The sequence below is a fragment of the Vanessa atalanta genome, chromosome 2 (assembly GCF_905147765.1).
Source record: "Vanessa atalanta chromosome 2, ilVanAtal1.2, whole genome shotgun sequence".
Taxonomy (NCBI): domain Eukaryota; kingdom Metazoa; phylum Arthropoda; class Insecta; order Lepidoptera; family Nymphalidae; genus Vanessa; species Vanessa atalanta.
This window is the reverse complement of record NC_061872.1, coordinates 8,432,712-8,566,825: the sequence shown is the minus strand read 5'-3', so window position 1 is coordinate 8,566,825 and position 134,114 is coordinate 8,432,712. Positions and strand designations below refer to the sequence as shown.

At 31.7% G+C, this 134,114-nt stretch overlaps 1 protein-coding gene across 1 annotated transcript; it reads left to right on the top strand.

The window, feature by feature from the left end:
* Positions 1 to 12,588: 12,588 nt before the first annotated feature.
* LOC125069253 (mucin-4) lies at positions 12,589 to 73,527 on the top strand. Its single transcript, XM_047678683.1, has 10 exons — positions 12,589 to 12,905; positions 49,958 to 50,201; positions 66,354 to 69,285; positions 69,502 to 69,740; positions 69,858 to 69,934; positions 70,031 to 70,394; positions 70,473 to 70,603; positions 70,683 to 70,832; positions 71,335 to 71,486; positions 71,686 to 73,527. The coding sequence occupies exons 2-10, from the start codon at positions 50,126 to 50,128 to the stop codon at positions 71,804 to 71,806; spliced, it is 4,242 nt and encodes a 1,413-aa protein (XP_047534639.1). The 5' UTR covers positions 12,589 to 12,905; positions 49,958 to 50,125; the 3' UTR covers positions 71,807 to 73,527.
* The last annotated feature ends 60,587 nt before the right edge of the window (positions 73,528 to 134,114 follow it).

Sequence of the window (134,114 nt, the reverse complement as noted above, 5' to 3'; positions counted from 1 at the left end):
TGACAATAAAATCTTTGCCCATTAAGAATGGTATTCTTTTTCTTAAAAATAAAAATGAATGCTCCTTTTTGTTCATATTAATGCGTTCACGCATTGTTCATCGGATTAAGTTGAATCTTTGTTTTATATCTTTGTACATTTTATTTCTCTTTACTGTTGGCATTTGTGTGTGTGCTGTCTATTCTACCTACCTATAGACTATTCCTTAACTACAAGAGTACAAGAGCTAAATAGCAACATTGTAGTGCGCAATATAGCTGAATTATTATCAAATCGCATGGAATACGTTGTTAACAGAAGGTTTGTTTATCTTCAGTCTTTATTTGATTGGAATAGACTATAATCATGTCTTAACAGACAGAGCCTTATCATGGCTGGTGGCGAGAAGGCTTTCATATCAACGGTCATAGTATTCAATGTAATCAAATGTAGTCATAGTACTCAATCAACGGTCGATAGATTGCGAATGATTCATATTGGAATAAGATAATAGATAAAAAATAAATTTAAAGTATGGTCTTTAAATTTAAATAATAATTATATTAGTCGTCGAATTAAACTTGGTCGTAATCAACGTCCATTACGCATCGAGTGCCATAAAGTGCATAGCTGAAGTGAATAATTTGTTTTAATATATATTTCATAATTAATATTTAAATGAACATAATGTAAACATATTCAAAACGCTATCGCAATACACCCCTTTTAAATTATAATAAAATTATGTAAATCAGAATTTAAATACCATTTATTAAGTAACAGAAGTGAATGTCAGCGTCCTATTTTGAATAATTAAAAAGTATTTATGAGAAAACTGAGTTAAAATTCTTGGTTACGAAATTACGTATGAATAAAAGTAGTTTAATTAGTTACAATTTTCATAAAGTAGGCATGTTATGAAATTAATGTAAGCTGAATGTTGCTAAAATAATATTTAACTATCATTATGGAATTTTAACAACGCTTAGGGAAATAACGATTTAGGCATTTAATTAATAAATAGTTGTTATTTAATTTTGGTTATGAACATTTTTAGAAATCAAACATTGTTATTGTTTATTGAAAAGAATGTTGAAAAAGTTATCATTTTTCATGTGTTTAATTTTTATTTATAATTAAGTTCGCGCTTGGCGGTGAATGATATTTCCACCATGCATCTGAGCAGCGTAGTAGAATACGATCCAGGCCCAGCTGTGGGAAAAAGATTGTATTGTAGTTAAAGTAATTTGTACTTTAATTTAAGAGAGTATATGTTTTTTAATGTTTGTATTACTTTTTATTGGATTGCAAGGTACAATTATAAAGTTAACTTATACAGACGATAAATACTGCTAACGATATTGGCAAGTCAATCATCTCCAAGAAATTAAAAAAATATATCATTTGTCGATCATGCTTGTTAGGGTATGGCAAGCTTTGAGACATTATAAATATATTATAAATACGAGTAGAAATAGCATTTAAAGAGCAGATTAAGTCATTCAATTAGTTTACTGGATAGAACGATTCTTGACCGAAGCGTTTCTTAGTAGAACACTGCATTATTGTGCCTTGTCATTCGACGATCCTGATAACCTTCGTTGACTAAATCGACCTAAATCGAAATCGTGATTGGGTCGCCGTTGTCATTTCCTCGCTTAAAGCTACACACACCACAATGTCATTTCCACAGAATTGCGATTATGGACGTTCATTTGTTCCAGCTGTTATCAATGCACGTTAAAATTCGATTATCTGTAATTGTTTGTTTGATAAATTAAAATAGCAATAAAACAACATAATGTATTATTTAATGAGCGAATATAAACAAAATTAAAATGTTTTAGGATAATTTGTACATAGAATGATATAGAATAGATGACGACCTCCGTGGTCGAGTAGTGTGTACACCGGTTTTTATGGGTACGCCACTACGAGGTCCCGGGTTCGATTCCCGGCCGAGTTGATGTAGAAAAAGTTAATTAGTTTTCTATGTTATGTCTTGGGTCTGGGTGTTTTTGGTACCTTCGTTACTTCTGATTTTCCATAGCAGCTTGTGCTTTAGCTAGTCACATTGGGATCAGAGTATGTGATCTTTCCTTGGGGATCAAGCCTGCTTTATACAAAATGTCATCGAATTTGGTCCAGTGATTTAACCATGAAAGCGTAACAGATAGAGTTACTTTCTCATTTATATTGAAGAGTTTGTTTGTTTGTTCACTAATTTAATTTTCTGTTTGAATAACATATTTAAGTGTTATATAACCCATTTATAGATATAGGCTGCAGATACTTCCTAATATGGTTAAAATTATTGATTTAAAAATTTAATAAAGTATATGTCAAACAAATAATGAGTTCAAGTAAAACATTACCTCTTGCGATCCAACGCAAACACTCAACAGGAATACATTATAAAATTAAATTTATTTGACTAATAATTATAATTAATAAATATATTTAAAATGAATATTTGAAAATTTAATTTTTACAATGAAATGTCTTTTAACATTGGCTAAAAGCAATGTTAACGATATTTTATTAGCAGTAAATTAGAATTAAATTGATATATGTACAAATATATCCTGCCTATCAAAGCAAACAACTATTAAGATCACGCTGTTAATCTTGTTTTGAGCTTTAAAATGTTTAATAAAAATAACTGTAGAATCTTAATATTGGAACGAAGTTGAAGAAACACACCCGATACATCATAGTTGATTAATATTGAAAATAAAAGTCTACGCTGAGGTTAGATAATTATTTTACATAAATTTCAATGCTAGATACCACAAGCCTTTGTAAATAATATATTAATGCCTGTGATCTCTCGAGACAAATTTCAACATATTCTCTCTAAACAATCAATTGTTAATACTGACACCGACATGCATTATTGCTATTATAATAAAGAAATATGCTTCCTCTTTCTGTCGTTGTTTTAAACATCGTCAGCCATATGTATATATTTTGTACAAAATATTAAATAATGATATGTAAAAACCTTCATCGTATCGCAATTTGTGTTGGTGAAAAACCGCATCAAAATCCATTGAGTATTTTAGAAGTTGTATTTTGTATGTATTTTATTTATTATTTACAAAAATAGCGTGGTAAATAGTCTACTAAAGGGTAATTTGATATATTTCATCGTAGATGTACAATATAAAAATCTAAATTTATGTTATGTATGGACGCATTGCCTCCATCTCATATTAAGTATTTCCAGTCAAGGTTTGTACATATAGTAGCTTATATTTATGTAAATCCGAAATGATAATAATTCTTATTTAAATAAATACTTTGAATACGGGAACAAGTTAATAATAAAACGACCACATTTACAAAAACATTAAAATTTAAATGGTTTTTAATTAAATTCTTTCTTTCTTCTTCTTTAATGCTTCATACAATTTCTAATTAAGTAAATTCTAAATCCCTTACCGTCCCTTAAATTTACAAACCCTTCGTTCGCATTTTCAACGAAATCACGAAACACTTTAGGAAACACTAATGAGGCAACGCGAAATAATAAGATTGACATTTTGCGTAGGAGCCGATACGAGACAAGCTTAATTATAGCGCTATAGATCTCTGTCTAGTATCTTTACTTGCTCAGTCATTAGTGTTTCTAGAAATATATGTCGTCTGTGTACGTTTGAATCAGAAATAAATGCAAAATAAGACCTTTGAGAAATTATAACGATGTCCTAAATCATACATAACATAACATAAGCAGCCCGTAAATGTCCCACTGCTGGGATAAAGGCCTCCTCTCCCTTTGAGGAGAAGGTTTGGAGCATATTCCACCACGCTGCTCCAATGCGGGTTGGCGGAATACACATGTGGCTGAATTTCGTTGAAATTAGACACATGCAGGTTTCCTCACGATGTTTTCCTTCACCGCCGAGCACGAGATGAATTATAAACACAAATTAAGCACATGAAATTTCAGTGGTGCCTGCCTGGGTTTGAACCCGAAATCATCGGTTAAGATGCACGCGTTCTAACCACTGGGCCATCTCATCAAATCATACAATATTATGTTAAATTTCTACATATCTGATTTTATTTTAATATAATCACAGATAACAAATAGCTTTGAAGCATTGAATACATTTATGGAATTTAATGTATTTTTTTTAATTCAATAATAAATCTTAAAAATAGATTTATAGTTAAAAAGTAAAGTTCTGTAAATGTCTCGCTGCTGGGCTAAGGCCTCTTCTTCTTCTTCTTTTCCTCTTCTTTGATAATGAGGATACCGTGTGGAGAATATTAAGAAACTTTTCCAACACGTTTCTCCAATTCAGGTTCCATGAATTCCATCAATGCGGGTTTTATCATCAGATGCATACAAGCACGTGAAAATTAAGTAACTGCCTTGATGACATGCAACCTTCATTTAAGATTCCAGTATTCCACCCACTTTGCTATAATATACTAAGTATTATTTATTTTTTTTATAATTTGTTTTGTGTTGTTTAAACTGAACAGCATACAATTGAATAATAACTCACCTTGTATTTTACACGCGAAACATTAAAAACCGACTTACTTGATACTCTGTTTATGCTTTTGAAATTTGTTGATACAGTTCTTCTTATAATAGTGTACGTAATATTAATAATAATTATAAACCAATACTTACTTTTGGCTGACCCCAAGTAAAATTGGGATAAGGGCAGGAGGATAATGATGACTTAGGATTAAAAATTACAGTAACAAATATAAAATACAAAAAACAGTCTTATTGGGTACTAAAGCAGATACTTGCTCTCATGATAACTATTTAATAAAGAAATATTAAATATTATTTATATTGAGTAATATTATTTTCAATTAGAGCAAAATATATTCCTCACTGATTCATGAATGAATGAATGAATCACTTGATTTAATGAATCGTAAACATTACGAAACAGGTTTGCTAGGACCCCTCGTGTTACGCTTACTTATTATTTTCAGATAATAACTAGGATATTTTAGTTATGTATGTTTGTTGATTGAAACTCGGGCACTGAGACACAAATAATATGAATTAATCATATTATTTGTGTTTATGAATCTCGTGCTGGCGATGAAAGAAATCATCGCGAGGGAATTTGTATGTCGTATTAAATTCTGACATGTGTTGTCTACCATACCACATTTGAATGGTGGACAATTATGACTGTATAAACCGAAAGCCTTCTTAACAAAAGTCTCCTTAGGGACCTTAAAACATCATACACTTGTAAACTGTTTCTTATATAAGATATAATATTACTTAACATAAAAAAGTTCACTATTTATTAGATAACTAAACAGTGTTCAAATTTACATTTAATTTAAAGACCTTAAAGCAAACATTTTCTGCTAAAGTCGTTTGTTATTAAAATAAATGGTTTCGGTAATATAATCACATTTTAATGTAAATACTTTTATAATAATTTAGTTTTTATATTTATTAAGAGAAAAATAACAAAATATTAAACAAATCTTAAGAAAATTAGATTATGAGAGATACTGATGTCCGTCATTTTCAAAATTGGTCAGATTCAATAGAATTAAATATTATTATAATATTAAATAATTATTAAAATTCAACATTTTAATATACAGTATTATTAAAATTCAACATTTTAATATACAGTATTATTAAAATTCAACATTTTAACTTTATAAATAGGTAACAAAATTGGACGGGACTAACAAACAAATTAACAATTTTCAGAACGAGATTCATATAGAAATATAATCTCACTTTTTTCAATTAAAAACAATGGCATTGGTTCTGAATAAAAAAATAAAACTATCATATCTTTAATACCTAGAAACAGTTACGATTTTTTCCCTCGTTCTCTGCAAATAGAATTTTATATGTATATTTAGCTGACGCAATTATTTCACGCCGCAGGCGATGTGATTCCGAATTCCCTGTAAGTATTTTATTTCAATAAATGTCCCTCTTTTAAAATAATTTCTGAAATAGTAGGAGGAATTTAAAAACACTTGATTTATAAACGTTTTATAGCTTTTTTTCTGTTTTCACAATATTCAATTTAGTTTCATAAAAAAAGTAACTCATTTTATTTTAAAAAACCTTTCTCACTCAATATTTTATTCGTTAATATAAAGAAGTAACGAAGTCATTTTGTATGTTAGTTCGTTCCGAATTTACTCAAAAACAGCTTAGTCAATTACTTCGAAATATATATTACAAGTATATAAGGTAGTATATAGTAAATGGTTATATCTTATTTATTAATTAAATTGTCATTTATAAGTAATGTTATTCAATGTAATCTTTGAAGTATTTATGTTAAAAATTTCGAGTGAAAATCGGACAAAAATCAACAGTGTGACCGCTGATTACGTGAAGACAGACAATATTATATGTACATACATAAAAACTATAAATATACATAACTACATTAACAAATACGTCAAGACGAAGCGATGATACTTTAAATATTGATAGAGAAAAATATTAAATACGTGATGTATGTACATACATACATGGCATAATATGTTATATATGCACATATAAGTTTTATAGATAAATCAATAACCACTTGCATAGTAAAAAAATATAAAAAAGTTTAGTTTTATTAGCTCGTTTGGGACAACGTTTTTATTTTTACCATAAATGACGTATTCACTTGAATTAAATACTATCAACAGATATCGCTCTTCGTACTTTCTAATCACGTATTATAAAATATTATATACTATGAAAGTACGGTAGCATATATCATGTACCGAGTACGGAGAGATCGCTTGACGCGAATCCGATTGTGGTATATATTATTACGAGAACATCGAACATTGACGTACAATTTATTAATACTTATTGTAAGTAGAAAGAAATTCAACCTTCAATATCGCATATATGTAAACAAAAAGTCGAATATCCAAAGGTCCAAATCAAACATGGAATTCAGTGTAAATAAAAAAAAAAAAATCTTGAAGTGAAACCTCCTTTGAACATGATTAAAATCAGTTTAAGTATTATAATTGGACAATATATTAAATTTCAATTAGATTTAACGACGAGAGTATTAATTAACAATTGTGTACTTCGGCTATGGATTATAAAGTTTCTTGTAATCCTTTCGTAACTCTTATATTTATGAGATGAAAATATTTCTTGTTGACCTAGATGTCATTGGAATTCGCTAGTGTCCTCGTTATGAGTTCGGACGGTAAAAAACACGGGAACTTAAAAAAACGCTACTTGCTTTTATCATTTTGGGCATTATTATTTATTATCAAGCTGGGTAACTTATCAAAAAAAATCTAAATACTCTGTATTGTACACCAGTAAACATAAAGTTGAATCACATTTACGAAAGATGCACAAGAGGCGGCCTTATCGCTGAACAGCGATCTCTTCCAGGCAACCTTAGGGTAGAGGAAAGAAACAGATATAGAAATATGTAGGGGTGGGTGGGTAACAAGGCAGATATAAACATAATATATGATACATTACAGTGAAATAATAATATATTTAAAATAAAAAAATGTACTGTACCTGGGAGCTAACAAGCATACATATATGTATGTGTCTCATAATATATAAATTATATATAAAATTAAACTAAAATTCTCTCAAACAAAATACAATATTAAAGTGCAAGATAGTATTGTTTCAAGATATTTTCAAATGAAGCAAGTGATTGTGCACGTCTTACTTCAACAAGAAGACTTACATTAAGTATAATGTAAGATAACTTAGGCTCACAATGTTGTGGATGCTGGGTAAGCACCTTATAATTAGGTATTTGTTGTGTTCCTATACAAAGCGTTAAACCTATTTTAGGACCCATGATCATATGTCTGATAGCAAATATCTATGGACAAAAGTTAGCATTATGTTTAACGAAATTACTCATTATACTAGACTACAGACATCTTCAATAAACTGCTAATAACCTTGATTATACTACGTAGATACACGTCAGATTGATGATCAAAGCACTTATATATAAGCTATATAAGCCGTAGAGCCTTGAAATTTGGAAACCTTCGTTTTCTAATCTAAAGGCGCAGTAAAAACGATTTTGCGAAATGTTTATTTAAATAAGGGTCGCGGTACCTCTTCAATTCATTTCATCTAATCGACTCATTTAAGTTAAAATATTTTTAGCACGTTTCGTCAAATAAATACGGCAATATGCTCTTTTAGCATAAAACAAAAGTGTTTAATTGATAACGAACCATCATTTATTTTATAACTTTCCGGTTATCACTAATTTTAATATAAGATCGAGTAATTATTTTTGCGTAGATGACGTCAGTGGTTGAAATTATTGTGTGACATTTATATTGAGTTGAGTTTGTACGGTTAAGAGTCAATAAAGGATCTTATTTGTGTGCTAATGTTAATGTTTGCTGTAAAGGTTAATATGTTAATTTGAAATATACCATAAGAACGAACAAGAATTGATTATGTTTTTATTGAAAATACTATGACTTGAATAGATATAATACGACAACTACTATGATATCGACATTTAGTAGCCTTATATAAAAAATAAATATGACTGACTAATGATCAATTCATAACCTAAGCATTAGCAGCCCGTAAATGTCCCACTGCTGGGATAAAGGCCTCCTCTCCCTTTGAGGAGAAGGTTTGGAGCATATTCCACCACGCTGCTCCAATGCGGGTTGGCTGAATACACATGTGGCAGAATTTCGTTGAAATTAGACACATGCAGGTTTCCTCACGATGTTTTCCTTCACCGCCGAGCACGAGATGAATTATAAACACAAATTAAGCACATGAAAATTCATAGTGCCTGCCTGGGTTTGAACCCGAGATCATCGGTTAAGATGCACGCGTTCTAACCACCGGGCCATCTCGGCTCTTATCATAACCTAAACCTTAATATAATTGTATATAAATTATATTGGTGTACTAATAGGTATATAAGATACTTAAAAAAAAAAAAGATTTGAATAGCTATCTATTTCTAGCAACATAATAACAGCAAACGCATTTGATGATATTTTGCTGACATTTATTGAATAGTTACGTTGTCTGTCCCCGAAACTAATCATTAAATCTTTACGAAATGCCATGTCGATAAACCTCTTTCGAACACAAAAGGAGATTTTTTTTTGTCTAATTTTCTTTATCTATATTATACTAATATTATAAATGTAAATGTAACTCTGTCTGTCGCTTTTTCATTGCCAAACCAATGAACCAAATTTGATGACATTTTGTGTGAAGCAATTTGAATTCCAAGGAAGAACATTTTTGCCGAACACATGACAACCAACTCTTGAGCGAAGCTACGGGCGACAGCTAGTATGTAATAAATTGTGACGGAGTAATGCCCGAACATACATAAAGAAAATATAAACATCCAAATTGAAAATCCCCTCTTTTTTCAAGTCGTTTAAAATCGTTGGAAAAGTTACTTCCTTTATTATACCCAGACAATTTTGTATGGTCATATACGTTTTTGGATAAGATATAACGCTATGCACTATTATGTACATCAATATTAAAGTATAGTCAGATTAAATATACCTTAAATATACCCTTAAACATTTATTTTATTCTATTTTTTTGTATTTGTTATTATAACGGCCACAGAAATACAAACTGTGAAAATTTCCACTGTCGAATTATCACGGCTCATGAGAACAGCCTGGTGACAGACGGATGGACAGCGAAGTCTTAGTAATAGGGTTCTGTTTTTTACCCTTTGGATAGGGAACCCTAAAAATGACGGTGACATTAGTAATCACACAAATATTTGTTATAACACGACAGAAGAAATATGGACTCAAGGTAAATATTGGGAGTATCTGTGTTAAATACCCCAAATTTATACTTAAATGTCTTTCATCATTCATTAACAGTTCAAGGGTTTTAATATTTCATACATATAAATTCAGATGCTATTCTTCAAAACTCTCGCTCGGATGCTATAGGTACTCAATTTAACCGTGTAAACCACGATGATCGAATCAATTCATTAGACATAGCGATTGTACCAATTTAGATGTGGTGTATACCTGGATTGTTACGTATGCAAATTTAATACAGTGCTACAATCAGATTACTATATACATATATATTATATATAACAATTACTTACATATATCCGTGTACATAAAAGCCAAGTTTATAAGCATTTTAATGATGACACAATATTTTTTCGGTTATGTTAACGTTTTTTAAAACAAGCTTAAAAAATATTCTAATATTTGCTATTATAGACTTTATTGTCACAATTACTAAAAGTATGTACATAATTCAAGCTCCATCAGACTCCGGTAATTGGTTTAAAATTACATAAGTAATATTATGAATACGAATTGAAGTTTGTTTATTTGTGGGTTCATAAGCTAATCATGAAATTAAATCATGTTGTCACGGTTACACGAAACACACGCAGATAAAGAAACGGGCGGAAACAAGGTGTATCGTAAAAATTGGAAAAAATGAAACATGGAAGCAAACATTAAAGTTAACATATATGATTGTATTAGAGTTTTATATTTAGTCTGTAACGAAGCGTAAAGATTCGTGAAGCGTATTTGTAAAGATTACAAGCATTCAAAAGAAAAAATGAACACGTGTATTAAACATATGTGAAAATAAGTTAAAGATATACCACTATTACTGTTTAATTCAAAATTATAGAGATTTTTTTAGGAAGGGGTAAGTTTGCCTGCTGACGATGAGATGTCACCTCCGACCATAGAGAGTAGCAGTGGATGTTATACGTCTGGGATAAAATGGGATCGAAGATGTTAAGGAACTCCTATCTCTGTTTACTTTGATTCATTCATCCTTTAAATTGAAACACTATAAAGATTGTTTTACACCATTTGCTTGACCGTAGAATAAACTATAAGCATCCCTACACAAAGATTTATGATCAGTAAAATAATTTTCATCATTAGCTCCATCCAGCAGGCTGCTCAGAATTTCACTTCACATATTAAATTGTCACATGTTTTATTAAAGATCATGAGAATAAATAAAAAAGAATAAGATTTTTAAGTTTACATCCTAGAACTATTACTACCGGTTAATATAAACTTCAGTTTTTATAATCTCAGTTTTAAACTTCGTATACGTAATTTCGATGATAAGCCGTGAACTTTTTTAATAAAGTTACTCTATGAACTCTGTGCATAAAATTATACATGAGTACGTATTATATTTTATATGCTTTTTTTTTGCGATTTATTATCTAAATTACGATCTGAACATACCGAAGATGTTGTTCAAATAAAATGTATTTAAAAGCTCAAAATCATACTTTTTAAATAAATTGGAAATTTACTCGTTATTTCAGCTTGATTTTTAGCGGATAAACTAGACTGAAAAATATCTTAGGTTTACAAAAGCTTACATCTTACATCTCTGTATATTACATAAATATCAATATGAAGACTTATTATTTACTAAGAAAATATTTATTCGTTTATTTTATTTGTGTATTGGTTTGTCCTCTTTTATTAAATCAATTCCGACTTCCAATGAGTGGCCAAGATCAAAGTGGGTTAACACAATTTTCTCATTCCTCTATCTTTTGTTTTGTTTTAACGCAAACGATAACATACAATTGGTAAAGGCTTTGAAAATATCAATGAATAGTTGGTTTAATGAACTAAAAATGTTAACAGTTGCTACTTGCTTCTAACAATTAAACAATTCAATAGTGTAATAATGAAAGTGATACTAATGTATTATATAAAACTTGTATCCTGCTCGAAGGACCAATATATGAAACCCATTTTTTTTTAAAGTAAAATGTTATTGAGTTTGCATTCGGACTTAAAACGCTGTACTCTTTTATTTTTTATTATTCTTGTCTATTAATATTTGACTATGTAAAGATGAAGAGATAAAAAATATAAATAAAGCTTGTTTACAAAAATACACTATTTAATTGTGTTATGATGACGCTGAAAAGAATCTCTAAGCTTGTACATGATGAAAATTCGCAAATGATGTTGCTGCTTATACGTTACATAGTGCCTAAATGAATTCTGCCTAAACCTCTCACAAAAGACCGAGGAAAATTTTTCGAATCGATCACAATCGGGCGATTATTTCTCAAAAGTAGATTTTACATATAAACAACAATTTACTGTTTTATCGAACGCAGTATAAAAGACATGATGTAAAAATTACGATCAGTTTCACTACCTTCAAGTCTATCTCTGGCACAGCAAGTTTCTTTGACAATTAAATATGTATTGGATACTAAGTGAAATAAAACATCAAACAAGTGGCTTTTGTTCGTTTCATTAATGAGAAAAAGAGCTTTGTGAGAATCACACGATCACATTGTCACTTTTAAATCATTGTTTATAACAATTGACTTTTCAACATATCCGCTTACTCACATATTTATGCAATTACAAATATCTATCAAATAATTCACAAAGGCGAAGCGTGGTCTTAAGTTGAAACTATCAAGACTCGAATTCGGGTTTTCTGCGAAGCTGTGATCTTTCCATCCTTCTTTAACGCACGGTAAACTGTATTTAAACGTTGGCTGTCTCTTTTCAACTTAGGGAGGCTTGCGCGGAAAGAGAATGTGGGTAACGAACGACCTTTTGCCGTTACGGGCAGCAGTGCGGAGCGTCCATTCACCAAGAGTGGTACACTCGGTCGTCGTTACACTACATCGTTTCGTACATCTGACAGCCTGAAAAAAATTACGTAAATATTACAACAGTCGTACATTGATTATGAAACGCTGGCAGCGGCGGTCGTTCTAGCGTCTATTACTTACACGAAGCCTTAAACTTAGTGCTCGGTGTCGTCCGCGTATTGTTTTAGTGCGACTTGTTTGACCCTGGTGATTTTTTTTTTATATAATTTCCTAACCCTGTTTCTTAGTGTCCGGCCGTCTGTGCTTGTGTTTTATTTTTCCGGATTGGATTATCACGGTTAATTAAAGGTAAGCTTATTTTGTATTTATTTAATAAAATATGTATAAATATTGTTCGTTGATAAAACCGGTAGTCTGTGCAAAAAAAGTAAAAAACAATTTCACAAGACTGAGACATAGTTCAAGACTCGTGACGGTTGTGTACTAAAATAATATGATGTTTATAAAGCTTACGTTATATTAAGGGTCGCGTTTCATAATAGTTGTATATAATCTAATAAAATCATTCTCTGTTTCTTTTAGTAGTGCTATTAGACCAATCAGTTATTGGTTGTTTTTTACTGAAAGCTGATTTATTAAAACAAATGCTGACCAAATATTAATAATATTGTACACCCTAATATATGTTCATAGGTAAATATTATGACTTTTTTTCAAACAAATTCGCATATTAATTCAAATCTTACATAGTTATAAATATTAATTGGAGGAACCCGTAACACTAAGATATATTATAATAAAGATAATTATAGAATACATTTAACTTGGGATAAAAAATATATATTGGTTGAAAACCGAGTATAGAAAATATGAAAGCTTTTCTATAGCTGGCTATAAATATGACGCCGGTTTTATTTTTAGTAATAAGACACTTAAGAGGCGCCGATACCTTCGCTCTGGACGTTAAGCAAAGGCAATTCTTGAAAATACGACGCTTCAAACCCTTAACGGACTTAATTACTTACAAGGAAAACGCACCTTTCTTTCCATTGGAATTTGGAAGTTGAGATCAAAAATAAAACAAATTGATGCTAAAACGTAAATTACAATAGAATAACTATCAGCAACAGTAAAATTATTTTAATGGTAATTATGAATACTTCCCTTATAGGCGCAGTATTTGTAAAATAATATGAAAAGGAAATAACCAGTTAACAACGAACGCAGGAATAAAAAGGGTTTGTCTATTTAATTATGAAAAAAAGTAAAATCATCAAAGTCAAAAATTGATATACATTTTTCAATAAAGGCGAATATTTTACGGAGCAAATAATATTAAATTGAAAATAAAATATATGTCAGTAGTAAGGAATAATAAAAGTTAGTCTATGATAATAACGAAACGACTTTTTTTATTTCAGTAAAACTTTAATGGATTTAATAAAATGTTATGACAAAAACTTTTTCGAAATCGATCGCTTTGACTTGAACTATTTTACGCCGAAACGTACTCTTATATATTTTTTAGGAAAATAATTTTATTTATAACGTAATTATAAAAGTCAACATTTACTTGTTACATTTTTTTAATAATATTCTTTCAAATTTCCATTTACATTATTTGGTTAATAAAAAATAACTTATATAAATATGAACAGATAAATTATAATTTTCATAAAATAATAAGTAATAATAAAGGAAACCACATACAAATAATCGTTTATTTTCTTTAACTAATAAGAAAGTTTAAAGTTAAGATACAATAACCTCAGTAAGTTACGTAACGTATATTTTTTTGTATTTTAAACCACATCGTAAATCTTTCGTAACGACCCAGTATCGTGAGTACAAGTACTAGCGGTTGAACTCGTTTTGATATAACAATAATTACTTCATTTAATAATTCCAATTAAAGTTAATAAATGTAAAAAACGATCAACTGACTGTTTTTGTAAACAAACTGGCTTCAATTGTGTTAATATTTATTATTTGGTAGATCAATATTTACTTTGGAAGATCGGGCTTTAAATTCAACGTTTAAAATAACTTTAAGTTAGTTGTTATTTTAGAATATGTAGCACCAATCGTAAGATATTATTTGGAAACTATTATTCCTAAAATTTACTCAATTTTATCAATTTAAAGGAATGACAAGTTACTTATTTTGAAAATATTTTTTATATGTAAATGTAATGTAAATGTAAAAATTTTATTAACAATAACAAATTATGAAATTCATAAATGGTTATAAATAATAAATGGATGGAAAATAAAAAATTGAATATTCCAAATAAAACCAAATTGAATAAAAACGAGACAGAATCAGAAATGAAATAATTTCAGTTCAAAAGCAACAAATAAAGACATGTGATAGTGCTATAATAAAACACGTCCACAAGTTAGATCCGGCTTGGCCGTGGCAATTTGCATTTCGTAGTCGCAATGGAATTCTTTGCGACATCTAGTGCGCCGTCGAGAATTATAAGATACAGCTGAGTAAGGCTACGGGAATGAAAATTATCTTTAGATTCAACGTACAATGCTTTGAGAAATTTAGAAGATTTACACTTAATCATTATAATATTTATTTATACTTTATCTCAAAACAAAATAGAATTGCAAAAGAGGCGAAGTGACAACCAACCTCAATACAAATACAGACGTACACTCCTAATAAACATAGTCGATGTGTCGGATAGTTAATATTTCTTACAATATCAATCAATGTCTTAAGGCTTTGGTAACCACTGAACATGAAAACACAATACAATTGTACAAGCGGTACAATTGCCAATCTGTTCCTTTTTAAAATTAAAAATAGAGTCTCAAAAATTTTGTTTCCTTGAAACAGTGTTCAAGTTATTGAACCCTAAAAGTACTTTTTTTTTTACATAAATATGCTCTTAGAGATTCTGATATAAAAGCGAAAAATTATATGTAATTAATATGACATAAAACAATTCGAAGGCTCAGATAGACATTTTAAAATTAACAATTGTACTGATCACGTTTGTTGCGGTGGAACGAATGCTTTATTCATTTCCAGTACATACATTTTCAATTATAGCTGGGAAATGTGTGACTGCACATTATGAACTAATGGTTAATAATATTATAACGAAATGAGGTGTAAGGTGTTCGTAAAATGATTATTATTAAATGTTTCGGTTTTGCTTACAAGTCGACGAGGTTATTTTATTGCGCCGGCTCCTTGATGTTAGGAATGGAAGCCTTCTCAAAATCTGTAGACCATTTCTCAATAAATGATATAAGTGAAATTTGAACATTTATTAATAATAGTAATAATTGTATTAATCTACTTTGATAAGCAGCCTATTAATATTTAACAGTCAATGTTAAGAGCAAATTCAGTCTCCAGTCTAACTCTATGATTCGTAAATAAGATAAAATAAACACTTACTAAGATGTTTTTGTGTGTATGAGTCAGAGGTCTCTTTCGAGGTCGCGACGGTATCCGCCTTCATCCATGCGGTTTTCGATTCTTACGCAAGCCTCTCAGTACATTAACAACCTGTCTCGAACGTGAAGTTAATATTAATGCACGTGAAATTTCAAACTCCGCGCCAACATCTTAAGATGGGTAATGTTCACAGAGAGTTTTAGGAAAAACGGCTTCACTTGAACTTTTTATACGTCTAATGAAATTTAACCTTCTGTGTTTGACATAAAAGTATTCTTTTGATAATTTGAGTGTGTTGTTTCTTATTAATACCTGAAGAATTTGTTTTTTTTTTTGAGATAGCCAATCAGAGCTCAACATTAGAAAAATCTTTTTACGTTCATTTATTCAGAAATGTTGTAAACTCTATTACATGACTCTGTGATCTTCGGTATTAGACCAGTAACGTTTAATATGAAACTAGCGGAGCAGATACTTACACTGAATAGTATCCATAATATATATATATATCTGTTTTGTATATCTTTATATTCAACATAACGATACTTTACTTAGAAGTACACATATATTTTGAAATACATAGAATATTGATATGTTATGATATCCAGATAGGTATTCCCAAAGGTAACTAGTATTTGTATGATATAGTAATTCTTGCGCTATTTGCGGTCAACAAAGGTACACTCTGTGTCTCTGCACTACTATATGTGTTGCTAATGGCTTTATGTGTTTATTCACTATTAACTTTATAACTATAGACAGCCTTTGAAAACTTTAAAATTACGATTTAAAAACCCAATAAGTAATTAGTACCCACAGCCGGGAATAGAACTCAGGATCTCTTTATCTAGTATAATAAGTTAGCTAAAAGACCAATGAGGCAGCTACGTGAAAACTCGAGTTCATAAGATTACTTTTTACTTGCCTCTTGAGGTGCATTAATAGATTAACTATCTGTAGAAGTTATCTCAAAGTTTATATTAAGTTTTACTCGGCTTTTAGAGTTTTCTAGCGTTAAGAAACTGAAAACATTGACATGATTTTTGTAATAGTAAAGTGTTATAGCAACTGTTAAAAATTATAGCACGTATTTTTACAGAGTTATGAACAATCTCTATTATAATTCTGGGCCTAGCTCTGAATGCGAAACACGATTCTATACGTTGAGTCGCGAGTTCAAAGTCAAGTCATCATTATTGCTTTATTTGTTTTTATAATATCTTTTCTTCTATGCTGTGAAGAACATCGTGTGAAATTTATTTTCTAAATACCTTTCTTTATAGAAGACATTTTAATACTTTGTAAATATACGACTCTCAGTTTAAAAGTTGTAATAATATTGTATAAATATTATCAATTATATTTTTTATATTAAATTATAAATTAACAATCATCGAAGAGAATTGTATAAATTGTTTTTCAACATTGCATACAAGAATGCTAGAGCGTCTAGAGGTTTTAAGGGCGTTTAATGCTTCGAGGTCAAAGACTTGTTACGTGTGTTCGCTGGTCTTAAGTATCAGGTATTGTGGTAGCATTAACCACAGAAATACCATCGCCTTGGAGAAAACATTATCTGCAAACACATGTTGAATGTTAAAATAAACAGGACACGAATACGTATTACAATGATATTAATAAATATTGTAAATAATTTAGTTAATCGTTGCCATTATTTGGAGCGAAGAAACAAAAACCGATAAGCCACACATATACATAAATAGTAAAAAAAATAAATTAAGTCTGGACATTATTTGCACTGGTAACATTATTCCGTAACCAAAATATCGTATTCAGCTGTCAAAATGAAAAATAAATGCGTTGGTTTTAATAGGAACAAATGTAATATAAGTTTCTGAAAAAACGCAGTTGAATATATCGGTGTTCATAGATTATTAATAGTATGAGGTTTTTTCTTTATTATTCTAAGTGATTGCTGAATCACGCCGAGGAGTCATAAGATAACATCCCTCACTGTATCGACTTCTATAAACGCAAACACAACTTGTAGTTGATGGATTGCGTGTTATACTAAGCTAAAACATGTCGGATGAAAGATCGTGATGAATTACGCATTCTCGTATAAACGATCTTACTAAGCGTATCTCCGATTTCACCTCGAACGCATCTCGCTTCGAAAGTCACGAATCGGGAACCATCGGAACCAATTAGACGGCAAATGGGTCTACCACAATAGAATAATATAGAGTATAATACATCATATTTCTGCTCACGTATTAGGTTACCGTTCTTTGTTACGTGAGCCACTTTCAGTGAGTGAATAGGACCGAAGTACTCAGATGTGCGTGGAATATGATTAATTATTTCTTACTCATATATAAGGTCGCTTGATTTGTAACCTTGCTTGATAGCGTGTTTCTCAACGGTCTCTTATAAGGTGGAAGGAACTTTCTAGATCGTGTTCGGTTATTGGTCACTACTGCTAATTGTTAACGCATTGTTGCAACACGACGAACATAATTGATTTAGATTTAATACAATTTTCTTCACTTCGCTTCTAGATTATACTTATACATATAGCTCATATATAACTAACTATATGTAACATAAACCACTTAACTTGATTCTCACATTTTGAAAAGTAATTTTCTAAAATGTGAATCGTTATTTTGTTTCAAACAAATATGATAATTCATTTTACGAGTATGTTTTGTTTTGTTTTGTTTAACCTTTTAAACATTGCGTGTATTTTGTAAAACGTGGTATCCTATGGGACAAAATAACAAATTGGACAAACATAACAGAGATCAAAATTCGAATCATTTAAACCCTCTGACCTTCTAAATTATTAATGTACAGATTCATAGTTACGAACTTAAAGTAAAACTTTGAAAAATTTAATAAAACGTAACGATAACAATCTCGAACGGTTTCATTTCGGGCATAATGGCTTTATTCGATCCGAAGTTTCCAAAACACATTCAAGTTTTGCCTACGATGCAGCGATGTTGGCTTGGTTTCAAGACTGCTTGCCAAGGTTCAAAGACACAGTAAGAGTTTTTTGTCCCGCCTATAATGCTATCATTCTTCTTGAGATAAGGCAATAAACGCCACTTGAACGCAAAGCTCATTTATTTAAGAAAACACTACATCCGATTCAGAATTCTTTTTAATTCCCCCGTCGTAGATTCTCCCGCATTTCATTATGTAATGACGTTGAATAGCGTTCTGCTCAATAAGTCTTTGTACTTTTAAATGCTCATTTAAATACCTTTCCTGAGGCTTTGTAGTCAATCACGTCGAATCTGATCGTCTGTCCAATAGTTTTTTTTAGTTTAACAAATTATGTAGATTTTCTTTACTAGGTAGGTTATTCAAATGTGGCTTGGGTGTGGTTTAAATCCGAGCTAGAAGTGAATATTCCATTTGCTATTTGCTTAATAAATAATAAGAAATATTTAGATCCGCGGCAATAACAGGAATTTTCCTAGAAACAACAATCATTCATATATTATAAATACCTATCATTTTTACAGAAAATCGGGTCAAACATAAGAAAATAGGAATAGGCTTTATCCCCAATAAACTATTTACTTTGATAATGGTAAAAAAGAAGACTCTATATGTAATACTTCTCCGCATAAAGGAGTAAATAAGTCGATTGCCGTGGCTCTTGACGTCATAAATATATAAAATTAATGACGCTATTCGCCCGGCGCCTTGGTATACACATGAAGTAATTGCTTACTCTTAAATTTACATCAAAATACATTGTTCGATGTCTAAGGCCATTAATTCAAAAATAATTACATTAAATTATTAATACATTGAGAGTGATGTGACTTTTTGGTTAGAATAGAGAAAACTTTTACGAAAATTGCAGATTCTTTAATGAATTAACCCGGGGGTAAATGAAAACATTTTCAAAGAACTATGTAAACCGACTCACATTTGAGCATCGTGGTGGAGTGCGCTCTAAGCATAAGGAACCTTAACCCCAAGCCGCTACTTTAAGTTTATTGCTATTTTATAAGAGAAACGGACAAAGTAGCAGTATAAATATATCAGTATCCATTAAAATGCTCTATACATTTTTTTACGACGATTAAAAAAATATTCCGAATGCTGCTTATGCGCTCTTTGAGTTTCTCTCATCGCTTATCTTTTATTAATGAATATTTCTTTGTATTTTTTATCGTTTCACTTGCATCTGCTTCATAAAAATGCACGTTTCAGAATACGTTAATAGAAAACAATTTTACAGCTTAAAAAGCGTTTATAAAACAAAAGATGTCAGCGAATTTTCACGCAGTTTGTTCGTAAGCGTTTTTCCCCTCCTAGTGGCTCAATTCTTTTTGTTTTGTTCTTGACACACCCCATACATGATCTGGGGTAATGTTGAAATGAAATTTGCGTAAACTCATCTTCACGACTGTATTTTATTTCGATGTTTTCGTACAATACCTATATAATATATTCGTATTAAGTCTTTCATATGAATGTATATTTGATTTAAAAAACGCTTCGATGTTTTGATTTCTATGCTCTTAACTAGATATACATATAAATAAAAGCGATAAATATTCAAATGTCGTCGTACAAAAATGTCTATCAGAATATTAATCAGCCAATCGAATATCCCCGTTTATTTTTGAAAACCCATGACTCATTACCCTGTTAGGTACATACATCGAATTATGTTATTGTGACTTTTAAATTACTTAAAGAAGATCGTACGAATAGTTCTACTGAATTATAATTTACACTTCTATGTATATTATATCTATATACGTTAAAACATAAGAAATCGAGGCTAATAACTTTCTTTTCTAATACACCGACTAGCAGTGTCACGCCATCTTCATGTTTCAGAGCGTAAAACGTTTGTTTAAACGCAAACCTTTATAAGCATTTTATATCAACATAACAGAAATCAACGTAATGGGTTTTCCGGAGCAACGAAAAGGTCAGCTGTAAATATTAAACTATATCCCAGGGGGCCAACTCGGGGTCACTTCTCCTTGGTTCAACGCCGCGTAGCCTATAAAATCAGTCAGTCTTCACGGTATTTTAAGCATTCGCCTCGTGAATAAGTGCACGTCCGACGTTTTATATTGCGTAATTAAATATTTTAAAGAGACTAGATGGTTCAGTGGGTGAGAGCGTGGAAATTTTAACTGATCGCGAGTTCATACCTATGCAATGACATTTCACGGGCTTAATTTTGTTTCCTTATCATGCTCGACAGTGAAGGAAATATGTCGGATGAAATCTTGCAACATATGTGACGTTCTGCATATATCAATGTGTTGTATTTCAACTAACAGAATATCTCTTAAACAATAAAGTAGATGTTTGCCCAGCAGTAAGATATATGGCAGTTACATTACCTAAATCAAAAATTTTTGTTGGTAATATATTTACTATTGGGTCAATTGCTGGTATAAAGATGATATACTTTTTTATGGAAGTACGTGTATATAAATAAAAATATAATCAAATAACATAATATTTAATACGACATCTATCCGGATTTATACGAAGTATTTCATTACTTTTAAATGGTTTAAACTTTTGCAAAATATAGCAGAAATTGCTTTAAAACAATTACAAATATTAATTTTATACGACTTCTGATATTGTTTTAAAATCATAGATGTTAAAAAATGAAGTTTAGCGATGTTTATGTGAAAGTAAAGGTTATGTTAGACAGATTTCTTATTCAAATATCAATGACAAACAAATGCTTTCTAACTTGTGTGTTCAGAAACTTTCTCCGAGTAATTTTTAATATCACCGTAATCACATTCGTATATATTAACAATTCAAATGTATTCAGTTAGGGGCTGTGTTTGATCTCCTTTATTGATTTTAAATGAAAAATTTACGTCAGATTTTCAACAGACTATCATAACTTTTGTAAGCAGTGTCGTGCATTTATTATATATTAATATAATAAATATTATTTCGTATTAAGAAATAAAGTCTATTTATTACGATATATATATGTGTGCGAGTGTGTGTGTGTGTCATTAATGAAATGAGAAAAAGTTGAAAGGCTGAACCCGTATCAAAGAAAAACAGATACGTTATATTAATTAACTTCTAAGCATGGGCGTGAGAGTGATTGATCTCAGAAAAACCATGATAGTCTGTTTTATAAGGAATTGGACAAATATATAAACTAATGAAACGGCAGCCTTTGTACAATCTTTATTACAAAAACTAACATTTTCTGTCAGCTTCCAATGTTCAATGGCCGCATTGCGATGTAAAAAATGCAGGTTCGTTTTTGACTAAGCCAAGCTTTAATGGTTTTCGCTTAATTAATGTAATTTACTTATAATAATAATAAGCAAGAAAATTAAAAATAACAATTTATAAGTCCGTTTTTAGCTCAACATTTACGTCCACTTCTAAATAGTTATTGTAACATATTTTGTATACTGTACATTTTTTAATGTTAAAGATATATTGGTTTACTAATACGAGTACATAAAATGCGTAAATGATTGTCTTTTTTTCGTACAACATTTTTTTAAAATAAAAACTATTACATTTCCAAATAATAATGGAAGTTACAAAACAATGCAATTTCACGGAACGCGTGAAGTTTTTTCAAAATGGCGGTTAATGGGTGGGCGGCGGGACGCCTGGAATGTGACCGCTCGACCGCGCTGGAATGTCGCAGAACCATTCTGTGGACTAATGCAGCTTCTGTTATCCTTCCATTCAGAAAATAAGAGTATTGATTTATACTATACGTCAAAGCGAAATAAAAAAATGCAATTTAACGTGCGCCTTTTACAAAATAGCGGCTAGTAGCAGGGTGATGGCATGGCTGGAATGTTGCCGCTCGACCACGTTGGAATTTCCCAAAGCCATAGTGCGTACGAAAGCGTACAACCTTTATTTCAGTAATATTGTACTTTTTGTCAATTAACAGATGATAAGCTCAGATATTAAAACATATAGTAGCAAATATAGCATATAATAAAAATTGGCATAATCATGATTTAGATAAATAAATTTGTCTCAGTAACATAAATATTGCAAATATGATTTACTTGAAAAAAAAAATACATAACTTAGGTATATAAATCAAATAACTATTAAATTTATTAGCCATATTGTAGGTTAAATTATACGTAACTACTACAAAACAATAGCGGGAAACGCGCTGAAATCAGTTCACTTCAAATTGCATCATTATGGCGATTTTTGTAACAATAAAATCAAGTAGATAATGTTATTATTACAAAATTGCTTAAACTCAGGTTTTTCTGAAAACTAATTCATTAAATTACCCGATATATAAAAAAAGGTCTTTGATAAATTCTGCCTACGATTCTCAAAAGATTAATGAAAAAAATAACAAAGCATTAATCGAAATTTTTCTATCAGTTTCCACAGAGTAGAGTTCTGCGTCACATACTATAATGGAAATTGCTTACTTTATACAGATAATTTTCTACTATACATAAACTTGTTGTATAATTTTCCTTATATTTCTGCAGCACATTATCTTCCAAATGATATTTTTCATTCCATCCCTTTTATAAAATAAAACATTAAAAAGAACATATGGCGACTTTCGATTTGTTACCCCGGATGTGGGGACTGTCTCCGGCTGGACGGAACGACTAATAAAATAAGTAATAAAGAGTGTATATTAATTCAAGGGATTTTATTTTTCCGGACACAAACGTTCCACCCTATATATTTGTTATGTGTTCTCTTTTAAAAATCATTATTGGGAAATGCGGGAGGGTGCCAGTGTCAAGGTTATGGCTCAGCCCGGAAAAATCGAAGATTTACGGCTGCGTTCTTGTATTAATATACAGATTATAACAGATATAATATTTTTATGTTAGGCAAGTTTAAATATCCATTTACGTTAAGCGTGTTTTATGTCAGGAACACGTTCGTCGGGACATAGAGTGATATTCACAAACGAAATTCCTGACAATAGCTTTGCATTCAAATTGTTGTGAATGCATATCAAGTTTACGATGGCGCTTCGAATTCAAGATGAGTACGAGATGTACAACGCTGAGTGTTCTTTAGAAATCATCTTTGTCAATTCTACCAAATAAGATTGCATCTTTTCTATAATAATATTCCATGAACGTTGAATTTGTTTTGCAAAAGAATTAAATTTAGGGATACAAGGAGGCTTTATATTAAGAAACTGCCTCGCAGTCTTAGTGGCTCCTCTATAATTCCGCTGATTTTGATGTCTGGGTTCAAAAACCGATTTCTGGAAAAAGTTTGTGGATTTTCCATACAGAATAGTAGCTGCTCGTAGTCTGGAAATTGGAAGTGTTTACACTCCAGTACGGAAGTCGGAAAGCACGTCAAATAAGCCACTCTTACCAATTATAAACGTAACTAGTTCATAATACTTTGTGTTATGTGCAGTTGGCCAGTATCATCCTTTAGACACACATTTATTTTTCTAGTTAGCTTTTTCAAATCTTGTGATAAGTGTTACTAAATTAAATGATACCGTACACTGTTGTATTGTTGAACGAAGTTTTGTTAAAAACCGTTGCAGTACCAAGTTTTATATTAAATCTATCTATTTCTAGTTATTAACACTCTACTTATATATTTCTAGTTATTAACACTCTACAAAAAAAAACAACAACAATTGTTTGCATTTGTAGATAGACATTTCGATTAAAATAGACAACAGATTCAATATGAATAACAACTTTTATTGTAGAATTCGTATGGTTGAGGTCAACAGCACATACCGAGGTATCATTCAATTTAGTTAACAATATATATTGTAGAATTTTTATATAAACGAAAAAATAACTTCATCGAATAAAAAATCAGTAACAGTTTTGGTATCTAACGTTACTATATTCAAGAAACGATTTGTCTTTCTTAACACATTCTGGGACAGTAAACGCCTATAGAGGTCACGAAAAAATACTTAGATTCTGAATCTGAAAATAACAATAGTATGCTAAAACTGCTCGTAGTCTGGAAATTGGAAGTGTTTACACTCCAGTACCAGGCGTAAATCAATAGCATCATAATAAAAAAAACGTGTCGTGATCTTCAAGGTCATATATATGTGACGCAAGGGATTAAAAGTTACAGGTAACCCAAAATCGATTAGTTCCTGATGTACATTGTACATCTCGCATGTATGACAAAAATCTAAGAAGTCTTATAGTCAGAGAACTAATATCTCCACAAAACACGGTATCCAAAAAGTTCTCGTACTTACACAATCTTTTTGGAGGAAAGTTATATAATACATCCTCATTGTACGTGACACGGCTCCCGTCCTCGCCGCGGAATATATTATTTTGTTCTTTTTACGTCAATCCCAGGAAAGGACAGCCGATATCGAAATACCTAAGCCATATCGATGTGAGACAAGTGTTTAAAAGGTCGCGTTGAATTCGTTTGTAGTTTGAGTTGTTAACCGTTAATATGAACAATTTTAAATATAGAAGGATTTTGATAATATAAAAAAATATGTATTCTATATTTACCATACATCATTTGATTGCTAAACAATCAATAAACAATCAAATTTTTGGTTAAGATTCGAGTTTTAACCACTGGACTGAAGGGAGTCTGTTAAGTAATAATATCTATACATTACAATTTTGATTTTAAGCTGCTGCGTTTATAAGTTTAATTTCCCTTTAGGTATATTAAATGTATAGATATTAAATACTATTTTGGTTGAATAGATTAAGCATGAGCTGCTTTTCACTGTTTGTGTGTCTTACATTTCCGATGCGTTAATACTCTTAAACAACCACTCACTCGGAGAAATCATAAAAGCATGAGGAAATTTGGCTACCGTGCGGATCTCTCGGATTTAAGCCTAAAGCCGGCTATTCATAACACTACATAATAGAACATACATAGTCAATGAAATGGATTTTCATCGCTCATCATAATTTTAAATAAAACAAATTACATTTAGATATAAAATACATTATATTCTAATATATGAATAACGATCGATGCCGTGGCACTTTCTAGTTAAATTTTTTAGTGTAACATTCCTATATATATTATTATTATTATATTATATCATCATCTACGTGATCGAATAGATACTCCTCATTTTTCTCATCAAATATATTAAAATTTATACTATATTCAATACCTCAGCAGCTTTGTTCGGCTCTTGATTTACTGTTTATAAGTGTATAAGTCTTTGCCTTCTATCACTTTTTTTAGAAAGTGCTCGTGTTGACTAAGAATACGCCTATTCAGTTCTGTTTCAATGTTACCTATGTTAAAGCATGATGATGATGTATTAAAGTATAATTTATTGAAGTATGCTCTTACAAGCACTTGATTTTTCATTTTAAATGTTTCTATGAAATATAAAACTACCTCTCGTGATGTAGATTCCACGGTGGAGAATCGACACGAAACTCAGTAAAGACTCTTTGTAGAAGCTCGCAACTGAATTTTAAATCAATTCTACTTAACCGAGCTGAAATATTTGCACGTTTCGGTGCAAAATTTCAGCGAGACAAAACAAACGAGTATACAAAATTTTATTCGTTTCAGTACAGGGAATAAATTAATAAATTAGTTTACTTATATTAATTTAATTTACAGCTAATGTTAAATAAGCTGATTGAATCTGAGAATACTAACTTCACGCTATTTAACTAAATAATCTTGTCGTATTTATAAATGTTTTTAAACATACCATTTAAAAATATCAATTGCCATTGTAAATTGATAGAAAAATTAATAAACATGATTAAAGGATATTTCTTGATCAAATTCGTTTAAATTCTAGTACTTCCCGTGCATATATATTTAACAACAAATTATATTGATATTTTAGAAACTTTACCGTTTTAACGCTCATTAATACAGGAAATAGGAGTTTTATTATTTTTCATTTGAAGGTCTTAGCCTAAGGCGGTATATAATATATTCCGTACGTAAAATAACATTGATTAAACGTATAAAATCACTATCAATCACAGAGGAAATTTAAACCTTATGTATTTGTGATAGCGTTTCTTATGCAATGTATTTAATTTAATCACGACTTGTATCGTCTTATGTTTCAAGTCCCAAGATATTTTATAAAGCTCGCATGACATTATGTATAGCGTATGGTTGTTTGCTGTCGTTAATATTAACATTTAATATGAATACTTACAATAATATGTGGAGATTATCAAACTTTGAAACCTTGTCAAAATTTGTAAAATAACTAATTTTATCATTCAAAGAATATAAGGATTTTAAAAAATTTATTTTATTAAACCATATACTATGCATATATATTATATTTATTTGATTATTTTGTCATCAGTACTGTAAAGGTAGCCAAAATTTCAGCTCAGATCGTTTGCTGGTTAAGTATATAGTGAAAAAAATTGAGAGAGAAATATAAAAAAAAATCGAATTATGTGTTCATTACTTTTGACCGAGTCTTATATTAATAAATAATTTTTCACTAAAGTAGATATTTGTGAAAGCGTAATTACGGCCTTTGCGATCATTTGACCTTAAAGACTCATGACTGATATTCATCTCGCTTAGTAACATTTATGTGACTCTACCTTCATAGATGATTCACCGTGAAGATCGCTCTCGGTTGCGTAGGTTTGTCTGAACCTTCGGTGAGCTTGACAGCTATCGAGTTTGTATTGTCTAGTATGGGCCGAGGCACGTATGTAAATTGATGAGTCCAATGCAGGCGAAATAAAACGTATAATTTTCATATGTCCTTACAAATAAACGAATCAGTTTAAGTAAAACTGATCATATAATAAACTAGGCTGTTAATGTTATAATTGTTAATACTTATTAATAAATTTATTTTAACCTGTTGTTTATTAATAACCTAACGTATAACAAGAAAAAAGTTCCGGATTTATTGAGTACATATATTTATATACACCCGGAATGATCGTACGGTTAATTGTATATCCTGTTTTCGTTGAATTTAATTTGTGTGATGTAATATATAATAAAAGTTATAATGATATATTATAGCATATCTTATCACAATGAACAGTATACCTTAATTTGAATAATACGAGTACAATGCCACATTCACGAGCTCATACATATAAATTAGTTCATCTTACACAGAGGTTCTATTTAAGGACAGATTTATTGAGAAAAATATACCAATCAAACAAAAAAAGCCATCTGGTTAGAGGACTCTGTAATAATCCTTCGTTTGCCCGGAAATTTCAAACAAAAGCGAGCTTTTAAATCGACATTTTGCAAGATTAAAGTAAATTTAAAATCACCGGTTTGTAATGGATAATATTCCAATGAAAAAAATCTACGAGCTCAGTGGGTAGTTCATCTTTGCCAGCATTTAATTTATATAATTTATATATGCTAATAATAATAGTTTTAATTATGTATCTTATTAAGTTATTTACATAAACAAAATACGGAACGGTGACAAGAATGCTAGCAGCAATTCCCCGTTGAATCATAAATCCGATCCAATGGGCAAAAATGAACCAGCCTTCCTGTCACCAGTGGAGGCAATAAAACGAGCTGTTAATTTGGTTAAATACTAACTTCACGCTGTTTTATCATCTAAAACACTCACTTATAAGTTGCTCTACTGGCAGACAGTAACTTGTATGTCTGTAGTCCGGTTTCCAGATGACTGATATGTGTGTGTGTGTGTGTCTTAGAACCCACGGCAGTGATTCATATGGCCCGAAACACCAATATCTATATTTATTACTTATTAGGCTCAAAAAATAATATAAAGTGGTAATTAGAATGAGTATAATCTATATACTAATAAGTTATTGGTCTCCTCATTTTTTAAAAATAACTTACCAAAAATACATAGAACTTATGAAGAAAGAAATTACAATTAAATTCAGAGAATCAGGTATAATTGAAACCTTAATGAAATCGTTTCATCAGTAATTTAATCTGTATAATCTACTAGAATTAATATCTGAAATAATCTTTTTTTTCGATTCTGCGAACTGCTTCGTTTGGCTTATTTTTAACTTGTAATTACATTTTTTCATGAGTCATCGGTTCTTTCAAAGTAGAAATTTGGATTTGTCATATCCTTTTGATTATCTCAAAGGAATTCCAATAAAGAAACGATCATCGATCAGACATTTTTTTTAATTTCAAGTATATATTTATTTTATACGAAAACTACATTTAATAAACCGAAACGTGAAATATTTTTTAGGACTTTAAAACGAAAAGGCTATGTAGGATTATCGTGGCTTAAGTTGCCAATTACAGAGAAAAAAATGTTTACACCAAAATGTACTTAATTCGAGCACTTATAAGGATATTTAGAAGGACTATTGAAGCATTTAAAGGATTAAATTGAACATAAAGTTACCACCGATTTGGAAAGGAGATTCGAGAAGAACCGGAAATATTTAAATTCAATACAAACATCTTGAAAGCTATAAGCTTTTATTGGACTACTAATTGCTAATTAATTAACTGATTGTTCTTAAACTTTTTCTTAAGTAAAATAATGATTTATCTTATTTTAGCGTAGGTACTTGTAGAAAAAGAAACAGTTAACTCTGATAAGCGGTGTTTGGAATGCCTAACACTGATTAGTGTCATGAAGTTAACGACAAGACCTATTATAGATTGGTTGGTGGCTTCCTCGAAGAAATCCGAAAATAATCATTATTATTATTAATATATAATTACTTGGCATATTATATAGCTACCATCAGCACTTTTAATTGTAGAGTCAACCTTTTTCAACATATAATCCTATAATCTTGGACTGTATAATAATGTCAGTATTTATTTCTATATTAACAACTAGCTAAACCTGCGACCTCACACGCGTAAAATTTATAAAACACTCGAAGGGTGAATGAAAAGGCTCAAACTAACATAACAAATTGTATCTAAATCGTTCAACAGTTATATTATTAGTATAGCTATCTTAAAAAATCCTCCCGATATTGTAACGTAAAAAAATATTATTTATATTAAATTAAAGATATAGATGTCCCCAGATAATACGTGTAGTTTCTTTATTGTATAGATGAGATTAAAAATCGTATAAGCGTTGATCACGTTTCCTCTCTTGAGACTTGGAGCACGTTATTGGTGTCCTTCAACTAAGTGGCTGACCCAATTCCTTTGGACAAGTTTGTTCTGATACTTGATCGTTAACATATCGATGGGGAAACGTTAAGGAAAGTTTTGCTAGAATAAAATCAAAGTTTTATAATTTTGCCTCTGATTTTTCCCTCATTTTCATTATAATTGAACAATATATCAGAAGGGATCTCGACAACTGCATTTTCTTGTAAAGTCTGTTGAAATGGACACTTTTGTTTAGTTTGCTAGTAGTAAAAAACCTGGACTAGAAGGATTTATTTTTCGAAAACCGAATCATGTAGTCTAGATATCCAAGTATGTACCGAAAATTATGTGCCAGTGCATCTACAGGATATGCACGATTATATCAAGAGACTGTACTCAGAATTCATCTCATGCACAGCGGGGAGTTTGCATAAGGCGGAAAAATCCAAAAGCATACATGCCAATAAAAGTGGAATAGTTTGGTAGATTCATATTTCATCATTCCTCGATTTTACGGAAGAAGAAACAGCGGAATGTATACGGATGCCCACTCACTCACGCGATTTTTTAACAATATGATAATCATCCAATTAACCACCATTTTACATTACTCATGACGTCATATCACTAGGAGCATATTCCGAACTAATAGGTTTAACACATTACTCCGCAATTTACTATGTAGTTAGTTAAATGGTCATTATTAAATGCAATTATTTATTATTAACGAGTTGTTGTTTATTTAGGACAAAACTTTAAATATTCGAAGCCCAATTATATAGACATGATGTAGTAAGTTGCTCGTTGTTTACCTTTATACTCGATTTCAATAGAATACGTAAAATAATTGAACAGTTGTATTAAGATAACAAAAAATTTGATAATATTTAACCGTGGCAAGAATTTTAGCGTCATTTCCCGTTGAACCGAAATTTCTATAATCTGGCTGAAAAATGAGTAACTCTCTTGGGATTACTCATTTTTCATTTTTCAGAGTTTCACCAGGTAATGAGCGGGGTGTTAAATCATTTAGATATTTTTACACTTTAAAAAAAAAAACAAAGACAGTACGTGACATTTAAATTTTATGTTCCATTGCATTTGAAATGTCAATATTTATCGTTACCAAAAGATTAAATTGTTAATGTTACAAATTCTATTGAAATTGTCTACAATTCTAAAGTTATAAACATAGTATATTTTGCACATTGCAGTTGGTAAACCTGTTTAAGATCACGACCGTGTTTGGTATGTGAGTGGCGACGCTAGGCGTGGTGGAGGCCGACTGGTGCTGAGAAATTGAAAGTATAGCTTGTCTATTTTTTGTCGTGGTTTTACGTTCTTATATAATTGCGCTAATGATAAAATGTGATTCGATTTTTAAAAATCGAAAATATTTTTTAAATTGGTTGAGGTTTTCTCTGTTAACTTTTTTAAGTTCTTCTTTACAATCAAGCGTGTTTTTTTTTTAATAATTATAAGATATCATTAAATATTATTATTAAAGTTATATATATCAATAAATTAAGTTTTTATTTAATGTAGTAAATATATTTATTAAATTAGTACAGTTATTTGTTGGGGAATAATTCATTTAAATCAACCTAACATGTCTAATCTCACGATGTAAAATACACTAAAAAATATGAACTAACATACGCTCTGCTCGAATTTATAACTATAATAATATATTCTACTACGCAGAGCTGTTGATGTAAGGAGGTGAACTAGTTGTCATTAATATCAGAACTGCTTGCAAAATGTTCACAGTAGAAACGACTTAATACTCGTGTTTCAATAACAGAATATTCATTCAGTAAATGCTAGATAGCGTAAAGCAAAAATTATTTAAGGTGCGATGCAGTTGCAACATCCATAATTTTTTATGTTATATATGAAAAACTCTCCATTTTGAAATATTGTAAGTGCCACTTTGTAATGGTATACAATGGTATAGTACAGTATGATATAGTAGTATTCAGTTTTAAGCTCTCCTTAATTTGACAATGCACCACCAAATGTAGAATCAAATACTTTATGTTCTAGCTTGAGTGAGAGGGCCATTGTAGTCGACAATGGCCCTCACACTCAAGCTAGAACACAAATTTACAAATAATTGATTTAGACTTAGACGGGTATAGACCGTATATACCCGCGACGGGTATATATCCGCGTTTAATAAAGTCAGGTATATAGGTTACTTAAAGATAGAAGGCTATTTTTTTTAAACCAAACCTTTTTAGAGTAAAATATATTTTTTTAAATCCAAACGAACGTTGTAGGTTAATAACGTAATGCATGCAAATTATGCAGAATAAATTACTTCGATTTCACTAAAAATTTAAATTTAGAATATATATACATATTTTAAATTAATTAGTACACGTTGATTACAAAAATTTTACGATTCAAGTAATCTTTTTCCCAGCAACAGTACGTTAATAATAGCAATATTATCGTCAATTATAAAGTTTTATCTGGAGTTCGTACGGTGAAAATTATTATATTCCAGTTCAATAAATATTGTTTAAAATTAATTACCATATGATTATTTATTAATTTAAATCAGATTTGGAGATTTAGAAATTATTATTAACATAGTTTAATAAACATCTCTACACCCAGAACGAAATAGTTTGCCATCAATTCAATTTTCCTTGTAATAATACGTTACATAACATCTACAGAGATGCCGAGAGAGTTTAAAGGAAATTTTTGGTACATATTCACTTGGCTAGACTTTCTAGTTGATTTTTTTAAAAACAATACCTTGATTTTATTTTGTGTTTTCTTAAAAATCTGTTTTCTCTGCGTGATTAACTTTTATGAAGCTTAAATGACTTTTATCTAACGACAATGGAACAATTTCACCTGGACATCTTCCAAGAACTTGCAAAAGAAGTAATAACATTTATCTACGTGCTTACAAAAGCTAATGAACCGAAGTTCGACATTAAAGCTCTAATGTAGTTTCAAAAACTTTTAAGTGGGATCTAAAATACTATCTTCAATGAAAGATCAAATGTTAAAAATTCCTGAAACGAACCACTTTAACGTAAATAACACTGAAGTAGGTATAAAACTTGCATTGTCTTCTAAATACGATCCTACTTTCAAAGTCTCCCTTCTTTGTTGTGCACTCTTTACAGACCAGTCTTAGCTGCTAGCTGCTACATATATTTGTTATATGTATGTAATATAGGTACATAAAGTTAGTTACTATTAGTTTTGAATCGCATGCCAATTTTTTACAATCTATTACAGATTTATTTTTGCCCTCGTTCATTATTGATACATACAGATATGTACCTCCATCGGGTAAACAAACTCCCAAGGTCATCTCGCTTACACGTAGCCTTCTAGCCAACACTTGATCGAGCTCACTCTGGATAAAATCCTCAATCTCAAGATTTAGGTGATCTTCAATATTTACAATTAAGCAGTCGAGCTTTTCTTTAAGTATTATTTCATTTATTTTTAAGTTTTTAGTGCGAAATGTTTTCCAAGCAAATCTTCAAAAGACTTCTCACCACGGCTTTAGTTTCTATCGTCTTACTTGCAAATATTTCTTATTTAATTTAACGCACCTTCGTTAATTAATTACAAGCCGTCTTATTCACTTAACGAATGTTATATAATTTTTTCTATATCTTATATATTTTTTCTATATCTTACATTAGGTTTAGTTGTGACACGCGGAATAATTTGCATTAAAATTGGATTTTTTTGTGATATACAGTTTTCTTGTTTGTTACCTTACCACTGTTAAACACATAAACTCCATCTTTATATTCTTACTTATTAGCTTTTCAACATTGGTAAATGTATTTAGTGTATAACAGGTATGAATCAGATATATGTGCTTTCGGATCGGATATTAAATAATGGTCTTAAAATGACTGTATTGTTACAAGTATATTTAAATAAACGTAATTATTTTTTTAGTATTCCCCTTAAATACTTTTTGCTAGATTTTTAAATATGCAAATAGAGAGCTATAAGGAATAATTGATCAAGAGTTGGATTTACATCAGTCTCGGCTTACTTCCTGAGATACGTTTCCCTTAAACAAAGGAAGCGGATATACCTCAACATGTCAGCGCTTTACAAAAGGATTGAAACTGTTTTGTATTCCGTTTTCATATAATTTACTTTATTTTAGAAATGTTGGAAACCACTGGCATTGTTTATATGATATTTTTTTTTACTTTTTACTTAAGTCTATGACACACGATTTTTAGTAATTGATGCAAGTTTTGTAAATTATGAGAAATATTTTTTAAAGATTTCAATAGTCTAGTAATGTAAAAAATCACAGGATTGATCCTGACCCGTTGGGCTATTGTCGTCCCCACTCCAAACATTAAGATAAGCTTGAAAGGAGGGGTAATTAGTAATTCCATAATTAAATTGGGGCAAAGCTACAATTCTTTTTTTAAAAAAAGTATTTCTGTACTAACACTGATAAAGTGGAATGTTTGCAAGAATATTACAAGTACCCCATTAAATAACTATTCCGATTCTCGGGACGAATAATAAAGCCGCAATAAGTGTTCAAGATCAAATGACATTATGCCAAATAATCATTTGGTTTATCATTTCGTCAATAGATGGCGTTAGATGTATTTTACATCGCGCTATCGAAATGTTTTTTCTAAACTATAATACAATTTTTGTAATTTCATAAAGTGCGATCAATTACACTATCTGACCAGCAGTACATACTCGGTGGTTTTATTTTGAAGTCTCACAGTACCAACGCTACCGGGTATCAACCCTAACAATAAGACTGGGTGTTAAATCTTTAAATTTAATTTGTTAGAATTTCTTCAAGATGTTCAAATTCAAAAACTGCATTTTATTTATTTGATATCTAAACAAAATAAATAATTAAAATTAAAGTGAAAAAAAAAGATAAAATATATAAGTATAATGCTTATTACTTTTAGCACAAAACAAAATAATTCAATTTAAATTCAGTAAATATTTTATGTTAAATGTGACGAGCAGTTAAGCTATTGTAGAGATCAGTAAATAAATTTAAACAAAGCGAAATTCGGGATAAAATCTTCGGTCAGTGAAAGAGCTTGTTATTGTTATATCTATCTTTTATATTGTTATGATATATAGATATCACTATTAATCGCCTCTACTATTGCCATTTGAAGCAATTATTCGTCTGACGTTAAACAAGAAGGTTCGTTATACGAATGAGCGCCATTAACATTTGCCAAATTGCAAATGGCTATGGAAATCGTGACGTCACAATGTTCCTATTAGAATGACCGCAAATTATGCAAATTCTTGACGAACATTCGTCAAATTAACTTTTTTGTGTAATCAAATACCGTGATTGTAATAAATATATTTGAATGACGTAATTAGCTAACTTTGATTAAAAAAGCAAAAATATAATAATAATAGTGTTACTTAAATATAAAATCTATATCATTGCTTTGATAAATTATTTCTGTACACTGTACATACAGACCATGACCATAAAATCTAACTAATTTTATATCGAAGCAAAATATACTTTAATCGAGAAAGCTGTACAAATCAATTTATCTCGACACCATTCCACGCGGTCATCGTTTGTCCAGTGCTCCTTTTTAATTTTGATTTTTATGTATTTTTAGTAAATAATGATTATATTAATGAAGTATTATTTATCTATCTAAAAACTACTTCATATTTTGTATATGTCATAATGATTTTCTAAAGGGTGACTGCATAATTTCACTACTAAAACTATATTTGCACGGAATCGAGTCAATCGTATCCATTTCATACAGTATCACGAACTTTAGTTAAATTGTAATTTAGTTCGATGAAATTGTAAATAATCATAGTTAAATGATCAATAGGCAAGCGTTAGAAGAGCGTCAGCCCGCTTTGATTGGTCAATTCTACGACAATGGCAGTAGTTCGTGCAATTCAAGCCTCTACTTTTGAAACGATGATCAAAGTCCAATTAACTTAGTTGCTTTAATCTAAACAGTAATTGGTCGAAATCAGCCGATGACGTGATAGGCGACTAATAAATATTCTGTATTTAGTAAGTAGTTAATAGAAACGAACAGACTTGGTGTTAGGGTTTCGTATAAGCTCTTCATATATTCTACCTCCAAGCAGAAATACTTAGTATTGTTGTCTTCCGGTTTGAAAAGTGAGTCAGCCAGTTCAAATACACAAAACTCCAAAGGTTGGTAGCGTATTAATGATCTAAGGAATGACCGATGGTGACCACAAACCATCAGGTGAACTGTTTGCTTGAACGCCAAAATGATAAATTTACAATTTTTGTAATATTCTCTTGTATTTCGTTAAATTCTTATAAAACACATTGATTCGTGATGTCATTTATGATAATTATCACGCATTTGACATTAATCTGTCAGTTATAAATAAAAAAAAATATACAGATTTTTTTGGTTATTAACCTTATGGTGATATTTAGTGTCTTTATTAATATTTTTTCCTAATTTAGAATTGATAAGCAAAGTAGAAAACGATGGTAAATGGTCGCCTCCACTCATAGACATTTGCACTGTAGGAAATTTTAGCCAAACCTTAACCTTATGCATGTATTTAGTTACACTGGCTTGTCACAAAGTTCTACAGAGAGAATTTGGTATCGTTTTAAAAAAACACCACCCAATTATGTATTATTTCCATCAAATGATATATATAACACAGCTATATCAAGCCTGCCGTGGATCTTACTCTGGAAGGTGATCAAGTGACATTTAAAGCAAAATTCTTCCGTCTGCCGCATTTATGAAAAAAATTAACCGGTTCACTGCGTGGAATTTAGATCTGGACAGTGGACACGGGTTCACGCGAAACATCCGTCTGATGGCATATTTTAATTCGAAAATTAAAATAACCACCGAGAATAATTATGAACCGCCATTTTGTTACGACTCATTAGCATTTTATATTTTGTTACATAAAAAAAAGTCATTTGCATTTTATGGCAACACATTGATCAAAATATTGTTTTATAAAACAATAATATTTATAATGCAGATTAAAAATATTTTGATGTTGAAAATAAAACGAATCACAATACTTTATGTCTTATATCATACAATATGGGGTAACTTTTAAGAAATGAGATCGTTTTGTAGCCGAAAATATCAGAGAAGGCCGAAGTTAGCGAAAGTGTCAGGGAGGGGGGCAAACAAGGCTGCGAACTGCACCGACCTCAACGTGCCAAATTCTGGTTGAGTAATCGTATTAACATTGCGTTACTACGCTTAATAGACATTTTTGTTATTTTGTCTTTATCACATAACCAATTAACTTACCAACTCAATTAAAAAATAAGAATATTATTTTATTAAAATTTGACTAAATTATTATAATTCTATGATTATTGCTTAAATTTATTCTTATTTTGATTTGTTTTTTAATGTTTCCTAACGCTATTGTTACAATGTATGTGGCTGAGCAGAATCGTACAAAAAAGTGTTAGTAAATGTTGGTACAAATACAAATTATTTTGATTATACAATAAGATTTAAATCGTACAAATTCAAACAAATAATGAACCTCATTTTATCGTATTTTACGCAATAATATTCGCTGTACAAGACCACGTCTCTCATAAATGTTTATAGTCGGAAGCGGACATTGAAAAAAAAAACGGATATTTCAACATATACAACGTAAATAGCCAAGGTGAGACCGTTATAAATCTATCTTTATCTGAGGGTTACCCTTGTAAGAAGTAAGTTTTGAACAAGTTTTCTCGAACTATTGAAGGCGGAGGTCACAGCTGTTCTGTACTTCGAACAACTTTTAACTCTAGTTTTGCTTTCATTTCGATTTACATATAAAATATAAAAGATTTTTCTATGAAAAAATCTTAGCAATAAGATACTTATAAAGTTTCTTTGCAGCTTGAATACAGTTAAGGGTCTTAATAAGAAACCCGATAACTTTAACTTATCGTATATTTTCTGTTCATTGATATAACCCGTCATTATTTGTTTTATATTAGATAAATCTCATTAGAGTACTTACTCTAAGTATAAGGTACTTTAAATAACAAAATAAGCTTTGATTTAATTATTCAATTGTACAATCAGATACAAAAGTGTGTGCCAAATCAGCTCAATATTATGAGTGAAAGTGGTTTACAAATCAGTTGCCAAAGTGACCCACACAAGAACAGGTAAATTAAATAATAGCTTGTAAAAAAGTCTTAACCAAAAAGTTCTTATTTGTGTTATATTCTATATGATCCATGTACGTGTACGAGTAGATATAGGACGATAGTTTGCTGTATCTAATCAAAAGGAACTAGTGTTGTTTGATTAATGCTATTACCAAGAGTAATTTGGAATGCGGTAGACATGCCATACTATCATGTACTGCTATTATTATGCCTTGAGCTATTTAACCTTCGTTCACGTAGTACGAACATGTGAAATAAAATTATTCATTTGTATTTTATTATAATTATACCTAATCTATATCATCGGCAGTGACTAGATTAAGCGGTTTATTATATTAAGCCGGGCTCAAATTCCGTGTCGGGAATATAGTTGATAATTGCAATTTCGAGTTAAGTTGGCGATGTTACACATTATCTCGTAAACGTGTAAAATCATTAATCACGCGTGTGATCTTTCGCTTTTACGTTGGATTTTCTGACCTCGGGTGACGTCACAACTATATTGTCGTCGCTGGGTGATTGAGGGGATAAAGAGTGCACCTGTGTTGGGTCACGTGCTTATGCCGTGCGTAGTTGGCTATCTCTTTGTCGAAGGCAAAGTTTTGTTAGAATGTCTTTGACATGAATTACTATGACATTCTGATCGAACATTGAAGGGCTTTGCTGAAATAGTTGTTTTTTAATTCAATTCTTATGGAATCAAAAAAAAAATTAAGGTACACGATATTTTTTCCATTTGATTGTAAAATAAGTTTAACGCACAGACTAATGAACAAGCAAGCAATAAAATTATTCAATGAACGTTACGACCTGCTTTGCAATTTTAAACCCAAATTAAAACGAATTACTACGATATTGGTTATTTAAAGTCGTAATACCATAAAAAATTGAGTCAATGTAATTTTATGTCTCAAGGTCAAATAACTTTTCGGAGGTGACTTTGTGTTTGGATTCATAGGTTCCAATTTTAATGTTAGATTGTAATGAAATATTTTATTCTTGAACCATCAACTATAAATTAAATATTTATTGCGATACTCTTTTATCATCTTTAAAAATACGTCTTAATATTTGCAAAACAAGTTGATATGATAAATGTCCCAAGATTATTTTTAAGGATGTATTGTTTTTTAAAAGTCTTTTCTATCAATACATGTAAATTTGACAGCTTATGTATTTGTTTTTGTACTATGATTGAGAAAGCGTCTTATTAAAGGTCTTATTATTATGACGGTTCGGGATATAGATTCTACTGAGTAGTACCGGCAAGAAACTTAGTAGTTATCATGATATAGCTCAAAAATTTTATTATATTTCTGTTATAGCTGCTGCTTTCTATTACCTTGTTAAACTTATTTCACCAAATGGAATCTGTGAGAAAAACAACGCCATATCGCGCCATTTTTTAATAAATTTACTTGTGAACATAGTGATCAATAATGTATATAATAAATTGTATATTCATAAATTATATTTATCTATTAATTCTTTCTGATTAAATAAAAAAAACAAGTTATGACATCCATTATCCCAAGCCAGTCGTAAATTGAAGTGTACAAGCTAGCAAAGGAATTAAAGTAAAATACTTATCATAATAACGGTACTTTATACTGTAATTCTTATGCTGCTCGCCAGTTCTGTTACTTGTACTTGGCTGACACGCTACCGCGTGTCTAGATATCGTACAGAAACCGTGTTGTACATCATATCAGCAGGATTTCAAATCAACTTTTACAAAAATATCTGTCCAGAGTAACTGTCTGGTTATCTCTTTCGTAAATAAACCTTCAGCTGGTGCTATTGCTCATTTATTCCTTTTACTTTTTGCATGTTTTGCCGACAGATCGAAAACACATATGTTGACGTTAAAAAATTCGAAAGCAACGCCTAAATGGAACATTCTATTTTAAACTTCATAGCTTAGACGTTAGAGTTTAATTTACATTAGTATTTAGGGAGTTGTTTAATCAATAGCATCTCATTAAGAACGGATTGAGCCCTCGTAATTCCTGAGGTATTTAATAGTGAAATAATAGCTCAATCGGTTACTTAAGCCGATAAAATTTATTACGCTCCAATTACGGTTTCTCGTGTGCATTGAAACGTTGAGATGGGTGTTTCGTTTCACGCAAGGTTCTAATGACGGTACTAGATACTGTTTATGCTCTATATGTCGCGATAATGTTAGTTTTTCTCAATTTTCTTCGAATGTCGTTGTCGGTCTGTGTCGAATCCGTTTTGGTAATGGGGTAATCTATGTATAATAACTTGTAAAAGTTTAATTTTAAAATATGATTTAAGTGTAACTTGTTTGTTTATTTGTGTATCCCATTACTCGGTCACTTTCGCTTCAATTAATCTCTCGTGTTTTTATCTTCCATCAAAAGTAGACGCGCAGGTTCTTCACCGCGGTTTCTGTGGTCCTTTGTATAAATTGTTTAATGTATATACATAAATTATAATTGTGATTAAAACAATAGTTATTATCATTATTAATACCATAAACTAACAGCTTGTAATTGATTATGGGGCTAACTAAGACTTTCCTATTCAGGAGAAAGCTTGGAGGACTTAAACCGCCATACTAGCACAAAACGGGTTGGTGGATGTTTTTCTTATATAAATGAAGCAATGGATAATTTAGTAGCTCAGGTTTTGTCCTCGCAATCCGTCGTTGAAATATATGTAATCTAACCAAAAAGCCATCTCAGCTCTAGAACTAAAATTATATAGCAATCATATATATTAGATAGATTAAAATATATATAGTTTTTTCTTAAATAGTCGAAGACCCGAGTTTGTTAATAATATTTAGGTCGGACAAAACAGACTAACTTTCCATTTACAAGACTAATATTGCATTCATCGTTACGCATTCAGATTATGAAATTGTCGTAAAAGAGATTGAAGTTCTGATACGGTGTATTGATGATATAATGAAAAAACACTTTATACGCTTGAAAACATAACTTTGCAAAGTTATAAAAACTTGTGCAACTAAATTCTGCAATCTAAAATTTACCACCACTTTAGTAATCGTATTTCTCTACTAAACTACACTGGACCCAAATTACGCAATACTAAAACTAAATTAAGAGTCTAAATTAATATGTTTGTTCATAATAGAGATTTGCATTTCTTGCTTAATTTACGTAAAACTATTTGTTAACAGAAGCAGTGCATTTAGTCTAAATAAATTTATTTATAATTTAGACATATCAATATATCACTTTTTAAACATTGGAATGAAATTAATGAAGCACTTCATACATTTATTTGTAAGTCATTGTATGAGTTAAAAAAAAATCCTAATGAGGGTTGAAAATAGTACCTACTTAGTTTCGTACCAGTGTTTGTAGGTAGAATTAGTTTCCTGAACTGGAGGTAGCCTTTAATTTATAATGTAAAATTTAAATTCAAAAGTGCTTGGAAAAAGTATATTTTGATTTTGCTTTTTAATTTACATTTATAGAAATTAGATTATTAAATTTTCTCTTAAAACCTTTATTTTTATTTGTAATCTGTGTACAATCAGTTGATGTTCATATCGTTATCTGCATTGTATGTGCATTTGACATTTGTTAATCGTTCCGTTGAAAAGTGATACTCGCACGTGACATGGCGAAATAATATGTGCCTTTTTTTATAAATAAACATTTTTCATAGATTTTTCAATTACGATTTCAATTAAGCATTCCAAAATTTCTATTTAATTTTTGGTATTGACAAGCTACAAGCCTGGGAGAGAATTTCTTCAATGCTCTCTGCTGTAAGGGATGTTATTCTTGTTTATTTTGTGCTCATGTTGAAGTCCAACGAGTAGACAATTGATTAGGCTCAGGATTAAATGTGGACCGGATTTCGTATTCTACAAGAGGAAGACGAAAATCATAGTGTCGGTATAGGATGAATAAGGAAAGCATAAACTGGCAAAGTTGTGTGTGTGAGGATACAACCTTGGCGTCTGATCATACAATCGATCTTTGATAAATCATTTTCCAACTATTATAAGAAATATTTCAAAATCAATGCGTAATCCAAATATGTCAATGAAAAACTTTTCCATGTCTAGCAAAGCTGTGACGTTATTTTGAACGCTTTTTTTTTTGTTGATTGGTGTATAACAATAATTGATATTTCATGTCGTTGACAGCTATTTTTCACGAGTAAAAAATCATGAAAAAAGCGATGAATTTCGCGGCAACCATTTTTCACTATGACACCACACGTCATTGATATATGAAGTCCTATATCATTCACGATTTTATTTTTCGATATCGATTTAATTTTTAATATCTTAGAAGCAAATACAAATTCGGTGCATTTTAAGAATAAGGTTTTTATAGCCTACTGTGGATAATGGCTAAAGACAGTTTTTCTTGGATTTTGTTGACGGTCAATAAGATACTAGTGTTGTGGTGTGGGCAAGATCAAAAAAATGTTAATATTTAAAAGGTTTGAATGAGACAATGAAGGGCTATTTATTAACTCTGCCAAAAACCTAGAGTACAGAGACAAAAACAAATTGTATTAATGGTAAAAAATAAAAACATAATTATATCAAACCCATGAAGTAAAACTTAAAAATTTAAATAAATTTTATAAATCACAAAAAATAAAATATAAAAATGCCAATAATAGGTGGTAGTACGTAAAAGATATATTTATGAATGACCTTTATAAATTAATTATCAACATCATTCTAATTGTCTGTGTCTTTATAATTTGAACAATTTTATTACAAGCTGTAGTACGTGAAAATTAAATTTGTTTTGGTCAATAACAATAGATACTAAGGTCAAATAGAAAGGTCAGAGCACTAAACATTTATGTCTTTTTGTCACGATCGTTACGTATTTGACATATTTTCGATGTGTCAAGTTGACCTCCACATAACGCTAAAGGCCTTTGGGTCGGTAATGGTCCATACTAATTGCGACCACTATAATCTTTAGTCATTCGTCGTGGACATAAAATACATTACGAACTCTTTTGTTCTGTTTTCAGACCTAATTACTCGAGCCGAGGTTTTCTTGTATACATTTTTTTTACACAAACTTTGACAACGTTTCTTACAAAATACAAAAAGATTAATTAGTTCACGCTTTGTCGTACTTTCTTATTTATTCTCTTTTCCTAACTGTCTAATTATACATTCGACAATACTTAGCGTTGTTACTAAATAAATAATGTTCATACTATAATACGTCATTGAAAAAACACGTAATTTAATTTTGTTAATTCATCAATTTTAAAATACAATGGATAATTTATTCGTTAGGAGTAGAGGAACAATTTGACATTGACTAAGAAAATATTTCGAACTTAGCATAAAACACAGTTCGAAGTCATTATCTGTGGTTGGTAATAGACAAAATTGAATATTAATAGTCTCAAGCGCGGCCCCTCACATGACAATACGTCGACCGTGAGAACGTTTCATAACCCCCACAATGGGGATAATTTTAATCTGCCTCTACACGCTTGGACTCGTGTTATTTGAATGCAATACTCTTGTTGTGCAACCCTTTGCTTAACAATTAATGCTGTTTGTGAAAGACCATGGCAGTATAGTTATGTGCATACGTATTCCGAGATTAAGCTGTCAAGTGCAGTCTTACAAACAAATATTTAACAGAGAATCGAAACTTTATTTTATCAAATAGATTTTATTATCTGTGTCCATGTGTTTGAATAATTGTATGAAATTATTGATGACTATAATTCTTGAACACATTTTAATGCGATTATATTTCAGCATGAAGCATACTTATAATATGAAAACTAAATACGAATTACGTAAATATTATTGCATTGAATACAAAAAACGTGTGAAGTAATACAGAAACAGTTCTGATTATGATACATTTAAACAGTAACATTGAAATACGTTCACCCAGATGATTCGTGAAGCATATCGTTATATGCGGATATTATGGAAAAAAAATATTATGAAAATGTACGCAAGCGTGCTAGGATTTTCTTATTAATTTCGTTGTATTTAATTAACCGACTTGTGATGTATTTTTTATAACAGTGAACTGAAATATGAGTAAAACATTTGTAACATGGAAAAAAACTCTTAAAGCGTTTGAAGGATGATAATATTATGTAATACATATTTAAACATAAGGTAATAAGACATAAAAAAAAACAATCAATGATACACCAAAGACACGGACAATATTATATCGGTGGCGACGTTAATTAATCAATAAAAAAGTTTATTATGACATAAAAGGACTATTTTAAATTTATTTATATAGTTATACAATGATTATAATCATTTTTTGACTTAATAAATAAATCAAGCGCGTTGTTTATTAGCTATAGGATTTCAAAAATCATTTTACAACCAATCCCATTCAGTCTTAGCATTTGTTTGTATTCTTATATTATTTTACATAAAATATTGTTGATAAAAAAAAATATTCATTTGTTAAAACTATTCGAATCCTACACATTCTACAAGGCATACAAAATTCAATCGAAAAAAATTCAATGAAATATATCGTATTGTTATATTCGGTTCTATACATATGACAAGCATGTAACTTTTTATAAAACGGTTATCAATAAAAAAGTGAACGATTGATACACGATTTAAAATATTCAAATACGTTTTTGATATCAATGATTTAAAACTGCGTTAAAGGCATTTTATACTTACCTACATACTTTTCCTTACGTATATTACCCGTCAATACATCGTAAAGTATTCGAGAAAGTTTATTTTTTTTTTAAATAAGGTATTTACAAAAACAGTGGAAGCAAAGGCGTAACAAGCGTTACATCTTCGATTACCTTGAAGAATGCTCGTCTCTATAATTAATCTTTAATGTATTTTGATTCGCTTTTCACCAATTACCGCTAATGTCTTCCTCCTTTTGAATGTAATACGCTTTCCAAGAAATATTATAGTAGGATATAAATATTTACTGATTTGTTATTTTCTATTGAAAAAAATATTTATTTTCTTAAAATGTTATTTTGTATATATTAATATAATAAAATTCGCGATTCAACAGGGAAGTTCTGCTTGTATTCTTGCTTATCTCATATGATCATGATCAGTTAGATAACGATTTGTAATTTTTAATCGTATACATACTTACTTAATGGCTTATTAAAAAATAACAAAATAAAAGTAAACAGTTCTTAAGTAAATTCAATACTTATTTATCTTTTTTTTTTGTGTACTCTACTTCACTTTGTATATGATAATTAAATTATTATTGAAAAATAATAAACTTTTAAATTTGTTTTAACGTGTCAATTTGTCGTAAGAAATGCTTTGAATAATTGACACGTATCTGGAAAAAGTAATACATATTTACAATTTAATAAAAAACTAAAAAGTACATCAGAATTTTTCAACATGTTCCATACTTAATTTTTACTTACCAAAATATATATGTATTTATATGTAATTGAATACTTAAAACTATATAGTACATGGTATACCGACTAAAATTTCTCGTAATTATAACCTATTTATTATACATACATTTAGATAAACCAGAAAACGTTTGGAGTGTTATGAAATTTGACGCATAGTAACAACAATAGCAACCCTTGCTTGTCGTGTAATATTAAACGAAACATGCTCAATGGTGTTCGTAATAATTAATGATACAACCGTACCGCACAAAACATAAACGACGGGCCTTATCTATGTATATTCTAATTCCTCGTCATAATCATGACGGTTTTAAACTCGTGAAATGTGTTGTTCTTTGTTGAGTTACATTTATTTATATTTTTATTTATTTAGTACTATAAGAAATTATACATATTATGAAATTAGTAGCAATCGGTGGCAACTACAGGGTGTTTAATATGTCACAGCTAAAGAATTCCTAATCTGACAGTCATAATTGTCAATGTCACTTTCACTTTGACTAAAGATTTTGGCGGAACACAGTGATGTAATTGTTTATAATAAGATAGTTTTAATTTTTTAAACATACCATGCAAAGTAAATTTTCATTAAGACAAATATTATAAGTCTAATGAAATTAAATATTTATTCTGTTTTTTTTTTAAAGTGTTATAAACTGTGTTTTATATTCAACAATATTAGCAACAAAAACCTTTATTACTTATTAGCCTACCTTGAAAGGATTAGCACAGAACCTTGCATGAATCGTATGTATGCTCTGTAGTCATGTTAGTATTGGCTAGAAACTGCGCGCCGAGCCGGAACGCGTCGCTTTCACGTACTGACGTCGAACGCATCACGTTTCACTACGTACCCGTTACGTAGAACTTAAAAAAAATTTCAGTACATAATTATGTAATATAACTAATTATATAATACCATAGATAATGTTACGTAACTTGTATATTTAAATGTGCTATTAGACATTCCAAATTCAGACTAAAACCTTTTTTTGTATTAGAATTAAATTGACGCGAGATTTAAAAATATATTATTTAATCAAGTATAGTTGCAGCAAAATTCTTAACTTGTGTCATAAAGAAATAACTTCATCAAGTTATAAAATTTTTTTTTTTTAGCATTAGCAGCCCGTAAATGTCCCACTGCTGGGATAAAGGCCTCCTCTCCTTTGAGGAGAAGGTTTGGAGCATATTCCACCACGCTGCTCCAATGCGGGTTGGTGGAATACACATGTGGCAGAATTTCGTTGAAATTAGACACATGCAGGTTTCCTCACGATGTTTTCCTTCACCGCCGAGCACGAGATGAATTATAAACACAAATTAAGCACATGAAATTTCAGTGGTGCCTGCCTGGGTTTGAACCCGAAATCATCGGTTAAGATGCACGCGTTCTAACCACTGGGCCATCTCGACTCAGACTATATTTTGTTATATACATATGATATACATATATTTGATTTTGTCTTAGTTTTTTGATATTATCTCCTTAATACCGCCATAAACCTAGAAAAAGAATTATAAGAAAAGTTTTTAACAAATATCTTTCGTCTGTTCTCCGCTGGAACTTGTGTAACTTAGTGTAGTATACTTCCGAAAATGATTTAAAAAATGCCAAAATTACCACAAAAAATCAACAAAGCTTTTAGTATTCAGTAAACATCACAGAAGTGAAACTTTTTTCAAAATTCTTCAGAATTTTTTCAGAATTGTTCCTCTGAAACCAACTTAACTGAAAGTCCGTGCAGCTATACTATATCTAACTACTAGGTAATTAAAATAAAAAAATAATAAAATAAATGAAAATGGTGCATATGTACATTGTACATACATACACATGTATGAACATACAATATATATATCTATTACATACATACTTACATATATACATATATGGCACAGTACTTATATATATATATATATATAAATCTAACTAGACTAGGTTTCATGAAGCGAATGTGAATAGTAAAAATAAACAATAATTTGACCTACCTTTTTTCTCCGAATCAATTTCCTCTATCCTTCAACCCCAATGTACGCCTGTCTACTTGGAATATTCTAATATCTTTCAACGTTTCCTGGGTTTTATTAAGGAAGCGATTGTTGATGTCTACATATCAACGTGTGTCTAGGCGCTATTATACATACCTTATGTATACCTTAAAGCCGAAAAACATGACTAATAAGGAAAATGAAAAAATCGATAACTGAGCACTTTGACAATTTTGCATTTTATTGATTTAATAAATACATTTTTATTTCTCATGGAAAACCAAAGTACAATTTAAAAAAATATATTTTTATTATCTGTTTTAATAACATTATTGTGTCTTTTACCACGTTGACAGTTAAATTATTGCGGACCGACAAAGAACTACCATAGCCATAAAAAAGTTACAAAAAAAAAATCATGTCCATTTTAAATTGGGAATACATTGGTATGGTCTTTGTTCTGTAATAATCGTTGATCAAGTATTTGACACTTTTGAAATGAATTTCAAACTGACATTTGTAATTACTGATACTGAAAAAGGCGATTTTCCACAAAATGGCAATTAAAAAAAGTTCGCCTCTGATGAGGGTTGTAAGTCTTAGTAATCTGTTTTAAATAAAGAACGATAAAAGATAATTACTGAAATTGCTTTTTAAGAACCATGTCGGTATAGTAGACGAACTTTGTGACTTATTTTTAAAAACGGGTTCAAGTCCCAGCAGGCACCTTTTTCGTCCATATGTTAAGATTTCAAGCTATAAATACAAATTCATTTATGTATACATTCAAATACGTTCGTAAATAATTAATTTGTCATAAGAACAACTTCATTATGATTAATGATTAAGTGCTTGTCCGGGTTCAAACCCGCAATCTTTGATTTAAATTAACATATTCTAATCACTGGACCATCTAGACTTTGTTTACTTTTCATTACAAACTTTAACTATACAAGAACGAAATTGAGACAAGTAAAATCATTCGCATATTTTTCGTATTCTTAATTTTATAATTAAATATTTTCGTAATAACAGTAAAGTTGAAGGTGACTTTGTTCACACGATAGGTGATATATTATCGTACTCTGCCTATCCTCTGAAGCAATTAAAAAAAGTTATCGTCTCTGAAACTAAAGGTGAAGGTAGGTAAAAGTTAGATATCTAGTCTAAACCACCTGACACCTCGTTTCGATATTCGCGCTATATTAAACTGAACCCAATTTCGTGTTTACAGATTTCGTATTCAAAATTTCGATGAGTATGTGAAATAATGAATTGAACATCTCTATGGAATTTGCTTTAATAAGTGACAAGATATTCTATTTTGAAATGAAATATCGAGAACATCTCTTACTGAATTGAAAATAACTATTCATTGTACCTTTTGATACACCTACATTATACAATTCTATAATATTATTATTATTTACATGGTGGCAGGGTTTCGTGTAAGTACGTCTGGGTACCACCCACTTATCATAAATTCTACCGCTAAGCAGCAATACTTAGTATTGTTGTGTTCCAATTCTAAGGGTGAATGAGCCAGTGTAACTACAGGCACAAGGAACATTATATCTTAGCTCCCAGGGTTGGTGGCGCATTTGAGCTGTAAGGGATATTTCATACGGTGACCACTTACCATCAGTTGGCTCATTTGTCCGTCCACTTACCGATTTTTTAAAAGACGCAAAATTTAACGTATATTGCCAAGTAAAAATTTTATAATAATATTTAAAATCATTAATAGATAAAATATAAGATATACTTTATTTTTTATTATATCAATAACGAAGAGTTTGAAAGTAGAAATCGTTTGTATTTTACATATTTAATGGGGGGAAATATAAAAAAAAAAACATATTTGTTTATTTTATACAATAGAAAGTGACAAACATTATCATAATTAGCGTAGACTTAAATTATAATGATATCTCTATTATAAACTATTAAATTTAACATGATACTGCATATAGTTAATTGCAGGCTTTTAATATGACTTTTGTCTCGTACATTTATAAGAGCTCATCAAAGCGTTTTCACTCTTTTCACCGAGTTTCATAATTAGCGTACCACGAAAAATAGGTGCGAACGACGCTCGCATCGGCGACTTTAATTTGAACCTTATTAACAACTCGATAATTGCCTCCCCCAGTAGATGTTCCCGTTAATTACGTTTTGACATTCAATTTTATAGAAGTGCTCGGTTATTTTTCGTCCAGAGAATCGTAGTGTTCATTTCACGCGGTCGTGATTTGTACAATTGACATTTTAAATTTCGATTTGTATATTTAAGTCCTTAGTGTAAACAATTCATATGTAAATAAATGTTTGTATAAAATTAATAATAAATAATTTATTTTGTTTCAGATACGAAATCGAACGAAATGATTTCAGCGTAAAACGTTGTGACAATTTTCTGTGCCAAAATGAAATACTCAAGAAATGGCTGGACTTTTGTGAAATTTTAAAACGTTCGCATGAACGAGAGACTCTTTTTCAAAAGTATCAATGGTACGGTGAAAATAGTAGAATAAAATGGGGCGGCGACGTTGGAGATTTGCGACAATCGTCGCTTTCCTGCTTTTTATAACAAAAGACACGCAGTGTCAAGGTAAGTCTACCTACTTGAGAAGACGCAGTAGCGAATTAAAAATATGCAGAAGCCTGTTTATCTCGCACTGCCTGGTTATAGTTTAATCTCCAAACTTTATCAATTCTGCAATGCATACTCACACTGTTTCAATGCGGGTTGGTGGAAAAACATGCAGAAGATTTTTATGATGGTATAATCATTCACCGAGCTAGAGTTCAAATAAATTTTATTAATAATGTGTAAATTCTGGTGCAATCATTAGCTAAGATTAAAGTATTCTAACCAAAATCAGAATTTTAATCGAGATTTTAAATGACGCAACATTTGATAGAACACGTGAGTTTCAATTAAAAATCGCAATTCAAAATTCTGTCAAGCAACGACGTGTCTTATATCTTCTAAATACTACATTTAAACAGTATTTAAAAAGGGATATTTACCATGTTTTTTATTATTATTTTTTGGAGCTCGATATTTCGACAATATCTACGAATGTCTTGTTCACGAGTTTAAAATCTTATACTACAATTAAATTAACGAAATCATCAAAACAAATCAAATGAAAATCTTCTTCACTCAAGTAGGCTCTTGCAAGCACTTGAATCGTCATTTTACAAAGATTAAATTAAATTTACAACCGTCTCGGAATGTAAACAGTACCGAGGTGTACTGGCAAAGAACTCAATACGTCAGTGCTTGTGCCAATTAAATTGCATAACATTGCAAATAATTATATATCCTGTAAATAAACGAATGCTGACCAAGATTTGTTATCATCAATAAATATTATTATATCGCGTAATAAGCATTATTTATCAAGGTTTTATTAAATTTTAATTTATTAATCGACTAACATTTTTGCAAAAATTTACTATACAATCTTGCTCGAGGAAGGATAATATTAATTTACGGAGATGCGACCTTGGTGTTAAGTTTTGTCATATAAATAGAACTGCTAATTATAACCCTAAAATCCGCACAGGAGCGGCATAGAGGATTTTCTTTAAAAGGCGGAATAAACCTTTGACCAAAAGGTATTTCATATTCATTTATATTCGACGCTTCTATGTGTTTTGGCTGTATGTTCAATTATTAAGTACCTTAAAAACCATATTCACTAATGAAAGGAGTGAATTATAACGAATGATTACGTGTATAATTCATAAAGATTTCGTGTAAATTGGCTGCAATATGACAGTAAATGTCGAAGTTATCGGAAAAACTATTCCGACCAAGATATATACTATATAAACTAGGTGTTATAAATGATGATATAAACATTTTATATAGATTTTTCAATCCTTGCGCAGCCCGGTATGTTAGCTAGTATATGTATATATAAATTTTCAATGAGAAAGTCTACTCAGGTTCTATTTCACTGTTTAGATATTTTCTATTATTTTTGAAAGCAGTTCTTTAAGAATATAAATTATTATAATAAGTTAATTTTATGGATTTGTTTAGGTACTTTAATATTACATTACATAGTAAACAGTACCGCTATTTCATTTTGATTTCTAATTAGGTTATTAAATTAACAAATTGCAATTGAAAATGTTAATATGTTCCATTTAATGATACGAATAGTCAAATACGGTTACGTAATTTTGGCGATGCAATTAATAGTAATATTTCATTGAATGGTCATGAATTATTTAATGCACTTGAATATAATTAATAACTCGACCATTTGAATTTAAAATAAAATAATAAATAAATAAATATTGGACAACATCACATACATTACTCTGATCCCAATGTAAGTAGCTAAAGCACTTGTGTTATGGAAAATCAGAAGTAACGACGGTACCACAAATACCTAGACCCAAGATAACATAGAAAATTAATGGACTTTTTCTACATCGACTCGGCCGGCAAAAAATAATAGTTTTAATTGATGTCATTGTGTTTAGGGAAAGTAACATAAATCTTAACTTGCATTAAAATTATGTGACAAATGAAACATTGCAATCTTATTTTATTTGAAGTTAATTTCACGGTTTGTTGCACACTCATCTGTAAAAAATACCCTAATTAAAACATATACGTGTTATTTTCTGACCGATAGATTAAATACAAGTCCCAGTTCAATGTGGGTTGCTACCGCCCACGTGTGTCGCCTAACTGGCGCTCCATTTATTATTCAAGAACAAGCACGATTAGTACGAGATCCCACCGTATATAAATAAACGATATCTGTTATATTAAGCAATTTGGTTTTTATTTAATCGTGTTAATTAACTTATATTTTTTATTTAATCCAACAATCGAAGTTGAACATAAATACACTGAGACTTTTTTAAATATAAATTTATTCAAATATTTTCGTTAAGAAAATAACTCATACTTTGATATTTTTTTATATTACTAATAATGCTATTTTCTCCTTCAGTCAAAGCTAAAGTGACATGATCATTCATTTACAACAAAATAGTTGACTCTTGAGAAATAAGTATTGCTCCGTTTGACTCCTTTAGAAAAAAATAAAAATAGTGAAGACCTCCACGGTCGGGTAGTGTGTACACCGATTTTCATGGGTACCCCACTCCGAGATCCCGGGTTCGATTCCCGGCCGAATCGATGTAGAAAAAGTTCATTCGTTTTCTATGTTGTCTTGGGTCTATGTGTTTGTCGTACCGTCGTTACTTCTGAATTTCCATAACACAAGTGCTTTAGCTACTTACATTGGGATCAGAGTAATGTATGTGATGTTGTCCAATATTTATTTATATTTATTTATTTAGTTTCCAATGAGAATTCCATCTGGCTCGCTTTCTTAAATTGATGATGATTTCATAACCGATTTCCATTACACGCCAATCTTAATGGAGAATAGCTCGCTGCTCAAGAGATATTGAAAATTATACAACAATTTCTTCCTTATTTTTCAATTTTTATTCATCGTGCGATGAAGTGTCTCAAGAACTTATAAAATCAAATAAAAGACAAATATACAAAGCCATAATCCAATCCCTCATTAGAAATTTTTCTAAAACGGAAGAATCTTGAAATGATACATATGAAATCACGCTTTTCCCAATAGGACCTCGTACTAGTCCAACCATCCGTGATCGCTGTATTAAGCTCTATTCATACAAGCGACGCAAGGTGAATAATTCTTTGAGGGAAATCTATGGAGCAATTAGTATTGAGCTCTCATCAAAGGATAACTAAATGAAGCTTCATTATATTTGTGTGTTATTATAAAGTGTTATATCATGTGTGTATATTTAAATAAATTTAGAATAATTTAATATACATTTATGTAAATGTTAAATCAATAAATTATACTGTGCGTTTGCGATTAGATAAATCTTGGTGGTTGAGTTAGAACGATATTATGCTAATACTTTTTTAATAACTATAATTATTCAGATTTCATTGTCATTATCACCATCATCATCCACTTTCCTTAGCTGTTGGGCCTCTCTTCACCTTGTGGATTGGTCCTGTTTCGTGATCGTGCTTTGACAATGTCATCCACCAATCTTGCCGTTGGACCTCCGACGGTCCTCTTTTCTAATCTCAGCCACCACTCCGTCAATGCCTTGTTCTATCTATGGTACGGTTATACTTATAAGTAAGTATAAAACTAGTTTTTATACTTACTTATAAGTATGACTGCCCGTGACCACGAACACTGCAAAGTGCTCGAAACGTCGGGATGTTAAAATAATTAATATACGCGATTAAATCCGTTAAAAACTAGTTTTATTTCAATGTGTAATAATCGCGAAAATCTAAGACAACATTAAGTAAGTATAAGTATATTTTATTTGACTTATGTTTATTTCGCAATTGTAATTTTATATTTACATTAAAAGTAATCAGTTAAAGATATGCTTAAGTTAAATAGATAACAAGATTAAATTTTAAGTTACCGCCGGTTCAAAATGTAGATTAATGCATGAAACTCAGAAGTTCTAGTGCATAATTATTAGGCAATGATTATTAACGCTCAGTATGCTTGATCAATGAAGTAAATAGCCCTTTTTTAAGTAGCAATTTATTACTGATAGTTAATTTATTTATGATTTTATTTCGTTATATTCTATTAAGTTTAATTAGGCGACACTATCAAAAGGTTTCTGAAACGCTAGTAGTAAGTAACTGCCTGTAAATATATCGTTTTAATATATCCTCTACTTTCTAGAAGGCTTAGAGCTTGTTTCACCACGCTGCTTCAATACGGGCTGGTAGATAGTGTGAGAGATGTCCTCACCTTCATCGCCGAGCATGAGATGAATATTAAAAACAGAAATAAAGTATATGAATATTTAGTTACACTTGCCCGAGACTGAACCAGCAATATTTAGATTCACGTGTTCAAACTGGGCCATCTCGGCTCTCTAAAACACCGATCAATGTCAAATAGACTAATTTTGATTGGTCGATGGCAACCGATGACGTAATATATAACCAATGAGCAGTGAATATTTATCTGACTTTAATAAGCGTTTCAGAATCTCATCTCATTGTCTCACGAAGACAGAAAAAAATATAGTCGCTTTGTGAACTTTATACAATTTTAAAGAACTGAGAAATGTCAAGCTCATTGTATACATAATACTTTATGTTTCATTCAATACGTGCATTGTGAATTGTGTCTATGCAGTCTCATACAATTTACTTTTATTGAACGGCGCTTATCCTTCGTATTGTGCCAATATGCAACACGATGGCAATCTTTATTACACGTTGATCCAATGAAAAGTGAGCAATAACCATTTATGTAAAGCACCCAAAAGCGAACCGATGAAATTGTAATACTTGATAGAGCAACACGTTTCTTTGAACGTTGCTACTTTGGCAGTTTAAAAACACACCTTTGCTATATCTATGACGAAATAAAATAAATTATGAAAGTACCATATACTATATGTATACAAATGTGTGTAAAAAAATAGTGGTACAAAATCACATAACAAATATTTGAATTTGTTTTATAATATTCAAAAATATCGTGAATCAAATATATATTCGAGGTTAAATGTAACATTTTATTTAATAATACTAAAAAATATTCGTACACATACCGTCCGTTCTCATTTGTTTTATTGATATTTATTTTCTACTAAATTATTTAGCTTAGTAAAATGTAATTTTAAAATTCCATGTGGATAAAGCTTTAGAGCGCCTGTTTTAAACTATAGAATGGTTATTACTAACATAAAAACATAGGCGTGGGTCGAATTACTATTGTATGCAAACAGGTCCCACTATGCATTTTGTTCCGACTGACCGGTTCAACTTACCTAAGTCTGTTGGATTCCTGTTTCTATATATCACATAATAAACGAGTCTGATACATAAGATAAACTATTCAAATACCTCATACTTGAGACATGAAAGCCACTAGCAGTTACGACACTTGTTTACATGACTAAGTTATGGCGAGTGCAAGTTTTTTTGTATAAATAACAAATCCGAATAAAGTGTAACTAATTCTAACCTAGTTGATACTGTTGTTGCATAACAAGTAACAACATTTTATGGAACGAAGTTGTTTTGCGCCGCTTACAGTAGAGTGAACTGGTACAAAATCGTCACGTAAGGAAAGTCGTGATGGCCTTCCATTCGACCTTTCCATCTTTTTCTCATTTTCTCATTTTCTCCCTATCTTTCTTTTATATAAAGTTTTATTTGAACATATTTTTAGTTATTGTTTTAATTCACAGGAGATTTTTAATAACAATTTAATAAATACACACATTGAAATTATTTAATAAGTATATAATGTATAGCCGAAGCAACTTTGTGCCGACCAGATGTTCCACGGCAATGAATAATTTTAACTTGATTTATTTACATTTGAACGTATGTTTTGTATGTATTACTTGGTGGTAGGGCTTTGTGCAAGCCCGTCAAATCCGTGTGCAAATCCTGTATATCGTACCCTTATAATTGATTACAAAAAAAAACTCGTTTTAATTTTTGTTTTATATTTTTATTGAATTAATAGAAAACTAATAAACTTTTGTTTATTATTAATAATAATAAAACTCTACCACCTAGTATCATTGTGTTGGTATTTTTTATATAGGGATGAAATAAGAACAAAGGCGATTATATAATTTAAACTATATATTTGATGCGAAAGTAATATAATAGTATGACAGTGCACAATGTGTACAGACGAGAGTTAAGAGTCCGACAGAGTTGACATGTACAAGCTCGGTAGATAAAGATGTTTGCTATTTACTTTGCGTAGGCGTCCATACTCCTAATATATAGGTATTTAAGTTATACCCACCTAATATATAGGTGGTTAAGTTAAGCTGGTACCCTGGATGGGTGTCCTTACGCCCTGCAGACCCCGGTGCCTCGGGGAATCGTTCGGGTAGTCAAAAACCAGAACTTGTTCCGTGTATGAACTGTGTATGTATATTGGTAAAAAAACTTCGTTTTAAAATGAATAGGATAAAAATAAATATTAAATTTTGATATAAACCCACCACAATTAAAATATATAAACTTCAATTAACGAAATATGAGCTAGTGAATGGTGATGATTATATTATTTCTTCTAATAATTTAAGATTCGATTTAAGCGTTAAACAAGATCAAAAATCACTCGTAAGTGATAATACATTAGCCGAAGGGGTTCGGATCTTTGAATTAAAGTTTCCCAAATATAAGCATTTAAATATTATAGAATCCAATTCCAATATTGTCAAATGAGCAATATTTCATTCTGAATAAAACTAAATATTCGACAGAATAGATTGTAATTAACTTTCAAGTAATTATATATTAATGGACATAGCTGATGTTAAAAGTACATAAGCTAATTACATATGAGCGAGGCACGTTATGTGCTGTTGTATTTCAAACATTTACCGAAGTGTGTACGTGTTCGGCTTGTGTAATTGACTATTAGATCATGATGTAGCCCCGGGTCACATTGAATTAAGGTGTTTTGTTAAATTTCATCAGAATTCCGTAGTAAGTATTTTTAACGTATTTTCTTGAAGCAATCTTATTTAAAAATTTGTTTTATTACTTATTGAACCTACGAAAATTTTAATATCTTTGCCTACGGCACACAAGGCTCACCTCCATTTATCTCCTCGAGTGGTGAATTAAAAAAGTAGCCTATGTCCTTGACCGGGACTCAAACTATCTCCGTACCAAATTTCATCTAAATCAGTTTAGGCGTAAAGAGTTAAAAGACAGAGTTAATTTCGTAATTATAATGTTACTATATAAAGATATACATACACTTGAAGCGATGAAATGTTAATAAAATTAAAATGGTTTTTGGTATGTACTTGGTGATATGTTTTTTTTAGTTTATAATATTAATATCAATAATAATATTATGCTTGTTAAAATGCTTAAAGCATTTTAAGATATCTTTATTCAATATAATGTTATAAATCAACAAAATCTTAAGAAAACGAGAATTTATTTCATACGCTACGTCTTCATACGACTATATACGATGTCATTGTGGTTTTTTTTTTCATCTGACTAAGTTATGAATTTTATGGTCTGCACGTGGAGTTTCGTTTCTACCTTAATTCTACTGGAGCCCCTCACTTATCGTAAATTTCGGTACACTCAACTAATCCTCTCCTCGTAGCGATTGCTACGTAAGATCTTCCGAAAATTCGATGAATAATCAAATATCGTTCTTGATAAATATAGAGATGATTAAACATTTATCTTTGAATAGTATTCGTAATATACGAAATATTATATTAATTTGAGTCGATATAAACAGGGTTAGAACTATTTCAATAAATAAAGTTTTAACTTAATAATATTACAACATACACAGAATGAAAATAATATCAAATTAAAAGTAAATAGGTACGAGTAGTTAAGTGTTCTAACTAGCTTATAAGCAGTCGTTACATTTCTAACATAGCTATCGACTAACTAATCGTCTGGCTGAGTTTGTTCCTAACCGCCATTACTCAGCCTACAGAGCACCTACAGAGTTTAAGGATAATTATATCGTTCAATGACAACGAAAACAACGTTATCGGGCAAACAATTTGTGTGGTTATACTGTATTAAAGAATCGATTCGTTACGCTACCGGCTGGTAGAATATAAGGCCTTTTTCAAAATCGACTAAACGCTATTCGAAACGGTAGGTTATATAAATTTTCGAAGCCGAATGTTTGTGATGTTATAGAAACGGAGTAAGCGACTATTCTCAAATCGGGTATAAAAATGCTTTCTTAAAAAAAAACCAGGTTGGGTATTTTCTCACTTTTCTCAGACTTAGTTAATGCCTATAAACATCAGTTTTTATTAGACCCATTTGATTTTTTTTTTCATTGTCATAAAAACCTTTTTAAAGAAAAGGAAAAAATAATTAAGGTCCTCACAATTCCTTTCCTTACAGTAATTTTATTTACCATTTTGTATTAAAATATACATAATATGTAGATACATTATAAAATGATTAACGAAAAATGAAGATAAACGAATTTCTTTATAGAGTAACATTTATATAATAAACCTTGAAAATGTAGTTCCATCGTAAAGTACTCATAAAACAGTTAAGGGATTTGCTGGGGTTATAAAAATGATTGTAACACTTTCACAAACCGATTAACAAACTAATCAACTCGCTGGACTTTTAGTAGCCGCCATTGTTCTGTCTGCCGGGTAACAAAGTTTAAGAACAATTGTCTTCCGATGTCCCACAAGACAAACTTTTACTGATTGAGATTCGTGTTTGTAAATAATACGTAATGCTTTGCCCGCGAATTCGCTTACATTATTGGAGGCTATAAAAATACAAGAACATGAAATTCACGTCTGTCGCGTCACTTGTGTAAATTTAAAGAGAGTCGAACTGTGAAGCGTACCTAGTTATATAATATATCTATCTCTTTTTATCTATTAGTATATATACCAGTATTTATTACAAAGTGTACAATGTACACTATGCGTTAAAGAGTTCATTTCATTGTCATTTGGCTACGCCTTGTGGGATTTAAAACCCCAAAGAGATATCGCTTTCTACACAATAAAATATATGGGTTATTGGTAATTCAATTTCTTACTTATTTTGAAAAAATCTAAAAAAACGTGATAACTCAAAAATGATTCACTTATAATAATTATAACCCCCATATGCATAATGCATATGGGGGGTTATAATCATCGCAAATAGTTACCCCTATCTACTCCTAACGGGAATACGGCGAATTACCAATAACTCTGTATATCTATAAATGTTGTAATTTCTAGTATACTACTAAGTCTTTTACTAACATCCATAACATAAGTAGGTTTTATATGTCTATCGCTTAAACTTGGTCTTGCAATTCATATGCCTTGCTCGTTCTGCTGGGCCTAGCCGTTTATTTGTCATTAAAATAATATACTTACAAGATTTTTACTGTTCTTCTAAATACCACTAATTTTTTACTTTTATTTCCTACTACTTGTTCTATCTAAAAGTAGTACGTTTTATGGCTGTGTTCCAATTTGACCGGAGAGCGGACCAGTGTAATTAAATGCACATGGAACTTATCTTCTTAAAAATAATTTCAAAGATTAATTATATATCTTAGTGCCAGTGCTAATATTTTTGGGCGACGGTGATCCATAACCCCGAAGTGACTTCAGCCGCATTAAAATAAATAAAAAGTAACGTAAAAGAAAGGTTATATGAATAAATATGGAAGAAACGCCCAAAACAGTATTGAAATCTGAAAACCTCAAATGTGGTCACATTTCAACGTTAGAGATTCCCTGAGTCCGATTTGATTGAGCATTGTGAAATTTGTACTTTTGTAAATCGGGAAAACAACAATTCCCAAAATAAAAAATATAGTATAACTAAAAGAGAAATTATAATTTCAATCACAGCAAAATGTTTCTTTCCTGCTTCCTAGTATAGTGTATTGAACAAAGGAAATTAATCCCCTTGTTACTTAACCCTTTGAGTACGATACGCTCAAACTGCAAATAATTTTATATAATAACATCTATTTTCTCTTACATGCGTTCGATTATATTTTGTTGTATTAAATGTTTTCTTTACATTATTTGTAAAATTAGTTTTATCTTGGACGCCAAAGGTCTTTAGGTCTCTAGAAATATTTCAATACAATAAATAATATTCGTCCTAATCGCTCGTGGATTATTGATTAGTGTATTCATTTATTTTTAAATTTGTGTTTTCTACGATTAATCCCAGCTTCTATTATTTCTATTTTACTTATCTAACCGCTAATAAACAATTATCAACACTCATGCTCCTAAACGGTTTTCAAAATGTCCATTTACGCCATAAAAAGCTTTAAACCCTTTCTACACGTCACGCGCAGACTGTTCTACACGTGTGCGCCTAATTACCTTCGATTTACGACAAACCGCACCCTTGTATTAATCATCATTGATTTTAACAATTTTCATTAATATCAAGATTTATAATATAACTGTATGATTCTAGTATATAATTTAAATCGAGTGTTCAAGTTTAGGATTTCAGCATATTTGTTTACAGTTATCTGAGAACAGTTTTTCCACATGGCGTGTAACTTCTTAGAACTTTGTCGTGATCACTAAAAGCTAAAAGTCTTAATACCAGCATTCATTAGTTTTGCCCTGACACATCGACCGCAAAGTTACAACTTACAAAGCCTAAGGGATTTCTGAAGTATCTATAAGGACAAAGTTTCTGTGTATATATATTTTTATATCGAATTGTGTGTTTGTATATATTGCAACTAATCTCACAATAATTGATCTAGTTCTGTTGGAACTATGTAACTTTTTGACGCTTAATTGAGGACAGCTTCGCCATAATAATTGTAAAAAAAGATGGCAAAAAATATTTTTTTCTTCAACGTAATCTAAAACTTTATTTTTAAAGAAATATTTTTAGGTATAATCTAATAAATTACATTGATTGGTTATTTTGAACGTAGTGCTAGAGGTCAATGTTTAGAAAAATCTCTCGTAATAGTGAAGGAGAACCTTGTGAAAACTTGCATCACATCAGAAGAAATTCTGACGCATGTAAATCTTTCAATCCGCTGTTCTGACCGGAAGGCTTTAACAAAAATACCTATTTTTTCCATAGTGTTCAATAAATTGATTTCTTATAATAACTATAGTTTTCGACTGAAAAAAACGAAAGCCCTGGACTTGGATTCTGCATTATAAGTTGCCTACTAGATCAATGAGGTACATACAAATCGGGCTTCGAAATTACTTAAATATATCGACGAATACACACCATCCACGTATACACACCTTTATAACTAGTTTCAATAACGTAAGAACGTAAATGTAAAATACTAAAACATTGTGTGTTTTTACACTTTTCATCTACATTCATATGAAATGAGCGTAATGAAAAAAAAAGAAAAATTATAATTTGTATATTACAAGAGCGACATTCGTAAAAGTAGCGCCAGTAACGTTTTACTGTTATAGCGTTGCACTAAAATATGACCGACACATTTCGTTGACAAATTTTAAAAGTAGATCAACTTATTATGGCGTGTAATAAAAGCTAAATTAATTTAACGAAACTCACTAACCTAAATTAGTAACAAACCTTATGTCTAGGTTAAGGATAATTTTTACCACAACAAAGATTCCCAGACAAAAGGAAAGGTCCATTTACCATATCCAATATATACCAGAACTCATAAGTCGTAACGTTCCTTTTGATAACAAAGACTTGATATATGATAATAAGATGTATGTATGTGTGTGTGTGTACAGGGGATAGAGAGATAAGGAAAATATTGGATGACGTTTCCAAATATTCACCGACTGAGCGTAAGTGTTGAAAAATGGATGGAAACAACGGTAAGACCGTGAGAACTGTCAGATTTGATTGAGATAAGTTACGCAATTTTCTCTCCTTATAATGCAAGCTAAATTATAATAATCTTCAAAGGACGTACTATTAAATGTACCGTAAATATAAAATCTTCAAAAATTATTCAAATTTCGAATTATGTTTATCAAATTAGACATTTTATTGTTTTCTAAGTGATGTTGATTTCGACAGCTGAATATCGATATTTATTTCAATAAATATAGTCATATAATATTTACTCAACTTAAAAATTTAATATTTTAAAAAAATCTATAGAAAGTAGTAATGTAGCCTCTGTATAAAACCTTTTTCGTAATGAACTCGCGTGATTTATTCAGTAAAATTATTGGCCTCGAAAGAGCAGTTACATTTCATACGCGTAGTGAAATTTCACTCTCTTTTTGCGTTTTCCCTAAAGTCATCGATATGACATCGGAGAAATGAAAGCCGAATTTTTTGCCGCCTTTTTTCACTTCAAGTAATTTCGGTATTGGGCCAAGTATAACGTCACTTCACTCTCGAAAGAGCATATGTATATATTATATCTTGTCAGTGGTTTCGATAAAATTGTAAAACTGGCTTAGTGATGAAATTATATTATATTAAAGTCAAATATTATCACATTAGGGATTAAGGCTTAAACAATAACAATTAAAACATCTATTAATAATGAATATGATGATGTCCTTCTGACCGATATCGATTATTGTGGTCATTCCGGTACTATTTTCTGTCTGTTATAATTCGATGGCACGGGAAATCTGAAGCGTCTCCAGGTTGCTACTGATGGTAACGAAATTACTGAAATAATTAGCAACGGTATTAGATGATTAGTCGTGTCACTTCAGTTTTATTTATATGTATAGTAATAGTCTATGATGGATAAAAACAAATGAATGTTTTTAAATAAAATATTTATTTCATTTTTATATATAATTAAATATAATCAAGTGATTCTATTATTTTTGATTAAATAAGTAAAAGATTTATACTTAACCGTAAGGTAAATTATTATAGAAAAAATGTTGAATTTTGCTTTGATAAATATCTTTGGTCTCATGATAATGAGTTTGAGGTGTTGAGCCCTTAAGAATACACGATCACTTAAAAGCTCATTGAAGCATTTTCAAAGTAATTAAGTCTCTTACTCATTTCGATTTACCTTTTAATTATCCAAAATTCAGAAACAATATAACTGAAATATGTTTACGAGATAACTATATGCATATTCATACATATAAATCGTTTTATTATTACGACACTCGCACAATAAGCTGAAGGGTACCATTGTTTTATACCGTTACAGTAAGTACCTTTGGCCTTTATTGCTTAAAAAATAAGAACGAAATTCCAATGAAAATAATATTGAGGAATACAAGCCAGTGTACGCTTGCTCGCAATTTTATCACGTCTGTTTGTGTATCACCCTCAGGAAATAACGCCAACACGTATTACATTATTTCCGTATCTATTCAAGATAAGGTATGTTGAATTTTACTAAGAAGTTTTTTTATACAAAATTATGTTATTTTATTCCTAATATTTATGAGCGGAGATTTTGAGTTATTTGAACACGTGTTTTATAATTTTATTAGATTTAGTATTATAATGATTAACCTTTTAAATTATTCAAGTTGGCTCTTATAAAACTTTCGAATTATCATTTTGAAGTTACACATATCATAGCTTAGAACGGGCAAGGAAATCAGCTGTAAATATATTACAAATTAAAATACGTATGTATATTATCCTGGACTATACTAAAAAAGCGACTATTTCAACCGGATTTCTTATTATCTTTCCGGATTATTGTTTAGCGATAAAATATTTTATGAGTTAATCGTATTATTATGGTGGATATTACATGAACTCATGACTGTTTAGACTTTAGAGCATGCGAATCTTAATTGAAAATTACGGTTTCAAACTCAAGTTAGCGCCGGCTCTAAGGTCAGACTTTTGCACAGGTCTGATCTCATAATGAAAATATATGATCACAAGAATAATAAGATCAATATTCTTATTGATACTCATAAATCTACTACGGCTTCTGTAATACCTCAGATATGAGAAGAACCGGCGAAAGAAACTCAGCGACTGGCTTTTATGAAATTAAATATTTATAGTCAGGCCATGAGTTTATATTCAAGAAAATTTTCTCGATATAAAGTCATAATAATAGTAGGTCATTATTGTTTTCTTCAAATTATGGTCGTCGAATTATTTTATGCTATACATACTTATAAAATATTCAAGACAAATTCTATGTTATAAAATAGTTATATAAATAAGCCTTTTACAGTTGAGTATTTACTTAATAATATAAAATTATTGTTTTTGTTACTACATTTAATAATTTACAACAGAATAATATTTTAATAACGTCATAAGAACGCTGTGTGATATTTACAGTTTTGATATCTATCGTAATATTTTTAGAATTGGTTATTCCGAATCTATTTTATGACTAGCACGTGGAGTGAACTGCGTATATTCGGAACGATTTATCGATTTCCTATTACGCTTAGTGACACTTCCATCGAGCCTTAACCGTCATCCTTAATTAGGGATATGATACGCAGAAAGTAATTTCCTAGTGATTATCCAACAGACATAAACCAGAAACGATCACTTTCTTCTTATTTTCTAGAAGTCCTTATATAATTACGTTTAATTAAAATATTCACACAATTAATCCATTAAATGTTTTTTATTACATTGAAATATTTTTTGTGGCGTTATTTATATGCGACATTAAAACTTTATGAAGTATAAAATAACAAAATTAGATGAGATAATTCTGAAGCAAGTTTCAGTCAATGTGAAATAATGACATAAAGCAAAACAAACGAACTCAAAACAAGGTGAATAAAACTACAAAATGCACAAAACAAACTTCTTGACAGTCTAAAACTTTCAGGCATGTTGTTGAGAAAGTTTTAATATAAAGAATTGGTACCGACAGCAACGACATTACAATATTTATAAATTCTTTTTTTTAATTAATATTATTAACGAGTAATGAAAATTAAATTATATCTACTATCTAGTTTTACTAAAATATATCGTATAAAAAAATATTATTAACTAACTTGTTGATATACAAGGTTAAGCAGAATATTTGAATATATCTTCTATTATATATCGATATATCTATAAAGTACATATATAATTGTATAGTCCAATACATATATAAATGTATACCATTTACAGTCGATTAATTGTTATGACAACACCTGAGCTCTTGATGTTGATGGCCCAAGTTATTTGTTATAAGGACTATTAAATCAAATAAACCACATATGTTCCAAAAATTTAAGCTATATATTACGTACGAATATCCTGTTAAATTTATTTCATAAATGGAACCTTCCGATTTTGTTCTAAAGGAATCGCGGATCGATAAAAATTCCCTCACATGTAAATATTTTCTTCCTACGTATCCATTACAAAAACATTAGGAAAAGTAGCATGTTTCTCTTTATTTTTTAAATAAATGACAAACTTTGCTAAGGATAAAATTGGATTAAGATTGTTAACAAAGGAAAATTAGTACGAAGCAAACTCGTGAAATCCATTAAGTTATTGCTCTGTTTGCTCCGTAATTTGGTGTTGCTTTGTAGTGCTAAGTGAGTTTATAGCCCAAATACTAATTTGCATTGCTTTTCAAATTACTACTGGTTAGCCTGTTATTGCGCAAACCTCAACAATACTATTGATTCCTTTGAATATTTTTTCAATGTTACGAAAAACATTGTTAACGTCCTGTTGTCTAACAAACCCTCATCAAATCATACAATTAAATACATATTAACTACTATTATTGAATGATTTAGATTTAATTATTATTTCCTTTATTACTATTTTCCAGTATCGATTTTAATACTTTACGACTATTGCATATAATTTAATGTAAATTAAACAATAAATATTTTTTAATTTGATAGCTATTTGATATTTTGATAGCTATCTGATCTAACACAGTTGATCATCGTTCTTCTTTTTCAAGAATTAATAGCAATATATTAACCGATTAACTTAGGTTTGCAGAATAGTATAAATTATATTATTAGTAAATATTTGATACTTTATAACAATATTATTATTTTATTAGAGTTTAGTCACGAGAATTATTCCCATAATATTTTATTATCGATCGATCAATCGACATAGCAATAAAATACCGAACCGACAACCGGTTCGGAAACCAGCATTCCACCCATTCTTCAAGGATTACTCACCAAGAGTTGCAACGCTTCAAAACTATTTTTATTTGTAATTTAAAGTATTACTATTACCTTGTAAAACTTTGCATCTATTGCCAGCCATAACATGCTTAACATAAATTTATTTCGATTGTTTCAGATGAAAACGACTTTTACTACACACCAGAAAGAAGTTTTGCTCAAGTACAACCGCCTATATTTCCAAATAGTCGACCGGCAACTTCATTCTTCGAGCATGGTGATAGTTACAGAGTAGCATCATCACCACAACAGCCCCTATATAATGAAGGGCGTGTTAGATTTCCGGTCCCAAACTACGATCAAAATCCTTCGCCTTTTCAATTACCGACAGGCAGAAGTCAGTCTGGTACGCAGTATTACATAAACCAACCCGAATTTACGACATCGCAACGGCAAAGGTTTAGGCCTTCTTTACCTTATAATTTTCAACTTGTGCATCCAGCTTCTACAAAGAGACCAGATGTATCACAAATACATTCCGTTGCTTACCAAAACGATCCATCGAAACCTGAAACATTTTTGGGACAAATTACATTAAATAATCCTGATATAGATTATCTTCAAAATAATAGATACAAAAATTTACCTTTTGATGGAAACAGTCTTAAAAGCAATGGACAAAGCGGTCATATTGTACATGATGACGAAATTGACAACGATGATCAAGATTTATTTGATCGTCATAAAGTCACAACGTACAATCCCACTAAACTTGCGGGTAGACAAAAAATCAATATAAAACCAAATAATTCGAGATTTTCTCACTTTGATTCTCCTTCAATAGACATCAAAAAAGTTTCTCCTAGTGTGCCGGAAACTAAATATAATATAAATGGTTTTAAACCTATTAAAAATACTCCTATTAGTTACCATGGTTCTTCAACAGAATACAAAACACTTTTAGATTTGGAACCTCTTCTTGAAGATGATATTAGTGACATAAGTTCATTTAGAGAATTAATGAAAAATAACCAAGCATCCTACGATGTGCAAGTTATAAAATCAAACAAAACTGCTGAAACAGATGATAGCAAACCAGATGCAAGTTCAATGAACCATGATAATATACCAAATGATTCTGCTCCAATGTTGATGTCTCTTGAATCTTCGACAAAAACATCTACAACTATTACCGCTTCAACTACTACAACAATAAAAACCAACGATACTGATGAAACACATGAAGATGACCTCAATGAAGATCTAGATGAAGAAGGGGAGTATGTTGAATACTACGATGATGAAGATGACACTGAAGTAAAACATACAACAACCTCAAAAACTATAAAGACTTCTGCAGAACCGGTTACTGATATTTATGATGAATACGATGCTACTGAAGAACCTGAAAAAGTGTCTGTTGAAGTACCAATTAATAATACTAAGTCTTTTGATATATTAGTTATGAAACCGAATAATACGATGGTAAAAGATGACAATTTTAAGCAATTTATTGATACGACGGTTATCGATCGGCCAGACCAAGGAAATGATAGCGATACTACTGCACCGAGTTTGAAATTTACATTTTCAAAAGAAGATGATACATCTATTGAAACACCATCCATTTTAGGTCAAGAAGTTGTCTCTGTTGTTACCACTAAAAGTGTTGTAAATGGTACTATTTCAATACCTGATGTAACTTACCCGTCTACACCCAAATCAGCTGTAACTTTTGCAATGAATAATGAAAATAATGAATCTTTCCCAGTGACAACAGAAAATTGGATCGTAGTTGCCTCTGTGCAAACAAGTCGAAGTGTTTCTGGCGCTCGGTTCCTTCCTTTCCCAACAGTAGAGCAAGAAGAAAAGAAACAAGTATTGACAGAAGACGAGGAAGAAGAAGAGTCTATTACTCAAAATCCGAAGCATGATTCTAGTAGTCTCATTAACAGTTCTTCGTCGACTGAAAATATAAACGATAAATTGGATAGCATACAATCAGAATTATCTAGCGCAGTGCTATCTGGAAGTCTTAATAAAGAGAATAAAAATATAGAGTTGATAACAGAAACGACAACAGAACAGACGACTAAGGCAACCAGCACCACTACTAGTACTACGACTACCACAACGACCACTACCCCTACGACGGTAAATGTGTTTACTTTGAAAAGTACACAATTCACTGTTGCCACAGAAAGATCTTCTCCAGACCCGTTGCCAGTACAAATAAAGAAATTTGCTCATAGACTAACGACTTCAACTACACCAAAACCGAAAAAAAAATTGGTAACAGTTATGGATGATCTTTCAGGCTTACTGCCACCAGGATACAAGCCACGACAATCATTTAAAGATAAACGTACCAGTACTACGACAACGACGACAACATCAACTACTACAACAATGAAGCCTACGACTAGCACAAGTACTCCAGTTCCTTTAATAAATAACGATGCGAAAATTATAAATGGTACTCAAGGTCGTTCTTCTGGTATTAGTTCTAAAAACAAGGTTATTATATTAGACGATAAATCCCTGCTTCCAAAAGAATATAAGCCCAAGGAAAGAACTCCTGATGATTTATTCAAAAAGTTCCAAAAAGATGATCTTAGTAAACTTTTACCGCCAGGCTTTAAACCAGAAGTTGTTGAAACCACTAACACTGAAAATAAAGACAAACCAGATATTTTGAAAAATGTTGAGAAACTAGATATATCAGCTTTCTTACCAAAAATCTTTAAACTTAATACTTCAACTATAACAACAACTGAAAAAACTAAAACTATACCGAAGTTAGCAATACCAGTTGATATTTCTGCCTTATTACCGCCAGGATACAATCTCAATAAAACTGAAACTGATATAAACGAATCTCCAATAGTTAAATTGAAATTAGCTGATGTTACAAATTTACTGCCTCCTGGATTTAAATTGAATACCTCAGAAGAAACTACATTAAGTACCACAACGGCATCTTCGGGTGGTTTTAAATTAGTATTTCCCTCAAGACCTAACGGAAAAGCCAGCAGAAAAACTACGACTCAAAAATCAAACTTAGGTCCATCACAAGTAACGCCAAAGATTCAAAAGGGCTGGCCAACACGGTGAGTACACCAAGTTTAATATATTTTTGTTTCTTTATTGATTATCTCGACTAACAAACAGTGACACTGAAAAAATATACGATACAAGCAGTAATTACATGATATTGCATTTTCAACTTTAATTAATTGAAAAAAATATTTACTATAGACCGATAGAATCGAAAAAAGAATAAAACATAAAAACTGTTACATTTTCAAATTATTTATGTATTGCAGAGCTTCAACTGAATTTACTGGTTGGCCATCACCTTCAACAACGCCCTTCTCTATTGAACGACTGCTTGAATTGCAACGTAACGCGACTTCTACGACCCCACAAATAGAAATAAGTACCGAATCAACGACACGGCGACTAATTACCTCGACTACAACGACATCGGCACCTCCTCAACCAACTACTCCTGGTATCTGTCGCCACGAATGCGATATAGCAGCTACGATAAAAATAGTTTCAGGTAATATTAAAATCATTTATGATGCTTTTTAAACAAATAATCCAATAAATCAACAGCATAAGCCTCACCCTTTATAAGGATATACAATATATGTAACTTGTTTTAATCTTCTTACAGGAGTTAAATGGGTACCAGAATTTTTGGATCAACATACCAAAGAATGGCAAAAACTAGCTAAGGAGGTGAAAGAGGAGGTAAGCAATACATTGTGATAATAAAATATAAGGTTGTATGAAAACAATCAGAATATAATTTATACTGACAAATCATTTTTGTTTATTTCTAAACAGCTTAATTCCGTCTATTCAAAATCTGATCTGCTAAGCAAATGGTACAAAGGCATTCGCATAGACGGATTCAGTCAAGGCTCCGTTCTCGTCGATTACTTTATTGAACTTAATAATGTGGAGCAAAGAGTCGATACAACACAATTGAAGAAATTTTTCCATAAATCTCTTCACGAAGCAAAATCCGGTTCTGTAATGGAAGAAGAACAGACCGATACCTTCGACCCTGATGCAATGTTAGGAGACCAGCCAGATGAGGATAGAATGAGAAAAAGTAACGAACAGATGACCAAAACTATTGACAAGTCTGCAGGGAAATTGGAAATGGGAAAATTTGTTATGGATCCAGCATACACAGAATTTATTGGTATATATTATGTCTTTCGCTTAAATATTTTCTAATTGAATTGCATTTATCGCTAATATTTTAAATGTTTCTTTGCAGTTTTACCAAAACGCGAGGAACCTACTGTTGCCGTTCCTGACGAAGAATCTCTTCTTCCGCAGTGGGGCATTGCTGTAATTGTTATAGCACTAGCGTCACTTCTTTTCGTTGTTATATTTGGTGTGACTGTGGTATGAACTCATTGTTTAATAATTCTTAATGTATAATAATATTACCTTACGATTACTATGCATAATTCGTCATTTTCAGCTTGTCAATCGCCAAAAAAGTACCAAAACGAAGCAGCCTATTCCACTTAGTGAAGACATGTTACGAGAACTTGATAAAAGTCATATGGGTGGATTTGATGACATGCATCAGTTGAAAGAACGAGACTTGCCATACATACCGTCCGGAAAGGTACTATAAATATATTATTGATAAAAAAAGTTCATAAAATTAATTGTTTTAATATAAAAACTGCCACCTAAAAGCATTAGCATTAGCAGCCTGTAAATTTTCCCACTGCTGGGCTAAAGGCCTCCTCTCCCTTTGAGGAGAAGGTTTGGAGCATATTCCACCACGCTGCTCCAATGCGGGTTGGCAGAATACACATGTGGCAGAATTTCGTTCAAATTAGACACATGCAGGTTTCCTAACGATGTTTTCCTTCACCGCCGAGCACGAAATGAATTATAAACACAAATTAAGCACATGAAAATTCAGTGGTGCCTGCCTGGGTTTGAACCCGAAATCATCGGTTAAGATGCACGCGTTCTAACCACAGGGCCATCTCGGCTCCATCTAAAAAAAAAACTAAAAATATTATTATTAAATATTTATTTTTTAAAGTTTTTGATTTATGAACAGGACTTTACTTGTTAATGTATGAACAACACAAAATATTTTTCTTCCAATCTAGCGTATGTCGACCGCCTTCATAGAGCAACTGGCATATACAAACCCTGGAGATTCGTGGCGATCAGAATGGACTCCACAGTTGCAAAAGCATATGCAACATTATACACCTGATTCTGGGCGGGGATCGCAAATCTATGGCACCACTGGCAATGGGTATGTGTTCGAGATATTTTCAAACATATATTTTTTATGTATTGCCAAACTTACACTCGCTTTCCCTTACTTGTAAAATTAAAAATCAGCATTGCTTGTTAAACAAGTGCTTCAGAAATACTTTATACATATTCGATATTAAAATTGCAGTAATTAAAAATATTACATTAAATTTAATAATTCTGTATTTTATAACTAGTTACGGAGGGTCGCAGCTTTACGGGCAGGCGGGCGCAGGATCACAAGTATACGGTTACACGGGGGAGTTCCCTCGCTCACACTACTCACGACGCCGCTCCGACTACGATAGCAACTTCTAGAACTTCCCTAACATTACAAATTTAACTTAACCCCTTGACAATATCATCTTTAAACTTCGTGTTTAGTATTAGAAAATAGTTTCAGAATTATCATTTAGATGTTCATAAATATCTACAAGACTTGGGTACTAAAATCAACTTTACCAGTTTCCTACAAATATATACCCAGCTTAGATCATTAACAGGTTGTGAAATAGGTATGCTCTCATTGTTTAATCATAAATCATGAAACTCAATTTCGTAACAGTTAACCAAATTTTTTCTAGGTCTATTTTAGCCGCTTATAGTCCGGCCTATATCATAAACTACATTTTGTGCCAAACCGGAATTAACTTTCGATATTATAGTTAAAGTAAAAATAATAGAACTAACAAATTAATCTGAATGGCCTAAAAATTATAATGGCTATTTGAAATTTATGAATTATTTGAAAAATATATATAGAACAGAAGATTTAAAAATGAATCCGTAAAATTTAAGAGAATCTGCCAAAATAGTAACTTTGACTGATCGTGAGATGTAAATAGATAGAATAAGCGCTCACCAATATTGTAAGTCGGAATAAGGTGAGTCTATACAGAATCCTGTAGATATATTTGCATACCTATATTTGCTCAGAATCCGTAGTTTCATTGGCAATGTGACAACGTGTAATAGTGTGCCAACAAACAATTGGTATGTAAATATTGTGGAGAATATGCGTTATTCTTTTTATATTACGCGAGTTCGATTATATGTGTAACCTAGATTGGTGAACAGGTGACTAGTAACCGAACAATATTTAGAGTGAAGTGGTTAAGGCCCTGATCGACGTGCGAGCTTTATCGTGGTTATGATAGCTCGCTAGTGGATCACGGTAAAACCGTGGTTTGACGTGACGACGAACCAAGCCTGCGGCTGGTTGAAACAAAACTACTCACATATTCCGCTTCAACAAACTACAGGCCGATTGAACTCGCCCTGCGGGAACCACAAGCCGCGAGTAGAAACGCCTTTATTTTAGCCGCAAGCTTATGGCGTCTCGTCGATCGGGGCCTTTAGTTATAGACAATCGAATTGTAATGTCAAACAATATATGTTGTTGTCATTAGGAATTATATTTCGCATGATACGCTTGAGATGGGCTCTTATTGAGTATTAGCCAAAGTAAGTCGAAAGGGTCGATATATAATTCACTTATAATTTGTCGATTTTGTTCAAGATTACGTTTTTAGAAGGTGGCTTACTGCCATTATTGTGCCACCTCAAACGTAATGTTTTATTTATATTACAAGCTTTAATTTAGAAATGACGAAATCTCGACTGCATGCATAGAACTGACACCGTTACTTAAATATAAGGAAAATGTAAGACGATTTAAATGTTATTTTTATTTCACCGTGTATATTCCTCTCTAGTTATGATTCAAATATATAACTGTTTATATGACATTAACACAATTTACATATTTAACGCAGTCGTCTGAAAATAAAAAAGATTTTAATGCAACTTATAATTACAATTCTATTTAAAAATGAATTTAATACTCAGTTAGAAAACGATTTTCGTGTCTCATAAATAAATTAATAATTGTCAATTTAATGTAAATATGTTTAAAATATAATAAACCACGTATTGTTTTCCTTTTTTTAAATATTTGTGTGTGTTGAGAAATTTCATGATTGTATTTTAATATTTTTCGTGGACCTTGATGTTAATTGTAAATTCCTGAAGTGTCAAACATTTACCAACTAGATAATTAGAATTATTAACGTATATGCATGAAAGTTCTTGTATATAAAACATTTTTGTACATTTAGATCTTTAATTTAATTATTATAATAATAATTAGTTACAAATTAAACCTGTAAGATCCTGAATATAGTATATAATAATATTTATTTGTTTTAATTTTTATCCCATATTTAATATTTATAAACATAACTACAAGAAAACAAATGACATATAAGACTATTTCAAGACTATTAAAATTAAGTTAAATAAATATACGTATCCATAATATTTAACATCGTCTGTTTATATATTTGGAGGCACGTCAGTGGCTCCGCCATGTCTCGCATGTAATTTATCTTTTTAAATAGACGACGTGTGATGAGGTAAAATTAGTTGGTTTGTACGTAGGGGTAATATACGGAACCAAGGATCCAATTTTAAAAATTCAATAATAGAAAGCTGCATTATTTCTGAGTGAGACGCATTTATACTGTATAAACATAGGTAATTTTTTTTATTTTTTTTATGGCATTTGTTGGCGAACGAGCATATGGGCAACCTGATGGTAAGTGGTCACCACCGCCCATAGACAAAGGCGCTGTAAGAAATATTAACCATTCCTTACATCACCTATGCGCCACCAACCTTGGGAACTAAGATGTTATGTCCCTTGTGCCTGTGATTACACTGGCTCACTCACCCTTCTAACCGGAACACAACAATAGAGTTTACTGTTATTTGGCGGTAGAATATCTGATGATTGGGTGGTACCTACCCAAACGCGTATGTACCACCTATAAATGGTAGGTGATACGAAGTTCACCAGGTTATCTAGTAGTTTTTTAAACATTTAGTACCTCAATAGTGTTGAATGCTTGTTTGTGTCTTATGTGATTTAGTTAAAACTTATTACATTTTTAAGTTTTGCGTTAAGATTCATCGCAGGTATCTAAATACATTTTTTTAAAAAATAAATAAATAGTCATTGCAAATTTCAGACATTATCGAATTAATTATAAATAATCAACAAAAAAATATTTATGAATTTTATTATTTATATGATATAATTCATAAAATAAGTTAAAATCTGGCAACATCAGAGTTTCATAACTTTTTTTTAAATAGCGATCTCATAACGAATCCTGAGCGAAATCTTTTTATCTCGACTCGGCGCACCAAGTTGCCACAATGTTAACATAGTTCAACAACTATTTGCGGGGGTAAACACCGTCGAAGTAAAGCGCGAATTCTTTAAGCTACTGTTATTTGTGAGAGATCTTGAAACATGAGTTGCATGGCTTGTTTTTTGTGACTTATAATAATACGCAATTACACAGTTTTGACATTTTATACTTTCGTATAGGTCATATTTCTCTTTTTTTTAAACAAATTCGACTGCATCCGTATAGATAAGTTATTTAGATCCGTATAGTTAATAATAAAAGTTATATACGTATTAAGTTGAAAATCCTACATTCAGGGTTATTTTTGAATTAATATATTTTTGTGCCAACTCTCGTTATTATTTAAAAACTTGTCTTTGTCTTTCTTTAAAAACTAAAAACTAGTTAATAAACAAATGATTATAACAAATATTATGACGATGATATAATAAAATGTTATCTTAATACTTATTTAAAGTTTGAACATTGCGTCGGTACTTGTTCCTTATCCTGTCCTTATACAGTACACCTTGAAAAAATATACGCGACAACTTATTTCACAACAGAAGTACGAAAATTAAAAAAAACTTCCTAACGAATATTTTAAACGCTAACTGCACTATTCCAGCTAAATAAATAAAGATTTAAGATATTTTAGATTATTGGTGTTTTTTTTTTCCATTTCACTCAATAGAAATTATTTCTGAAGAGTTCAAAATTCTCAACCACATTACTTCTCGATTTACATCAACCCCTTTAATCACAATCACAGGAAGTTGAAAAAAAATTAAATAAATCCGTACGGCTTAATAAAACACAAGGCTAAAATAGATATTTCACAGAATGTTTCGCTTAGTTTCAAACTACGCTTGAAAACAAAAGTTTGTTAATAATAGTTCAGAAAATACTACAATAACTCTTGCTTTTTTTTAACCGAGCCTTTTTCATAGTATACAGTCTAGATACAGCCTTTTTGGTATTTAGTATATAATGTTAAATTATAGTTACGTAATTATTACACCGGAAATATGTGATAAAATTAAATCTTACGAAAGTTAAAACTTCGTCTGAATGTTAACCGATGAAAGCGTATGAAACCAAGACAAACAGCAATGAATTTTACCGTACATACTTAATTTTTTATTTTTAAATCATCTCCTGTTAACGGTGGAAAAAAAGAAATTATCGGATAAAACCTGCTAAATGTGTATTGGCTAATCGAGCATCGTGACGTCACTTATATTTAAAAGAAGGAGGCCCAAAAGTCGGACTCTACATTTATAGGGTTATTATTTTAATTTTATATGTGTATGTTATTTATAAATAAACGTTTATTTGTCCTTAATGTTGCAGCTTGAATATACCACATCGATAACAATGATAAATTACCACAAACCGATGTGCGTAATTAATGTAATATTAATTATGAAGCAATGATTTTCAGTATAAGCTCAACGGTTAAATTTGACATTATTACCAACATCATATTAAATTGAGCTCACTTTTTAAAATAATTTAGTGTTTAAAGAACATTTTGATATTCTCTATAATTTCATTACACTCTGTGGAACGCCTCCGTCTTATGCGACTCTATTTAAGGTCGGTAAACTCCTTAACTTCCTCGAATCTCTCCCCCTATGCCAGCAACTTCGGGGAAGCTGGCACCTTCGGGGAGAGTGACGTACATAATTAGATCGTGTAGTAGGTTTCGCAACAGAGGACCCACAGTTGACCATTACAGATATATCTAGACTAACGAGGCATTGCAATAAATATATAAAAAAGTAAAACCGAAACATCCTAAAAATAGGTCTTTGTTTTTATAAGTCTGTGAAATTGACCAACTTATAAAAACATTTCTCATAATCTGACCGCGCATTAAAATTATTGGAAATCTATGAAAATTTACGTGATATAAATTTTTACTCGGTAACAGGGCTTTGTGCAAGCCCGTCTAGGTAGGTACCACCCACTCATCAGATATTCTACCGGCAAGCAACAGAGTGAATCAATGCAACGACAGGCACAAGGGACATAACGTCTTAGTTCCCAAGGTTGGTGGCGCATTGGCGATGTAAGGAATGGTTAATATTTCTTACAGCGCCATTGTCTATAGGCGGTGGTGACCACTTAAAAAAAATGTTAAGTAAGTAAGTTCTTCAAATTAATCGAAAAATTACAATTCCTAGGTCATAATTTCAATTTACTACTTTCTCTCTAATGAATAATTCTGTTATTTTACACAAATCAACAGTTACATATTTATCACAAAAATAAGTGATAATTAGCTTACAAATGTCTATGGTAGTCCTTTTGATTTTCGTCAAAGAATGTGCAATATTTTATAATTGTGTTGACTTTGCAATTGAAAACAGAGCATACCGAAAAACTACATCACTAGAAACGCAGGTATATAATGAAACATACATACATATATACATGTATCCTACCACTATATAAGTACCTAATTAAACAACGCTTCATTGTAAAGTTTACTTGAATAAAATACATTTGATTTAATTTCGAGTTGATTTGATTTAATATTTATAACTCCAATCCGAAATTGCCAACTCCTGCAGTGTCAGGTAAGAAAAATGAAAGATTTTCTTTTTATTTAAGAAATATATTTTATCATACAGTTAATCTCCTCACGTGCGAGTCTGTAATTACCACTAAACGATCTTTGTCGATGGTTCCTTGGATTGTTCAGTGGAGGAGACTCATAATGGAATGATAATATTCGACCCGAGGCGTGATATGGGTTCCAATGATGCGTAACCAGAAATTGCTTTTATAGTTTATTAAAGTGAATTCCAATAAAAATATTATCAATATAGTTATTCCAAGACTCTTGGCTTAGCGTGTTGAAATTCGGAACTTCGGAAAATTGTTCTTGCATTAACATCATTATTTTTCAGTATGAGGTTAAATGATATATTTCTATTATACGGTGTCCGTATCATTACCATGGGCGTCGACACAAGCACCGATTCGTCGTGGCGATCACCTCTACAGTAAAGTATTGGCAAGTATTATGAAGTCCAAATTTAATACTTAAGACTAACGATATCATGAGAGCAGATATTCTATAAAATTATTCCTATCTATATATCTAGAGATCGGTCGCTTAGTTAAAACACACAATTAGTTCAATCCATTGAGTGGTCGCGTAGCCAATAATATATTTCTAGCGTTTGTATGAACCGTTAGCTATCAATCGTTGAACAACTGGATCAGCGAGTGGTAACTGTTGTACGTACAGTCGAAGTGACAGCACGTTTTCTGTGTTTATCATACAAAATGGCTTGCACATAGTTTGATTAAAGTATTTATATTTCAAGCGTATTATATAGGCTCCATGTTTAAGGAACTCTTTTTTTTCTTATTTAATTTTGGGACTTTTGTCCTACACAAGTACGTAAGTCCCAAAGAAGCTCTTATTTTACTTTATTTTTTTGGGTGTATAAAAAAGCAACTAATTGCGGCAACCGTGTTAAAAACTACGTCGCCGTTTACCACTGAAGAGAGAAAAGAAAAAAAGAATTCGGATGGCTCCTTGGCAACCAGATTTAGTCCAAGACACGACTCATGCAATAAGTTGCCAAATTGCTCTAATTGCGCTACAATTACTTGGTGGTAGGGTTTTGTGCAAGCATATCTGGGTTGATACCACTCACTTATCATAAATTCTACCGCTAAGCAGCAATACTTAGTATTGTTGTGTTCCAGTTCGAAGGGTGAATAAGCCAGTGGAACTACAGGCACAAGGGACATGACATCTTAGTTCCCAATGTGATATAAGGAATGGTTAATATTACTTACAGCGCTAATGTCTATGGGCGGTGGTTATAACTTACCATCATGTGGCCCACCCACCTATCTATATCTTTAAAAAAAATGCGCCAGGTATGCCATTTGATCAAATGGACAAGATGTACGTTGATGTATTAGTTATACGCGACTGTCCATGAGAGACAAAAATCGGTATAGTCATGTTATAAACAGTGATGATACTATTTTTTTTCACATATTGCGACGTCGACAATGACGATGTTACTTGCATGATCACTCTATCTACTACTTAGATCGTGAACCATGTACCCACTAAGTGAAAGACCATCGCTCAAGTTGTGCCTCCTACCGGCAATTGTGTGCGATTGAAAAGGCGCCAAGTTACTTTATCGTTCTTATTTAATTTGTTACTTCAAACAGTTATAATTATTGAGTTATCCATTCAGCTCTTTTCTAAGTATTATGTTTTAGAAACTTTTAATCAAGTTACTACCTAAATCTCCTAGGTATCATAATGGATTGTTTTCCACGAAATTAATTGCTGCGAGGGATTACCGCGCTTTTCATAACTTACTGAAAACGTTTAATTAATTTCGGTAGCTATTTTTCCTAAGGGCTATGAATAATTGAACCGTACGAGATTCGACTGTAATTAATTTAAAGGCAACGGGCGTTCCTACAGCCGCAACATACATTTTCCATCAAAGGGATTATACTCGAGAAATTCTACTAACACGCTCTGTAATTGAAAACTACGTGTGTGTAACCAGCTTAATAGGGTTGATATTAAATTTAAACTATATTACTCGAAATGAATTACACGTATATTTTAAATATATATCAAATTTGTATAAATAATGAGGTAAGTTGTTCACGCCAGATGTCAATCTCTGGACTGATACAGAATTGGGTAATAGCGACACTCTATTTAAATATGTATTATAAATAAATTTATTTTAAATTCTTATATTATTAAGAGAAATATAGCGTTACCAGTACACAACCCGTTATCTTATCAATTAAATAAGAAACAATAAAATCGCTTGAAATAAGTAAATAAATTGAGTATTATTAGATGAAACAAATCCTTCTTTATCTAGCCTTATTTAACGCGTAGAGATTTTTTATTCAAAATAAATTCGAACTACTCTAGATAGATAGCAGAACGATAAAAAATAATCATTTTTTTTCAAAATCATCGAAGCTATCGAGGAATATATATATTACACACAGTATACAGAATAAATAAATTCTCCTCCTCCTCCTCCCATTTGAAGTCGGCAAAAAACAAGGGAAGCCTCATAATAAATGGTTACGTTTTTGTTGAGATTTGTTAGTCAGCTTGCAGGTATTTTTTTATGGTTATGTTAGCGCACGAGCATATGGGCCACCTGATGGTAAGTGGTCACCACCGCCCATAGAAAATGGCGCTTTAATAAATATTAACAATCCCTTACATCGCCAACGCACCACCAACCTTGGGAACTAAGATGTTATGTCCCTTGTGCCTGTAGTTACATTGGCTCCTCACCCTTCAGACCGGAACACAACAATACTGAGTACTTGTTGTCGTTGTTTGGCGGTAGAATATCTGATGAGCGGATGGTACCTGCCCAGACGGGCTTGCACAAAGCCCTGCTAGTAAATCAAGTATGGCAAGTTATGGCAATCAATGTATTTAATCTGGTTATATTTTTATGGACAGTACACAGACTTAATTAACAACTCAACAAGTTGGTAAACATGTTGCATGAATGTTGATTAAGCGATTAAAGTTATTAAGAGATAATCAACAATATTGAGTCGCAAACATTATTACAGCGTCGACGTTGAGATCGATCGAAAGTTAAAGAGCAAACAGATTATGAAGTTCGTCTTCGTGTGGTTCTGATCACGGGTACGGCGTCCTCTGAATTTCATATTATGTCGGCTAAAGTGGAAGGGAGAATTTTAAGTACTGTGAGTATGTTACCTCTTATTTCAAATATTTGTATGTATATTAATTTCCAAACACGTCTATAGAATTGATACTTATAAACAGCAGCCTATACTTGAAATATCCAAACCCCTAAACGAAATCTTATTTAACATAGGAATCAATTAAAATCCTTAGTGCTTATCTTGAATAAAGGTCTTCGGTGTTTAATTTCTTGTTAGTAGAACGGCTTAAGTTATGGGTTTTCTGTTGGTGTAAGTTTATTAATGAAAGTAACGATGTACTTTCTAGAACGGGACAAAGAACGTGACGCGGTTGAAATTATACAAATAAATTCGCAGTAGATGAACACTAATATTATAAATGCAATAGTAGCTCTGTCCATCTGTCTGTCTCTTGTTCTTTCACGGCCAAATCACTGAAGCTGTATTGATGAAAAATGCTATGAAGCAAACTTCAACTCCAAGGAAAATAGAAACACATATACGTCCAACATTGGCTACTTTTTATGCCCAACACTGTATTATACTGAATAAGTCACTATTTAATTTATAATTATTCATGTTTATATGTCAAAGAACTGACTGTAACTATACAGTCGAACCCAGCTTCTTGTTGTTTTACTGGTCCTACCCTTAAGGGCTGGCCAAGGGAAATTCACTGCAGCGAATATTCGCGCGGCTAAAAATATATAAAAACGTACTGAGCATACCACGGCTGCCGTGACCAGTGCAAGTTGCAAGTCTTGCCGCACAAATCTGAAAATGTCAGGCAGATACGATATTAAGCCGCGCAGTGAAAAGTAAGTGGAATTAAATAAAGATGCAATTTCCAAATTACATCGTGTTCTCTACAATTTCTTTAAATTTTTTGTAGTATATTGAATATAAAAAGCACTACTCTCCAGCAAAGTCCAGACAACGTTAATACACAATATTACGCTGTCGGTTTATAATAGACGCGGTGCTAATCGCAACTCTCCGCGCTGTACAAATTGCCGCTTCGCCCATCGCACAACGTTCGCGCCGTCCGTTCCCGAGGCGAGGCGGTTAAATTATTTTTACGAAGCCAGAGTTTTGTATTGAGCCCACCCCTCTTGGATTACCCTTTCCGTAGTTCCGAGTCTATAATCATATCTCCTGACTAAATAATTACAGACCAAGCCGCCATTTTGACATTATATGTTTTTTTAATATTCCACTCCTTTAATTGTAAGGCAATTTATTAAATTGGAGTTATAGTAAAAGTAAATTTGTATTTGGACTCTCAAAGTCTAAAACAAAGCGCTTAATTTTTAAATAGTCTTAGAAATCGGTACCACAGGCTCTTTTTAAAATAAAACTATCAATTCTAAAGTTACTAGAGTGGGGGGTTACAGAAATAATTATCATTTAACTATTGAAGAAAACTTATTATAAATAGTTTTTTTTTTAAGAAAATAGAGATCCATTGTTTCAAAGATTTATTGTTTATCTATCTATAAATAAAATCCTCGAAACTTTCAAGGATATTAGCAAGGACGCAAATAAAATTGGCTCAATTTAATCAAAGAAAAGTTGTTATATAACATTACATCACAAACAAAAACTCTCTATAGCCTTCGAAGTTCTAGATATATCATTTAATGTATGAATATATTTGTGGAAATCCTTAAGGCATTGAGATACGTGTAAACAAAAGACGTGTTAGGAAGGAATCGGTTAAGTTTGTCCGAAAATAGATAGGGAGATGAGATAAATGTACAAGTTAGATTACTTTTCCATAATAATTATTATTATATCTTACTAATAGTAAGTGGTAGGTTTTGTTTTGAATATATTGTGTTGTAGTTTAAGAGCCGACCTATTATACATCATTCTTTTATGCCCTAGTGACGTCACTACACCAGGTTACCATCATCTGTTGATTTGTTACGTCATCGTTATTAATAATAGACTAATGCGGAAGAGTGACTGTCTTTATCTCTTTACGGGTTTGAAGTCTAATACTAGATTTGTTTGAATGTAATTACATAACAATTATATTTTAGTATAATTCGAATAAAGCTGTATAATCGTTTTTATTTAAATACTAATCGTTACAGCCCATGTAACAGTTTTAATAATATTCTATCGTCATTGTCTTTGTTGATATGATTAGGATCGTGTACTGACCAATCTGCTTAAACTATAAGAGATATACTTGGTATAAGACCCTAAAATGCTTACCAAATATTTCTCTTTTACCAACCTTCCGCAAACAGTAGTAACCGCAGTAACCGTTTTGATTCTATGTTTTAATCAACATAATAAATGAAACAGTAACTCCATAATTGGAGTAACACATATGTGTCACAAATTAATATTAATTAGCGATATGAATTTGGCAATTTCATTCGTTGTCTGTTATTCTAAATTGCTGTGTAAATAGTTCAATTTGTACTCGTAGTTCTAGATATATTACAAGACATTTGAATAAACGCTTGCATTTTTTTTTAATACGCTCATAAAATACACTTTGCTTAAATACTAACTGTTATATAATTTGGATCAATTTCATTGGTTGAAAAAATAAAGGTAAATTTATATCTTTATCTGTGCAATGTTAGAAAGAAAAGTGGGTAAATATTTTAAATCCAAGACATTTTAACTGTTACTGAAGTAAACTAACTGTATTAAATACTTATGTATGTTATATTTTTTATTCTTGTGTTTAACTGGCCTACCTCTTTTGAGGACGGTTGCCGTGGACTTGTCTGTCAGAAGGAACATCATAATTATTTAAATATACAGCCTAACCCTTTATTACTCACGTTTACTAATATAGTAGGATATTTAGTACAGATTGGGATATTATTATTTTTAATACAATATCTCTTATAGAACGTTTTTGTGTATCTGTTACAATTTTGGCAACGTTGGTTTCGAAAGCGCTTGGAGCGACAAATTTCTTTCCAAGTTCGTCGGCACGCTGAGCTGTATCTCAAACATAAGCAACATACTAACCTACTACATACAGTAGTATATACTTTATATAGTAGTAGCTATAGCTTATGACCGATCAGAAACTACAAACTAAAATAATTTAAAAATGTATGTCAATCGAAATAGTTGTTTTTACGTAACAAAAAACTTTATGATATTAGTACATCCTCATATTATTCCTTACTTCGTTAACCAGTCAGCAAGGTAGTGACTTAAAATGTTATGTCTCTTATGACTGTTTTTATATTGGCTCGCTCACTCACCAAGCTGTGGGGTCAAAACGCAACATAATAAAATAAAATACCACTAGTGCTTTGATTACAAAATTAACATTCCTTTCGTATGTGTACGAATAGTGACGGGCACTATTAAAGACAAATCATTTGGAACTGAGATGGCCTATTGGTTGCCAGGCGCCAATCTTAACTGATGAGTTCAAAGTCGGAACAAGAATCACTGAGTTTCATCATTCATCTCTTGCTCGGTAAGAGGAAAACATCGTTAGAAAATATGCACGTGATGATTGAGAATACGCTACTTTGACCACTAACCCGCATTGGAGGATACATTTGCCCAGCTGCCTAACTTCCTACTTTAACTAGGAATCTAAGTATATATTTTTTAACTAGTTGTGTAAGGTTTTGATTATTTTTTTTTAAACTGTTTTTTTGACAAAAGGAGTGCAATAAAACGATTATTGCTTACGTAGGTTACTTATTAATGGAGAGGCTCTATATTATATATCTGACAATCAAAACATATTGAATTCGAGCTCGTTTCTTCGTTATATCGATTTCAACACATCGATACCTATTTGTATTGCACGTAACCAAGATAGAGCTGGCTAGTCAAAGCAATAATGCCCAACGTGTCAGAATAATGTTACTGGGTTAAAATGTAATCGTTTCATACTCCTCCGTTTATAATATACAGCTTTTTTTAAGCAAGGAGTTCAAATTTGTTGATGTTCACGCGCGATGGTTAATAAATTAATAGAAGTATATCAACGTGATTTAATTAGCGAAAATAGAAAGAACTGATTTTCTTGATGGTTCTTCTTGGTAGAATGCATATTAAATTTAAATAATAAAATAAAATAATCTTATAAATTAATTCCAAAGTAAGGGCCTATTTTAATGAAGTATACTTTGATTTATTAGACTCCTTGAAGATAATGTTGTAAGATCAACCTTACTTTGTATTTTAAGTCATTTTACTAGTAATATCAATTTTCTGACGTCATCGAGTTGTCGTCAGTGAATTGGTAGCAATTTTATTTTTCATATCGTTGTATCGTCTTTCGGTCACCTCTAACCACGATAATTTTTCAGCGTGATCTTTGAAAACATTAAATATTATGGCCAATCACAACATTTGTAATGTATAAGATTTAAAACATTGTAAGTATCAACCATTGAGTAACAACGTCAAATATACTAAAATCATACTGATATCATAAATGTGAAAGCAATTCAATTTGTCTATTGGTAACCTCATTACGACTATAGCACTGAACCGATCGTAATGAAATAAGACATAGATTTGGATAAAAATCGGTATTCACGGTGTAATGAGTCACGAATAATAGAGTTTATATTTCCAATGAATAACTTTAAAAACTGTTAAGTTTAAATTGAGCGCTCTATCCACTGATATCGCAAAGGCCATAATTAACAAATCAATATCAACATTAAATTCATTTCCGATTTTCCTGATGTACATCCAACTGACAAGATTTAATAACGGTGAATAATTCGTACTGTTTTCAATGAACTCGGAAATCGGAAAAGTTAAAGCCCCTTGTGTAAATTTATTTTACAAAATTGGTCGTAATTACTTTTTTAAATTGCTTCCTTTGTTTCTTTGTGTACGAACTATGTGATAAAGCTCTTTTATTTATCTACTTATGCATGTGTGTCTCGCTTGAACCTTTTTTTAGATAGGCGGAGGAGTCACTTGATGGTAAGTGGTCACCACTGCCCATAATGATTGGCGACGTAAATCAATTAAATTGCTTACATCACCAATGCGCCACCGACCTTGAGAACTGAGATGTTATGTTACTGTGGATACTCACTGGTTCACTCACCCTCCGAACTGGACCACAACAATTCTAAGTATTGCTGCTTGACGGTAGAATATATGATGAATGGGTGGTACCTACCCAAAGGGGCTTTCACAAAGCCCTACCACCAAGTAAAATTTTCAATCTTTAAAGTCTAGCCAACCAAAACGGAAATGCTTTAGTGTATTGCATAATTGTGAACACAAGCACAGGTCATCTCACTTGTACTCCCCTCTTATAGTTCTATAGGGTAGGTCTCTACCCCGAACAGGGAGAGACAGAGTGAAAAACTGATCCAAAAACTACCAGGGAGAGACAGAGTGAAAAACAGATCCAAAATCTACCTAGATCCAGCAACCGCTTTAACGAAAAGTTAATAAATCCGGAGTGCTACTGACAATTTCTTAAGAAAAAATCAGATATTCGAAGAGCTTAGATATTCAGCTGTAAAATCTAGCCGTACACCAGCGTGACAATTAAGAATGTTTAATATAGACTAAATACTCAGTATAAAATAATATTTAACAGATTAAATTTCGAATGGAAAATGTTTATTAAAAAACGTATATTATTCTTAAAACGTAAACTGGAAACACAAAGCAACAATTTCAAGCATAATTTTATGCGCAACGCACAACGAGTCGGCAATTTGGTAAATCTGTCTGTAAGTGAGCGCTACACGAACAGGCTTAAACTAAGCCCTCCCAACTGTTTCCCGTTCCATGTTTCATTCTGTCAGAGTGAGCAGGAAATAAAACAAAACAACTGAAATGAACAAAAGATCAACCTATTTCTTGTTATTTTTTAATTTCCATTCGACCAATGTATATTAAAAAGAATAATAATAATTAATCTATGCATGAAATAAATATGAAATTAAAATTATAATTAGAATAAATAAACTTATTTAGGCTTCTTAACTGGGTTAACCTGTATCAATCAAGTCAGAGATCTTCACAAAGTAGCATGACATAATGAACTAACAATATTATAGTACTAGTGTGTGAGTGACTCGTGCATGTGTTTGTAAATATTTTGTATGTGTGCCAGTAATTTAGTGAATACTTCCGGACACGAAAAGGCTTAAACTAAACCCTACCGACTGTTTCGTGTCCCATGTTTCATTCCGTTGGAATATACAAGAAATAAAGAATACAAAACAACAACGATTTGAAACAAGGGGTCACTCCACTGTTTTTTTTACGTTCTGAAACCATGCGAGTAAATTAATTTATCAGGGTCCGTTTGTTTGTTTTACAAATTGGTAGAATTGAGAATAATGTAATAAACCCTAACTTGGAATAATCAAGAAAAATAAGTCTCTCGCTGAATAATGAATTTCAAAAAAATATTCACATGGCAATAGCAATAGTGTGTATGATGTCACAAATAGGATAGGCACGCTTATATTGGCAGTTCGAAAGCTATTATATCGGGCTTGGCATTCCAACGCTGATTTTCAGTGGTATCCTTACAAAAACTAACGCATATGAATTTAACTAATATTATTAAAGCTTATTCTTTTAATAAATGTTTATGAGGTTTTATTTTGTGTCAATAAATCCTTATCTACAGAAAGTTTTGTTTACCTTTTATAACTTAATTGGCTGACCGTTAGCAAAATGCAAGTAATTTTTATATTTAATAATAATAATTGTCCACAAACAAAGTAACTACTCTTTCCAAAATGTCACAAATATATCTGTTTATTTGTAAACATGACGTAGACGACGCTTGTATCGCACATTTACAAATGTAGATTGGTGAATTGTCAGGCAGATAAATCGTACTGTTAAATAATTTTCTAATCTGTCCGTAATCGATTTAGGTTAAAAAATAGAGGGCAATGTTGAAACTACTGGATAACAGTGTAGTGTACACAGATCTATAATAACATGTGAATTAGTATTAGCTTATATTTTATATTAATATATATTACCTGTGTATTTATGCATCTGTCATCTTGACAGACATCGCGAAAGCGCGGGAAAATAATATAATATATTTTTAATCTGAATTATAAATCGACCTTACATCTGAACATCACAAACAAAAATTTAGATAGACATATAGATGACATATATCATATCCAATGATATTTAAATAATTTTATAAATAATAATTATTGTTACATGGTTTTCGTTTTATTTATTTCTGGTGCAATTTATTAATATTTGATTATTATATTAAAAGCACCTGACTATTATTATTTTAATGAGCTAACCGTTTACACAGCCATAGGAATGGAATCTAGCTCATAATTATATAAGTCCGTAATTTTGATGTATGTTACGTTTGTATTCTCTTTGTATACATATAAATAAATATGGGACTATTGGATGTTTTGTGACTATGTTAACTTTTCATGTTAATAAATTTATTTTTATTCTATGTTTTTAAAATAATTACTTACGGATTTCTTAAGTAACTACCTCCAACTGTCTAAAAAGCAAAGGCCTCATTACCTTTTTGACTAGAACACCAGCTTATTCCAGTGCGGATTGGTGGATATTTAAATGACAGATATAAAAATGACGTCACATGTAAGTATCATCGCGGTATTGAAGAGTAAAGAAAAAAAAAAGGTAATGAAGCAAAGATGTTTTACTTCACAGCCGGGTATAAATATAAATTACCAGGTACAAATTAGACACAAGAAAAACATCGTGGGGATTGCATGTTTTGGATAAAATCTGCCACATGTCTAGCGGATTAAATTGCGTGATGGGTTAAGCTCCTAACCTTCTCCTCAAACGGAAAGCCAGCATAGGGTTATTTACAGGCTGTTTCCTTAGTTTAAAAAGGTAAACCTTTTTAAACTAAGTTTTTAAATTAAAGTAAATAAGTATACACACTTTTAACCTTCTGAATATCCTATAATGTATATGTAATGTATGTCTGTCTCTCTGTTACGGCTTAACCACTGCACTAAAGTTAATGAAATTTTTTCAGAAGTAGGATTTCAAGGCTGTGAAGTTGTAGAAGAGGGATAGTATGCAAGACCTTAAAGAATTTTTATCACAAAATGAATTTGTAAAATACCAGTTGAACCCACGGGCTCAACTAGTAGTATTGTATGTTGCCTGTAATAATTTTTTTAAATAAATACAAAAAAATGGTAGTTTAAATTAGTTGCCGCTTACTTCCTCTTAAACATAAAAGTTGAAGATACGTTGAACAAGATATTTTCATAGTTATGTTTATATTATATACGGAATGGTCTAAAATAAATCTACTATTAATTGGATATGTGACAATATCCAATTAATAGTAGATGTTTTTAATTTATTTAGAAATGTTTATTAGCAACTTGTTTAAAGAGCACAATTGAAACGAAATGAGAAATTACACTCAGAAGCAAAAATATATATATTTATTTTCTTTCAAGTGCCCTCCGGCCTCTCGCCTTCGCAGCGAAGACGTCATCAAATTGTAAGATAGCTGTGTTTAAAAATTGTTTCTAAAACGAGTCACGTTCCTTTATAAAAGTAAGCTTAAAATTGGCCAGATTTAAATAATGTTTTTATTATGTCTTTGTTCTACCGTGGCTTCAAATATCATGGAAGTCTTAATCTATAAAAATATATATTGACGTTTGTTTTGCAAGCCCGTCTGGTTTGGTGCCATCCACTCGTGTAATGTTCTACTGAAGTAATCAGTATTGTTGTGTTCCGTTTGAAGGAAGAGTGACCCAGTGTAACTACAGGCACAAGGGATATAACATTTCTCAAGTTTAAGTTCCCAAGTTTGGTGGCGCATTGGCGATGTATCGAATGGGTTAATATTTCTTACAGCGCCGTTGTCTATGGTTTGTGGTGTACTAAAGGACAGATAATATCACCTGAAAGATTTAAATTTCTAATAAAATAAACGAAAATACGCAGATCTGATCATAAAGCCAAATAACATCAGTATTATGAACGCTTTTAATATCCCCATATCAAATTAAATTCCTGTATTCAATATAAAAGCATTACATTTACGTATTGGAAGTCAAAGCGAAAACTATCACCGCAATTTCGATTCTACGAACGAAAATTTAGGCAGCCCTCTCGACACCGATTTTGTTGCCTAATAGAACGAACTGCGAAATCATTTTTTTTTTATTCAAGTCATATTCAATTTACTAACCCACTATAAACATCATAAAAATATAATTTGAAATGAAATTCGAGTATTAATATCACTTCAATAATTTCCATCCAGGCAACCCACTTTACAATTTGGACGAGTAATTTTAGAGATCACAACATATTTGAATATATTGAGCCTGCGGTTAGATGTATATCTAAGTACAGTATACGGATAGATTTCTCGACTTTACACTGATTGTAACAAAATATTTATGTAAGCCTTATTATTTAAAACAATTAAAAAACCCCGATTTAATATAACGTAAAATATTCTTTTATAAATTTTCATCTATGTCAATAGAATACACGAACTTTTTACATGAACGAACATAGAACAATTTCCTTAGACAACGATGTGGAACGAGCTTGGAGTAAATTGACCGATCAAAAACCGATACTATTGTCTACACCGACTATTTGCTTTATAAAGTTACAAGTTTCAAAGAAAATGCACGTGCTGAAACTGAAAATAAAAACGGAACGGATATTTTTATTAAACCATAGAAATTTTAGTTACTGCTAAAAATGTTTAGTTAATACAATCCGAGTTAATTCTGTGCTGAAATTTAGTAGAATATAAAAACTCATAATTGAAACCTCTGTAGTAGATCTTTCGATGAGTAGTAAATTTATGTCACTATTCCCAAACGTGACTTTCAGTGCAATTAGTATTTGAGCGCAATATATTTGTTTTAAATAGTGAGCAATTATATCTAATTCCCTTGCTGTACGTTTTTATATTCTTCGAAACATACTTTATCTCTGAAACTGCTCATAAACGACCTTTATTATCTATTCTAATATTATAAATGTGAAAGGACCTCTGTCGGTATGTCTGTCTGTTACATTTACGGTACAACCACTGAAACGAATTCGATCAAATTTGTTTTGATGCAATCTTGGATCCCAAGAAAGACATAGGCTTCTTTATACCTAACGAGCAACAACAACTAGTTTTCTATATATTGCATTGTTTATGTAATGGCTATCTTTTTATTAGAGCAGAAAATTCCGAAGACTTGAGCACAAATCGAGGGTCGGACCTTTTAATATTTATTGGGACTTTTCTGTCAGGAATTTCTCAGTAGCGGTCCGGTTCGGGCGTTAGCAGTGATTACACTCCCGACCTTAGATATCTGAGAGATATGGCATTAGTGAGTATTAGTATGAGTCCAAGTGTCGCTGCTCTTTCGCCGCCAAATTAACTACTACATAGACAAATGTATAAGAACGACACACATTTAAACAAAATTTTAACACACATATTACGAATACAGTCTCCAATAGAGAACATACATAATTTGGGTGGAGCTTTTGTAGACTACAGACATAGCACATAGATACATTTAGGGAGTTGGAAGCAGTTTTCATAAAATTGTCGATATTATTTTGTCAAAACGTAAAATTCTAAATGTATACATATAACTGTTACCAGCCAAACCAAATTTCAGGACAAATTAGTTTTGTCTAGGCTAAATTAGTTCTTCCTATACACGATAGTATTCACTAGTATAGCCTTGTCCAAACTAATCTGTCCTAAGCCCGATAGGATAAACCAGTGTAGGCTAGTCCAAACTAATTTTTCCTAATATAAATACGCACACTCTAGGATAAACTGGTATGGCCTATTCTAAACATTATTTTAGTAGAGTTGAAAGTAATTGAGCAAACATGTCAAGAAAGGCGGGAGTTCCCAAATCACGACCCGCGCAGCTCCTCGCTCGCCATTCGTTGCGTCGCGTCATTTTAAACGCATTTTGCGTATAGTTGCCAGCCGTGCGTAACGTATTTAGTTAATAACTGTAGTTTAAAATTGAAAGTTTATTACACTACATTATAAAGTTTACCTTGTTTTTCAATATGAATGAACCTACGTCAGGTCGACAAGCAGATCAAAAAAATGGAGGGAAAAGTTTTTTAGTGGAAAGTAAAAAGTCATCTCATTATAATGTGTTATCATCAGAGCAATATTTGGAACTCGTTGAACAAGTAAAGATGCCGAAAAATCTGAAAAAAGACACCATTACAACAATGGAGATTGAAACGATTTAGACATACATAGACATAAGCAGCCCGTAAATGTCCCACTGCTGGGATAAAGGCCTCCTCTCCCTTTGAGGAGAAGGTTTGGAGCATATTCCACCACGCTGCTCCAATGCGGGTTGGCGGAATACACATGTGGCTGAATTTCGTTGAAATTAGACACATGCAGGTTTCCTCACGATGTTTTCCTTCACCGCCGAGCACGAGATGAATTATAAACACAAATTAAGCACTTGAAATTTCAGTGGTGCCTGCCTGGGTTTGAACCCGAAATCATCGGTTAAGATGCACGCGTTCTAACCACTGGGCCATCGAAACATGGAAACGATTTGCTGTGTTAAAATTAAAATCGAATCAAAATCGAGGATGTGAAAAAACTAATTGCATGGAGTGAAGGTAATATAAAATATGAAATATGAACTTTATGATGTGATTGACGCAACTCACGTGGCTGTCGGCCACGGTGGTTGTGACTTCAAAAAAATATGCCAATATCACAAAAGAAATGATAAGCTTGTATTTACATATATGTGTAGTGTCTGTCATAAAAAAAAAACCAAGAAGAAAAGAGGATTAGTCTCGAAGCCCATTCTTCATTCGGAACTGAATAGTAGATGCCAAGTAGATCTGATCGATTTTCAGACACAACCAGACCATCTATTAAGATTTGTTCTGCTTCGCGCTCTGCAATCTAAGAGAGCGACAGAGGTGGCTTGGTAAGCCAACTGCAGCTACGAAACGTTCAGTTGGATCAGGCCAAGGTTTTGTGAGATTCAGCTGCAACAAAAAGTGTTCCACAAAGAGATGCCAGATGCCATGTAAAAATAAATAACAATTTTAATATAAATAAATATTAAAAGCACTTATTATTTGTTATAGTATGATTGTTTGTATTACCAATTATCCATAACTTATAACGACGAATCATTATGGTTTTAATAAAAATGATTATTTTTCCAATTACGGATTATTTTATTCAGTTTATCTTTTTATTTTGAATTTCTAGATATACTATAATATTTAGACTAGGCCATACCAATTTATCCGAGAGTGTGCGTATTTATATTAGGACAAATTAGTTTGGACTAGCCTACACTGGTTTATCCTATCGGGCTTAGGACAGATTAGTTTGGACTAGGCTATACTAGTGAATCCTATCGTGTATAGGAAGAATTAGTTTAGCCTGAGCAAAACTAGTTTGTCCTGAAATTCGGTTTGACCGGTAACATAACCATAATATAAATATTATGGTTACCAAATTATTAATAAATTAAAACATTAACTAACAAATAATTAGAAAATTATTTTGTATAAATTAATTTGTGTAATTTTTTTATCTGACATTATATTATTTTGTCAAAAAGAAATGAAATTACTAAAGCCTTCAAGATATTGGAAACAGGAATGGAAATAGATTTATCGATAAAATTAATAAAAATGGTACAGTCCATTACGCAACACTATATTTGGGAATCGAAGCGTTAAATCGCCCGCCGAAAATAAGTTTTACTAATTGTTTAAAAATAGACCACTAATTTAATTGCTTATAGCTCATGATAAAAAAACGACATTCGTTTTTTATATTATAGTGATTTTTATATATCGTAAATTATTATATTATATAACTTGTTCTATTTTTAAATATAATATAAAAACGGTTCGACATCATCATTACATATTATAAAACAAAGTCGTTTACTGCTGTGTCCCTATGTATGCTTATATTTTTAAAATCACACAACGGATTTTTATACGGTTTTTTAATAGATAGATTGATTCAAGAGGAAAGTTTATATGTATATAATACATGCACAATATAGTGGAGAGACACTGATAATTTTAGAGGTTTCTAAAGTGATATCGTAAATAAACACATTTTTTGCGCTTACATTACAAACGCTAGCTGAACCCTACGAGATAGATCAAAATAATGTACTACAGTATTGTACACCTTAAAAAGTTCTTCAACAAAGTCTGCGATGGTATATGTCTATCTCTTAGGAATAACCTACAATAACAATTTTTTATCCTTTACTTTTTACGAGAAATAATAGCTTATTTATGAAGCGATTTTAAGCAATATAGCAATAATCCTTATCCAATAAAGTACCTAAAATACATTGTGCATTTAATATAGATCAATATGGCCCTTTAGAGCACGTAATTTGAATGAATATTTACGAAGATACAGATTTAAAACCCAGGGACATAGCGGTTTGTATTGTCTAATGACAAAAAAACTGTGAACGTTGTAAGGCATTCTGTAGTATATTTAGTATCAGGATTGCACCCGCGCGAAGCCGGGGCGGGTAGCTAGTTTTGAATATTTTGTAATTATATGTAACTCATTCCGTTGCTGCAAAAGCAAGTGAATGAAGCGCAAGGCGCCATTTTGATATGAAGTTAGTTTGACCGCATTCCTTGTACTGAAGGTCCATAGCCTGATAAAACATAATCTAATTTTGAAATAAATAAATCATACGTATTAAACTTTTTTTATCAAGTCATAATATATTTTAATTAGAAGTTCTTTCATTTTTTTTTATTTGTTGGTTTTATATTTTAAAATAATCATTACGTCTGTTGGATATTCTGGACAAATAAATAAATAAATAATTGAAAACTATTGATTAGTTAATAATTGGACATAGGATATGACGAACCATTTAGCCTCCAATTGTCAGTATTCACCGAATGTACATTTCTAGATATTGGCCCGCAATATTGTGCAGTCAATCACTTAATTGCTTACTTCTCTTTTCGTACTCTTTATCCTATTTGCAACTGCTTGTGATACGAGTGTACTCCGATGTAATTTTTTATTATGTATCTTAATTTATCGCAACATTCATTGTTCTTTGCGACCTAAACATTATTTACCTGAGTAGAAGAAAATAAGGTTTGACACAATTATCAATTATTTATTTCTTAATTCATTATTTCAGGGTGACAATTTTTTTTCAGAGAGGTATATTATTCCTGAGTTTAAGTCACTGTACTTAATTTATGAGGGCTATCGCCGCAGGGTACTGCTAATACTGACTCATTACATTATGAGAAAATGAGAAGAGGTATGGGGAGTGTAATCGTGCTAGCACATGTGCGCTCTTGGCAAGGGAACCCTTGAAAAACCCCCCTTGCCGGCACGACAACATATTAAAGGCCGTAAGCAAAGCCGCGGACGAAAGCTCACTCAAAAGTATTTGGCCAAAAAAAGGAATAATTTATACAAATATTAGCGTTATTAATAATATATATAATTGTACACCTCATAAATAATGTTAAAGAAAAATAATTGAGACTAATATCATTAATTAATTATTGGAATTCGTCGCTTATTATCCATTTATATCAGTCAACCCGATCAAGAATAGATTGGATCGAAATTGAATTACCTTTATTTATTTTAATATCGAAATGAGCTGTTCTTTGAATCCGGTAAATAACGAAAATGTCACGACTCTTTTATACCTTACACTTAAGCTTTTAATTAGTTTATTTAGTTTTGCACATCTATTTTACACTGAAGTTTAAAAAATTCAGTTTATTATTTACTTAATGTAGTAAGTAAATGCTTGTTTTTAAACAGGTTTTGACTTGGAAACTTATCGTATGAGAACCGTATCAAGTTTACATAAATAATATACAATTATATTAACTCCAGGATTTGTTTTGAATCAATTAACGTATAACTTTGTAATCTTGTTATGATATCGTTATATCGTTTTCAACAAAATAAGCCGTGTATCCGAGTGTATTATATTATTTTAAGTAAGGTGCACTTAAGATCTTCTATCAGTGGCGCTGTTCTGTAAGAGTTTGTTTCGTGTCTCACTCGTGAAATGTTGAAAACCGACTTAGGGTTATACGCCATTTTGATGCATGTAGTTTAATCTTAATTGTTATAATTAACATCGTATTTTTCTCACAAAATATCTCTTATGTATCTGTGTATATATAATTAAATTATTTTTTCCAAATATAGATAACAAATTTGAACTCAATAAACATTAATCTGTTCGTACGTGACGTTTATTATATTTTCACGTTTATTTATTTTGCATGATATGTTTACGCGTTCGTGTGTGAAAGACCCGTCAATTGTTATTTTCGTTTCAAAGCAACATTGAGTGGAATATTTTGTGTAACAATAACAATAGTCTATTATGACTCCGCACGAATAAAATAAAATTCATTTTACTTAAAGCTGAATTATGAAAACCTTTAAAAATATAAATTACAATTTTTTTATTGTATATATACTATTTGACCTTTTTAGACTTCGTATTGTAATAGATAAAATTTTTATTTCATTTCATACTTTTTAAACAACACAAATGTGTAATTACTGTAAAAAATTTAGCTTTCTCTAATAGCTCTCTCTTATATCCGTAATATTACCATAGAGAAAAATATAGTCACGTAAATGTTTCGCCCCCGTTGACGTAAAAACTACTAAACCAATTGACGTAAAACTTTCATACTATATTAGTTTATAGTTTTAAAGCAGACATGGGTTTAAAATATGTTAATGACTTTGTTTTATATTTTTTTTAAATATAACTTAATATATTGTCGAGTTCGTAAATAAAATTGTGGGTTCAGGTGCTTTTGAAGCGACAGCTACCAAAATTATAACAGATACAACAAATATGTGTTTTTTTTATTTCGTGTGTTGTTCATTTTTATTACCAGGCAGCATCACAATTTCATTCTTTGTAGAAAAGATTAATAGCTCTCCAAATCATCTACAGAAAATTCTGTGGCTGTATATATAATATATCTTTTACAAATTATTCATAGTAAACATTACTATGAATTAAAAGAAAAAATATATAAATAAAGTAATCTATTTTAATTGTTACAAAACATGAATCCTTATCAAAATAAGTAACATATTTGTAGTTACAGTGTTAGGTAGATTATTATAACCTTTTACACTTACCATTTCAAACCGGTAGTTTAAGAAATATTACGGGATATTTAAGTAAACGCATGGAAGAATACGCGTCCCGTATTGTATAATGCATAAGCACAGTCGGGGCAAATCAATTGATTGACATCTGACGAATATTTATATCTCATTGATTCAAAAATATCTCGAGATATATATCTCTCAAATTCTCACTCTTTTACCCTTACTAAACCAGGCAGCTTATAATGAGTAAATACATTAATCTTTACACATGTTACTTTTTATACGTATAGTTGTCTGTTACGTTGGTCCAGCGGCCAGCAATTAAGGCCGCAAATCATTAAGACAGATTCAATATCTCAAATATACTGCACATCGATATGTGCAGTACATATGTTCATTTAGCGTACTCGTGTAAAATTAAAAAATAAGGAGGGAGGCTAAATGAACATATGTACTTGTATTTTCTAAGACTAAGATTCTCAAAAATGATATGGAATTAAACACGTATTAATGGAGCGATGTATACATAACGTATGATATAAATTAAATTATATTATCGGGATATTTTACAAGAATTACTTTAATCATAAAATTACGCGTTCAAAGAGAAAATATTTTCTTTTTCATATCAATATTCGCCGACTCGAGTCGATGCGGACGTGTTGGAACTTTTCAATAAATCAGAAAAGGTCGTATTGATTTCAATAATAAGAATATTTCTTTTTCTCACTGTACTCACTCACTCTATGTTATACATACCTTTTTTTATTTTATACATATACATATATTGAGTAAACATTATATAAATATATCATTATAAATTAATTTTCATCGGGTTGTTGTCTTTTTAAACTTTAACATTAATCAGCCATACAAAAGACCTGTTTTATGTATATAAGTGACAATGTATATATTCGTTATTTGTTCCAAGTAACTATTAATAAAATTAAAATAAATAAACTTTTTATTAAAATAGTTAAGGTAAGTCAGAGTGTGCTTATATAACATCTTAGCTTCCAAGGTTGGCGCATTGGCCAAGTAAGGAAATTGTTATTAAAGTACATTGGCACTACACAAATAGATAATTATCTATGGCCGATGGTGACCACTGATCAGGTGGCCCATTTGTGCATACACTGCACATATTGCGCACACTGCCACGTACCACATTAATTATATATTTAAACTAGATGTGCACGCGACTTCGTGCGCGTTTGAATTTAACAAAAAAGTTATTGTTCTGGTCGCAGATTTTACTATAACTTATTAATTCTGTATTAGGCAGCTTTTGTGATATTAAGTCGTTGATGAGGGGTACCCAACGTGACGACGGAGTGGTGGCATGCGCGAGGGCTGCGCTCGGTATTTGGACAATGCAGCGAGACTTTATTTTTATTTTATATATGATTCTAAAATAAAAGTAGCCTAAGTTACTCGTTATTACTCCTTATCAGCTATCTGCCAGTGAAGGTCCCGTCAAAATCGGTCCAACCATTCCAGATACTACCCGGAACAAACAAACAGACAGACAGACAAAAATTTAAAAAAATGTTATTTCGGTATATGTACCGTGTATACATACATAATTATGCATTTAGTAAAAAGCGGTTATTTTAATATTACCAACAGACACTCCAATTTTATTATATGTATATAGATTACAACACATTTTATTTAAGCTGCTTCAAATACAGTTGTCAAGCCTGTGTTGCCCACGTAGACTCGGTTTTTTTATTGTTATGTAAAACTGAGGAATTTAAGTGAAACAAAAAGCCTGTCGTAGATCCACTAAGCAACCTCCTCTCCTCGTACAATGAAGATCAATGTTTATTACACCACAATACTCCACTACAGGTTCATGGTAATATAGTATATTGGATCATTTTATCAAACACGAAAAAGTTTCTTAATAATTGTTTCCTTTAGGAGACAATAATTTAATAACCACATGAAACACTCAAAATCAAAATATTCTTTATTTACGTAAGATCGTAAAAGCAGACCGAATCGTCATGGTGTAATGTTGAATTAAATGTGAAGTTACCACCGGTTCGCAATGTAGATTCTACCTAGAAGAACCGCTAAGAAAGTCAGCAGTTATTCTTTTCCACCATTGTAATTACAGAGTATGTTAACAAAATATTTTTTTTTGTTTTTATTTGGTTGAGCTCGATATTTCGACATTATCTACGAATGTCTTGTTCACAGTCTCGTGAACCAATACTTATAGTAATAAAATAATCATGTTAATTTAAAATCTTAAACATATCCAGCCTAGAAACTAACAAAGCGAGGTCCACGCATTTTTATCATTAATATAATCTTGTATTGAACTCACTGATTCGAACCCTCGATTAACGAGTAATCGTCTCAGCTCAGGGTTCAATCATAAATAATTATTATTGCGAGTGTAATATGGAAATTTGAGGCAAATAGTTGAATATTCAATTCCCGCTGGGAAAGAATATTTAAATGTCACACACGACTGTCACATACGCTTCAGACTGTTTTCAGTTGATTGCATTTTATAGAACAAATTAAAGTATAGAAGGGAACTAAACTAACCATTGGAGATATTTGACTGGGTGGTCCAGTTTCTGAGTTTACATATCCCGAGGTTAAAACCTCGGGTAGAGTCAGGAATAGCCCAGTGACTGTAAGTTTTAAGTGTGCATTCTCCCCTACCTTAGAAACATAAAACATAACGTATCGTTTACAATAGAGACTGCACATAGCATTATAACAATAATTTCATAGGCAGTTGGTTACATTAGCAGCCTGTAAATTTCCCACAGCTGGGCTAAGGCCTCCTCTCTCTTTGAGGAGAAGGTTTGGAGCATCTTCCACCACGCTGCTCCAATGTTGGGTTGGTGGAATACACATGTTTTCCTTCACCGTCGCGCACGAGATGAATTATAAACACAAATTAAACACAGTTGGTTAGAATTGGATAATGAGAGCATATTGTGCGAAATACATTTTTAGTAAATTTTAGAATCAGTTCTCTCCGCAATAATAAATCTTAGGGGAAAAAGTATAACAAAATTTCTTGTAGATTGAATTGAATCGTTTAAAATTTTAGTTTGAGCTATTTTTTTCATAAAGTAACCGTTTCATTATGAAAGCAAAAAAAAAAAACATGTTCGCGAACTTTGACCTCGTAAAAAAAATGTGCGCATGGGATCGATGGCGAATTTTCGCAATATCATTATAATGGTATCCCTAACGTTCGTATAAATTTTCAGCTTCCTGGAATTTATACAAGGGTACCCCTATTTTTCGGAATAACTTGATCGGAATCGTATATAAATAAACTGTCGGTATCTTGATTAATATAAATGATAAAAGATCGATGGAATGATAAAAAAAAACTAATATTCACTAATAATGAAAACCACAACTTACAGACACTTATATGAACCTTTTTAAAAGTGTAAACGTAAACCTTACTGGTAATACTGCCATCAGATATACATCCAGCCTAAATCGATATTCATTCAAATTCTTTTGCTCCCAGTCCCGAGTCAAATAACATTTAAATCACCTTAAGCGACTATTTGAGTTGATCCCGGTACTCTTTGATGTTATTTATCGTATAAAAAATAAATAAAAGAAATCTTATTTACCTTCTTATTATAATTTAAGCCATTACGCCCGCATACAAAATAATACATACCAAAACAAAAACGGAATAAATTTACTTAAATTAAATATAAATATTTATCGAAATTACTTTCTATTCACACTGATTAATTTTTGTAGCGCATAGGAATTACGCTCCCGCAGGGCAAACCAGACCGAGGTTGAGAACAGGTTGAGAAACCAGCGGTCTATTCTAGCCGGATCTACCGCTCTCTGCATCTCGAGAGGGAACTGCCCCAACCCAGCCCCCTCAAATGTGTTTAACCTAAAATTTGAGGGAGTCTAACCTAACTGTGATCAAACCATTGTCAGATAACATAAAGGGGTTGTTAGTAAAGACATACTTTAATTTTTCTTAGGTCTTATTATTATTAAGTATATTTTATACTAAAATAGTAAACATGTGTAGAGTTATTATTGACCTGAGAATAATTTATATTAGTTATATAAAACATGCAATTAATATATTTTTATATTTTATCAAATTTGAATTTAGAATTTTTACGTTTTTTTTTCTTATCTTTCACCCATTTATTCAAACTTTATCATATTTACACTAAGTGTCACTTATTCACCAAATAGTCTTAATAGCTATAGTGATTAAAACCTATTTAAAAACTTAAACCATTTTTCCCTAAAATCTTCCGATATAAACTTGTTTTTCTAGTTCATTCGTTCGACGTTATCGGCATTTAACCGTGATAAACTATTTTACTGAACTGAAAGTGCAAAAAGTGCTTCAGCCATAACGGCAAAGGCCATTCGCCTCCTTTTCGTTCAAAAATATTTTTTTAGAACAAAAAAATTACATAGCCTATAATTCTAGAGTTAAACAGTATACTTTTCGTAAGTGGTAGTGCCACACTGCATACCTTCGGGTTGCAGCCGAATGGGCCGGCACGCCCGGGGAAGTACCACTCTCTCACTTAAAATCGGCGTGAAGTGGTAGCTATGTTACCGCGTTTCGTCTGGTATGTGAGAGTCCCGGAGGCCCGATACCCCCCCCCCCCCCTTAAACATGATGGTTGTGCAGAATTTGGTTACATTACCCCAGGAGGGTACCATCAGCGACTGCGGTGGAGAATCCCTCTCTGGGCATCCATGCTCAGGACATACACCACCTGAGCAGGGATGCCCAGGCTGCCCTCCGAATTCTGGGGGGGGCAATTTTGCGCTCGCCACTGTTCGGGGCAAGCGGAGCAGGCATCATAAGGCAACCCCTACCACCCTCACTGTGGACTTCTGCAACATAAGGGGACTCAACTCGAACTTGAACGCCGTCCACTTTCACCTTGAGACGGCGAAGCCGGCCTTGCTCTTTCTTACCGAGACTCAGATATCTTCTCCTGCCGATACGACTTTTCTTTCCTACCCCGAGTATAAATTGGAACATTCCTTTGTACCACGAGCTGGGGTGTGCGTTTACGTCAGAGATGATATCTGCTCTCGACGCCTCGGCAGCCTTGAAGGACAGGACCTATCAATTATCTGGCTGCGTGTAGATTGTGACGACCATCCGCGAATCTACGCTTGCCTTTATAGGTCCCATAGCGGTAATGCCGAAACCGACCGACTGGTTGAGCACGTCCAAATGGCTACAGATTCCGTACTGCAGCAGATCCCATCCGCAGAGATCGTTATTCTTGGTGATTTTAATGCCCACCATGCCGAATGGCTTGGATCGCGCACTACCGATCATGCGGGTAGATCTGTTCTCGACTTCGCTTTAGCATATGATTTGACACAACTAGTCCCCTCGCCAACGCGAATACCAGACGTGGAGGATCATACACCTTCCCTGTTGGACCTTCTGCTGACTTCCCATCCGGATGGCTACCAGGTTATCGTCGAACCCCCTCTGGGCTCGTCGGACCACTGTCTCGTCCGAAGTACAGTGCCGGTTGCGCGTTACTCACGACCTCGTTTCGTGGGCTGCCGCCGAGTGTGGCACTACAGGTCAGCAGATTGGGATGGGATGCGGTCCTTCTTTGCATCCTACCCATGGGGGCAGGTTTGTTTCTCGCCGGATGATCCGAGTGTTGTTGCTGACTCTGTTGCCGATGTGGTACTTCAGGGTATGGAACTATTCATTCCGTATTCTGCGGTCCCCATCGGTGGCAAGTCCCAGCCCTGGTTTGGTCGTTTCTGCAAAACGGCTTCACGCAGAAAATGGGAACGCTACCAAGACTGGGCTAACGCATCAGCGTCTCGTGATGTAAATACCAGCGCAATCAGAAAGGAATATAACTCTGCCTCTAGGTCCTTCAAAAACGTGATTGCTAAGGCAAAGACGGAGTACATTGGCAGAATTGGCGAGAGACTGGTGCGCCTCCCTTCAGGAACACGTGCGTTCTGGTCTCTCGCCAAGGCTGTCTTAGGGAATTTCTGTCAGCCTTCCTTACCATCTCTGCACAAGGACGGTGAGTCATTGGCCCATACAGCGAAGGAGAAGGCTGATCTTTTAGGCTCTCTCTTCGCAGCGAACTCGACTCTGGATGACCGAGGAAAGTCACCACCAACAATCCCGCGGTGTGATACCACGATGCCGGAGGTTAAATTCCGGCAAAGTGCAGTTCGTAAAGCACTTCTTTCCTTGGATATTCATAAGTCGAGTGGACCCGATGGCATCCCTCCAATCGTGCTACGGACTTGTGCTCCCGAGTTGGCGCCGGTCTTAACGCGTCTTTTCCGGCAATCCTATGCATTCGGCGTCGTCCCGAACTCCTGGAAGACTGCTTTGGTGCATCCGATCCCTAAAAAGGGCAACCGCTCAGACCCGTCCAATTATAGGCCTATAGCCATCACCTCCTTGTTCTCCAAGGTAATGGAGTCCATTATAAACTGCCAGCTCCTGCGGTACCTAGAGGAGTACCAGCTGATTAGCGACCGCCAGTACGGTTTCCGTCGGGGTCGCTCAGCCGGTGATCTTCTAGTTTACCTTACTCATAGATGGGCGGAAGCAGTTGAGAGCAAAGGGGAGGCATTAGCAGCCAGTCTGGACATAGCGAAGGCCTTCGATCGCGTGTGGCACAAAGCGCTTCTTTCGAAGCTTCCTTCCTATGGGCTTCCCGGAAAATTATGCAATTGGATTACCAGTTTTTTGGCAGATCGGAGCATCAAGGTCGTTGTCGACGGTGCATGCTCTGACTTAAAATTCGTCAATGCTGGTGTTCCACAAGGCTGCGTTCTATCACCCACTCTGTTTCTTCTGCATATCAATGACTTGTTGCAAATCAGTAACATTCATTGCTATGCAGACGACAGCACCGTAGACACCTCATACACCGGCCGTGCTAATATTTCTCGGGAAAACGTCGAAGAAAACCGGAACAAACTTGTATCTGAAATCGAGTCTTCGTTAAACAAAGTCTCGAACTGGGGTCGGCTAAACCTAGTTCACTTCAACCCCAAAAAGACGCAAGTTTGCGCGTTAACTGCTAAAAAAACACCATTTGTCGTATCTCCACGATTCGAGAACATTCCGTTAGCCGCTACAGCTAGTATCGGAATACTTGGCGTTGATGTTTCGAGTCTCGTTCAGTTCCGCGGTCAATTGGAAGGCAAAGCCAAATTGGCATCAAAAAAGCTTGGTGTGCTCAGCAAGGCAAGACAGTATTTCACGTCGGCCCATCGTCTAAGACTATACAAGGCGCAAATTCGGCCTCACATGGAATACTGCTCTCACCTCTGGGCGGGTGCTCCCCAGTACCAGCTCCTTCCATTTGACCGTATCCAACGTAGAGCGGCTCGAATTATCGACGATCAAGCCCTTTCCGATCTGCTTGATCCTTTGGCTTTGCGTAGAGATGTTGGATCGCTCTGCATCTTCTACAGAATTTATCACGGGGAATGTTCCGAGGAATTGTTCGAATTAATCCCGGCTGCTGAATTTCACCTTCGGACATCTCGTCAAAATTCCAAATATCACCCGCACCACCTAGATGTCCGAAAATCCACAACAGCGCGATTTTTAAGACATTTTCTGCCTCGCACAACCACTCTGTGGAACCAGCTTTCGCCGGCGGTTTTTCCGAACCGATACGACTTGGGAACCTTCAAGAAAAGAGCGTACTCTTTCCTGAAAGGCCGGCAACGCACCTGCAAGCCCCCCGGTGTTGCGGATGTCCATGGGCGGTGGTAGTCACTTTCCATCAGGTGAGCCTCCTGCTCGTTTGCCACCTTATGACATAAAAAAAAAAAAAAAAAAAACTTTAAATAAAACATCGTTTATTTCGAGATGTTTATAAATCTTTTTTCTTTTTTGTTATTTACAAAAAAAGGTGGGCTGAATGCCCGAGGCACCTCTTACCAGTCAATCTAAGTATAAATTTATCGGTAGACTTAAAAAAAATGATAGCAAAATATACATTTAAGGTAATTTAATAATAAAACTTAATATAGAACAATTTATTATTGAAATATTTCCTTCGTGTTTCATAGCATTGAATGTGTGTTCAAGCTGTCTTCATGCATAAATTATGTTTCCAAAACGAATCGCACCGCCGTCAATTTACAATATTTATACTTATAATTACATTTTATAGTAACAAGAGTTAATTAAATGCATTCCCGAGGTACAAGTAAACAGACTACATTACATGCTCAACGTTACGAACAACCGCGAACGAAGCCGCGGGCGACCACTAATAAATGAATGTACAGCGTAAAAGTATAAGTAGTACAATAATATTCCGAATTTATATTATAAAATGTGAATTGATGCTATGCTTTTAAGTCTTAATTACTAAGCCGATCATCGTGATATGTTGTATACATGGTGTCAAGGGTACAGATAAGACAATATGGTATCCTAACCTACCACCCACCACCCACCACGCATTCTACAATATTTTTCAATGAACAAATCGAATCGTCATAACTTATTCTTAATGTTTACAATTTTTCGATTAAATATTTTGAAAAAGGAACATGTTCGATATAAAAAAACCTACCCACAAAACATAAATCGTAACAGGTACTGACATAGCCTTTCTACTCATGAGGGAACCGTCATATTTTGATCAGCATAATGCAATTTACGACTGACAGTTATAAGCGAAACGGGACATTGTTTATGGTACTCTGACGTGTTTCGCCGAAGATAACGATATTAAATGGACAAATTATTGCCAGAGATAGTAAACCACTAAATTGAAACCATTTAACAGCTTCCTATCACGTCGCCCTGATTTTGTAAGGGTACAATGGACAAGAATATTGTAATAATATTATATAATCATAATATTACATACTAAGATAAAGTATATATATCAAGATAAGTCAGATTCTTTGAACTACGAACTATGTTTAAAACTGTCGCACATTCCACAAATTGATCTAGATCATTATGCACAAATTATATCCCCAATGTCACGTGCGAATTAATACAATTATTGTATAGTTTTTGTTTTTTTTTTTTTTTTTATTTCGAATGTAGAACATTATTAATGACGGAAAGGAATTCATCTGTTTCTATATAAGTGCCCCCCGCTTACCCGCTACACAATGGTTATTATCAGGGTCGTTTGTGTTTTACTAAGGGTCCATTACTTACCTCGGAGGTAACCTACCTTACAGCTATCAAATGGAACAATAGAGATCACAATATACTTTATTGAAGTAGCATAAACAATTTTGAATCACCATTTTACAAAATTGAATTCAATTTAAAGTTTGCTTATGGTTAGAAACGTGAATTTTAACGAGAAGAACCGACAATAAACTTAGGAGTTACTCTATTCCGGTACATAAATTACAAAGGTATAATTAACTCTTTTTTTTATATTATAGGGGGCAAACGAGCAGGAGGCTCACCTGATGAAAAGTGATTACCACCGCCCATGGACATCTGCAACACCAGGGGTTTACAGGTGCGTTGCCGGCCTTAAATAAATTAAAATTTAACATTTAAAAATCCAGTGCTCGGATTCGAACTCGCATTGTTCGGTTAGCATCCACGTAATCTATCCACTATACCACCTCGGTCCTATTAATATAAAAAATATCTGGGCTCATTTGATTCCAATTGAAATAAACACATAGTTCTTAAATATATTCGAACATATATAGAGTACGAAATGAAATAATTAAAGAGCAGTTCAGCGAAAGTAAATTGGGACACACGAATTGTTAACAGTAAATGAAACTAACGACTGTATTCCGATTTCAATTACATAGAAAAAAAAAACATTGAATCTGTTTTGAAACATTTTTAATATTTAAAAATAAAATAGGTTTTTTTTTTATTTTTCTTTAAAGTAATGATAATGACACAGTAGAAAATTATACTGCTAAATTAACTATTTTTCCGTTACAAGCTGTGACCTCTCTTCTCATCAATATGGAGCATTGATCAGACACAAAAAAAAAAATCGTGGGGCGTAGCCTAACTTGAGTTAATATACGTAGCAATCTCAATAAACATAAGCGCCACGATTTTTCCACAATATAAGAACTTTATGCTGAAATTGCCTTCAAATAATAATATTAACATTTATTCTTACTTGGAGTCGTTGCTTCTAAGAACAATTTAAAAAGTTTAGCTATTGCTTTGTTCGTCGACGAAAATCGCATGGAAATCCATTGCTTCGTTTTAAAGATCTAAGTATACACGTCTACGAACCGGTTTTGTTTAATTCTACATAGATGATATATAATTGTCATAGCGATCGGTTGAACGGAATATAAGGTGAAATGCTACATGGCCATCTTGTAGAAAAATAAAACAGAACCGTATAAAGACCTTTTCCGTAAAAATTTATGCCAATTTCCATCGTCATCGCTCAATTCGTGTCGAAGTATATTAAGAAACAGATATATCAGCATACATTTTTTTTGTAAAGAATATGATATTCACGCCTGTTAAGTCAGTAGTCGCCGAAACGGTGCGGGACGGGCGGATCGAATGGGCGGTGGTGACCACTTACATTAGGTAGCCCATTCGTCAGTCCAACTGCGTACTTTATATTAAAAAAAACTCACATTCAATATAATTTACATGAAGCTTGTACTTATTCGAAAATGCATTCAGTTTGCCACAATCAAACGTAAACTCATAAATCATTCTCTTTCATAAATGAAATTCAAACTATGAATTCGTAAGTACTTTAACATTATACATACATTTACTTATATATTAATAGGGTATAATTTATACATTTTCGTTGGACTTACTAATGCATATTGCAGTAGTTAGTACATAGTTATATAACCTTAATCTCTTTAACTGATATAATATCGATTAATTGTGATTTCAAATCAAAATAGATTAACTCAAAAAACATAAAACACATGTGTCAAGTCAAGACAACTATGAATTCCCACCGGTCTATGTAATATCATATATAATGGTGACAGGGGGTTGTAATAGTACGAATATATATTTAGCTTTCAAACCTCAACCTCTAAACAAATAAATTAAAGTTACGATTATACTCGTGGAAGACGAATAAATAAACATAATTACTCTTAGTTGTTGTTGAAATGTATTACATTATTTACATTACAACCCTAATTATTTATTTCATTATTCATTTTTTTCTTGTACTCACATTGTAATACTAATTCTTAACATCTCAATCAGTCACAGTCCAGTTAAGCTTATTATTGTTTTTAAAGGTTTTAATGATTATACGACAAAATAACAAAGTATATCTTCTAAAGAACATCCTCAATTCTAATAAAGCCATTCCTAAGTAATATCTTATTTGTTAGTATTTAACAATCCGGGTTTAAGCCGTCAGTCAGACTTGAGCCTTGTGATGAATGCCTCGCTCGCTTCGATTTACAGCTGGTGGTTTTAAAGCCAAATTAGCCGTCAATGGTTGGGCAATAAATTTTGAAAAGCAAGTACTAAATTCGGGAAAATCTCGAGGCTTCGCCATATTTATGCGTTTGTATACGGGAGCATTTTATTTTAATTTAAAAATAATAGTGTTTCTTTATAAAAGTTCTTATTTATTTATGTTCCAAAAATATTATGTAACCAATTTTAAAAGTAACACTATTTTTTTATACAATATTGTTTTTGAATTATTATTTTAATTTGAAAAACTAGCCGTTCAAATAGAATTACAAGCAAATAAACATTATTTAATTTAATTAAGTAAATATCTTTTATGACACATGTGATTGCGCAAACAGAATTAAGTATCAAATATTCTTTTGTTGCTCAATCATATTTCCCCAAACATTCTACAAATAAAAACCCAATATTATTTGAATTTAAACCCAAAATCAGCATTTGAACCCAACATCGGTGTCAGCTTCTTCATAATTAGCCACTAGACAAACAAAGCATTTGTTTGTATAAGTTACTCAGTACCCACGAGGAAGCTACATCCCTATTACGCAAACGTAGTTAGAACTAAACGTACCTACTTGTTTTCGAGATAAAATATAAAAATGTATTTTGAATATTTTTTAATTAATTCACTTAATACTTCCTAATTCTTCTTCAACTAAAATAGGAGATGTACTTACAAAATACTTGAAAACACAGAACATAACTCTTCGCGTCTCCTTTGTCTGACATTCTTTAATTCTTTATTTAATCGGACTTCGGGTGTTCTATTAATATAACAATCAATCATATTTTTAATCGATTTTAAAATTCGTATTTTGAAATTATATAAATCAGTCAAGTTAAAGAACTCGTTATTGGACTTTTAAAAGCATCAAAAAGGTTACATTTAAAATAAAAATAAAAAAACATTGTTAGAAAATTATAATAGTGAATTTTTATCTTGATATTGCCTATCATGTTATGTACTGGTAATATGTTAGTATATTCTGTAAATATTTATATAGTATCTATAATACCTAAAAAAACCGGTTAAAATCTCAGTAATTACACATTTTCACAAATTTACATAGGTATATTAATGAAAGAAACTTAAATGATAGTAGACAAAGAAAAGTTACAATGGCTCACTGGCGTGAGTCGTTGCACCTTCAAGCACGAGGGACATAATATTTTAATTCCTAATTTTGGTGGCGCATTATAAGCAATATAAGTGATGATTAATATTTTTTTCAGTGCATAGGTGATGGTAACCGCTTACTATTAGGTGATCCGTGTATCAATCTGCCTAAAAATATTTTAACAAAAACAAACTCAATATAATGTTATTTATCTCAATACATAATGAGATAGGAATTATGATTTATATAGTACTTTACAAAGCTAACGGCTGATCTCAACGACGACCCCTTAACTACGGCCGCCATTATCTAAATAACCAATTTAGGTTTTAATTAAATTTCTCGTTTTATTTCATGTCATTTCGAATTGATATTCATAATACGACTGATCAATGAAAAGGAAAGATTGTACACAAAATCAGCTCACTTCAAATTGCTTCTTTAATGTTTGAAGTATTCGTATTCATCTTATGTTGAATTCACATTATGTAATAGCGATAACGAATAACAAAAAAGACAAAAAATATATAAAAGTAATAAAAACAATATAAATTATCCGAATGAGGAAAGGCGTAGGAAGGTAAAAATTCTATGAAAGTAAAGTTTGTCGAAAACTATTTGTGAAACTGTCGAACTTAGAAAATTAACTTGGTTATAGTTCTTATTTATCGGATTTCACTTTGGAAACTTAATTTGAATTATTTAACCTTTTATTATAAAGCTTTAGTCGTATATATGAACTAATCCAGACTTTATACACATGACATGACATGATACGATGTAACAAGAACTAACAAGAAGAATTTTACTAATAGATGTTTTGTACTTTTCAGTCGACAGCAAAAAGTCTGCCCTCTGTTAGCGAAATATTTGCCGTCGCAGTGTGACAACAACATAGTAACGATCAAAATAAATCGTAATATGAACAGTTATTTGATTTTATCAGCGACTTTTAAATCCTCAGACAAGTTAACACAAGATTAGATTTGAATTAGCAGAAATGGCATGAAAATATTAACTCTGTATAAAGAATTTTGTAGCTTCTTTTATGTTTTATTCTAACTAATCATTATGCTATTTGGCAGATTTGGATTTTTAAATCTCTTAAGGCAAGTTAAATAAAACGTCAATAAAAGAATGGATAGGTAGAACGAAAGGAACCCAAAGCTGACCCTCGCGCCCCCTCGCAGCGCGCCGCCCCGGGCCAAGGCCACAGTGCCTCTAAGGTAAATACGATTTCAAACCCGCAATCTTCGGATAAGATCCACGCATCCTATCCACATTGTCATCTTAGTTATACGTTACGAAATATTTGAGTTAATTATGTATGCGTAGAGTGTATGAAGTGTGACACTATCATATTAGTGGCTGCTAGTTGACGTAGATTACATTGGTGTACAAGTACTGAAATTTGTTGAAAATTAGTGAGTTATCGAACTTAACAATACATATAATAAAGTTGGAGTGTATGTTTGTAACATTAAAATAACCGCTTTATACTAAATGCATGTATGTATACACGGTACATATACTCGTACCAAAATAACCTTTTTGTTCAATTTTTGTCTGTCTGTCTGTCTGTTTGTTCCGGCTAATCTCTAGAACGGCTGGACTGATTTTGACAGGAATTTCATGGCAGATAGCCGATGTAATAAGGAGTAACTTATGATACAACAATAACAAACTTGTTAAATTCAAACGCGCACGAAGTCGCGGGCACAGCTAGTTGTAAATAAAACCTTGCCAAGAAACGTGACATTTAATAACATTTTTAATACATAAGATTTAAATAATTATAAAATAAATTTATATAAAGTTACTGTAACAACTTAAGAGAATTTAGGCAACTGCGAAGGATATCTAATTGTGTTGTGTTTGCTTACACACACACACTTGTGCAAACTTATCATCCAATGGGATGGTACCCAAATCCAACACGCCTGGAAAGAGATAAAGTGCAGGATCAAAGGCTATACGAGACAAGGGAGTATAAGTGCTACCAGCTTTAAACTTCCAGTTGCAACTGAGAATTTCTTAGTAGAATCACCCAATAACTTTTTATCGGTGAAACTCGAGATTTAAGCCCAGAACCTCGGGATTTGTAGTCTTATAAGTTAGATAGGTCAACAAGGTAGTATATTTAATACTGTATTGGATATTGCGCTGTGGACATTTTTAAATAAATCTTAGTATACATTGGGGCTAAGATTAAATCGTATAACGGGACGACAAACGGTATAACGCTCTCATAAGCCTTCTCTCTTATGTGAAAACTCCTTGTTTACGTATTAATTTTATTCGATTATAAATGCTTTCAATAATAATCAGCTTCACATCTGCCGAGCTTCCCGTAACGGATACATTTTTGTCTTTTTTATGCTTATATATATATATATATAAGCATAAAAAATTAAATACTTGTAACAATAGATTCAATACAGATCAGGACCCTGATTGTAGAAATTGACAGACGAATATCACGAAATCCTATAAGTTTCTCGTCTTACCGTCGTTTTACATATGTAGGTACTTTTCTGTGATTAGAAAAAAACTATATTATACTTTTATTTATTACTATCGTAACAAAATATGAATATATGATAATAATAGTACAAGAAATAAAGTTACAATCCGTGGTTCATAGAAAGCCTCCTCTAATACTAAGGCGCAGGTTTGAAGCCACCACTCCACACTTAACCACGCTGATCCAATGCGGGTTGCTGGATACATATTTATGATGTTTTCACCAAGCAATACACAAATGAAACGCATCAAAACTTTGTAGTCCACCTACGTTTGTTCTACTTAGGCGTATATTCTAGAAATATAAAGAACATTCAAAATAATTATTTGATTTGGAAAAAAATTAACGTTATATTCTTTACGCTTACAAATAGCAATTTTAAACTCAGCTTTTAATAACTATTTCATTTAAAGCTGAGAGCCCGTAGCTGTTACCGTATTTTTAAGGATTAGTACAGTAACATCCATTTTCTCTTACTAATCTTTAAAAATACTGCAGTCGGACGCGAAAAATGTACCACCAGTACGAACCAGTTTCTAGTTCAGTTTGTTTTACGTTAGTTATTACTTGTGAAACTTTAATAATATATTATGTTGTAATACTAACGTTCATATGAGTAAGATATCTTACTTGTAGTTTATTATTTATTATATGCTATACCATACTTTCCAACGTTCTTATGATTTTTAATATTAAAAAAGCTTATCTATATGAAGTATTTCTTCAAATCGTGAGAAAGTGAGTATTTGTCATAATGATTAAAAAAATTATATAAGATCACCTCTCGTTATACCTCCAAAACGCAATATCTCAATTACTACAATGCGCGTGGAATCTGCTTCAATCGAATCAAACATCCTTCAAGAAGTTGCATACAATTCATCTCCAATTTAATATAGAATAAAAAAAATTACCTGTGTCTTTGGGGTTCGTACCGTAAGAAATTTGATCAAAATTGGTTCAGTTTTCATTCAGACATAATTGAAAGAAAGCCTTGGGAGCTTAGAATAGACTTTTTAATAATAATAAATATTATTTTAAAAAATTGTGTGCATTTCGGGATGTGATGACGGGTCAGAAGTGATAACTTAAACTAATCGCTGCTATATGCGTAAGAGAAATGGAAGCCAGACAGACTGACACCGTAACGCGTTACGTAACGAAGCGGTTTATCCTCCCATAAGAAGTTCCCCTACCCTCACTTCAAAATTCAATTTATTAAAACTAAAATTACAACTTAATTCCAAAATGAAAACATGTGACAGAGTTGAATGCCAGTCATGTAATGAATAATTAAACATAACAATTGTAGAATATTAATTTTAAACAAATCAGCAAGTTTACTGGAAACTCACGGGAAGTCTGGTTCCCAGAGATTCCTTAGTTGGCAGAAACTGTATACTGCGTACATTAACTAGCTCGTTGGTACTGACTTCGTTTGTGTAAAAATAATGTTTCTTAGCAATAACAATAAAAACAATTACTTGATACACTACACCGGTTGAGGTAAGCCTTCTTAGACAGGCTACACAATAGCCTGTAATAAAGTTTAACAGGGTTGTATACCTTTGGGTGGGAAAGTGTGTTTTTATAATAGCGTTACAAGTCACAGCGATGTTTTATTTATAAACATAAAGGTGAAACATAATCCGAACAAATGTAGGGATAATTAATGGTTATTTTCGTATACATATTATATAATTGTAATTTGTAAATGCAATCATGTTTGTATTTTAAACGTTGGAAAATAGCAAGTACTGAGATTATTGCCGGTTCTTCTCGGAATATTTTGTAATTTTTTTTTTAATAATATCCGTAGATGGACGAGCAAATGGGCCACCTGATGGTAAGTGGTCACCACCGCCCATAGACAATGGCGTTGTAAGAAATATTAACCATTCCTTACCATTACATTATCATCAATGCCCCACCAACCTTGGGAACTAAGATGTTACGTTCCTTGTGCCTGTAGTAACACTGGCTCACTCATTCTTCAAACCGGAACACAACAATACTGAGTACTGCTGTTTGGCGGTAGAATATCTGATGAGTGGGTGGTACCTACCCATACGGGCTTGCACCAAGTGGACCATGTTACTTTTGTAACATGACAATTCAATGGTGCTTGTAAAAACCTACTTTAATAAATTATATTTTGATTTTGATTTTGAATCGAATTTGATTTATTCTGTCTTTGCACTTAGTACACACAAAAACATCTTGTATATATTAAATATACACTCATACTAAAGCACACCAATAATCATTAATTAAAAGGGGCGCGACTTCGTGAGTGAGTAGATCTATATTTAATATTGGTGGTTCTCAATAACGACTCTTGTGTTATTTTAGATAGTAGTAGTTTTGTCCTCATTTTCCTGTTTATCAATAGCTTACATAGTTTTTTAGATTTATGTTTTCAATCTCCACTAGTTGGTCTGAGCAGCGCAGTCGCTCACTCTAATGGGGTAATAACTACTCTCGAAAGTGCCCATTTGTAGTGGATTTTTTTCGCTTAAATATTTCCTGTTTTCGCGCTTTCAGAACGAGATGTTAAATTACTGCGACAAATGAGCATAATACTCATTATTATTAGAACATATTGAACTGAAAGTGTTTAGTTTATTTTAAGTATTTTTTTTTCTTTTTTAGATATGACAAGCATATGTATTTTTTCAGCTCTTTGACGACTAATGAACCGATCGGAATGAAATCTAATATACATAGGTAGTCTGAAATCCAAGTCGTTAATCACTGCATAGTATAAAAATCCCCCTCTGAGTTTGTCTGTCAATCTAAACGTGATAAATTCAAAAACTACCGAATGTATTTTCATACGGTCTTGACCAATGGACAGAGTGGCTCATGAATAAGGTTTAAATGTGAGATGTTTTCTTTTGTAAATTCGCTCAAATATGACGATGATTGTGGTAGATGTCTGAAAAAAAAACATATCACGAAAACAAATAGATTTATATGTATTACAGCATAAACGTTTTATGTATTCTACCCCCGCAAAGTCCTGGCTTTTGTAGTAGGTGTACACATTACGGTTTCATCAGGACAATTTAAATTGACAGGAGCCGAAAGAATTTATTAAATACATTTAAAATCCAATGAATACAGAAAACATTTCTGATATAGTGTTTAAAAGTATTTTACGCATTTTTTAATATGGTTTTAACTATTTTGTTTGTTAATTTAATACTTTGTATGAGTTAGGTTGCTTGTGATGTAAACAAATGTTCTTCATTTGTAAACAAATCTACTTAAAAATATATTACTAAATAATAACAACGATAGCATGCGACTTGATGGCTAACTTAGTATGTAAATGTATAAAAAAAAGTTTAAAATCTTCAAGGGCTTGGCAACCACTTCAAACAGCTTTGTATAAAACCTCTTTATAAAAACCTTATTGAGTTATTTCTCGCTCCTTAGGGCGTTTTCTATTATTTTTTTTAAAGTGTAGCCATAGTAACGTATGTAGTGCGTGCGTGAAAATTGCTTTACCCGTAACATTATCAAAGTCATTGTTATATCAATAAGCTATTTTATTGTTTAAGTTAAATTTTTGACAAACATATGTATGTCGTAGCAGCGTTAAATGATGAAATAAAGTGAAAGTGCGTTTCTAAATGTTTGAAATGTACTTAATTTCTTTGAAAACAATAAAATTGTTCTATCCGTCTCTTCTTTAAATCTGCTAATAAATTTTACTGTATTTTTTTAACTTTTATTTATAATATATATACTGGCATTTTAATGTAATTTCTCCTAAAATATTTATATTATAATATCTTCTAACAATATTAAAAGCATAAATTAAAATATACCAATACACTTTACCAATTAAATTTAGAAAACGCTCAAAATTATTGTGATAATAAATGTATGACATATTATATGTGCGAAATATTTCATTAAATGTTATTATGATGGTCGAAATGTCATAGCTAATATGCACTAATTAAATGAAATAGTTTTTTTTTTTTTTAATTTCTTATTGATTAGAGTAGCTCGTAGAATCGACGGAAAGAATCTCGTGTTGTGACAACGATACGAAAAAGGTTTACTGATCAGATTAGATCAGACCAGCTATTGTAAAGACCTTTGGGGACGGTATTTATCCAGCAGTGAACGCCTTCTAGCTAAAATAATGATGATGATAATGTTAATTTTTTTTATTGATTATTAATAAAATAAATATTACATTCTTATTGATGCAAATAAGCGATGACACTTTCTATTTCGAGCTATCTCTCTCTTAAAATAGGTAAAATAATAAAAAAGAGTTTTTTTGATAACAATGTTTCAATAAAAATATGGAGTTGTTCTAAATAAATATTTCTTTATCAAGTTAATAATAATTAGTTTAATTAAGAAATAATCTCGAAAATAGACATACCCAACCATCCAGAACACCAGGCGTGTGTGATATTATAATTAATGTCTAGCAATGTTTCATGTCTACGAATTTAATTTGACAATTGTTTCCATTACAAATTAATTACTGTTAGTATTATTAATATATATGCTTATTCAAAAGATAGCGACAGCCGCAGAAGTTAGTTTGTGACCACCACAACTCTGTCGAAGCGTAGCTGCCGCCGCTGGTCCTAAATGTAGAGTCCACCGAGAATCGGTAAGATGCTGAGCAGTTATCTTTGTATCAATCATATAAATGTAATAGTATAAATTATATTAAATTTATTTATTCTGTATTATAGTAAAATCGTTTATCTAATATTTATATATTTTGTCTATGATTTTTTTTTTTCAAATTTATGTTTGCTAATCTAATATTCTGTGATGAGTGTGATCATTCTGAGATATTTGAAAGAAATCTATGTATTTCCCCAGATTGAGTAAGCAGTGCCCAATAATGTAAACATGGGACAAGCAAATATTGCACTTCACTCTGCAAGTACACGCCAGGTTATCCATTATTTATTGGACACCTCTATGTAGAGCCATCCATACAATATACATCACCGAATGAAGGCGATGTTTCTAATGGTGATATTTCAGAAATGATGGTTCTCGGGAAAAAGGTATTGAACATTTTTCGTAGTACTTACTATCTATCAATTTTGTCAAGTCTATTTTATGACCCTCACCGTTTACAAGATGAATGAATAAAAACCAATACTATCAACCTTTGTTCTTGAATACAATTGATATTTTATTCATAAAATTGTATTCGATATTATGTTTGTGTAATATATTTAAGGTATCCACCAATTTTCAGTTTTATGCCAATTATTTTTTATTAAAATCTATTCTGACGAAACTATATTATATATGTACATGGGTGGGATATCTCGTTTCTTTTTTCAAGGTTATTAAATATAGTATAATAACATTAACTTACCTATATTTGGTCCGTATATATAACTTCGATAACGTTTAATAAAATAAAATCGACTTTGCCATTAATTAATGTTGTCTCCTTAGAAAGACAGAAAGCGTTGATTATATTTAATGTCATTAATTTATTAGTACCTTTCTATTATTTTATATCATCTACTACGTTGGTTTATTCAAATCCATTAACAACTGAAATGAATATTATATCTACAATCCATGATTTAAATCGATCTTAGATACGTTCCAATCGATAGATTGATCTTCAATCTGCGTCCGAATACCGAAATTGAACTGTCACATACTGAACTACGGATCTGTCAATCCTTTTTCAATCAAGCAATACTTTTTTTACTATGGTATCCCTAGTAACAGCAGATATATTTGGAGATCATTTTTCTCCTTCAATTTAAATCGAAAATGTTTTACTATTAAAAAAAAAATGGTTTTGAATGTTGTTGATTTTTTTAGAATCTTTTTTAAAAAGAGATTTTTTAGAATTAATAATAAAATTGTTTTATATTTCAAACAAAGCTAAATGAGGTATATTCACTTCTTAGGCCCAGCAACGCACCTACAAGCCCCCAGGTGTTGCAAATGTCCATTGGCCGTGATAGTCACTTTCCACTGTTAGTTTGGTACCAAAATTCATAAGACTGATAATTCTTTGACATAAATTGAAGTCTTCATAAAATACCAACCTTGTAGGATCCGAAGAGCAAAAATATTTTGCTTAAATATATTCTTATGTCAGTCGTCGATTGATTTTATTGGCACATATCTGAATAACTACATATCTGAATAGAATCTTTGATGTTTAGTCTATACTCCATAAGTTAAATAAAATTGCTTATGTAGACGTTCCTATAAAAAATATGTTTACAAATTGTATCATAAAGTTTTTCATAGAGGCAATCTTTCATCATCTAAGTATGCTTATAAGTATATTACATGTTTTAATCAGTGTTTATTTTTTAATAAAGAAAATTAATTTACTTTGCCTTGCTTACGATATGTGTATACGTCTTTTAAACGTTACTTAGCGGTCGTTTAGTTATAAACTCTCGAAAAAAGAAGACACAGCTAGTTTAAATAATAACCACGGCGACCACAAACAACATTTAAAATTACGGCTGTAATATTTATTTGAAACTAGTTGTGACCTGCGGTTTTAACCGTGTCAAACTTTTATTATACGTTTTTGTTCTAAACGGTAGCTTGTTTATTACCATTTTTATTTATTTGCGTTTTCTATCGAAAAATTCCAGTAACAACCCGGAGTATGGAAGTTGGAAGTCTGTACACTCTCGAACCTCGGAGAGGACATAAAGCCGTCGGTCCTGCGGCTTTTGTCTCTTGGATTAGCCGTCCCATCAAATTATGAGAATTAATGAATAGAGAGTGCACTTGTATTCGCTTTTGTTACGATAATATGTCCTGCGTAGGCTGGTCTTCCTTGACTGGTCGCAATGATCGTAATCGGTCAGGGTGACATCATAACCTTGAAATAAAACATAAATTAAGTCGAATGAGAACTGAAAAATAACCAAGCGCAAACAGACTTATCAAAATTAAAACAATGCTTGTTTTTATTTTGGAAAATTCCGAATAGTCATATAAACAAAAAAAACTTTGAAATCACTGCCAGAAATTTCAATTTCATTTGTTTGTACAGACAAACTACATAGAACTTAGTTTATTTTTCAACAAGCACTACACAGTGCTACGTTCACGCTAAAGCATTTTATTGAAAGAGGATTGTATTTTCTTTTGAGGAAATAAATTCTGAAACATAATTTAAAATGGCGATATTTCAACAAATAACAACAATTCCTTTCAAAACTCACAACGACAATTTTTATGTGACAATGAATATGGAAGCCATTTCATTTTTGTCCGAAAACAAAAGCTTCAAATCGCTTGATCGTTATGTAACCTGCATTGACGTTAGTTCCAACATCAATACGAGCATGTAATTCGCCTACAATTTGTGTCCAATAAAATTCTTTACTCGAAAATAATAAAGCACTACGGTATTTTACTAAAAAATTATTTCAAACAATTTATTACGCTATGCAAAAGGTTTCTGATAAAATGAATTTATGTATCAAAATGTCGTTTGCATTAATACTGACAGCAAAATTATAATATAATATTCTTTAGCCATTATATGTATGTATATAAGGCAAATTTGTAAGCGCCAAAACAGGTGGATTATTTATTTCATTAATTTAACTCCATGGAGATGGTTTTGAAATATAATAAAATCAATATATATAAAATATTTTTAAACAAACGTGTAATTATATTGACCAATGTGATTTATCCGTTTTATTTATTTATTTATAATGAGCCGAGATGGGCCAGTGGCTAGAACGCGTGCATCTTAACCGATGATTTCGGGTCCAAACCCAGGCAGGCACCACTGAAATTTCATGTGCTTAATTTGTGTTTTTAATTCATCTCGTGCTCGGCGGTGAAGGAAAACATCGTGAGGAAACCTGCATGTGTCTAATTTCAAACGAAATTCTGCCACATGTGTATTCCGCCAACCCGCATTGGAGCAGCGTGGTGGAATATGCTCCAAAACTTTCTCCTCAAAGGGAGAGGAGGCCTTTATCCCAGCAGTGGGACATTTACGGGCTGCTAATGCTAAAAAAAAAATGTGATTTATAACTACAATATGCAAATTTATCTGGGCTAAATAGCACTTTTAAAAACGAAATGTTAGTTATAAAAAACCCAATGAATCGTGCAGAGCTAAAAAACAAACTTTCGTCGTGATAAATTTTTTTTTTGGTCTTTGACCTCCTTTTGATAAAATGTAATGTACATAAATTCCTAATGCCTTTGGTTTGATAAAGAGTAAAAGAAAATAAAACCGCATTACGTTATCGTATAAAGTATATGCAACGGAGGTTGAACAAAAATATTTATTATCATTTTAAAATTTTAACGAATTAAAATAGATGTTAATAAAGATTTTATTTGGTAAATGATCAGTGTATAGGTGTATACATAGGTGTATACTCACACATATATATATCTAATTTATATTTTAAAATAAAGCAAGGAGCTATAATCTAAAGTAATAAAATATATCTTACAATTTTATATACGGACTCGGTTTATTCCTTGCTAGTAAATATTTTACGGGTAAGATGATTCTACTTTTGAATTGTTATGCAAAGGCAGTAAGACATAATGCCAAAAAGCATTCTCTTCGACTAAGTCTTACGCTGACCAGGATGCAAGTAATATAATAAAATTAAAAGCAAATGAGTAAAGAATTAACTAGTTGTTATAATAGAAAAAAAAAACAAAGATTTCATTAACACAATTAATTTCCTAATTGTATATATAAAAATTTTAGGAAGATTGAGTTAGGTTATGAAAAAGGATGAGTAATATTTATTCGCTTTTAAATGTTTCTTTATATTTTTTCTGTTTTCTATACAAAGAAAAACCCTATATTAAATATCATGCTTATCATTCAAGTAACAGTATTTAAATAGATCTAAAAATTAAAATAATTGTACCCAAAAATACTTTTTTTTAACTCTATTGTAAACGAATTTGAATAATATTGCTTTTAAATAAAACATACTCATATAACATTTATGTATCATCCACCTTTATTAAATAATATCAATATAATATTAAAAAAAACACACACACAATATATTTAAATACAAAAACGGTTGCTATTCGATGTTCAATTGTTATCGAATTAACCAAACTGATTATAAAGGTCTTTTTTGTTTGTGTTACTCATACAGTGTAAATCCTTATCAATATAATAAATGTCACATAAATTATGAGCGCTTTGTTAATAACAACAACACATTTTAGTTCATTATATATATTTCAATTGAATACGAGCTTTTTTTGAAAGAACTTCTTGTGTAATTATGATCTCTTTTATTTACTTCTCCTAACTAGCATCGAAGTTTGCTTGTTAAAGAAATGTTTAATTGGTATGAGTTCGCTGCACGTGGTGTTTATTCATATAAGTTTTTGTATGTTTTTTTTTTCTATTTTTATAACCATACTATAAGCAAACAATACGAAAATTCGTGCATTAGATCAAATAATCCGATTTATTTTTCCCAAAAAATTTTACTAAAATAACTAAATATATAGATCTAGTGTTTTTATTAATATAAAAAAATATATATATCATGTTTATAATTATATTAATATATATACTTAAAATATAATCAAATATATTTAAATTATATATTGGTATTATTAAAAAAGCGGATATGGTGACATCGGATTTTTATTAAACTGCATATAAGATATCCATCAACAAAGGTTTTTTTTATTTTTTGTTTATTTTATCAACCTTGCAATTCTGAAGTCTCATTTCACAAAATATCACATTTACATTCATTCGGTAACCCTCTTTTATTTTTTAATTAAGCGCGGGGAAAATTTCTTTTAATGATAAAGCAATACAAAGGACGTCCTGAAATTGATATTATTTTTATTAAATTGGATAAAATGCACCGCGGTTTCAGACGGTTTATATTTATAGATGTTATATTATGTACATGAAATAAAAACTAACAATTGCGATGGAAATAACGCCCACTATCCTATCCTGAAGAAAAATCGAAAAAATCTGAATGCTTCAAAGTATTATATTTAAACTATAGAAGGCTAAGTATAACGTTACCGCCAATAAATTAAATTAAATTAAACTGAGAAAAAAAAATCTCAAAGTTGATTTTAAATATTCTGATTCATTAAATAGTAATTGTTAAGTAAATGTGGATAATTCCGTAGTGCAACTTTATAATTTATAATAATGTCAACTCGATAAATAGATGACATAATAAAATCAATACTGACGTTTGTAAGACCGTCGGCGCCATTTTATAACAGGCAATGAAATTGTCACTAAAAATTTTATTTAATGCGTATAATTAATGAAAATTAAAACAGGGTGTGATAAACACACGAACAATAGTTGATTTGAGTTTTTTATTTATTTTCCCTACATTTAGCACAACATACATTATTCAAGTTCAAAGCTTCAAATCTCAGCAAGCTGAAACATCTCTGATTTCGCCCCAACAATAATAAAATTATTTATCGATTAAATCTCATCTTACTGGAACATGCAACGAATGAAATGTGCAAAAATTGAGGCAAAATGCTGCTCATTAAGTCATTAAGGATAATCTGAAACGGTATTAACGTATAACGCTGTGTCGATGAGATTACATTGAAATTTATGACACGGAATCCTGTCACGTAAATTATTTAAAAGAGGCCGTCTCGCTTTATCGCAGTATAATGTGATTAATGTCCTTACGCGTAACAGAGACATATAGATAGGTACATCTGTCTCATATTGTAATGCAAGGTAAATTATATTGGTGTCGCTTTGGTTTTTTTAGAACCAAAAATACGGAGGCTCTAAATTTAGCTGATTTGTTATTCGTGCATGTTACTCGATATCTTCGCCGATCGTTAAATGATTTGGATTAGTTGTATTGAAATTGTTATATGCAAGTTAGGTAGGTCCCAATTTCTTGTCGGGCGGATCAGGGCTCTAGCCCAGCAACGGCAACTTGCACGGGATAGCGCGGCAGGAGGTGTCACCCTCCTGCCACGAGTGTGGTGCGCCAGTAGACACGGCGTACACACCCTGACTGAGTTTGCTGCGTGAGGGCTCCAGAGGCATTCCCTAGCGGCGACTATGTGTAGAGATTTTCTTACTAAAATTCATTGAAATCCGGCAGTTTTATTATTAAGTGAGAATCAAAAAAATTGTGCTAAAAAGCTATAACACAGGAATCATTTATTTATCTTTATAAAAAGTCCCTCTTCATCCCTTAATCTTTTTTTTATATTACATTGAAACATTGCTCTGTTGCAAATTGGAAGAAGTCGAAACCAATAAACTCACATTTGCGCTTGTAAAATTAATAGGTATATACGAGCACATTGTAATACATAAAAGGATGAACATTTTATGTCGCCCATATCATCATGATCATGTCACGAAATATATGAATATGTTAACGATAATAAGTATGTGTAAATATATTTAGACCTTCATTTTTCGGAGCCAAATTCAGCATAACGACCCAATTTGAACAGTGTAAACGAGCCGTTATTCGAACAAATGCACGAGAGGTGACAATCTGCGGCAACGGTGCTCGAGCTGGGAACATTTTAATTATGACTTCAAATTGCCTGCAAAGGTCAATGATGAACGAGATGCGCTGATAGCTATTAAGATTCAATTAGTTTATGTCTGAGTTTAAACTGAGCTTTGAAAATGACGTTTTCTAAAATATATTTTCATGAATTATATTTTGATGAAAAAGCAACTTGGCTTATTAGTAAGAACTTAATTTGCTTGGTACAAATTAGTAACTATTGGGTCTTGACTTTTCATATACTTAGTGGTAGTAATTATAAATTTTATTTAAACTTCATAATTTAATATTTGACTAAATCGTATTCGCACATAGTATATATACCGATTTTTAAAATAATCGATTTGTTAAAAACTAAAAGCCAAAGCAAATGACAATGGAACCCTAAAAAATTTTAACGTTACGCTGGCTCACCCACCCTTTAAGCTGGACTGTGTTACTTTTGGTGGAATATCTAACCTCCTCAGACGGGATTGCACTAAGTCCAGTCATCATGTTGTCATCAAGGACTGAAGTGACCTCGTGAGATACTATTTATGATAATCCATTTCCAGAGAAAACTACCCGATTTTTTTTTTCATTTATAAGATATTAAATCCTGAAACACAGAGACTATCACGGTTTGATTCAGAAATAAACTAATTAGGCAAACTACATTTCCTCTCGAATGCGTCGTTTTTGCTGTGAGTGCACTGCGAATGAGCAAAAACGACTTAAATGTCGTGTCAGGACTTTTTATTGAATTCAAAAGTTTTATTCAGTTTTCAAACTAGCTGGGAAAAATCTTGGGTATCCGTCCGCAGCAGGCATTCGTGACTGTGATAAGTTATAAGGAGTTTTAAGCAGAAGTGTTTTTTTTTTTTAAATAGGGTAATAGATTTGTTTCTAATTAAATTCTAGTGGTCATACATATACCAATCACGATAATGTTAAACAAAATTATATTTATGATATATTATAGTTATGATGTATTAACGTAGTCCGTAACCTCTGTAGTCGAGTAGTGTGTACACCGGTTTTCATTTCGAGGTTCCGGGTTCAATTCCTGGCCGAACCATTGTAGAAAAAATTCATTAGTTTTCTATGTTGTCTTGGGTCTGGGTGTTTGTGATACCGTCGTTACTTCTGATTTTCTATAACACAAGTGTTTTAGCTACTTACATTGAGATCAGAGTGATGTATGTGATGTTGTCCAATATTAAAATATATATATTATATAATAATTATTATATTATATATATATATATATTATCATACAACCAAAATATTTGTACACTTTCATGTAAATTTCAATAAGTTTCTAAGAATTAGCTGGATTCTGCCTTCTGTGTTCACAGTTATCTTACTTATACGAATATAATAAGGGTAATAATATATATATATTTGACTTGACTTCACTATGTAGTATTCAATTTTTTTAATATCGTCACGTGACCCGGACAGTTTATAAATATCTGTGTTGGACTACTTTTATTTTCTACTTAGCTAGTTAGTTACTTATTATACTATTAATGGGTCCATCAGTTCATTACTTAAATAACATTAGTTTCTATTATACGACACAGTTGCTCGTCCGCCTTTCAAAAATAATTTTATAGTGTATACTTTCTGTGAAATTGTAAGGACTATTTTTATAATAAATTATTAATATTCGAATTATAAACCGTTGAAATAATGTGAACAGAGAATTTAAATAAAATCAATATTTAAATATGAAAAGTCTGCATTATAGCTGCGTCATTTATAATAAACTAATGGTTCTTGGAATTATAGTAGATACCATAGATATTTTGTTAAAATAAATGACGATTTGCTATTAAACGCTCATAACATGACATTTATTACGAGCATATTTCGTTCGCCAAAACTATCTTCATGCCAAATTTAAAATTAAACATTGTTCCACGGCTATCCTATATTTAACTTCAGGTATAAGCGCTAAACATAATTTAAAACTCAATAATAGTTGACAGTTTCAATCAAACTTACCGAACCTCGTCTAAAATTTGAGATTATGGGACGAACTTCGGTCAAAACAGCGTTAACTTTTATATAACATAAAACTTTGTAATGTATATTTATTTATTATTCAAATATAGTTTTAGTTTTGATTACTATGTAATTATACACTAGGACCTACATTGTCCTTTTTTTCTCGCTGTAAAAACGCATTACGCGTTTCCCCTACATGAAGTGGGGGGTATGTGACACTCGCCGGTGCCCAGGACGCCTAGAGCGCTCTAGTACACTGGAAAAGCCACTAATAAACCAGCGATACCCTCTCCATACTTTCGGTGAGCCCCACAAGATCGCTTTCGCATGCTACCGTGACGCCCTGTGGACCTACTTTATCCCAGATATATTTTGTGGAAAATATTATTATTGTTTATTTGTACGTGTTTTTCTCAGCATGGGAACTGGTATTGTTTTATACCAATTACGCGCATGACGAATCAAATCATCATACATATGCATTAATTAGTAAATAAGTTTGATTGAGCCGAGATGGCCCAGTGGTTAGAACGCGTGCATCTTAACCGATGATTTCGGGTTCTAACCCAGGCAGGCACCACTGAATTTTCATGTGCTTAATTTGTGTTTATAATTCATCTCGTGCTCGGCGGTGAAGGAAAACATCGTGAGGAAACCTGCATGTGTCTAATTTCAACGAAATTCTGCCACATGTGTATTCCGCCAACCCGCATTGGAGCAGCGTGGTGGAATATGCTCCAAACCTTCTCCTCAAAGGGAGAGGAGGCCTTTATCCCAGCAGTGGGACATTTACGGGCTGCTAATGTTAAAAAAAAAAAAATTTGATCTAGATTCATCTTGAAGAAAACAATGTATACGGCATGTATTTAGGATTAATATTATAGTTTTGGTTTGGTTATCGTTAAACAATGAGAAATAATTATATATATTTTATTATCTTTCCATCTTCCTTTGTCACGAGCTGACTCCTGGCGCACGTCATAGCCGACTGCACGAATTTTCATCGTCTACCCCATTTCAATTTAATCTAAGTCATACCATAAAGCCAACAAATCGATTGGGAATATGCGCGCAATCAGTCTATGTTTGTCCACAGCTGAAAAAATTCCTTTTCACACTGCTGATTTTATCTCCGGCTAATTATTTACTGTTTTAAAGTTTTGACTACCTCGTTGTTCTAGTGGCTAGATATAAAGTAGAATTCGTGGTCGTGGGCTCAAACCCCAGGTCGGACCAATAAAAAGTTATTGGGTTTCTCCTATCAAAAAAATAATTCAATAACAGCCCGGAGTCTGGATGAGGTGTGTACACTCCCGTGCCTCGAAAAGCACATAAAGCCGTTGGTCTTGCACCTGAACTCAGCTTGCTCAGAGAAATCCTCCGGTCGTGTCGAATTTGCCGTCCCATCGGATTATGTAAGAGGGAATAGAGAATGCACCTGTGCATACGCACAGACTTGTGCACCATAATATGTACGTCTATGACTGGACTCCCTTGAGATCGGACACCTTGACCTAAATCGGTCAGGCTGACATCATCATCCCATTTTGGTTTGTATACAAATTAATTAAAAAATTCTATTTTCAAAGAGTACAGTCAAATATTTAAACCATGCCAAAAATCATATCAAAATATTCGTGGACTCGTAAAGCTATACAATGTATGAAATATTAAAGAGTGATAAACGAGATTGCCCAAAATGATTATAACACTTTAAGGATACAAGTATCAAAATGGCGTAACACTTTTAATCGCTTCCCAACATTTCACGAGTGAGATACGAAGTGAGTTATACAAAAGAGCACTGCTGATCATATGTAATATATCCAACACTAGCTGAGCCTGCAACTTTACCCGCACGAAGAATAAGAAACTTTACCTATAGCTCACAAATCGTCACCCCCTTTTACCTCGAAGAGTGAATTAAAAAAGTACACCGTGTCCTTCATTGGACGCAAATTATCTCCATACCGAATTTCACCTAAATCGGTTCAGCGGTTTAAGTTGAAACGGTAACAGACAGAGTTGCTTTCGCATTTATAATATTAGGGTAGATTACGGAAGGAATTCGCGCTTTAAATAGCTTCAAGCGCTTAAATTGTTAGAGTATCCAAACCTTTAATTAATTTCTCTATTAATTTTTCGTAAGCACCAGTCGAGCTATGAATAATTAAGCCATGTAGAGCTTATCCATGATTTAGATCTAATTAATTGTTGCGAATAGCGAATAACCGCAGCATACATTTTGCATTACGTTAAAATATTTGAAATTTAATCACGTTTTGTTTATAAGTGATATATATCGTCGACAAATTCGAATTGTGTAGACGGTGTAATTCTAAAATAAAATCATTCGAAAATTGACTCTTCTGCATAAATAATATGATTAGATATATAGATTTCGAGCATGAAGGTAAGATGACCTGATGATGTTATTGGCTTAGAGTCAGGATAGGTACTACATGTTCATTAAATAGAGCAACCGAGCGTGTCATCTATTTTATACCTACGATGACATCACCCCAGCCATAATTGAACATCCTAATATATGATATTAAAATTGATTACAGCTATTTGAGCAACAAAATTACCGATGGTTGGTCATACACCTCCCTCGACTGGGTTTACCGCCTAAGAAGATTTTTTGTGGTTTATAACGGCACAATATATACTAAACTGGTAACGTGTCAAGTTCGTGCATAGCACAAGCTTCGGGCACGCTCGGTTGGCCAGCCAGTAGGCTAGATACCGCAAGATTGTATATCTGTGGTCTCTCAGCCAGGTCTCTTCCTCTTTTGAAAAGCTTATTCCTCTATGCTACTCTAATAGGGGTTGGTGGACACATAGAGACACATATATAATTCCTCACGATGCTTTCTTTCACCACGGAGCTCGAAATGATGATTATTATGAATATTAAGCACTTAAATATTCAGTGGTTTCACTTGCCCAGGCTTGAACTCACGATATTGATTCACGTGTTCCAACAGGGTCATGTCGGTTTATAAATCTGACTTATAAACATAATATTGAAAACACAGATACAAATACAGTGTATTGTACGTAACCTACCTGTTTAGCTTTGCATTATTACTGCTAACATGTTGATTACACAAATTAATTATTGAATAATTAATTCTCAAATTGCAGACGCAGCGCATTTGGCAACTTGGGTTTCAGACAAATATTCATCTTACACTGGGACGACGTGACGAAACTTGAACGTTGCGATTAATCGCTTGTCTTGTAATACGTATTCAATCTATTAGCTGAAATCAGGCAGATATGAAATCTCTAAAACATTAGATGTTTTTTTTTATTTTATAGGTGGCAAGCGAACAGGAGACCGTTGCCGGCCTTTAAGGAAGAAAAATTAGATATTTTAATCGTGTTTTTATGGAAAAAAATATTATTTTTCACCTTTTTCTATTTGAAGGCTTATGTTAGTGAGTGAATACGGTTGGACGTACGAGTTGCACATAACATCATTGCTGATATAGTATTATTAATATGGTATATATTATGGTACATATAATATTAATATCGAACAAAACACTAAAGTATATTGCTCGCTATGAGTATTATGTTAATGTTCATTACAAGCTGTTACTAATTATTTAATATATTTTAATTATAATATACATAAAACAAAAAAACAATTAGAAAAGATAAAGTAAACATTATATAATTAATAGCATTTGAATTAAAAATAGTTTATGTATAATTATGGACAATAATGGAATGAAAATGCAAGAATGCTAATTTATGTATAATTATTGTCCGCGTGAAATGAAATGTAAGAATGCTAGTAGCATTTCCCATTTTGACGTAATGTTAATAATTCTTATTTAAATAAATGAGTTTAGCATTTGTGGATTTATTGTTACTTTGATCAATATCGTTCGAAACATAATGGAGGTCGGAGGAGGACGATGAGTGAGAAAAGAAGAAAAGAATAATGACGAAATTTCGTATCGAATAAATTTCTGTCACACGTACATATATATTTATATATAACTACAAATCAGTAGTAGAGCAGTTTGGTTAAATTAACTATTAATATGCTTAGTATAAAGGGTGTTTTTGACCATCTGTCGCAATCAATCGTATCAAATAATACAACAATAAATTACATTTTCTAACTGTACTTGTCATGTTGTTTATTAATAAATTGCACACGAGCGAAGGCGTGGTGAGTCGCTGTAATATATAATATTTCGCTATATATATATATATATATATATATATATATATATATATATATATATATAAATGTGTGTATATATAAAAAAAAACTTTGTTTTGTATTTGTAATTACATCAAAAGTTAGCAAACCGTTACAGCGGTTTCAAGTGAGTCATGTTGCCTAACGAGGCGTTGCTTAATTCTTGTTTCCTTTACATTGATGATAAGTAAAAAGTTTATGTATTAATCAGTTAATTTCTCTCCTTTACAATTGTTACAAAACAAATCTTATAGTTTTTATTAAACAAAAAGTCAACAGATGTTGTTAGTGTACAAACGTGTATTGTTGTCTCGATCACCATTCGTGTAAAAATATTATCCCTATAAATTTGCTGGATTTGGTATTACATTAAATATCTTAAAAACACTTCTAAATCGTAATTTCACAAGAATAAGGATTTTTCAACCACTTATGATACTATATGGCGATTAAGAAAAGCTTGAAATTTGGTAATTTTTTATTTTAAGATTACCAAATTTCAAATGTCTGTAAGAGTAGATATAAAGATTAATACACAAACTTTTCACTTACTAGCTTACCAATGTTGCTTTTTACAATAAAATTATTCAATTTATCGACGTTTTTTTTAAATAAATTAGTAATAATTTAACGTCCGTGCACAGGTTTTATATTTTAACAGAATACCCGATAAAATTAAAAAAAAAATTAGCTTGAAACTACATAATATGTTAGCACTGAATAGGCTTATCGAAATCGTCAATATTCACTATGCTGAACAAAAAAAACCTGCATCTCAAGGGATGGGATCCGGGTAATGTGGGATTCTTACCCACTAAACCTGCGATGGCCGTCTTCATAGCACGGATTGAAGAGGCTTCGTGATCGTGTATAACGCATGCTGTGCTTCGCTCGTGGCTCGTCGGAGCTCTCAAGAAGCGACAATGACAATCTCCCTATGACAAACTCCTTACTAATACGTACGCTAGCGCGAGACTTCCGGCTGCTGTCGTCCATCGGGTTGTCTGAAATAAGATACCCGAGACCCCACCCCACGCTTCCACAGTCCACTATTATTAAAACGATTCCAATGGCTTGTGTAACAATATAATTAAACGATAAAATCAAAATACTCTATATTGTACACCAATAAACACATACTTTAGTCACGTTCAAGAAAGATGCACAAGAGGCGGCCTTGTCGCTAAAACAGCGATCTCTTCCGAGAAACCTTAAGGCAGAGGAGAGAAAAAGATATGTAAAGATAATGGTGTACGTAGCGGATATAAACATATAATATATAAAAACATTACAGTGAAATAATAATTTATTTAAAATAAAATAATGTACAGTACTTGATGCCTATCATGGATATGGATATGTATGTATATTATTAGATATAAATTATCTATAAAATTAAATTAAATTCTCGAAATGCTTATTTATATAAATGACATATTATGTTGATATTATCAACGTCACGTATCTGCTGTTGCAGGCAAAATAAACAAGTCCTAATTACATTTCACTAGATGCGAACAAAAACAGAAACTATAATTTGCATAAACGTCCGCTTCAGTATATTTTAATTTTAGTTAAGTTGTAGAACACAACTCAAATATATACATTATAAGTATAATAATAAATTTCAATAGTATTTAAAATATAAGATAATATTTTTGAACAATATATATAATAAATTATTATACATAATTAATTTAATACTACCTCAAATAATAATTTAAACTAGGTAATGTTAAGTGGGCGAACGAAAGTAAGAGATCCAGTATTGTAATCTGAATTACTAATCAAAGTAGGCATTTCGATTGACTATAATTTGCATTGAGCTGAAAATTGGTATATGTCTTAAGAGTACTATTACAATTGACTTACCTAATCTTACCTCTTGAAGGTCATTTTTTTTCACTTTTCTCTAGAACAGACTAACTTCTAAATATATTTATCTCCATTTTATACGGTATGCTAGTATACATCAAAGGTATAATATTATATTATAGCACCTGGGTATCTACCTCTACATCTATCTAGACCTTTTCCCTATCTAGGGAGTAAAATATAAAACTTCATTTTAACAATTCGGCTTAAACTAATTAGACCTATCCTTATCAATGACCTTTTCGTCTGCCCACCAACAAAAAAGTATTTCCAAATAATCCAATACTTTACTTATTATAGACTTTTGTTAAAATAGTGAAGACTTGAAACAAAAAAGTGAAGGCATCGTTATTTTATTTTAAAAGTTCTTTTATATAAAATTGTAAAATGGCAAAATCACAAAGCAACCAAGCGCAAGTCGGTCTCGCCGAGAGTGGATTCGGTACTATTTCTTAAACTTAGGTTTTTGTTGAGGTGTTTCAGTATGGCCTTTGACGATGTATTGTGTATTCCATTTTTATTAAAAAATGTATGTAATATCTTTATAGATAAAGAGCTCATTTTTCATATCTAAAATATATTTATGATTCTTATAACAAATAATCCTATTCCTATCAATTTATATGACAGATTAAGTTCAATTTGTTTCCCATTTGGGAGGAGGGGGGCGAAAACCACAAAAAATAATCTCCTTAATTTGAATTTATAATTAAGTTATATATCCATAATTGAATCACTAACTTTTAAATTTGTTGACAAAGAAATTGCTAAAAGTAATAACTTTTTAGTGCAGTAGTTCCGGAGAATTTATTCTCCTGTAACAGATGTACCAGCAATCACCGGTTATCTACGTTATGTTACGTTACGTCTGATCATGGTATGTTTGGAGGCCTATAGAACTATCTAACCAGTTTTATTGACGTAAAGATGGATTAACATTATAATTATAATCAACATTAACATTTATCAATCAAATATTAACCATTGTAACAATTACTGTTCGAAAACCAAATAATAATCCTCCAACGCCATAAATAAAATAGTTTATTCATGACCCCCAAGACGCAACTTTAAATGCCATCTCGCCATGCCCAACTTTAATAAACCTGATTTTTTACCAAAAGATTGTGGTATCAAGTACGGGTAAGTACCAAAATATTTTAACTCGCATTGGAGCAACGTGGTAGAATTAGCTCCCCAACTTCTTTTAGGCCTTCACCCAGTGGCGGGACATTTCCGTGCTGAACCACTTATTTTTCTATTCAAGAATCTAAAATCAAATAACCGTATATAAGTTCCGTCAACCTGTTAATTAAAAATTACTGTAGCGATCTGAGATGAAACTAAATAGCAAAGAATCTACGATCTCGCTACAATCTGCTACGATCAAACTTTCATTCGTTCGCTTGTAAACTTCATTAAATTTCCACGTAGCTATTGATTTTACGTGTCTTCAAATAATTGCGTATAAAGTTTACCCGATCTACTTCCTTTGTAAGACTATGTCATTGAATACTCTTTATATAGGATTTTACTCGACATTAAGTAATTTTAGAGGAAATTTTGTGAAAATTACTTGGTCCAAGAGTCCAAGAGATTATGCATTTAGTAACAAGATAAATTGTACTTAATTAAAACACAGCGTTATAATATTTAAAACGGTTAAACAATTAATCGATGATTTAAAAAAAAGTTCTTAAATGAAAAATGTAATCAGATTTAAAATAGAATGAATGAGGCTTAGATTATAATCACATCAAAGTCACACTTTTTTTCTTTTTATATGGGGTTAAATATGAAATCATAAAAATATCGCAGAATCTTTACGAAAGTCTTTGACAAATAATCAGGCTTCGCTTGACTTTTGTCAATCACTTTTCTGAGAATGATGAAATTTTGAGACGGCCAAAATGTTACTCGAGCTTTTTATTCAATTTTTCCTGCGATACTTGGAGATCAAAAGACTGAAATTGAACCTTTTGGTGGCAGATTTTTGAAAAAACCTTAAAGATAAAAAGTGTTTAATTAAATATATATGTATAATGTGAAATTGGGAACGATTCAATAATCGTAATTTAAAAAATATCTACAAACATCAATATGTTTGTAGATATTTTTTAAATTCTAGTATACATATATATATATTTTTAATACTAGTATTGGTCAAATGATAGGATCCGAACTAAATAAAAAAGCAGAAATGTCAAAAAAATTCGAATAAAAAACAGTCACAATTACAATAAAGTATTTATGACCTCATTCCCTTTTAACTTATCTTACCCTAACCTAAATCTATTTCACGAGATTATAGTTTTGCTGAATTCCGAGTAAAGATGTGGATAATTCAAGTCGAGGTCAGACGGGAGCTTGATGGTGACACTGATAAATTATTGGCGACCAAAGTGACGAAGAACCGCTTGCGAATTCCGAGAACCCACAAGCCTAATATAATAGTCCAATTTATTTTGGCTAAATGCAATAACACCAGTACCAGTATTTATAGGTACACATATTGCCTACGTTATTGCATTCGCCAGAAACGTTATGGGCAATATACGAAACTTGGTTATGACATGCGCCTGTTACATAACGAATACCAGCAATCGCTATGAATAAATGTCTGTAGTATTCATGATTAATTTTATCATTCCTATTTTAATAAACATATATGTCGCAGCGTCAGATAATTAAATACTTTGATTGTAATCACTTAGTTTTGAGATTTGATATTGGATGGCTAGTGAGGTCAATCGCTGTTTGTCATGTTAAAATAACTACAAATATCAGCTGTCAAGAAGGATATGAAGGATAGTTTCGCGGCCTATGAAAATAGTGTAAAAATCAATATACGATAATCCA

What these genes read in the sequence shown, in the direction of transcription:
- LOC125069253 (XM_047678683.1), top strand. Translation starts at nt 50,126, where the DNA reads ATGGGGCGGCGACGTTGGAGATTTGCGACAATCGTCGCTTTCCTGCTT. An exon ending in TACGATAAAAATAGTTTCAG is followed by an intron (nt 69,741 to 69,857) that starts GTAATATTAAAA and finishes ATCTTCTTACAG; the next exon opens with GAGTTAAATGGGTACCAGAA. An exon ending in TATGGCACCACTGGCAATGG is followed by an intron (nt 71,487 to 71,685) that starts GTATGTGTTCGA and finishes TTTTATAACTAG; the next exon opens with TTACGGAGGGTCGCAGCTTT.